This window comes from Bombina bombina, chromosome 3 (assembly GCF_027579735.1).
Source record: "Bombina bombina isolate aBomBom1 chromosome 3, aBomBom1.pri, whole genome shotgun sequence".
Classification (NCBI taxonomy): domain Eukaryota; kingdom Metazoa; phylum Chordata; class Amphibia; order Anura; family Bombinatoridae; genus Bombina; species Bombina bombina.
The window spans coordinates 1,042,564,003-1,042,708,181 of record NC_069501.1 but is presented as its reverse complement, the minus strand read 5'-3'; the positions used below and the strand labels follow the sequence as shown (position 1 = coordinate 1,042,708,181).

General features: G+C 38.6%; 1 protein-coding gene across 1 annotated transcript; it reads left to right on the top strand.

Moving 5' to 3' along the window:
• The first annotated feature begins 48,236 nt into the window (after positions 1 to 48,236).
• LOC128652604 (uridylate-specific endoribonuclease-like) lies at positions 48,237 to 130,512 on the top strand. Its single transcript, XM_053705536.1, has 11 exons — positions 48,237 to 48,696; positions 71,776 to 72,258; positions 75,924 to 76,043; positions 84,099 to 84,134; positions 84,870 to 85,067; positions 108,315 to 108,456; positions 109,729 to 109,928; positions 122,408 to 122,521; positions 122,835 to 122,941; positions 125,656 to 125,798; positions 130,401 to 130,512. Exons 1-11 carry the CDS (start codon positions 48,237 to 48,239, stop codon positions 130,510 to 130,512), a joined length of 2,115 nt encoding a protein of 704 aa, XP_053561511.1.
• Positions 130,513 to 144,179: the final 13,667 nt, after the last annotated feature.

Genomic DNA, 144,179 nt, shown 5'->3' with positions numbered 1-144,179 from the left:
ACACTGACCTCAGCACTAACATACTGTCCCTACCAAACACATATTGTATCAATGCAATGTTTTGTGGACCCAGGACATACTTGAAAGCGAGAAAAATCTCAATGTATCCTTCCTGGTATAAATAAAAAAATACTCACACACACACTGACCCCAGCACTAACATACTATCACTACCAAACACAAACAAATTAACACACACACACATATAGACATACAACCACAAACATACTCTTACACACTCACTCCTGCACTAACATACTGTCCCTACCAAACACACACAAAATCACACACACATATGAACATACAAACACAGATATACTCTCACACACACTGACCCCAGCACTAACATACTGTTACCTACCAAACACACACACACAGATATAGACATACAACCACAAACACACTCACACACACACTGACCCCTGCACTAACATATTGTCCCTAACAAACACACACACAAAATCACGCACACATATAGACATAAAACCACAAACATACTCACACACTGACCCCAGCACTAACATACTGTCCCTAACAAAAACATACAAAATCACAAACACATATAGACATACATCCACAAACATACTCACACACACACACACTGACCCCAGCACTAACATACTGTCCCTAACAAACACACATAAAACCATACACACATATAGACATACAACCACAAACATACTCACACAATGAGCCCAACACTAACATACTGTCCCAAAAAAACACACACAAAATCACACACACATATAGACATACAACCACAAACATACTCACATGCACACTGACCCCTGCACTAACATACTGTCCCTAACAAACACACACAAAATCACACAAACATATAGACATACAGCCACAAACATACTCACACACACACTGACCCCAGCAATAACATACTTTCCCCAACAAACACACACAAAATCCCACACACATATAGACATACAACCACAAACATACTCACACACACTGACGCCAGCACTATCATACTGTCCCTACCAAACACATACAAAATCACACATACACATATAGACATACAACCACAAACATAGTCACACACACTGACCCCAGCACTAACATACTGTCCCTACCAAACATACACAAAATAACACACACACATATAGACATATAACCACAAACATACTCTCACACACACTGACCCCTGCACTAACATACTGTCCCTAACAAACACACACAAAATCACACTAACACATATAGACATACAACCACAAACATACTCACACAATAAGCCCAGCACTAACATACTGTCCCTAAAAAACACACACAAAATCACACACACATATAGACATACAACCACAAACATACTCACACACTGACCCCAGCACTAACATTCTGTCCCTTACATACACACACAAAATCACACACACACATATATAGACATACAAACACAAACATACTCACACACACACTGACCCCTACACTAACATACTGTCCCTAACAAACACACGCAAAATCACACAAACATATAGACATACAGCCACAAACATACTCACACACACACTGACCCCAGCAATAACATACTTTCCCCAACAAACACACACAAAATCCCACACACATATAGACATACAACCACAAACATACTCTCACACACACTGACCCCAGCAATAACATACTTTCCCCAACAAACACACACAAAATCCCACACCATATAGACATACAACCACAAACATACTCTCACACACACTGGCCCCAGCACTATCATACTGTCCCTACCAAACAAAATCACAAACACACATATAGACATACAACCATAAACATACTCACACACACTGACCTCAGCACTAACATAGTGTCTTTAACAAACACATACAAAATCACATATACACACACACACACATATAGACATACAACCACAAACATAGTAACACACACTGACCCCAGCACTAACATACTGTCCCTACCAAACATACACAAAATAACACACACACATATACACATACAACCACAAACATACACACAAACTGGCCCCAGCCCAAACATACTATCCCTAACAACAGACACAAAATCACACACACATATAGACATACAATAACAAACATACTCACACGCACACTAACCCCAGCACTAACATACTGTCCCTACCAAACACACACAAAATCACACAAACACATATAGACATGCAACCACAAACATACACACAAACTGGCCCCAGCCCAAACATACTATCCCTAACAACAGACACAAAATCACACACACATATAGACATACAATAACAAACATACTCACACGCACACTAACCCCAGCACTAACATACTGTCCCTACCAAACACACACAAAATCACACACACACATATAGACATACAACCACAAACATACTCACACACACTCTGACCCCAGCACTAACATACTGTCCCTACCAAACACACACAAAATCACACACACATATAGACATACAACTACAAACATACTCACACCCACACTGACCCCAGCACTAACATACTTTCCCTACCAAACACATACACACACATATAGACATACAACCACAAACATACTCTCACACACACTGACCCCAGTACTAACATACTGTCCCTACCAAACACATACAAATGAACACACACACACATATAGACATACAGCCACAAACATACTCACATGCACATTAACCCCAGAACTAACATACTGTCCCTAATAAACACACAAAATCTCACACACACATATAGACATACAACCACAAACATACTCCCACACACACACTGACCCCAGCACTAATATACTGTCCCTAACAAACACACAGAAAATCACATACATATATAGACATACAACCACAAACATACTTACACACACACTGACCCCACCATTAACATACTGTCCCCTCCAAACACACACAAAATCACACACACATATATAGACATACAACCACAAACATACTCACACACACTGACACCTGCACTAAAATACTGTCCCTACAAAACACACACATATAAACATACAACCACAAACATACTCACACAAACACTGACCCCATCACTAACATAATGTCCCTACTAAACACACACACACACATATAGAGATACAACCCACAAGCATACTCTCACACACAAACACTGACCCCTGCATTAACATACTGTCCCCACCAAACACACACAAAATCACACACACGTATAGACATACAACCACAAACATACTCACACGCACACTGACCCCAGCACTAACATACTGTCCCTACCAAACACATACAAAATCACACACACACAATAGACATTCAACCACAAACATACTCTGACACACACTGACCCCAGCACTAACATACTGTCCCTACCAAACACATACAAATGAACACACACACATATAGACATACAACCACAAACATACTCACACGCACATTAAAGGGCCATAATACCCAAATGTTTAAACACTTGAAAGTGATGCAGCATAGCTGTAAAAAGCAGACTAGAAAATATCACCTGAACATCTCTATGTAAAAAAGAAAGATATTTTACCTCAAAAGTTCCTCAGTAGCCACCTCCCATTGCAAAGGATTTCTAAGCAGCATTTTAGTGTGTCTGTCCTAGGACAGCTTAGGGGATGAGCCTCGTGAACTTTCATATTATTTCACCAATCAGGTAAATGAAGCTTACTATGAAATCTCATGAGAGTTAAGTCAAATCTCATGAGATCACAGTAAGAGTTCATGACCTCAGCACTGCTGATGCTGATTGGCTGCTGTTCATTTCTTCATTTTTTTTTTTTTTTTTACCTGCAGCTGGGAGCAGCTGAGTATAACTTTTTACACAGAACTTACTCTGCTGAGCTGAGGAAATTGTGAGGTAAAATATCTTCCTTTTTTACATAGAGATGCTCAGGTGATATTTTCCTGTCAGCTTTTTACAGTTATACTGCATCAGTTTCAAGTGATTTAGCATATGAGTATTATGTCCCTTTAACCCCAGAACTAACATACTGTCCCTAACAAACACACAAAATCACACACACACATATAGACTTACAACCACAAACATACTCACACACACTGACCCCTGCACTAACATACTGTCCCTACCAAACACACACATATAGACATACAACCGCAAACATACTCACGCAAACACTGACACCAGCACTAACATTCTATCCCCACCAAACACACACATATACACATACAACCACAAACATACTCACATGCACACTGACCCCTGCACTAACATACTGTCCCTACCAAACACACAAATATAGACATACAACCACAAACATACTCACACACACACTGACCCCAGTATTAACATACTGTCCCCTCCAAAAACACACAAAATCACACACACACATATAGACATACAACCACAAATATACTCACACACACTGACTCCAGCACTAACATACATGCCCTACCAAACACACACATATAGACATACAACCACAAACAAACTCACACAAACACTGACCCCAGCACTAGCATATTGTCCCTACCAAACACACACAAAATAACACACACATATAGACATACAACCACAAACATACACACACACACTGACCCCAGCACTAACATACTGTCCCTACCAAACACACACATATAGACATACAACCACAAACATACTCACATGCACACTGACCCCTGCACTAACATACTGTCCCTACCAAACACACACAAAATCACTCACACATATAGACAACACAACACTCACAAATAACACACATATTCATGTACACACATTTAGATTGTATATTATCTAGGGAGCTGTGCTCTCTAATGCTTTTATCTCATTTTGTTTAATATTTTCCTCATTCATTGTATACTGCACTGTTGAATATTATGGGACATCACAAATAAATAAAGAATAATAATAATGTAAGTGGAAGGCCCTCTAGTGGGCCTGTAGCAAAATTAAGGGATAACTGAGTTGAAGTCTGGAAGGTACTAGATGTTACAATGTTGCATGTAGGGGGGCGGTGTTTCTGCTTACCTTTATAGGTCCTGGCTGCAGTGGATCCGGCCCTCTTTTCTTCCTGGTTCCAGACTTCAAGCAAGCTTTCTTCTGCTGTGGTGATGGAGCGTGCTAAGAGGAAGTCTATCCCGCCTAAGCGCTACAGTGAAGTGGTGAAGGTGGTTCCAGGCATGAGAGGAGCTGCAAGAGACAATGGAGGATCAGGCTCAGAGGATGTGGTACCTCCCTCCCCTGTTGTTAGGCCTAGGGTTTCTCCGGTGCTACAAGCAAGGGCCAAGGGGAAGCTGGGATCTAGGGCCCCTGCGGCGGGCCCTGGAGCTCAGGGTTCCTCTTCTGTCCCTGTCCCTCCTGTTATCTCCCCCCATGGTGGTTTGGGGGCTCAGGTTGAGACAGTTGGTTCTAGGGGAGCGGGTCTGGTGGAGGTGGCTGGCCCTTCCCATCTTATATCATCTACCCCTACTAGGCGGGTCCCTTCCCCTCCCCCTCCCGATTCCCCTCCGCTATTTCCAGAGGTGCAGGAGCCCTCTTGTCCCTTAGTTTCTGAGGCCCGGGAGGAGTTGCCGCAGGGGGACCAGGCTGCTGCCGGTCACGTGTCTTGGCAGCAGCTTGGGTCCCTGTCTCCTGCGGTCTTGGCATCAGTGTTTTCATTGGCTCAGGCCCTCTGGGGTGATACTCCCCATGGGGGCCTGGGTATAGTGGGAGCAAGTCCGGAAGGCGCGCGGGCCGCCCACGTGGTCCGGGCTCTTCAGGTGCCCGGGCCCACGTCGGGGCGTAGCTCCGCCCCTTCCGCCGTCACGTCGCGCACTTCCTCCCTTAGTGATGAGTCAGTTGGGGAGGAGCACGGACATGCACGGCTGCGGGCAGCAACAAGGAGCAGATCACCGCACGGAGCTCGGACTAGTAAGTTGGGGAGTCTCCGTGCGGGTGGTCAGGCTCCTGAGGCAGCCGGGGGGCGGCAAAGGTGGGCCGCGAACAGGTCAGACTAGGAAGGCTACGGGCAAATCAGTGGGCGGTAGGTGGGCCACTATTGCAAAACTCAAAAGGAGGGGCACTTTGGGCAATCGCACTATGCAGGGCCCCCCGGTTGGGCTACACATGGGTATGGCTGTGCAGGGTGTGTCTCCGGGTGTGTCGCACGGGGGTATAACTGTGCAGGGGTCTCCTGGTGTTGCTCATGGGGGTATGTCTGTGCAGGGTGTAACACTGGGTGTGTCTCCGGGGGTCCAAACTGGGCAGGGTGTGTGTCTGGGTGCGAGCCACAGGGGTATAACTGTGGTGGGTCAAGGGGATTCTGTGGGTGACACTGAATTCTTAGACGTTGTGGGTACTGCCTCAGGGGTAGCTAGGCAACGGGATACTGGTGCACATGTCACGCAGGGCATTAGGGGTGAGTCTGTGGGCTCTGTGAGTGGGCTGCATGGGCAATCTGCTGGTGTGACAGAGGAGATGATACGTAAGGCTGTGTCTGCTGCGTTAGGTGTGTGTTTGTCCAGGGAGCAGGTAGGGGGCCCCTCAGGGGCCCAGTCATCAGCACGGAGTACTCCCCAATCTGTTTTGTTTCCACAGGCTCTCGTTATGGATCAGACAGTGTCAACTGTGGCTGCTTCTTCCAGTCAGGGTCCTGTGCCGGCGGCAGTTTCATCCACGGCGGCTGTAGAGGACAGGAGTCAGCGTTTGCCATCTGGAGCTGCGCCACCTTTGGCCCCCAGCGGTGAGTTCCTTTTGCACACATCTGCACACACTGGGCTACGATCATCCTCTAGTGGGTCTGGTTCTGAGAGTGAGGGTGACTTAGGACTAGTGGGTAAGGGGCAGAAGGAGATGTTCAAGATGATTAAGAAGCTGGTAGCGGCGCAGGCGAAAGGTAAGGGGGCATCGGTTGAGCATAGCCAAGGGGTCCCTCCCCCTCAGGACGCTAGCTTTGCGTCCATGCCAGTGGGAGACCTTCCTTTGTCCAGGAAGGTAGTGTCGCACGGGGACACTTATCCGTGCTTGGTGCACTCTTTGTACGGGCACCTAAAGTCTAAGGTGGTTAAGAAGATTCAGGATGGACGATATGCCTGTAGGGCTCGGGAGTGCACCGCAGACGGCATGGGACCTAAGAAGGTTCAGAGGCCGGAAACATTTGAGGAGTGGCAGAGGTGCTTCCGGGTGCTAGCTACTTGCTATATTGACAAGTGGCCATCTCAAGGCCATAATCTCTTCAAATACGATAATACGATCGATGATATCCGTGCCAGATTTAAAGAGGGAGCATGGCGGGAATATGATATGGCTTTTCGCAGGAAGATGGTGGGTAACCCTCTTCTGCATTTCGGGACTAAGGATATTGACAGCGCATTTGCTCTGGTCGGGGTTGAGGGAGGGGTTCTATATTCTGGTAGTGGGGGCCGTGCGGGGTTCTGTAATACACAGGAATCTCAAGTCGGCTTACGAATTTCCGGGAGTGGTTCGGGAGAAGCTGGGTAAGGAGGTAGCCTTGGTGAGAGTGGTTGGCCCATTTTGGGCAAAGCCATTGGCGGATTTGGTGTCCATTTGGGGTGGTTCCCAAGAAGGACACGGGCAAGTTTCGGCTCATCCACCATTTGTCTTTCCCGAGAGGGGGGTCGGTGAATGATGCCATCGACCCAGAAGCGAGTTCAGTGCATTAACAGTCCTTTGATGATGCGCTTGAGATCGTCAGAGGCAAAGGGGCGAGGGCCTTAATGGCGAAACTTGACAGAGTCAGCGTTTCGTTTACTGCCCCTGCACCCGTCGGCTTTCAGGCTTATGGGCATGAAGGTGGATGGGGCGTTCTATGTGGATAAATGTCTTCCCATGGGATGCTCGCTTTCGTGCGCACTGTTTGAATGCTTTAGTTCCTTTCTGCATTGGGTAGTTCAGAGGGAGTCTGGGGGTGGGGCCGTGGCTCACTACCTGGACGACTTCTTGCTGGTGGGAAAGACGGATTCGGAAGAATGCGCACGCATGATGGTGGTCATGCAAGAGATGATGGGTAGATTTGGGGTTCCTCTAGCTGACGACAAGACACAGGGCCCCTGTACACGCCTCACTTTCCTCGGTATCGAAATCGATACCGCAGCTGAGGTTTGTAGATTGCCAAAAGACAAGGTCGACCGCCTGTTGCAGGTGGTTTTGTTGGTGCGTAAAGCCAGCTCTATCTCTCTCAAAGAGTTGCAGTCTTTGTTGGGCCTGCTGAACTTTGCTGGAAGGGCTATACCCATAGGGAGGGTATTCAACAGACGGTTGGAGAGTCGGTTGCAGGGTTCTAAGGCAAGGCACTCGAGGATAGAGGTGTCCGCCGAGATGAGGGACAACCTCAGCGTCTGGGAGGAATTTCTAAAGAAATTTAACGGGGTGTGCATATGGAGGGAGGGCCCTATTTCCAATCAAGCGTTGCACCTATTTACGGATGCGGCAGGGGGCTTTGGATATGGGGCTTACCTTGCGGGTGAATGGAGCGCGGCTCCATGGCCTGAGGATTGGGTTTCGGCTGGTTTAACCAAAAACCTTACTTTATTGGAACTTTTTCCAATCATTGTAGCAATAGAACTATGGGGTCAGCAGTTGGCTAATAGGGTGGTGGTTTTTTGGTCGGACAACATGAGTGTTGTTTATGCCATAAACCGGTTATCGGCTTCGTCACCCAGGGTAGTCACGTATTTGCGACACCTGGTGTTGCGCTGCTTGCAGTTGAATGTACGATTCACGGCAAGACACGTTCCGGGGGTTCACAACGTCATAGCTGATGCTCTCTCTAGATTTCGGTGGGATCAGTTTAGGAGGTTCGCACCAATGGCAGCACGCACAGGTCTAATTTGCCCTCATTTTCTTTGGCAGATGGCGGGGGTTGGGAAAGTGTCCTTCCCCTAGTAGGGGCGTCCTTGGCCCCTAAGACTTGGTGTGCTTATGAGAAACACTGGAGATAGTGGGTCTGCTTTGCCGGCCAGCAAGGGTTCTCCGTGCAGAGGGCTACGCAGGTACAGGTGCTGGAATGGCTAGCAGGGCTACATAAGCAGGGTGTAACTAGGCTGTCGGCGCAGAGTAGGTTAACGGCCGTCTCTTTCTTTAATAAGACACTCGGCATAGCGGATTTTTCACGGTCATTCCTGGTGAAACAGGTAATGAAAGGATGGGGACGGATGTCCCCTCGAGTGAGCGATCGTAGAGAGCCTATTACACCCTTACGGTTGAGGGCATTGGTGGGCACTCTGCAGTCAGTGTGTGCTTCAAAGTTTGAGGCTTTGTTATTCAGGACCGCATTCTCATTTGCTCTAGCGGGGGCTTTGAGGATTGGTGAAGTGGTGGCTTCATCTAAAGGCGATACCAAGGGTGGGATACAATGGGAGCACGTTCGGCCGTCGGAGGATGGTCTGTTGCTCCTTGTACCAAGGGCTAAAATGGATCCGCTAGGTAGAGGTGCATGGCTTCCTTTGAGGAAGCATGATTTTCCGGAGTGCTGCCCTGTTCGGAACTATGAGGCTTATTGTGTGGTTCGGCCGAAAAGTTTTCGGCAGCTCCTTGTCCATGAAGATGGCTCCGCCTTATCTTTATTCCAATTTAAGAAGGTTCTAGCCAAGGCAGCGTCCGCTGCTGGGCTGGATCCTTCGCGAATTGCACCCCATTCCTTTCGGATCGGGGCGGCTACTAGCGCAGCTAGCAGTGGGGTGTCTGAGGCGGGCATCAAGAGTTTGGGGCGCTGGAAATCGGGGAGATTTAAGTCATACATACGCCCCTTGGAGGGTGAGTCTCGTTAGGTGTTGGAATTGTTGTTTTTCCTGTTCCTGAAGTTTTGGTTCAGTTGTGTATCATGTGCTTGCAGGTAGGAATGCGCCCACGAAGCGTGTCTGGATATTGGGTCATTCCTTCGTGCACTGGGCGTCCATCAGGGCGTCGCAGCGGCTGGATGGACAGCAATTGGGGATTTCAAGATCCAGAGCTAGTGTGCTAGGGCGCAGAGGGTTATCATGGGAAGAGTTACCTGCTTTGCTCCAGGATGCACATAGGAGGTGGTGTCAGCCCCATATCATTGTTTTGCATCTGGGTGGGAACGACATGGGGTCGGTTCCTGTATTGGACTTGATCAGGAGGATGGCTTCAGATGTACGCTGGGTGTGTGCTTTACTCGCTGATGTCAAGATTGGTTGGTCTAACGTGGTTGCACGACTGCGTTGGCGATACATTGTGAACCAGAGGGCTGCGTACAACGTTAGGAAGAAGCTGAACAGGGAGATGGGGAGAACGGTCACGGCGTTAGGTGGTTTTGCCATTAGGCATGATGCAATAACGGCTGACAATAAGGCTCTTTACCGCCCTGACGGCGTTCTGGACATCTTTTTAGCTGACATTCGCAAAGCACTTTTATTGTTTGTTTAATTGTTTAGTTTATATAAAATAAAAAAAAAAAAAAAAAAAAAAAGAATTCTGGTTAGGTATAGTTAATATGTTGTATAGGAGCTAGTCAGTTGTGGCGGCAAGAGGCGTTGACTCTTGTGGCGGTCGGTCAGGGCCTAGAGAGCGGGCAAATACCTCTTAGGCAAATACCTCTATAGCTTACAGCTCTCTCTCCCTGCCAATTGGGCGTGGCAGCCTGCCACGTTGCAAACACTGTGTAGGGCCCTGGCCGTCTGTCAGTAAGGGTTAATTTAGCTAGTCTTTGCTGCCACCAGCGAAGAACTAATATAGTTCTTTATATATCTATTTAAAGTTGCCTATTTGGCATAGTTGAATAAGCCTAGTTTTAAAGGCTTATTGTTATTAATAAATGTGACCGTGACCGGTCTTTAGCCCATATAACCTGTTGTCAAGTGTCTTTATTTATTCAGTGTATTGGGTACAAGAAAGACGTAATAGGAGGTTTATCCCTTATGTACACTTATGAACAATATAACTTGATGTACTACAGTCTTTGCTAGAAAAAATAACATTGGGATTAATCAAACCTGCCAGCAACTTCCCTGTTAGAGATACATTTTGATCCATTCTTTGCTAAACCAGTTCTGACATGGCTGGAGTCCAAAATCCATTTTGCTTTAACTATTGTTGAACGATAGACATTTTCTCAATTGTTTTATTTAATTAAGCATAATAATATCACTTTGAATAGTATTTTTATTATTACTAAAATTAGTATTTTGCATTTATTCAAGGCAAATCCCATAGTGGCTAATAAATGCTTTTTTTTTTGCTTATCCAAGACTGCATTCCCCTGTTTGTAACACACACAGTGCCCCTCCCATGTGGATCTGGTTCATTCATTTTTTTCTGATGAGTCCAATTTAGATGATTGTGGTTATAGGTAGATTTTTGGCACTTATCTTGGATTACTCATTTAATTTGTATTGAAATATATAGTGTATATAAATTATTTTTAGATTTGTTCATCAATGTTTTTCAGTAGACTTAATTATGTTTACACATTTGTGGACATCCCTAGTGTACAGTAAATAATATGCTCTGTGTACAGGGTCTTAGCTCACAAGCAGATAAAGGAATCGATTGAAAGGTTACACTTGCATTGTTCTATTGGACTGGAGAGAACAATGAACATTATGTGGCTGGGTAGCACAAACGCACCAACAACCAAGACCATCATCTGACTGTATTATGACTCAGATCATATTGTCATATAAAGAAAAAAAATGCCATCCAAAAGTATACTGAAATAATCCAAATATGTATCACCCTATATATATAAAGAAATGCAGTACTCTCATAAGATGCTGATATTGTATGTATCATTTCACACACTGTATGTATATATATATATATATATATATATATACACATATAAATATTTATATAAAAGAAAGTGGTATTGAAAGGCTCAAACTGTTAAGGAGCAATAATAAGTGTGATCTTAATGGTGATTGCTAGAAAATATCACTAAAACATGTCAAACTGGCTACACACAAAAGATTGATCGCACTCATAATTGCTCCTTCACCGTTTGCGCCTTTCAATACCACCTTTCTTTCCTTTCTATTACTTGGTGTTTATTAGGATAGGAGACTATAGGGAAACTCTATATCCTGGCAGCATTCTAGTAATAGTGCTTTTGGATTATACAGCGCCTTTGTCACAGACTTCTTTCTTTTTCTATATATATTTATATATATGTAATTAAAGTATTCACACAAAAACAGATTGCGCCATTTATTGCTGCAATATTTATTATAACTAATGATACTATTTTTATGTTATCTGCTCCAGAAATCTGTGAGATCATGTGGTTCCACTGTCACTTATTAGAATCAATGGTTGTTCTAGACCATAAAAACTGAGAGATTGCTGCAAAACTATTTATCATGCCTGGATGGTGGCAATGGGGTGGATTTAAATTTTTGCATTACTTTTTTTTTTCTCAATAAATTTTTCTTGTATTAGGTGACAACATAAGCATACAAAATAATAACCTGAAATGTTACAGACTGTCCAATAGAGATAACTTTCTTATTAGTGTCACGCAAATTACGAAAAGACAAGCATATATATAACATACCAAAATAAATCAAACAAAGAGTAGACCTGCTGAATAATACTTGAACATCATTTTAAACCTCATCTAATTCAATATCTGAGAATAATAGAAGGTATCATGGTAGAGAGGGACCACTGAGGTCTCTCATTACTTACCTAATGAAAACAAAAAAACAAATTAGCAGATATAATATAGGGGCATGTTTATCAAGTTCCGTATGGAGCTTGAGGCCCCTTGTTACCGGCGAGCCTTCAGGCTCGCCGGGAGAACAGAAGTTATCAAAAAGTTATGAAGCAGCGGTCTAAAGACCGCTGCTCCATAACTTGTCCGCCTGCTTTGAGGCGGTGGACAGAAATCAACCCGATCAAATACGATCGGGTTAATTGACACCCCACTTCTAGCGGCCGATTGGCCACGAATCTGCAGGGGGGCAAGCATTTGCACCAGCAGTTCACAAGAGCTGCTGGTGTAATGATAAATGCCGACAACGTAATGGTGTTGGCATTTGTCGATGGGCCAGTGATGTGCAGCGGACATAATGCGTTACTTCAAATCATGTCCGCTCGCACATTGTAAATATGCCCCATAGAGTTTTGTGGTATACATCAAAAATTCAAAGTATTATTTAAGTCTTAGAATTACATTTTGAAGATATGACAACAGTTTATAAAGGGGATACATATATTTCACTGTAATTTATTTATATCTTCAAATGCTGGTGTATCTAACCAGAAATATTCTTCAAATCAGATATGGAAAAGAAAAGGAAAAGGAATAATAAATAAATACAACAAAAGGGGGGGGGGGTGGAAAAGGAAGAGAGAATTCTAACCATGTCATGGAACTCCACTTCCTCTCCCGATACCCAAAGGGAAGTTAGGGAGTTAAGAAAATGTGGAATTTTGAAGGGGCAGTAGGAACTGTCTTTGAATATTATTTTCATATAACTGGATAAACCCTTCCTATTTCTTAAAGTATTTCCTAACACCTTTTTCTGTGGAGTGAAACTATCAAATTGTCCTTTTATTGCCTGTGATTGGAGGAGATATATAAGATTATTGATAGTTGGTTCATTACCGTTTTTCCAATTTTTAAGTATAAGGTATCTGCCTCCTAGGATGGTTGTATTAAAAAAGCAAATATTATACCTCCTATTTTGCCTATTTTAGGGCAACACCAGAACATATGGATCAGATCGGTTTCGAATGAGTAACACTGAGGGCAATGATTTTGAGTGTTCGGGTACCAGTTGTTTAGTTGGCTGGAGTGATATAGACCCGATTAATAAGTTTAATGTGTGATTTGTGCCAGGCGGCAGAGAGAGTGGCTTTCTCTACTTTCTGAATACTATGTTTCACTAGATCCTCAGGATTTGTTGCCATTTTGTATTACATTTTTGAAGATTAATTTCTCCTAGATTGGATAGTATCAGTTTATACCAATAGTTAATAGAGTGAATACCTGCTTTGTACAAGGAGAGTCCAATTTGAACCCCATTTTGTGTCCAGATAAAGTTGAAATCTTTAGTGTATTCATAGAACGAGTGTCAGACTTGTAGAAAAGCATAGAAGTCTACATTTGGAAGGTCATAACTCATTTTCAAACTATCAAAGGTACATACCCGAGAAGTATCCAATTAATTAATTTGAGATAAATATACCAATCCCTTATTAGTCCATCTGTTAAATGGTTTACTATTAAGACCGGGTATGAAGCAAGGGTTACCTGAGAAGTTAAGCAAATCCGAAATATAAGGATCTAATTTAAGTAGAAGCCATATATGCTGCCATGCTCTGATGATGTGATATATAGTATACATCTTTGTAATTCTAATAGGTATATGTTTATTAGGACAAAGTAAAAGAGCTGACAAATTAACGGGAAGGACTATTTTATTTCTACCTCTAGGTAAGCAATATAGTTGTCCTCAGTAAGCCAGTCCAGTGCCACTTTAGCTAAACATATACTATTATAGATATGAAGTGAGGGAAATGCTAATCCATCAAATTGTCTTAAATTACTATTTTTTTCCAGAGCCAAGCGACTTCTGGCAAGCCCCAAAGAAACATTCTGAAAATTCTATTTTAGATAATTAATATCTTTTTTTTTAGCTAAAGGGATGGGTATATTTTGTATTAGATACAGAAGTTTCGGTAATATAATTCATTTTAATTAGATTAACTTTTGCGGTACAAGATAAAGGTAAGCGTGACCCAATTAGTCAAGTTCTGATTAAAGGGCTAGTCTAGTAAAAAATAAACTTTCATATTTAAGATAGAGCATGCAATTTTTACCTCCTATTTATCAATTCTTCTTCGTTCTCTTGGTATCTTTATTTAAAAAAGCTGGAAAGTAAGCTTAGAAGCCGGCCCATTTTTGGTTCAGGACCCTGGGTAGAACTTGTTGATTGGATGCCTAACATTTAGACTCCAATCAGCAAGCGCTACCCAGGTGCTGAACCAAAAATTTGCAGGCTTCTAAGCTAACTTTCCAGCTTTTTTAAATAACGATAACAAGAGAACAAAGAATAATTGATAATATAAGTAAATTAGAAAGTTGCTTATAATTGCATGCTCAACCTGAATCATGAAAGTTTAATTTGACTATACTATCCCTTTAAGCTTTATGAACAGTGGATAGTAGACATGTGCGATTCGTTCGATTCGGAAATTCGGCAAATTCGGCAATTCGAAATCGAACCGAATTTCCAAATTAAAATTTTGCTGAATTTGCCGAATCAAATCGATTCGTAAATTCGGATGGCCATTGGATTAACTAGTATTATACAGTATGTTAGGTTAACAACCTAATATACAGTATAATACTAGTCTAATCCCACCTTACCGAATTGCCGAATTTACGAAGCGAATCGAACCGAATCGGAATTGAACCGAGATCCAGCCGAATTTCTTTGAATCCGAATGAATCCGAAACGAATCCGAAACGAATCGATCGAAATTTTCCGAATTCGGATTGATCCGAAACGAACTTCGAAAAATTCTGAATCGATCCCAAACGAACCAAACCGAATTTTTTTCGCCATGCACATGTCTAGTGGATAGTAGTTTATTTTATACCATAATGCAGTGATAATAGTTAACGAGTGTTAATAAATAAACAAATAAGCAACTAAACAAATCATTTTTATAATTTAAAATTAAATATATTCACTTCAAAAGTTTTTACTATATTAATTCAATTGTTTATGGTATTTTTATGCAATATGTGGGATAATGTGGCACATTGTGTTCCAGAATATGAGTCTTGAATATACATAGAGACTTGATACAATAATCCCATGAATCTCATTGGTCACTTGGAAACTTCCAACACTGTGGAGAAAATTAATATACCTTTAAGAAATCCAAAGGAAGGAGAACAACCAATTAAGCATATGTGAATAAAAAGGGTGTATGGGGGTAGTGAAAATACAATCTTGAAAAAGGCTGCTATGCTGAAATGTGTAGATTGTGTAAAAGAATAACAACCGTTTGGATGGACTATAACAGAGAACTCTGTTTAGCTGTTAGCAACTAGATTTGGATCCATTGTTATTTCAAGTATTGGACACTTAGTTTAATACAGAATATCTTCTATACAACCGGCAATCCGCCTTTTCTATTGGTGAGCGACATCACGTGACGTAGAGCACGTAACCCAGAACCAAGGACGGCAGTGTCCCAAGCATTTGGATATCGGACGCCATGCCTGAGAGGGGAAAAAACAGCTTACCTTAAAAGAGGAGAAATTAGTGGAATTTTGGATTCTGGAGGAAGAACTAGTCACTGACCTTGACAAAAACGCTAAGGTCTCTATTTATCAAGCTGTCAACCGCAAATACGCTGGAATTCCGTAGCGTATTTGTGGTGAGCCTGATTCGCCGTAGTTATCAAACCCTACAGACTGGCAAAAGTAGAATATAGTGACGTAACATACGATCCGCCGGACTCAGTCCGACACAGATCGATGGTTACGTCACTCCAGATGTTCCGAACGCAAATTCGGCACAATCCTGACTACTTTTGGGAAGTTATCAAAGAACTACCAGGTACGCTCGGCCACTATTCCCGGCCCAGGAGGGCGGCGGATGCCATAGGAATCAATGGAGTCTGACAGCAGCGAAAGCTCATGTTCGCTGTTGCCCGATATCCAATTGATTCCTATGGTAAATGTCTACACCTAACAACCTAACATGTACCCCCGACTCTAAAACACCCCTAATCTGCCCCCCTACACCACCACCACCTACATTATACTTATTAACCCCTAAACCGCCGCTCCCGGACCCCGCTGCAACTCAATAAACTTATTAACCCCTTAACTGCCGCTCCCAGAACCCTCTGCAACTCTAATAAATGTATTAACCCCTAAGCAGCCGCTCCTGGACCCCCGCCGCCACCTACATTATACCTATTAACCCCTAATCTGCTGCCTCTATAACCGCCGCCACCTACATAAAGGTTATTAACCCCTATACTGCCGATCCCGGACCCCGCTGCAACTAAATAAATTGATTAACCCCTAAACTGCTGCTCCCGGAGCCCACCACCACCTACATTATATTTATTAACCCCCAATCTGCTCCCCTACACCACCACCACTATAATAAAACATATTAACCCCTAACCTAAGTCTAACCCTAACCCTAACACCCCCCCTAACTTAAATATAATGTTAAATAACTCTAAATAATATTACTATAATTAACTAAATTATTGCCTATTAAAACTAAATAAGTTACCTTTAAAATAAACCCTAAGGCCTAGATTTGGAGTTTGGCGGTAGCCGTGAAAACCATAGTTAGAGGCTCCTAACGCTGGTTTTAGGCTACCGCCGGTATTTGGAGTCAGTCAGGAAAGGGTCTAACGCTCACTTTTCAGGCCGCGACTTTTGTCCATACCGCAGATCCCCTTACGTCAATTGCGTATCCTATCTTTTCAATTAAATCTTTCTAACTCCGGTATTTAGAGTCGTGTCTGAAGTGAGCGTTTAGAAATCTAACGACAAAACTCCAGCCGCAGAAAAAAAGTCAGTAGTTAAGAGCTTTCTGGGCTAACGCCGGTATGTAAAGATCTTAACTACTTGTGCTCTAAAGTACACTAAACACCCATAAACTACCTATGTACCCCTAAAACCGAAGTCCCCCCACGATCGCCGCCACTCGATAAATATTTTTAACCCCTAATCTGCCGACCGCCACCTACGTTATACTTATGTACCCCTAATCTGCTGCCCCTAACACCCGCCGACCCCTGTATTATATTTATTAAACCCCTAACCTGCCCCCACAAACGTCGCCTCCACCTGCCTACACTTATTAACCAATAATCTGCCGACCGCAAAGCGCCGCTACTTACGTTATCCTTATGTACCCCTAATCTGCTGCCCCTAACCACCGCCGACCCCTATATTATATTTATTAACCCCTAATCTGCCGGAGCGGGACCGCACCGCTATTATAATAGAGTTATTAACCCCTAATCTGCCTCACTAACCCTATAATAAATAGTATTAACCCCTAATCGGCCCTCCCTAACATCGCCGACACCTAACTTCAAACATTAACCCTAATCTGCCGACTGGAGCTCACCGCTATTGTAATAAATTTATTAACCCCTAAAGCTAAGTCTATACCCTTACACTAACACCCCCCTAAGTTAAATATAATTTAAATCTAACGAAATAAATTAACTCCTTATTAAATAAATTATTCCTATTTAAGCTAAATACTTACCTGTAAAATAAATCCTAATATAGCTACAATATAAATTATATTATATTATAGCTATTTAGGATTTATATTTATTTTACAGGTAACTTTGTATTTATTTTAACCAGGTACATAGCTAAAATAGTTAAAATAATTACAAAATTACCTGTAAAATAAATCCTAACCTAAGTTACAATTAAACCTAACACTACACTATCAATAATTAATTAAATAAAATACCTACAATTACCTACAATTAAACCTAACACTACACTATCAATACATTAATTAAATACATATCTACAAATAAATACAATGAAATAAACTAACTAAAGTACAAAAAATAAAAAAGAACTAAGTTACAAAAAATAAAAAAATATTTACCAAACATCAAAAAAATATTACAACAATTTTAAACTAATTACACCTACTCTAAGGTCCCCTAATAAAAATAACAAAGACCCCCAAAATAAAAAATGCCCTACCCTATTCTAAATTACTAAAGTTCAAAGCTCTTTTACCTTACCAGCCCTGAACAGGGCCCTTTGCGGGGCATGCCCCAAAGAATTCAGCTCTTTTGCCTGTAAAAAAAACACATACAATACCCCCCCCCAACATTACAACCCACCAGCCCACATACCCCTAATCTAACCCCAAACCCCCCTTAAATAAACCTAATCCACTAAGCCCCTGAAGATCTTCCTCCTTATCTTTCACCATACCAGGTTCACTGATTGATCCAGAAGAGCTCCTCCGATGTCCTGATCCAAGCCCAAGCAGGGGGCTGAAGAGGTCCATGATCCCGGCTGAAGTCATCATCCAAGCGGGAGCTGAAGAGGTCCATGATCCGGCTGAAGTCATCATCCAAGCGGGAGCTGAAGAGGTCCATGATCCGGCTGAAGTCTTCTGTCAACGGCAATCTTCAATCTTCTTTCTTCCGGATCCTTCTGCAGACCTCCAACGTGGAACATCCTGCTGGCCCGACGGACTAGCGACGAATGAAGGCTCCTTTAAGAGACGTCATCCAAGATGGCGTCCCTCGAATTCCGATTGGCTGATAGGATTCTATCATCCAATCGGAATTAAGTTAGGAAAATTCTGATTGGCTGATGGAATCAGCCAATCAGAATCAAGTTCAATCCGATTGGCCGAGTCCGATCAGCCAATCAGATTGAGCTCGCATTCTATTGCTGATCGGATCAGCCGAATCGGGATTGAACTTGATTCTGATTGGCTGATTCCATCAGCCAATCAGAATTTTCCTACCTTAATTCCGATTGGCTGATAGAATCCTATCAGCCAATCGGAATTCGAGGGACGCCATCTTGGATGACGTCCCTTAAAGGAGCCTTCATTCGTCGGTTAGTCCGTCGGGCCAGCAGGATGTTCCGCGTCGGAGGTCTGCAAGATGGATCCGGAAGAAAGAAGATTGAAGATGCCATTGATAGAAGACTTCAGCCGGATCATGGGACCTCTTCAGCTCCCGCTTGGATGATGACTTCAGCCGGATCATGGACCTCTTCAGGCTCCCGCTTGGATGATGACTTCAGCCGGATCATGGACCTCTTCAGCTACCGCTTGGATGATGACTTCAGCCGGATCATGGACATCTTCAGCCCCCTGCTTGGGCTTGGATCAGGACATCGGAGGAGCTCTTCTGGATAGATTGGTGAACCTGGTATGGTGAAGATAAGGTAGAAGATCTTCAGGTGCTTAGTGTTAGGTTTATTAAGGGGGGGTTTGGGTTAGATTAGGGGTATGTGGGTGGTGGGTTGGTAATGTTGGGGGGGGGGGGTATTGTATGTGTTTTTTTTACAGGCAAAAGAGCTGAATTTCTTTGGGGCATGCCCCGCAAAGGGGCCCTGTTCAGGGCTGGTCAGGTAAAAGAGCTTTGATCTTTAGTAATTTAGAATAGGGTAGGGCATTTTTTATTTTGGGGGTCTTTGTTATTTTATTAGGGGGCTTAGAGTAGGTGTGATTAGTTTAAAATTGTTGTAATATTTTTCTGATGTTTGTAAATATTTTTTTATTTTTGTAACTTAGTTCTTTTTTATTTTTTGTACTTTAGATAGTTTATTTCATTGTATTTTATTTGTAGATATTGTATTTAATTAATGTATTGATAGTGTAGTGTTAGGTTTAATTGTAGTAATTGTAGGTATTTTATTTATTTAATTTATTGATAGTGTAGTGTTAGGTTTAATTGTAACTTAGTTTAGGATTTATTTTACAGGTAATTTTGTAATTATTTTAACTATTTTAGCTATTGTACCTGGTTAAAATAAATACAAAGTTACCTGTAAAATAAATATAAATCCTAAAATAGCTTATAATATAAATATAATTTATATTGTAGCTATATTAGGATTTATTTTACAGGTAAGTATTTAGCTTTAAATAGGAATAATTTATTAAATAAAAGGTTAATTAATTTTGTTAGATTTAAATTATATTTAACTTAGGGGGGGTGTAGTGTTAGGGGTTAGACTTAGCTTTAGGGGTTAATAAATTTATTAGAATAGCGGTGAGCTCCCAGTCGGCAGATTATGGGTTAATGTTTGAAGTTAGGTGTCGGCGATGTTAGGGAGGGCAGATTAGGGGGTATACTAATTATTATAGGGTTAGTGAGGCGGATTAGGGGGTTAATAACTTTATTATAATAGCGGTGCGGTCCGGTCGGCAGATTAGGGGTTAATAAGTGTAGGCAGGTGGAGGCGACGTTGTGGGGGGGTCAGATTAGGGGTTACTAAATATAATATAGGGGTCGGGCGGTGTTAGAGGCAGCAGATTAGGGGTACATAGGGATAATGTAAGTAGCGGCGGTTTACAGAGCGGCAGATTAGGGGTTAAAAATAATATGCAGGGGTTCAGCGATAGCATGGGGCGGCAGAATAGGGGTTAATAAGTGTAAGGTTAGGGGTGTTTAGACTCGGATTACATGTTAGGGTGTTAGGTGCAGACGTAGGAAGTGTTTCCCTATAGACAACAATGGGGCTGGCGTAGGAGCTGAACGCGGCTTTTTTGCAGGTGTTAGGTTTTTTTTTTTCAGCTCAAACAGCCCCATTGTTTCCTATGGGGGAATCGTGCACGAGCACGTTTTTGAAGCTGGCCGCTTCCGTAAGCAACTCTGGTATCGAGAGTTGCAGTGGCGTTAAATATGCTCTACGCTCCTTTTTTGGAGCCTAACGCAGCCATTCTGGTGGGACTCTCAATACCAGAGTTATTTTAAGGTTGCGGCCAGAAAAAAGCCAGGGTTAGCTACGCGGGTCGTTACCGACAAAACTCTAAATCTAGCCGTAAGATAGCTACAATATAACTAATAGTTTACATTGTAGCTAGTTTAGGATTTTTTTTTTATTTTACATGCAACTTTGTATTTATTTTAACTAGGTAGAATAGTTATTAAATAGTTATTAACTATTTAATAACTACCTATCTAAAATAAATACAAATTTACCTGTAAAATAAAACCTAACCTAAGTTACAATTACACCTAACACTACACTATCATTAAAATAATTAAATAAATTAACTACAATTAAATAAAACTAATTACAATTAAATTAAATTAACTGAAGTACAAAACCCCCCCACTAAATTACAGAAAATAAAAAAATAATGACAAGAATTTTAAACTAATTACACCTCTATCCCCCTAATAAAATAAAAAGCCCCCCAAATTAATAAAAATCCCTACCCTATACTAAATTACAAATAGCCCACCCAATCCCCCCTTAATAAAACCTAACACTAACCCCTTGAAGATCACCCTACCTTGAGCCGTCTTCACCCAGCCGGGCAACAAGTGGACGTCCAGAGGGGCAGAAGGTCTTCATCCGATCCGGGGCAGAAGAGGGACCTCCAGATGGGCAGAGGCTTCATTCCAGGCGGCATCTTCTTCTTCATCCAGTCCGAGCGGGTCCATCATCTAGGCCAGCCAACATGGAGCATCCTCTTCTTTCGACGACTCCCCGACGAATGAAGGGTTCCTTTAAATGACGTCATCCAAGATGGCGTCCCTTGAATTCCGATTGGCTGATAGGATTCTATCAGCCAATCAGAATTAAGGTAGGAAAAATCCTAGTGGCTGATGCAATAAGCCAATAGAATTGAGCTTGCATTCTATTGGCTATTCCAATCTTCATTCATCAGGAGTCGTCGGAAGAAGAGGATGCTCCACCGTTGGCTGGCTTGAAGATGGACCCGCTGGATGGATGAAGATAGAAGATGTCGCCTGGGATAAAGTCTTCTGCCCATCTGGATGTCCTCTTCTGCCCGGATGGATGAAGATATTAGATGCCGCCGGGATGAAGTCTTCTGCCCCTCTGGAGGTCCACTTGTCCCCGGCTGGGTGAAGACGGCTCAAGGTAGGGTGATCTTCAAGGGGTTAGTGTTAGGTTTTATTAAGGGGGGATTTGGGTGGGTTTTAGAGTAGGATGGGTGTGTGGGGTGGTGGGTTTTAATGTTGGGGAGGTATTGTATTTTTTTTTTACAGGTAAAAGAGCTGATTACTTTGGGGCAATGGCCCTGCAAAAGGCCCTTTTAAGGGCTATTTGTAATTTAGTATAGGGTAGGGATTTTTATTATTTTGGGGGCTTTTTATTTTATTAGGGGGATTAGATTAGGTGTAAATAGTTTAAAATTCTTGTAATTATTTGTTTTTATTTTCTGTAATTTAGTGTTTTGGTTTTTTTTGTACTTTAGTTAATTTTATTTAATTGTAATTAGTTTTATTTAATTGTAGTTATTTTATTTAAGTATTTTATTGATAGTGTGTAGTGTTAGATGTAATTGTTACTTAGGTTAGGATTTTATTTTACAGGGTACTTATAATTTAATAACTATTGTACCTAGGTTAAAATAAATACAAAGTTGCCTGGTAAAATAAAAATAAACCCTAAGCTAGCTACAATGTAACTATTTAGTTATATTGTAGCTATCTTATGGTTTTATTTACAGGTAAGTATTTAGTTTTAAATTAGTAATAATTTATTTAATGGTAGTAATTTTATTTCGATTATTTTAAATTATATTTAATGTTAAGGGGGGTGTTAGGGTTAAGACTTAGGGGTTTAATATGTTTATTAAAGTGGCTGTGGTGTAGGGGGGCTGATAAGGGGTTAATAAATATAATGTAGGTGGTGGTGGGCTCCGGGAGCGGCGGGGGTTTAGGGGTTAAACAATTTTATTTAGTTGCGGCGGGGTCTGGGATCGGCAGGGATAGGGTGTTAATAACCTTTAATTGTAGGTGGCGGCCGTTTAGGTGTTAATACATTTATTAGAGTTGCGGCAGGGTTCGGCAGCGGCGGTTTAGGGTTGGTTAACTACTTTATTTAGTTGCGGGGTGCTCCGGGAGCAGCGGTTTAAGGGGTAAAACAGTATTGTATAGTGTGGGGTGCTTAGTGACAGTATAGCAAGAAAAGCTGCAAATAAGCCGAAGAGCAGGTGAGATCAATAACTGTTAGTTATCAACAGTCCGCTGCTCATCGCACTGTACTTGGTGCACGGCTTTTTGACAGCTTTCTTGATATATTTGGTGAACGGTATTCAGGTCCGCGGCGGCGATGTTAGGCGATCTTAGGGTGAGTGTATTGGTGCTGTTGAATGCAAGAAAGTCGACGGCTTGGTAACTAGAGGGCCTAAGTATCTTTCTTTGTATATATAGTTGCACTATAACAGCGACTCCACTAATCCATACACATCTTTTAACACTTGGAACTATATCCACAACCACTTTAAAGGGTCTCCATGCCTGTATCTACCTAGTTAGTTTCTACTATTCAAAAAGTTGTAGATTTATCTTGACAATTTTACAAGGATATTGTTTGATCCAGGTTCATGAATTTACAACATTCTAGAATAAATTGGGGACATTGATATCAGTCATTACTATTTTAAAGCACTTTTTTTATTGATTTTTAATGTTTTTATTGCCAACCACTGGTGGTCTAGTTTTATGATATCAACAATAAAGTGTTAAATTATTACTGTAATAAAGTGTTAAACTATCTTTGTTTGAACTTTGATTCTATATATACTGGTACAATTAGGGATATATACAGTAATAAGGTATTTCAATGATCTCTTTATATAGCTGATTGATTAGTGGCTGTCCCTTTTTTCTGTCCATTTGAATTAATTTGGGGAGTAACTGGGGATTTTACTCCTGTAAGGGTAGCTGAGCTGATTTGCATTAGGGGTCTTTTTGTATTTTGGCGCAAAGTATGAGTTTAATGAGTTATCCATGTGGATTGTAATCCCAGACTATGCAATGGTCAGAAGAGGGGGTCATGAGATAGCCAAAAGATAATATCCTCTTGATGATAAAGTTTTCGCTAAAATGATTAGAGCAGGCAATGTTCAGTGGAGCGTACACAATGTATTCAAAGCTTTACATGGCATCTCGTAGAGCAAGCATTGCATATTATATATAATAAATGCCGAGCAGGAAACCAGGAACAGCTGCTTGTGCTGTATGTGAATAGCATCCACCTTATTGGTTAAATGTGAACAGGATTGTTAAAAGGTTCCTAAAAGTAGTGGGGGATACACATAAGTAAGCTGTTGGTTTGTGTGCCCATCACAATATAATACCCACATATAGGAAGGGAATTGAAGAGTGTTTTTTTGCGGGGCATTGCCCCAAAGTAATCAGCTCTTTACCTTTAAAAAAAATACAATACCTCCCCAACATTAAACCCACCACACCCACACACTCAACCCTACTCTAAATACCCACCCAATCCCCCCCTTAATAAAACCTAACACTAACCCCCTTGAAGATCACCCTACCTTGAAGCTGTCCGTTCACCTAGCCGGGCCACAAGTTGGACCTCCAGAGGGGCAGAAGTCTTCATCCATCCGGGCAGAAGAGGACCTCCAGACGGCAGAAGGCTTCATCCAGGTGTGCATCTTCTATCTTCATCCATCCGGAGCGGGTCCATCTTCAAGCCAGCCGACACGGAGCATCGTCTTCTTTCGACGACTCCCGATGAATGAAGGTTCCTTTAAATGACGTCATCCAAGATGGCAATCCCTTGGAATTCCGATTGGCTGATAGGATTCTATCAGGTCAATCGAATTAAGGTAGAAAAATCCTATTGGCTGATGCAATCAGCCAATAGAATTGAGCTTGCATTCTATTGGGCTGTTCCAATAAGCCAATAGAATGCAAGCTCAATCCTATGGGCTGAGTTGGATCAGCCAATAGGGATTTTTCCTACCTTAATTCCGATGGGCTGATAGAATCCTATCAGCCAATCGGAATTCAAGGGGCGCCATCTTGGATGACGTCATTTAAAGGAACCTTCATTCGTCAGGAGTCCATGCGGAAGAAGAGGGATGCTCCGTGTCTGCTGGCTTGAAGGATGTGGACCCCTGCGCTCCGGATGGATGAAGATAGAAGATACCGCCTGGATGAAGTCTTCTCCTTCTGGAGGGCCTCTTCTGCCCGATGGATGAAGATATTAGGATGCCGGCCTGGATAGAGTCTTCTGCCCACTCTGAGGTCCACTTGTCCCTGGCTGGGGTGAAGACGGCTCAAGGTAGGGTGAGTCGTCAAGGTTTAGTGTTAGGTTATATTAAGGGAGGATTGGGGTGGTTTTGAGAGTAGGATGGGGTGTGTGGGTGGTGGGTTTTAATGTTGGGGGGGTATTGTTTTTTTACAGGTAAAAAGCTGATTACTTTGGGGCTATGCCTGCAAAAGGGCCCTTTTAAGGCTAGTTGTAATTTAGGTATAGGATAGAGATTTTTAAGTATTTTGGGGGGCTTTTTTATTTTATTAGGGGATTAGATAGGTGTAATTAGTTTAAAATTCTTGGTAATTATTTTTTTATTTTCTGTAATTTAGTGGTTTGTTTTTTTTTTGTACTTTAGGTTAAGTTTTATTTAATTGTAATTAGTTTTATTTAATTGTAGTTATTTTATTTAATTATTTTAATGATAGTGTAGTGTTAGGTGTAATTGTAACTGAGGTTAGGATTTATTTTACAGGTACTTTATTTTAATAACTATTGTACCTAGTTAAAATAAATACAAAGTTGCCTGTAAAATAAAAATAAACCCTAAGCTAGCTACAATAGTAACTATTAGTTATATTGTAGCTATGGTTATGGTTATTTTTACAGGTAAGGTATTTAGTTTTAAATAGGAATAATTTATTTAATTGTAGTAATTTTATTTCGATTATTTTAAATAATATTTAAGTTAAGGGGGGGGTTAAGGTTAGGGTTATACTTAGGTTTAGGGGTTAATATGTTTATATAGTGGGCGGCGGTGTAGGGGGGGCAGATTAGGGGTTTAATAATATAATGTAGGTGGTGGGTGCTCCGGAGCGGCGGGATAGGGGTTGATAACTTTATGGTAGGTGGCGGACGTTTAATTTCAATAGCTCGCCATGCAGTCCATTTTCTTACCGATTAACACGTTCATTTTGCCAGACGTTAATCAGACTGTGTTCTTTAGGCATAAGCACAGCAGCCTTCCCCTTTCTTTTTCTATCTATTGATGCTACCCTCCTAACTATACTATACTGCAATATCCATTGGGAGAGTACTCACTAAACCATAGCTTTGATAGGCCAAGTAGTGTTGTCGTTCAAAAATCATCTACATTGATTAGTTGAAATCAATGTCCCTCAAAGATCCAATCCTGTAGCACTTTTCGTGTCCGACCATCAGACTGTTTAAATGACCTGCCCCTTTCACACACTGGCAGTAGATAAAGCCTATCTCTAGCAACTATACTCTTCTCACGCCCCCTGTGTTGAGATTGCGTAACTTGACCACGATTATTTGGGAGACACATCAGCCGAGATCTATTCAGCAGCGCCTTCTGATCTACTGGTAGATCCCGATCTACCGATTGAGTACCCCTGTTGTAAAGGTCATAGAAATGTCCCATATTGTGTCTCCATATTGTGTGACTCCTACAATAATACTGCTATATTGTTCATAAGCTGTTTTCAGATTTAATTCCACAAACACTCTTGTCTTGAATAACAAGAACTGTTTATATAACAACACACTATAATTATCTTTTATAGCAAAAACCAAGCTTATAAAGGTAGTTTATTCTTTTGACTCATTCTGAAAAAAGAAAAAAATATTGTCATAAAAACTATCATCTTTGCTGAGTTATACCTGGATATATTTAAAAATAAATAATAGGGAAATATTAATTTGAATGATTTTTATGGATAAAAATCTAATGAATGTTGGGATTAAATATAGACACAAAACAATTAATTCTTCATTAATTACTGGCAAGCGATTAGTGTTTTTTTGTTTTGTTTTTTTAAAGGTTTTTTTTTTTAAATGTATTGTATTTATTCCTCCCCTTTTAAAAACTAGTATAAAAAGACACACCCTTCCACAGAATAGATCTCAGGAGAGGATTCGTCCTGTCTCTTTTGCCACATAAAGGTGTTTTTTGTGCCTTCTTTGTATTTCTATTATATTTCTGCATCGTAGCATTTGAAACCTGCCCAAGTGACAGTAAGTTTTGGAGGGTTTTAACTGTGAAAACTGTGACGGGCATTAAAGTAAAGGTAAAGTTTGGTGGAATGAAAGCCCGTTTTTTTAAAAATACTATTAAAAACACGGGCACTTTCATCATCAAAGGTTATAAAGAAGCGCCGTTTTGTTAAAAAAATATTCCCTTTTCTTTCATGAAATTGGCAAGAAGTCCATAAGCTAGTGATGTAGTGGGATATACAATCCTACCAGAGGGGCAAAGTTTCCCAAATCTCAAAATGCCTATAAATACAACCCCTCACCACACCCACAATTCAGTTTTACAAACTTTGCCTCCTATAGAGGTGGTGAAGTAAGTTTGTGCTAGATTTCTACGTTTGATATGCACTTCTCGAGCATTTTGAAGCCTGATTCCTCTCAGAGTACAGTGAATGTCAGAGGGATGTAAGGGAGTATTACCTATTGAATGCAATGGTTTTCCTCGCTGAGATCTATTAATAGTTCTCTGTTATGGTCATAGAGATTCATCTCCTACCTCCCTTATTCAGATTGACGATATACTCTCATATTCCATTACCTCTACTGATAACTGTTTCAGTGCTGGTTTGGCTATCTGCTATATGTGGATCGGTGTCTTTCGGTAAGTAAGTTTTCATTACTTAAGACTCTCTCAGCTATGGTTTGGCACTGTATGTATGTATTAATATAAAGTTCTAAATATATGTATTCCACTTATATTTGCCATGAGTCAGGTTTATGTATATTTCCTTTTGCAGTTTCATATTTGGGAAAAAAACATATTTAGGAAAGAATTTTCTTACCTAGGGTATAGTCTTTTCTCAATTGACTGCTTTTTCATTCAATTTTGCGGGTAAAATTAGGCTCGCGAGGGTGCAAAATGCCAAAGTTTATTGCGTAATTCTTGGCGCAATAATTTTTTTGGTGCAAAGGTACGTCCGATGACGCAAATTCGTAATTTCCGGCATCTTAGTTGACGCTGAGTTCCTTGCACAAGATTGCGTCTACAATGTCGCGAGTGTGTCATTTCCGGATTGTCAGGTTTTTTTCCCTGTTTTGTTTGCCATCTGCTGCTGGCAGCCATTTTACTCACCTCTCTTGCTGACTATGGTGCATTGTGGGGGATGCTGCTTATTTCCTGACCTTCCTTTTATGGCCAGACTGGTGTGCATCATCCGTGTGAGACAGGATGCAGTCTCAGAATTGTGATGTCATTACTTATTATTTAAAGGGCCTCTGTTCAGTATGCTTTGCCTTTGCGTTGTCTCAGAGCTGTTTGTGAGAGTTTCTGTGTATTACCTGCCTGCCTGACGTCCTTCCTGGTTCCTGATCCCTGGCTTGTTCCTGACTCTGCTGTTTTCCTTGTTCCTGATTCCGGCTCGTCTGACTATTCGCTTTGGCTCCTGACTCGGCTCGTCTGACTACCTGCTCTGGTTTTGACTCCTGGCTTGTTATTTGACTTGTGGACTTTTTATTATTTTTTGCTATTAATAAAGGTGTGATTATTTGTTGCACTTCTTGTCTCAGTCTGATTCCTGTAACCCTGACATTACGCAAAGGCCATGAATCCTGATGGTGCTGAATAATCCACCTTTACCTGCCATCATTTCCAGGATGAATGTACAGGATCACCGCTTGGATCAATTTGCAGCTAGCCCTGAAAACCCTGCTGACTCGTCACTGCACATTTGGACCAAAGTGTCCCGCAAGTTATGGCTGCTCCTGTTTCCGCTGCTGCGACCTATGCCTACCAGGAGCATGTCCGGTTGCTGCGACCTCTACCTCAGCGATATGGGAGGCGATCCTATTCAGCTGCAGAGGGGTTTTTGAACCAGGTGGGCATTTACTTGTGAGATGTCACCTCAGGGCTGTTTCCCCTCTGACAGAGACAAGGTGGGATTTCTCATCTCGTTACTCGCTGGACTACAGCTCTTGCCTGGGCTAAGTCCCCTTGTGGGAGACTAATAAACATGTGATTTCAAATTAACCTGAATTTGTGGCCTCCTTTCGAAGGGTATTTGATGTTCCGGGCTATCTCCTCCTCTGCTGCGAAACGACTCATGTCCATTCAGCAAGGGACAAGATCTGTTGCTCAGTATGCTATTGAGTTCCGTACACTTGCCGCAGAGGTAGTTGGAACAAGTGAAGCCCTTGTTGCCAGGCCCTCTTTCATGGGCTGCTCTGATGCAATTAGAAGATGAAGTTGCTGGCCAGAGATTTACCAGAGGATCTCGAGGCATTGGTGGTCTTTTTTTATCCTAATTGACAGTCAGTACTCAGAGAGAGGCCCTCTTTCAAAGAGGCGCTTGCGGAAGCCTCCTGTTCCATTGTCCTCCTACGTGGTTCGTTCCCACCCCATGCCCTCCCTCATCCTCCCATGCCTCCTGGTCCCGAGTCACCAGGTACTGCCTGAGGTCCATGCAGTTGGATTCACGCGTCTCTCCGCGGCGGAGAGGGCCTTAGGAGAGGGGAGGGGGCTCTGTCCTCTATTGGTGGTTACAGGGCCACCTTTTGAAGTCTTGTCCTACACTGCTGGGAAACACTCAGCACCTAAGGTCCTGTCGGGGGCAGACCTTGGGGTGGTTTATCCTCGTCCCCGATCCGCTTAAGAAGAAACCTTTGGTCATGGTTGTCCCTTTCCTGGGTGGACTCCTCCATAGTCACTTCAGGGAGTTCTTGTTGACTCTGGTGTTGCGGCTATTCATTGACAGTGCTTTTGTATCAAAGCACTCCATTCCTGTTATGGCCTCGTCTGTTCCACTTGCTATTGAGGCCGATTGATGCAGGGCACCTTCAGACGGCCGCTACTCGTTACTCTCGAAACTGCTCTGTTTGTCCTTGGGCTGTTGGGGCTCTCCATTTTGAAACCTTCCAGTTCCAGGTGATAAACCTCCACATTTTTCCGTTGTTCTGGGTTATCCCTGGCGCCAAAAGCACAATCCCAGTCTCGACTGGTGTCAGGTCTGAAATTTAGTCGTGGTCCCCGCAGATGTATTTTCCACTTGTCTTCGGAGAACCAGTTGAAAGTCTTGTGCACTTCTTCAGTATCTCAAGTGCCAGAGGAGTACTGAGAGTTCCTAGACATTTTTGAAAAGGGTGCGTGCCGGTACATTGCCTCCTCACACCGTCTTACGATTGGTGCCATAGACCTGCAACTGGAGCCATTCCATCCTCTGGGCCGGGTGTAGCCCTCTGTCCGTTGGTAGAGAATTGGTGCTATGAGGAGAGTATGTTGCCGATGCTCTGTCACGTGGGATCATCCACAAATCCTGCTCGTGCCTGCAGGGGGAGGAGCTTCTTCTTGTGAAGAAAAAGTGTGACGAGTTAAGACCATGCATCGATAATAGGGGTCTTAGGCCGTCTTACCATTAAGAATGCTTACCCTATTCCGCGCATTACGGAACTCTTTGACCACCTCAAGGGAGGCTAACGGTTTTTACTAAACTGATTTGAGAGGAGCATAAGAATCTCGTTAGATTAAGGAGGGGCCACGAATGGAAAACAGCATTTAACACCAGGAGTGGGCATTATGAGTATCTTGTAATGCCCTTTGGCCTATGTAATGCTCCTGCTGTTTTTCAGGAATTTATTAATGATGTCCTACGAGATATGTTGGGGTTCACCAATTACTATAAAAAGTTTATTAAAAACTTTTCTTCCTTGGTCAAACCTATCACAGACATGAGAATAATCCACTCCATTGGTCACCTACTGCCATTAAGGCCTTTGATTGTCTTAAGACAGGGTTTTTTCCCCTGTTTTCTTTGCCATGTGCTGCTGGCAGCCATTTTACTCAACTCTCTTGCTGACTGTGGTGCATTGTGGGGGATGCTGCTCATTTCCTGAGACTGGTGTGCATCATCCGTGTGAGACAGGATGCAGTCTCAGAATTGTGATGTCATCACTTATTATTTAAAGGGCCTCTGTTCAATATGCTTTGCCTTTGCGTTGTCTCAGGCCTGTTTGTGAGAGTTCCTGTGTATTACCTGGCTGCCTGATGTCCTTCATGGTTCCTGATCCCTGGCTTGTTCCTGACTCTGCTGTTTTCCTTGTTCCTGATTCCGGCTCGCACTGACTATTCGCTTTGGGCTCCTGAGACTCGGCTCGTCTGACTACCAGATCTGTTTTGACTCCTGGCTTTTTATTTGACTTGTGGACTTTTATTATATTTTGCTAGTTATATAGGTGTGATTATTTTTGCACTTCTCGTCTGATTCCTGGCACCCTGACACGGATTTTGTTAGCACCGAAAAAATGTTCAGTTTGCGTGTGATGTCATAACTTGTGCCAAACAATTTCAGAAGACCATTAAACATTAAACATTAGAAGGGTACAAATAAAGTACAACTTTATAGTGAAAGTTCATTTACCTCAAAAAAACTTTTATGCTTATTTGCAAGGTAGAAGTTTTATTACAAAGTTATATCACCATTAAATGAGGCTAGCATGGAACCTACAAGAGTTTAGAAGGCAAGACTTAGAACTTTATAAAGCAGGCATGAGATCACTACATATTGGTATAGTATATTATATGTTAAATTAGGGTCTAAATCATAGTTTAAGGTAATTACAGAGAAGCTCCAAAAATGTATCCCAAGATTTACAGGAAGAAGAAGTTAGGAAAAGTATAAGCTCTAGTATGTCAACAACTTGATAATTGGTTGGAGGGAAAAGTCACTGGGAAAATTATTAATAATGACTACTTAACTCCGATAGGACTTAATAAGTGGGCACGTGAAGACTCTAGGATTTGTTTGCTATAAATGTAGGGCCAGAAGGGGCGGGATCTTTTACATTTGCTTGTGGCAATGCCGCCAAAATCAGACAATTTTGGGGGTAAGGTCAACTATTGGCTAAGATAAATATGTGGGGGCACAGATTGAATTTACTATCAAATATAATTCTTTTCCTTTATCAAGGTCTAAAAGGGTCCGAGAGCGGCAGTTAGTTAATACCGCGCATAATGGCAGCTCAAAGCTTAATAGTTAAAAATGGAAATTAAGAAAAGCCCTAGTATTTGGGGAGTTTATTAATTAATTAATTTACAAATGAAAATTGAGTTATATTATAGGTAAACTGAGAGAAGAGTCGAATTTGAGGAAATACTTTAAATAAATGGCTAAAATTAAGTCATGGACTGGCCATTAGAAGTACAAATGAAATTTATATCCCCTGTAACAATTTAGTATCCTTTCTAACTTTGGTTTCAGAAGAAAGGATACCGTATCAGAGTGGCTGGAGGTTAGGGTAGGAACCGTCTAAGCCAGGACTGATCTAAAGAGTGAGCAAGTTAATGTTTGCCTTTTTTTTTTGGGGGGGGGGTGTGGTTTAGATATTTGAGTCTAAAAAAATTGGTTAAAAAATTCAGTAGTATGTACAGAGATGATATGTTCTTGATTTGTTAAGAATCCTGCAGATTGGGCAGGCTAGTGGATGTAAACTTTAGATTGATTTTGACATTCTATAGCCCTGCGTGCGATGATGTGAATATTATTTTGCGGACTCTTTTTTTTCTTTTTTGGTATTCGTACACTACTGGCTTAAATAAATATTTAAGAAAAAAAAACCATTTAAAACCCCATTCCTATATGCCTATTGCCTTTTTCTATGTCAGAGGGCTATGCTGTTTGCATTTTTTTTTCCCGCATTCCTGAAACTGCCCATAGTAAGGGAAATTGATAATTATGCTGTGATTTATCTCACATTTGCAAGATTCTCAATCTGATCCTGTCTTAGAAACCTACTGTTGGAACCCTGCTGCAGTGATAACAGTTCTACCAAAGCTAAGTGCATTTGTGTGTAAATTTGTGGAGATTATATCTCCAGCTGTAGTATGGTAATAGTTGTCATGATATGCTTGTACATGCAGGAGAATTTGTCCATCAGTAATATTAAAATGCTTGTTGTTCCTTAAACATCTAATGGTACATGGATATATGCTGATGAATATAAAAGATTTTAGTGCTGATCGATTCAGAACGCTTTGGCTGGCCATCCCCGCCTTCTAATAAGACGTAAAAAGGTCTTTAAAACTCTCATAAAGTTGATGAATTTGTAAAATGACCGACAATATACTGAATTATCCGCCTCTGATGAGGATCTATCTGATTCGAAGATCCTTCCTCAGATATTAACACTGACAAATGCTACTTATTTATTTAAAATGAAGTATATTTCATTCCCCTTGTTAAAAGAGATGTTGATTACATTGGCTATTGAGGAAACTAGTCCTCTTGATATTAGAAACTAGTAAACATTTAAATTCTGTTTATAAACCTCCGTGGTTACTCCAGATGTTTTTTCCAGTTCCTGATGCTATTTAGCGTGATAATGATTTTCTAAGGAATGGGAATAGGCCTGGTACTTCTTTTATTACCTTCTTCAAGGTTTAAAAAATCATATCCTTTGCCAGCGAGTTAGATTAAAGTTTTGGGAAAAAATCCCCAAACTTGATGGGGCTATTTCTACTCTTGCTAAACATTCTATCTATTCCTATGAAGATGAGGTACTCCTTTTAAAGACCCTTTAGATAGGAAACATTGAATCTTATCTAAGGAAAGCTTATTTATATTCTGGCTAGTCTTCTGAGGCGCTGCCATTTCTATGGCTGGATGTTGCAGCTAAATCAACTTTTTGTTGTAAAGGCTAGCGCAACAGGAAATGGATCCTGATTTGGTATAGCAATTGTTTCTTGCTTCCACATGCTAATCATTGTTAGCTAGAAGAGCTTTTGTGGCTCAAATATTGGAATGCTGAGCATGGTATCTAAGTCTAGATTACAATCTCTTTCTTTCCAAGGTAATAAGTTTATTGGTCTCAGTTGGATTTGATTATTTCAACTGTCACTAGGGGGGGAAGGGAGTTTTTTTTGCCTCAGGATAAAAGACCTAAAGGGTAAATCTAAAGCTTCTAACCGTTTTCGTTCCTTTCGACAAAATAGGGAACAAAATACCTAATCCTTCCCCCAGAAACTGGTTCCAAGTTGGAATCCTTCTTCAAGTTGGAGAAAATCCAAACCGTTTAAAGAATTCAAAGCCAGCCCCCAAGTCCTGCATGAAGGTGCGGGGCCCTCATTCCAGCTCAGCTGGTAGGGGGGGCAGATTAAAGATTCTTCCAAAACATTTGGGGCAGATTCTGTCCAAAATCAATGGATTTGGAGTATTGTCTCTCAAGGGGTACCGATTAGGATTCAGAGTAAGACCTCCTGTGAGAATATTTTTTTCTCTCGACACATCCCAGCAAATCCAGTAAAGGCTCAGGCTTTTTTTGAAGTGTGGTTTCAGACCTGGAGCTTTCAGGGGTAATCATACCAGTTTCCATTTTAGGAACAGGGTCTGGGGTTTTATTCAAATCTATTCATTGTCCCAAAAAAAGAAAATTCATTCAGGCCAGTTCTGGATCTAAAAATTTGAATCGTTATGTAAGAGTGCCAACTTTCAAAATGGTGACTATAAGGACTATTCTGCCTTTTGTTCAGCAAGGGCATTATATGTCAACAATAGACTTACAGGATGCATATCTTCATATCCGATTCATCCAGACCACTATCAGTTTCTGAAATTCTCTTTCTAGACAAGCATTACCAATTTGTCGCTCTTCCATTTGGCCTAGCGACAGCTCCAAGAATCTTTTCAAAAGTTCTTGTGCCCTACTCTCTGTAATCAGAGAACAGGGTATTGCAGTGTTTCCTTATTTGGAAATATCTTGGGTACTCAGCTCAGTCTTTACATTCTGCAGAATCTCATACAAATGCTACTTAGTGTTGTTTCTTCAAAGACATGGTTGGAGGATCAATTTACCAAAAAGTTCTTTGATTCCTTCAGGACAAGGTCACCTTTTAGGTTTCCAGATAGATTCAGTGTCCATGGACTCTGTCTCAACAGACAAGAGACGAATAAATATGAAGTCATTCCCTTCAGTAGCTATGTGCATGGGAAGTTTTAGGGGTCTCATGAATGCAGCATCGACCAATCCCCTTTGCTCATTTTCAGGATAGAACCTCTCCAGCAATGTATGCGAACCAATGGTGCAGGGATTATACAAGGATATCACAATTAATATCCTTAAATCCCAATGTTCGAACTAGTCTCTGACTTGGGTGGTTAGATTACCATCGTATTGTTCAAGGGGCCTCTTTTGTTCATCCAACCTGGACTGTGTCACAACAGATTGCAAGTCTTTCAGGTTGGGGGAGCTGTCTGGGGGATCTCTGACAGCAGGGAAGGGTTTGGAAATCGCTAGAGGCAGAGGTACCAATCAATATTTTAAGAATTCCCTGCTATTTAAGGGCTCTTCAGTTTGGCCGCGTGTTGAAGAGAGAACCATTCATTTGTTTTTCAGACAGGACAATATCACAACTGTGGCATAGTCAAGTCATCAGGGTGGGACTCACAGTCCCAAATCTATGAAAGAAGTGGCTTGGGATACTTGTTTGGGTGGAATCCAGCTCCTGTCTAATTGTCCAGGTATAGACAATTGGGGAAGCGGATTAGCTCAGCCATCAGACTTTATATCCGGGGGATTGGGTTGCTCCATCCAGATGTGTTTTCTCAGATTGTTTCAGATGTGGGGTTTTCCAGAAATAGAGCTGATGGCTTCCATTTAAAGAAAAAACTACCCAGGTACCTGTCCAGGGTCCAGGGATCCTCAGGCAGAAACAATGGTCCATTTTTTCCATCAGGATCTCAATCATTAAATTGAAGGTAGTGGATATTGAGACGCATAGTGCTTATCATAGAGGTTTCTCTGACTCAGTGGATGTAATAACTATGTACAGGGGCTTGAAATCTGTTTCTAGGAAGATTTATTAGTCGAGTTTGGAAGACTTTATATTTCTTTGTGGTTCGTCTCATAAATTCTCCTGGCATTCTTTTAGAATTCCTAGAAGTTTTAACAGGTTTCTTCAGGATGGTTTTGGATAAAGGGGTTTGTCTGCAAGTTCCTTGAAGGGACAAATCTCTGCTCTTTCTGTGTTATTTCACAGAACGATTGCAAGCTTCCTGGGATATCACTGTTTTGTACAGGCTTTGGTCCGTATTAATCCTGTCATTAAATCTATCTCTCCTCCTTGGAGTCTTAATTTGGGTTGTGAAGGTTTTACAGGCTCCTCCGTTTGAGCCTATGCTTCTTTGGGGACATTAAACTACTTTCTTGGAAAGTGGTTGTTCCTTTTGGCTATCTCTTCTGCTAGTAGAGTTTTCCGAATGATCTGCTCTTTCTTGTAAATCTCCTTTTCTGATTTTTCATCAGGATAAGGCAGTTTTGCGGACTTCATTAAATTTCTACCTAGAGGTTGTGAATTCTAGACAACATTAATAGAGAAATTGGTGTCCTTTCTTTGTGTCCTAATCCTAAGAATTCTTTGGGAGAGATCCTTGCATTCTTTTGGATGGTGGTAAGAGCTTTGAAATATTATGTTGAAGCTAGCTGAGATTTCAGGAAGACTTCTAGTCTATTTGTCATCTTTTTTCTGGTTCTAGGAAAGGTCAGAAGGCTTCTGCCATTTCCTTGGGCATCTTGGTTAGAGCGTTTGATTCATCAGGCTTAGTTTGAAGTCGGGGTCAGGGGCCCGCCTCAGAGAATTACAGCTCATTCATACTAGATCAGTCTCCACTTTGTGGGCTTTTAAGAATGAAGCTTCAGTTTGATCAAATTTGCAAAGCCAGCAACCTGGTCTTTGCATGACATTTACTAAATTTCTACCGGTTTTGATGTATTTTTGCTTTTTCAGAAGCAGTTTTTGGTAGAAAAGTTTTTCAGGCAGCTGTTTGTTTGATTGGCCTCTGATTATGTTTAAGTTTTTTGCTATTCATTATGAGAATAAACTTATATTTGGGTTGTGGATTAATTTTTTCAGCAGAAGAATGGCTGTTATTATTTATCCCTCCCCTCTAGTGACTCTTCTGTGGAGGTTCCACATCTGTGGGTATTACTATCTCATACGTCACGTAGCTCAGGGACTCTTGCCAATTACATGAAAGAAAACATAATTTATGTAAGGGAACTTACCTGATAAATTCATTTATTTCATATTGCAAGAGTCCATGAGACCCACCCTTTTTATGTGGGTGATGATTTTTTGTATAAAGCACAATTATTTCCAAATTCCTTTGTTGATGCTTTTTACTCCTTTCTTTATTACCCCACTACTTGGCTATTCGTTAAACTGAATTGTGGGTGTTGGTAAGGGGTGTATTTATAGAATTTTGAGGTTTGGGAAACTTTGCCCCTCCCTGGTAGGATTGTATATCCCATACGTCACTAGCTCATGGACTCTTGCCAGTAAGAAAAAAATGAATTTATATCAGGTAGAGTTCTTACATAAATAATGTTTTTTTTCTTTTCAACAGCTAGAGCAGCTTCCCCCACCTAGAGATCCTCTATTCACACGTCAGCAATAACTAATCCTGCTTCTCCTCCAATCACAGCATGGTCCTCAGGCAATGACTACCCTGGAGGGAAAGCTGTGATTGGAGGAAGCAGGAGTTAGGTCATTGCTGACATGTGAATAGAGGATCTCTAGGTGGGGGAAGCTGTTCTAGCTCTGAAAAGAAATAAAGGTAATTTATTTATTTTAAAAAACGGCTGCTTTGTAAACTTTGATGAATGAAAGTGCCCCGTTATTAATATTATTTTAAAAAAACGGGCTTTCATTCACAAATGTTTACCTCACTTTAAGGAGCATATGTATCAGATTTAATATTTAAAGACTCAATGAGTGTTTTGTTTACTTTAGATTGTGCTTTTTCAATGTTGTAATTATCTTAAGATTTAGAATATGGGATTTTAAAACAACTATTGGTTTTATTTGCATTATACACTATAAAAAATGGCTCTCACATTGTTGCAGGGGGTAGAAAACAAGATGTTGCTTCGGGCACATATATAAAATATCTTACAGTAATGTCTTGGCCAATACATTGTGTGCTGTATAAAAGTGTTACAAAAAATAATGTAAAAGTTAGTTTACTGGTAAATAGTAATTTAAACTGCACTGAGACAGGATTTGTATTTTCTTTAAACGGAGAGGTTTTTATAGAGCCTTTTTTTAATATATATATATATATATATATATATTATATATTCTGCAGTGTTGGATCCCCCCTTAGCCCCCTAACTTCCTCAACCCCTCCAAACAGCTCTCTAACCCATCCCCCTCTACCTACTTGCAAGTTGGGTACTGGCAGCTATTTGCAAGTACCCACTTTGTAATACATTTTGTTGGTTTTAGTTTATTTTAAAACACCCTTTCCATAGTGTAGGCCCCCTCCCCACGTCGAATACCCCTACCACCCTCTTCCTACCCAGATCCATTTCCCAACCATGATCCCCCCTGTCCAAAGTTCCAGGCTCTTACTAAATTACATGCCGGGCCAGGAGCGGTCCCATTTGCTTTGCCCCCTCACACGCCCCCTTCCTGCCCCTCACACGCCCCCCTTCCGCCCTCACACACACACCCTCCCACCTCTTCTATCGATAGGTCGCCCACCCCCCTCCCTGCTATGGCTACCACCCACTCAATGATCGGCACCACCGCTGGCCGATGCAGAGAGGGCCACAGAGTTTCTCTCTCTGCATCTGATGGTTAGTAAAGGGTATTGTGTAATGCCTCAAACATCGAGGCATCACTGCAATACCCTGAAAGTGGCTGAAAGTGATCACAATGCTTGAAACCCCAGAGGACGTGCCAGGCACGTCCTTGGTCCTTAAACCGTCATTTTTTGTAGATGTGCCTGACACGTCCTTGGTCGCCAAGGGGTTAAAGGGCCATTACAGTAAAAAAAAAATTACTTGCTCAAATTTGTTAGAGACTAGTGACCCTGCTCCTCGATGTGTTTAACCCCTGCATATCCAATCAGCACTAGTTGCACGACTCAGCTGTGTGACTAGTGCTGCTTGATTAGGCCAGCATCAGTTTCAGCATTGGATCAGCAGTGTTCTGCGAACCCCAAGCGGTATATTTACTATGTGTTTAACCCTCACAAAGGTGCAGGGTTGTTTGTCTTAAAATTACATGTTCTGTAGTAGAGCTTGTAATTTTTCAATTAAAATGGCCCTTTAAGTTCCAATCTCTGCTTCTTTTACCGCACTAACAAATGAAAATATAATACTATTTTCAATTATAGGTATCATTTATGAAATCTGATTTATAAACCTGTTTTAGTGCTTTAAGCTTTTTCACACCCGAAAGAAAAACAAAAAATGTCAGGAATTTTCTATACGTTAGTAATTATCTCATTCTGCAACAGGGTTATATTTAGTGATGTCGCAAACTGTTCACCGGAGAACAGTTCCCGGCGAACATAGCTTGTTCGCGTTCGGCCACTCGCGGGCGAACATAAGAGATGTTTGATCCACCCCCTATGTCTCTTCATTTAGGAAACTTTGACCCTGTATCTCACAGCCTTCTGACACATTTGAGCCAATCAGCAGCAGACACTCCCTCACAGACCCTCCCAGCTCCTTGGCAGCAGCCATTTTAGATTCATTACGATCTTGCTTTCTTAGTGAGAGGAGCTTTAGTGTTGCTGCTGCTGACATTATAGGGAAATAGATAGCTAGGCTAGTGTATTTAGTGTCCACTACAGTCCTGAAGGACTCATCTAATCTCTGCTGTAAGGACAGCACCCCAAAAAGCCCTTTTTAGGGCTATAACTTCAGTCGTTTTTTTTATTATTATTTCTAATTTTATTTGCATTTGCCTGGCTTTCAGCCTGTGTGTGAGGCTCACAGCATATACTGTGATTAGTGCCACCACTGATATCTGCTTAACATTAGTGTAAATTTAACCAACAAAACTTTTAAATCATTTTGCTAGTGTAATCTAATTTCATTTTCTATCAGGCCTGTGTGTTTCTGGCTTACACAGCATACTGTGGTTAATTGCTGTCCTAGCAGCCACCACTCATATCTGCTTAAAATTATTTTAAATTTTTTAAAAAAACTTTAAAATCATTTTGCTAGTGTAATCTAATTTCATTTTCTATCAGGCCTGTGTGTTTCTGACTTACACAGCATACTGTGGTTAATTGCTGCCCTAGCAGGCACCACTCATATCTGCTTAACATTATTTTAAATTAAAAAAAAAAACTTTTAAATCATTTTGCTAGTGTAATCTAATTTAATTTTCTATCAGGCCTGTGTGTTTCTGGCTTACACAGCATACTGTGGTTAATTGCTGTCCTAGCAGCCACCATTCATATCTGCTTAACATTATTTTAAATTAAAAAAAAACAACTTTTAAATCAATTTGCTAGTGTAATCTAATTTCATTTTCTATCAGACCTGTGTGTCTGGCTTCCACAGCATACTGTGGTTAATTGCTGCCCTATCAGCCACCACTCATATCTGCTTAAACATTATTTTAAATTAAAAATAAAAAACTTTTAAATCATTTTGCTAGTGTAATCTAATTTCATTTTCTATCAGGCCTGTGTGTTTCTGGCTTGCACAGCATACAGTGGTTAATTGCTGCCCTAGCAGCCACCACTCATATCTGCTTAACATTATTTTAAATTGAAAAAAAAAAAACTTTTAAATCATTTTGCTAATGTAATCTAATTTCATTTTCTATCAGGCCTGTGTGTTTCTGGCTAACACAGCATACTGTGGTTAATTGCTGCCCTAGCAGCCACCACTCACATCTGCTTAACATTATTTTTAAATTGAAAAAAAAAAACTTTTAAATCATTTTGCTAGTGTAATCTAATTTCATTTTCTATCAGGCCTGTGTGTTTCTGGCTTACACAGCATACTGTGGTTAATTGCTGCCCTAGCAGCCACCACTCATATCTGCTTAACATTATTTTAAAATTAAAAAAAAAACAACTTTTAAATAATTTTGCTAGTGTAATCTAATTTCATTTTCTATCAGGCCTGTGTGTTTCTGGCTTACACAGCATACTGTGGTTAATTGCTGCCCTAGCAGCCACCACTCATATCTGCTTAACATTATTTTAAATTAAAAAAAAAAACTTTTAAATCATTTTGCTAGTGTAATCTAATTTCATTTTCTATCAGGCCTGTGTGCTTCTGGCTTACACAGCATACTGTGGTTAATTGTTGTCCTAGCAGCCACCACTCATATCTACTTAACATTATTTTAAATAAAAAAAAACTTTTAAATAATTTTGCTAGTGTAATCTAATTTCATTTTCTATCAGGCATGTGTGTTTCTGGCTTACACAGCATACTGTGGTTAATTGCTGTCCTAGCAGCCACCACTCATATCTGCTTAACATTATTTTAAAATTTTTTAAAAAAACTTTTAAATCATTTTGCTAGTGTAATCTAATTTCATTTTCTATCAGGCCTGTGTGTCAGGCTTACACAGCATACAACTTTAATTGCTGTGCCAGCAGCCACCACTCATATCTGCTTAACATTATTTAAAATTTAAAAAAAAACTTTTAAATCATTTTGCTAGTGTAATCTAATTTCATTTTCCATCAGGCCTGTGTGTAAGGCCCACATCATATAGTGTGATTAATAGCTCTTTTTTCCACCACTTATATCTGGTGTAACATTAGTGTAAATGTAAAAAAAAAAAATTTACATCAGTCCTCTTCTAGTGTTATTTAATATTAGTTGCCAGGCCAGCCTGGCTGCCATTAGTGCCAGCCTGTGTGTCAGACTGCCAGCATATACTGCGCCTACTTCCATCCTCAGTGCCAGTCCACCACTCCTATCTGGTGTAACATTAGTTTAAATTTTGTAAAAAAAAACTTTTTACATCAGTCTTCTAGTGTTATTTAAAGGGACACTGTACCCATAAATTTTCTTTCGTGATTCAGATTGAGCATGGAATTTTAATCAACTTTCTAATTTACTCCTATTATCACATTTTCTTCATTCTCTTGGTATCTTTATTTAAAATGCAAGAATGTAAGTTTAGATGCCGGCCCATTTTTGGTGAACAACCCTGGGTTGTCCTTGCTGATTGGTGGATAAATTCATCCACCAATAAAAAAATGCTGTCCAGAGTACTGAAACCCAAAAAAAGCATAGATACCTTCTTTTTCAAACAAAGAAAAATGTGATAATAAGAGTAAATTAGAAAGTTGCTTAAAATTGCATGTTCTTTCTGAATTACAAAACAAAATTTTGGGTTCAGTGTCCTTTAATTTTAGTTTGCAGGCCAGCCTGCCACTAGTGCCAGCCTGTGTGTCAGGCTGGCCCAGCACATACTGTGCCTAGTTCTATCCTGAGTGCCATCACTCCTATCTGTTGTAACATTAGTGTAACTTTTTAAAAACAAATTGTTACATCAGTCTGCTATTGTTATTTAATTGCAGTTGCCTATTTGCCAGCGTGTGTGCCAGGCCCACTTTCCAACTAGTGCCACAAATCATATTTGTTATAACAGTAGTGTAAATATTTAAAATAAAAACTTTTTTGACTGTGAATCATCAGTCTGCTAGTGCAATTGAATTGCAGTTGCCTGCCTGCCAGCGTGTGTGCCAGGCCCACTTGCCAACTAGTGCCACCAATCATATTTGTTATAACAGTAGTGTAAATATTTAAAAAAATATATTTTTTGACTGTGAAACATCAGTCTGCATGTGTAATCTAATTGCAGTTGCCTGCCTGCCAGCGTGTGTGCCAGGCCCCACTTGCTGCCAACTATTGCCACCAATCATATTTGTTATAACAGTTTTTGAAAATATTTTAAATCAAAACTTTTTTGACTGTGAATCATCAGTCTGCTAGTGCCATTGAATTGCAGTTGCCTGCCTGCCAGCGTGTGTGCCAGGCCCACTTGCCAACTAGTTACACCAATCATATTTGTTCTAACAGTATTGTAAATATTTCAAATAAAAAATTCTTAGACTGTGAATCATGAGTCTGCTAGTACAATTGAATTGCAGTTTCCTGCCTGCCAGCGTGTGTGCCAGGCCCACTAGCCAACTAGTGCCACCAATCACATTTGTTGTAACAGTATTGAAATATTTTAAATCAAAAGTTTTTTGACTGTGAATCATCAGTCTGCTAGTGCCATTGAATTGCAGTTGCCTGCCTGCCAGCGTGTGTGCCAGGTCCACTTGCTGCCAACTACTGCCACCAATCATATTTGTTCTAACAGTATTGTAAATATTTAAAATAAAAAATTCTTAGAGCTGTGAATCATCAGTCTGCTAGTGCAATGAATTGCAGTTTCCGCCTGCCAGCGTGTGTGCCAGGCCCACTAGCCAACTAGTGCCACCAATCATATTTGTTGTAACAGTATTGAAAATATTTTAAATCAAAACTTTTTTGACTGTGAATCATCAGTCTGCTAGTGCCATTGAATTGCAGTTGCCTGTCTGCCAGCGTGTGTGCCAGGCCCACTTGCCAACTAGTTACACCAATCATATTTGTTCTAACAGTATTGTAAATATTTCAAATAAAAAATTCTTAGACTGTGAAACATCAGTCTGCTAGTGCAATTGAATTGCAGTTCCTGCCTGCCAGCGTGTGTGCCAGGCCCACTAGCCAACTAGTGCCACCAATCATATTTGTTGTAACAGTATTGAAAATATTTTAAATCAAAACTTTTTTGACTGTGAATCATCAGTCTGCTAGTGCCATTGAATTGCAGTTGCCTGCCTGCCAGCGTGGTGTGCCAGGCCCACTTGCCAACTAGTTACACCAATCATATTTGTTCTAACAGTATTTTAAATTTTTAAAATAAAAAAAATTCTTGACTGTGAAACATTAGTCATCTAGTGCAATCTAATTGCAGTTGCCTTCCTCCCAGCGTGTGTGCCAGGCCCACTTGCCAAGCCAACTAGTGCCACCAATCATATTTGTTCTAACAGGTTTGAAAATATTTAAAGTATAAGAAAGCAGTCTCCAGCAGTGAGCAAAGTGACTTTTTATTTTAAACACAGGTCAAATAAAGCAACGTTTCGGGCTAACAATAAGCCCTTTCTCAAGCCTGACATAAATTAAACAAAACAACATTTAAATAGCCATATTGGCGCCAAACAATTGTGAAAAAACTTCATAAGTAAAGTGCCAAGTGATCCTATAAAAATAAAAATAAAAAGTAAAAAATTAGAATAATAAAAATAATATGTGACAACTAAATTCAATGTGAATATATTAGTAAAAATAAATATATTAAGTATTCAAATTTATTTGAATTTAAAATTAAAATTGATCACAATACTCATATCAAAATCTCTTAATTACCATATATATATAGGAACACAATCAATCGAATGGACTATATATAGATTAAAAAATTGATATATATGGGAATCCTTCAACAAAGGATACCCATATTACAATAAAGTCAGAAATTTAAAAACTAATGGGTACTCAGTAAATATATAGGTAATGCCAAATGTCTATATCCAATAATGTCACTCAAATTACCTTTTTTGACTTACTAGTTAAGGCATAATCCACTATAATGCTAAATTTAAATATATAGCAAAGGTAAATGCAAACCCGTAAGCTTACTAAAAGAAGTAACCTATTTATCTTACTCAATATTAAATTACAATTTTTAAATTTTAAATTTTAAATGTTGTCCAGTTACACTCCCTATTGAGGCCTTTAGGCCATAAGGTGTTAAGCTCATTGATCCAAAAGGCTTCCCTTTTATTCAATAAGGCCTCTCTATCACCACCTCTCCTTGGCATGTGTATATGTTCCAAAATTTGGAAACGTAATTGGCTGATGCTATGTCCTGCTTGTAGAAAATGCGCAGACACTGGAGCATCCTTGCCACATCTAATATTTGACTTGTGCTCAGATATCCTCTCACGTGCCTCCCTTGTCGATTGTCCAATGTATACCAATGAACATGGACATTTAATGGCATAGATGATAAATTCTGTTCTACAAGTCAAATATTCTTTAATTCAGTATTTTCTACCTGTATAGGGATGAAAAAATTCTCCTCCCTTAATTATAGAATTACAATTTATCCAAGAAAGGCAAGGATAGTAACCTGTGCGCCGCTTACCAGTAATAGTTTTTTGATGATATTTATGACTACCAACATCTGTTCTAACTAGTTGATCTTTAATATTTGGACTCATTTTGCAAGCCGGCATTGGAGGTTCATGGAATGCATTAATGTCAGGATGGCATTTCTGTAGAATGTGCCAATACTTTCGTATAATTTTGTTAACCTGACTACTCCTAGTGCTATATTGTGTGACAAATAATAGGCCTATTGATCTTGTCTTTATTCCTATTCCCAATGGGTTCAGACTTTCCAATTTTTGAAATGATATTTTGCTTCTCTTTATTCACAAGTTCAAACGGGTAACCTCTTTGTAAAAAATTTGTTTGACATCTGTTCCAGTCTTTTTGTTTTTTAATTCAGTATCAGACACAATACGATCTACTCTTAATAATTGACTTTTTGGTATTGCTTTAAAGGTGGAAGGTGGATGAAAGCTGCCATACAGCATAGTGTTGTTTTTATCTGTGGGCTTTGAATAAATGTCCGCTCTCAATCCATGTTCCACCTTGTAAATGCATGTGTCTAAGAGTTGAATAGACTGCTCATCCCATGTCAAACAAAATTTAATACCATTAACAGACTTATTGAGATCATCAATAAATAGAAGTAGGGATCCAATGTCGCCATACCATATGCCAAACACATCGTCAATGAACCTCCACCATGTGGCACCAAATTTCTTAAATAATGTATGTTCATAGACAAAAATCTCTTCAAAATTGTTCATAAAAATTTTGGCATATGTTGGGGCGACATTGGATCCCATAGCAGTACCTTTCTTTTGAAAGAAAAATTCATCCTTAAAAAGAAAATAATTCATATAGAGAATAACCTCTAATAATTCTAAAAAGAATTGTATCTGAGGTAAGCTGAATCTATTGTCAGTTTTCAAAACCTTGGCAACTGATTCTATCCCACTTGTATGTTTAATAGATGTGTATGAGCTAGACATGTCAAGTGTAAACAGAATAACCTTAGTACTTTCCAAATCCAGTTGTTCAATCATATGTATCTTGGATATAAGATGTAGATTTCACCACATATGGTTGTAGAATCTTGTCCAAGAAGATAGAAATATTAGTGAAAATAGATCCAGATCCTGCCACTATTGGTCTGCCAGGTGGTTCTAACTCATTCTTATGGATCTTTGGCAGACAATAGATGACAGGTCTCACTGGATGTTTAACATGTAAAAAAATCATACAAATCTTTAGAAATCAATCCATTGTTTTTAGATTTACCCAGAATACTTATAATCTCTTTCTGATTCTTATGCGTGTGGGGTCATAACCAATCCTGACGTATACAGAGGTATCACTAAGTTGTTGCTCAATTTCAGATATATATGCCACCTGATTCATCACTACTAGGGCACCACCCTTGTCAGCTGCCTTAATAGCCAATTCCTTTCTCTGTTTCAAGCACTTCAAGGATGCCGAATCATTTTTATATTCCATCAATCGTTTTTGGAACATAATATCAGGTGTCTGGAATAATTGCTCGACATCCCTAAGTACTAGTTCAAAGAATGTATTGGCTCCATTATCAGTAATGACCGGATTAAAATTGCTATTTTTCTTAAGACCCACTGTCTGGCAAGTCAGCATCTCATTGCTCTTAAAAGGGGTTACCGCATTATCAGTTTTACCTTTTTTTGTCAAAAAACAATTTTAGTTTAATCCTGCGAAAAAAAAGCATGTAATTCATGTTTCAATTGGAATAAATTCCCTTTGTTAATAGGGCAATATGATAGCCCTTTGTTGAGGAGAGTGACTTCTTCATTAGTTAAATTAACCCCTGAGATATTATGAACAATATTAATTTCTTTAGCGTGAGCATCAGCCCGACTATCATTATTAGTATCACTTACATATTTGCTCTTAGCTGTTAAATTATCAACATTTACATCTTTGTCAATATCAAAGTCCATTGCATTATTAGAAAATACAAAAGTCATTTACCAAGAGTCCCGCTTGTATCAAGGGGAGGAACATCAACTGAATTCTGCGATAGCAATTCGGCACTCACAGCACTCCATGCCATACTCAGTTGTGATTCCTACCTCTGCCCCGGCTGTTCCACCGGGTTTGTTTGGCTTTCTTTGCTCCATGGTTGGACGATTGCACGCTTCCGGTGTTTCCTGCCACCCCTCCGGTGTCTGCATCCGAATCCTCTGTGAAAAAACAAGCTGACGATTCCGTCTAGCTTATACACATCTATTAAACATACAAGTGGGATAGAATCAGTTGCCAAGGTTTTGAAAACTGACAATAGATTCAGCTTACCTCAGATACAATTCTTTTTAGAATTATTAGAGGTTATTCTCTATATGAATTATTTTCTTTTTAAGGATGAATTTTTCTTTCAAAAGAAGGGTACTGCTATGGGATCCAATGTCGCCCCAACATATGCCAAAATTTTTATGAATAATTTTGAAGAGATTTTTGTCTATGAACATACATTATTTAAGAAATTTGGTGCCACATGGTGGAGGTTCATTGACGATGTGTTTGGCATATGGTATGGCGACATTGGATCCCTACTTCTATTTAATGATGATCTCAATAAGTCTGTTAATGGTATTAAATTTTGTTTGACATGGGATGAGTAGTCTATTCAACTCTTAGACACATGCATTTACAAGGTGGAACATGGATTGAGAGCGGACATTTATTCAAAGCCCACAGATAAAAACAACACTATGCTGTATGGCAGCTTTCATCCACCTTCCACCTTTAAAGCAATACCAAAAAGTCAATTATTAAGAGTAGATCGTATTGTGTCTGATACTGAATTAAAAACAAAAAGACTGGAACAGATTTCAAACAAATTTTTACAAAGAGGTTACCCGTTTGAACTTGTGAATAAAGAGAAGCAAAATATCATTTCAAGAATTGGAAAGTCTGAACCCATTGGAAACAAGAGGAATAGGAATAAAGACAAGATCAATAGGCTATTATTTGTCACACAATATAGCACTAGGAGTAGTCAGGTTAACAAAATTATACGAAAGTATTGGCACATTCTACAGAAATGCCATCCTGACATTAATGCATTCCATGAACCTCCAATGCAGGCTTACAAAAGGAGTCCAAATATTAAAGATCAACTAGTTAGAGCAGATGTTGGTAGTCATAAATATCATCAGAAAACTATTACTGGTAAGCGGCGCACAGGTTGCTATCCTTGCCTTTCTTGCATAAATTGTAATTCTATGATTAAGGGAGGAGAATTTTTTCATCCCTATACAGGTAGAAAATACCGAATTAAAGAATATTTGACTTGTAGAACAGAATTTATCATCTATGCCATTAAATGTCCATGTTCATTGGTATACATTGGACAATCGACAAGGGAGGCACGTGAGAGGATATCTGAGCACAAGTCAAATATTAGATGTGGCAAGGATGCTCCAGTGTCTGCGCATTTTCTACAAGCAGGACATAGCATCAGCCAATTACGTTTCCAAATTTTGGAACATATACACATGCCAAGGAGAGGTGGTGATAGAGAGGCCTTATTGAATAAAAGGGAAGCCTTTTGGATCAATGAGCTTAACACCTTATGGCCTAAAGGCCTCAATAGGGAGTGTAACTGGACAACATTTAAAATTTAAAATTTAAAAATTGTAATTTAATATTGAGTAAGATAAATAGGGTTACTTCTTTTAGTAAGCTTACGGGTTTGCATTTACCTTTGCTATATATTTAAATTTAGCATTATAGTGGATTATGCCTTAACTAGTAAGTCAAAAAAGGTCATTTGAGTGACATTATTGGATATAGACATTTGGCATTACCTATATATTTACTGAGTACCCATTAGTTTTTAAATTTCTGACTTATTGTAATATGGGTATCCTTTGTTGAAGGATTCCCATATATATCAATTTTTTAATCTATATATAGTCCATTCGATTGATTGTGTTCCTATATATATATATGGTAATTAAGAGATTTTGATATGAGTATTGTGATCAATTTTAATTTTAAATTCTAATAAATTTGAATACTTAATATATTTATTTTTACTAATATATTCACATTGAATTTAGTTGTCACATATTATTTTTATTATTCTAATTTTTTACTTTTTATTTTTATTTTTATAGGATCACTTGGCACTTTACTTATGAAGTTGGTTATTGAATTTGTGCAATATATACAATGTAAAATATTTTGTAACACATTTGTATCTTTGCAAGTGCAAGAAAATTTATTTTGATATGCAATATTCAAGTCCACCACTGGAGGGCGATATATGTGCAATTTTTTCACAATTGTTTGGCGCCAATATGGCTATTTAAATGGTGTTTTGTTTAACTTATGTCAGGCTTGAGAAAGGGCTTATTGTTAGCCCGAAACGTTGCTGTATTTGACCTGTGTTTAAAATAAAAGTCACTTTGCTCACTGCTGGAGACTGCTTTCTTATACTTGAATTGTTTGGGCTTGGTCAGCCCTCTCCGTGCACTAGTGAGTAGTGGGTGCTGTATACATCTTTATTCATTTGAAAATATTTAAACTAAAAACTTTTTTTACTGTGAATCATCAGTCTGCTAGTGCCATTGAATTGCAGTTGCCTGCCTGCCAGCGTGTGTGCCAGGCCCACTTGCAATTTCCAACTAGTGCCACCAATCATATTTGTTCTAACAGTATTGTAAATTTAAAAAAAAAAAAATTGGACTGTAAAGCATCAGTCAGCTAGTGTAATCTAATTGCAGTTGCCTTCCTCCCAGCGTGTGTGTCAGCCAGGGCCAATTGCCAACTAGTGCCACCAATCATATTTGTTGTCACAGTAATTTTAATATTTAAAAAATAAAGACCAATTATCTTCTTCCATCTCCCTGTTCCAAAAATGCAGGCCATATAGACCTCCCCCGAAAGGAGGAGTAACAGGTAGTAGTAAACTGCTAAGAATAGTACTACTTAACACACCACGGGTCCCAGACCGCATGTCTTATCAAATCTATCTATTTATCTATCAAATCTATCTAACTATCAATCGTATCTATCAAATGTATATTGCATCTATTGATCGATGTAATTCGTATCTATAAAATGTATATTGCATCTTTTGATCAATGTAATTCGTATCTATCAAATGTATATTGCATCTTTTGATCGATAAAATTCGTATCTATCAAATGGATATTGCATCTATTGATCTATGTAATTCATATCTATCAAATGTATATTGCATCTATTGATCTATGTAATTTGTATCGATCTCATGTATATTGCATCTATAGAGCTATGTAATCTATGTATCTATCTATCAAATCTATCTTGTGGTTGTGCAAATGGACTGTTTGCGGTTGTTTGTGGTGCGTTACACTTGGAGTTTGGTCTGTCACTGTGAAGCGGGCGTAACCTTTACACTACCTGATCGATACAACATCATAACTGATGTTTTAAAGCACGTTATTGCAAACAATTTATTAATGTTAGGTGATTTAGGCCTTTTATGGGTTAAAAGCAGACTCTGCATCAACTATGTAATTTTCCATGGGAGTTTTGCCATGGATCCCCCTCCAGCATGCCACAGTCCAGGTGTTAGTACCCTTGAAACAACTTTTCCATCACTATTGTGGCCAGAAAGAGTCCTTGTGAGTTTTAAAGTTTGCCTGCCTGTTGAAGTCAATGGCGGTTCGCGCGGTTCGTCGGTTCGCGAACAGTAACGGAAGTTCGAGTCCGCCGTTCGCGAACCAAAATTTTTAAGTTCGCGACATCACTAGTTATATTTAGGTTTAGTACTGCCTTAGGCAATGATAAATCTGCTTTCCCTCATAAGCCTCCATCCAGGGCCGGTGTTAAAATAAAGGAAGACTAGGTGACCACCTAAAGGCGCCCCTGTAGGGGAAGCGCAAATTTGGTGCATGATATAATTATTAGAGGGACACTAAGCCCAAAATGTTTCTGTCATGATTCAGGTAGAGAATACAATTTTAAACAACATTCCAATTTACTTCTATTATCTAACTTTCTTCATTCTTTAGATATCCTTTGTTGAAGATATAGTAATGCACATGGGTGAGCCAATCACACGAAGCATCTATGTGCAGCAACCAATCATCAGCTGCTGATGCTATCTAGATATGCTTTCAGCAAAGGATATCAAGAGAATGAAGCAAATTAGATAATAGAAGTAAATTAGAAAGTTGTTTAAAATCACATGCTCTTTCTGACTCATGAAAGAAAAAATGTGGGTTTCATGTCCCTTTAATTGTTTTTTTTGCTGCCTAATTTGGGCTCCATAGTAGGGGACCTATGTGGTGGCAAAATGGCTAAAATCGGATGGGACTCCCCTGAAACATAGGAAAGCAAAGAGAGAGGTCAGTCAGAACAGCTGGAAGCATCTGGCTAAAATATCTCTGCAAAACTTTAGCTGTTTTTGTAAAAGTTGTTGGAGCCGGTGACAGCAGTGGGACGTTCCCTACACTCATAGCCTAATGGGTACTACTGGGGATAATGGGCACAAATAGGAGCACTGGCAATACTCCAACTTTTTATATACTGCAAGACAAGTCCTATTTCATTTTTGTATAGATAATTGGCATAATAATTATACAGTACAGTATTGTTCATTTTCAGTGTATAAATGTTTGGCATCATTATGTAGCACAGGTTGCTGAGCTGACCCACATTGTATAGGCACTCATTATCATTATACAGGGCAGCCTGTTCTGTTTTTTAGTATATGACCCCTCAACATCATTATATGGAGCAGCCTATATGTTATTAATGTATAGGTGCTCTGCATTAATGATACAGTGCAGTGTGTGTAAAGATGCCTCACATTATCATATAGTGCAGGATGTTGTATTTATTAGTGTATAAATGTTCATTATCATCACTATATTGTGACAACTGTCAAAATGTGTATTGTTCTTGTTTATCTGACCAAAACCTGATAGTAACCCACTGTAAGTTAATGTGGTCTATTTTAGGGCTTATCAAGATGTATTCCCAGCTTCTGAGAATTTGCAGTTCAGGCTGGCAAGAGTGAGTCTGAAACCACAAATTTAAGAAACTGCTTCTTATCCTAGGTGACAAAGATAAATCACCCAAAACTCGTTTGTTCTGGATGATTGACAGGTCCTGCTCTCATGCAATCGGTTGCCCAAGAGCAGGGTGCAGGAGTGGACAATACAGCTCTTCTGCAGTCTTAAATTTTTCCAAGTGGCAATTGAAGTTGGACAGGTTTTCTGCTTAAGAACTTATCCACCTGCAGCTTGGTACATTTTCCTGTTAGACATACTTATATCAGTCTCGGTATAATGGGGAAAAAGAAAAAAAGGTCATCCTGCCTCCAGATTCCTGTGTGTTATATATTGTCATCACTGTTTCATTCATTATGCAGAACCATCACTGATTTGCTACAGATTAACATATTAACAGTCAATTTGATGTGATAATTAGAATCTATTTAATAGGATAGATAAATAGTTATCTATAGCTGTCTTAGCTCATCACTAGAACATTTAGTTAAGAAACAGTATTGGTAGTGTATTTTAATTTCATGGGTGGGGGGGGTAATGTCTCTTTGCCCGTGTAATCCAAAAATCCAAGCATGGGCCCAACCTGCATCCTCCCATTTTTACTTATATTTGTCTCATATAGGTTCTTCATCACAACTTACTGAGGCAGTTAATAATGTACTCATTTCGGGCCAGACACAAAGCAATATCTATGAAACAATTTATAAAAAGGTTATAAAAGTTATGATGTAAACACAAGTCTTAAGAAATGTCCCTTATTGTAACTCAGTAATACTGCTATATGGTCATAGCTGTTTCAGATTTAATTCCACAAACACTCTTGTCTTTCAATAACAAGGCTGTTTATATAACAACACACTATCATTATCTTTTATGTGGTATTTTCTTGACAAAATGACAGCAAAAACCAAGCTTATAAAGTAGTTTATTCTTTTGACTCATTCTGAAAAAAAGAAAAAACTTTGTCATAAAAACTATTATCTAGTCATAATTTGCTGAGTTATGCCTGGATATTATTAAAAATAATAATAATAATAATAATAATAATAATAATAAATAATAATAAATAATAGGGAAATATTAATTTTGAATGATCTTATGGATACAAATCTAATGAATGTGAGATTAACAATTAATTCTTAATTACTGACAAGCGATGAGTGTTTTTTTGTTTTGTTTTTTTAAGGTTTTTTATATATTTATTTATTCCTCCCCTTTTAAAAACTAGTATAAAAAAGACACACCCTTCCACAGAATAGATCTCAGTGTTACTTGGACTCAGGAGAGGATTCTTCTGTCTCTTTTGCCACCATGATGAAGGTGTTTTTTTGCCTTCTGTATTTTCTATTATATCCTGCATTGTAGCCTTTGAAACCTGCCCAAGTGACAGTAAGTTTCTGGGGGGTTTACTGTGGAAACTGTACAGGCATTAAGGAGGCATTGTATCAGATTTAATATTTAAAGTACTCAATGAAGGTTTTGGTTTACTTTAGATTGTGCATTGTTAATGTTGTATTTATCTTTAGATTTAGAATATCTGATTTTTTACACAAGCTATTATTTTATTCTGCATTATACACTATATAAAATGAATCTTACATTGTTAGCAGGGGGTAGAAACAAGATGTTGCTTTGGCACGTGTAAAGATTTCTTACAGTTATGTCTGGCCAATACATTTTTGTGCTGTATAAAGTGTTAAAAAAGATAATGTAAAAGTTACTTACTGGTAAATATTTTAAATTGCACTAAGACGTGATCTGTATTTTCTTTAAACTGAGAGGCTTTAATAGAGCCAGAGGCTGCCATGTTAAAGGGACATAAAACAAGTTGGGATAGAGACAAAATATAATATGTACTTTAATTACTTTACCTGCAAATGGTATACTGCAGTGCCTCACCATTAACCCTTTCTTTTTAGTTTCTGAATTGTAAAGCTCTAACTCCCCCCACACATTTCCTTCTATGGCTGTATCTTTATCTATTGTTGTTTTGGTAGAAAAATATTTTTACTATGTGTTTATCCCCCGCAAAGATGCAGGGTTGTTAGTCTTAAAAGTACATTGTTCTAAAGTAGAGTAGAGCGTCATTGTTTTTATTATAATGACCCTTTAAATTACAATCTGTGCTTCTTTTAGCTCACTGACAAATGAAAATATAATACTATTTTCAATTCAATTCAAGTCTCGTTTATAAAATCTGATTTTATAAACCTGTTTTATTGCCTTTAAAGCTTCTTCACATGAAAAAAAAACAAAGAAATGTCGGTATTTTGTATACGTAGTAATAATCTCCTCTGCAACAGGGGTATATTTAGGTTTAGTGCTGCCCTAGGCAGTGATGAATATGCTGTCCCTCATAAGCCTGCATCCAGGGCTGGTGTCAGGGCCCGGTGTAGTATCGAAATCTGTGACCCGACGGAATGTGCGACCGTGACGTCACCACATTCCTCAGTGCACACGTGACTGGTTGACCACCAATCACCTGCTAGAGACACCTCCTTCGTCACGGTCGCACATTCTGAGTGCTCGCTTACTAAGAGGCAATAATATATTCCTGACCTAATGGCTATATACCAGTAACAATATTAAGTACTTGGAGTTAAAGGGACATGACACCCACTTTTTTTCTTTTATGATTTAGAAAGAGAATGCAATTTTAAACATCTTTCTAATTTACTTCTTTTATCTAATTTGTTTTATTCTCTTGATATTCTTTGCTGAAAAGCATATCTAGATATGCTCAGTAGCTGCTGATTGGTTACTGCACATAGAAGCCTCGTGTGATTGGCTCACCATGTGCATTGCTTTTTCTTCAACTAAGGATATCTAAAAAATGAAGCAAAATAAATAATAGAAGTAAATTGTAATGTTGTTTAAATTTCTATTCTCTATCTGAATCATGAAAGAAAGATTTTGGGTTTAGTGGCCCTTTAAGACGGTAATATGCGACACGAGAAAGTAGATGTGTGTAGTAGAGATGGAGGACGTGAACCTAAAAAGTGAATATGCAGAGAGATTGAATAGAAATATCTAATATTGAGGGCAAGCAACATCTTAACTCTGCCTCCGGTGTGGTGCTTTAGAGATAAGTTGCTTTAGGAGAATAAAAGAGCCCCAATACAATAGCTCCTTTGCCTGTATCATTTTCCCACCCGGATCAATGTGAACACTCAGATGCGAGCACTCAGAATGTGCGACCTTGACGAAGGAGGTGTCACTAGCAGGTGATTGGTGGTCAACCAGTCACGTGTGCAGTCAGGAATGTGGTGACGTAACGGTCACAAATTCCGTCGGTCGCAGATTTTGACAAGGACACCGGCTCAAGATATTGTGCTGCCTGGGTGAATGCAATAATGCCCCCCGGTAGTAATGTTACTGATTAGCAAATCAACCTAATAGTCTGACTGGCTACCTGCTTATGCACAATTGCACAATAAGTGGGAAGGAAGTTAGGGAAGAGATGCACTTGCCCTACTTTAAAGGTTACCCCCTGAACACTTCTGTGTCTTTGTGCATGATAAGGTTTTGCTGCTGGGAACCTGCGGCTTCCTATCATGGAGACAGAAAACAGGAATGGTCTGGGTCTGACAGTGACTGACTCAGTCACCTAAAGTGCTGGCCCTGGCCTTATTAAGTGCTGCCCTGGGTCCATTGGACCCACTTAGTCCATGGTTGAGCCGGCCCTGGCCGGTGTTACAATAGAGGCAGATTAGGCGTAAGGGTGTCCCTGTAGGGGAGGTGCAAATTTGGTGCATTGATATAATATATATATTTTTTTTATGTGTATATTTATTTTATTGCTGCCTAATTTGGGCTCCATAGTAGGGTACCTATGTGGTGGCAAAATGGCTAGAATTGGAGGGGACTCCCCTGAAACATAGGAAGAAGAGAGAGAGGTCAGTCAGAACAGCATCTGGCTGAAATATCTCTGCAAAACTTTAGCTGCTTTTGTAAAAGTTGGTGGAGCCGGTGACAGCAGTGGGACGTTCCCTACACTCATAGCCTAATGGGTACTACTGGGGATAATGGGCACAAATAGGAGCACTGGCAATACTCCAACTTTTTATATACTGCAAGACAAGTCCTATTTCACTGTATAGATAATTGGCATAATAATTATACAGTACAGTAGTGTATAAATGTTTGGCATCATTATGTAGCACAGGTTGCTGAGCTGACCCACATTGTATAGGCACTCAATATCATTATACAGGGCAGCCTGTTCTGTTTTTTAGTATATGACCCCTCAACATCATTATATGGAGCAGTCTATATGTTATTAATGTATAGGTACTCTGCATTATTTATACAGTGCAGCAGCGTGTGTAGAGATGCCTCACATTATCATATAGTGCAGGATGTTGTATTTATTAGTGTATAAATGTTCATTATCATCACTATATTGTGACAACTGTCAAAATGTGTATTGTTCTTGTTTATCTGACCAAAACCTGTCAGTAATCCAATGTTAGTTATTGTGGTTCTAAGAGCAAAGATGTCTTGTATGTTGTTCTGATTAAGTTATATAACTACTGAAACTATGTCACTTCTAAGTGACTGTATATTCCTAGATGAAAAGGATACAACAACATTAAAGGCAGCCAAGTTTTGTAACTTATAACTGAGACTATGAAATAGGATTAAACATCTGTAAAAAGGGAGTTAGATTATTTTTAAGACAGATCATTTTGGGTAAATATTTACTAGTTTTATATATATAGCTCTTGGCTTTTTGCACAATATTCATGTCAAATGTATTTAAGTTCTCCAGTTGTTAAATTTTACGGAAGCCCAGAGAGGATTTTGTCGACATAACAACATTGTTTTTGAAGATTTTTTTTAAACTCAGATGTTATATCTTGCCTGACTAGATTTCCATTCAGGAAGTGTTACAGTGATGGAAGATACTGATTGAAAGGAAAGCCGCTGCCCTGGGCTGTCACAGCAGCCTGCGTTCCATCCAATTTTCATACTCCGTTCAAGGATTTGATCAGATATACATTTTAATGATCTCAAACTGCGTGTCTAAAGGGGTAGCTCTTTTTAAGGTGCAGTTGGGTGGAATTTTACTGGAATTTTACTGATTACCCAGTGTCTTAAAGGGGTAGTTGAGGTTAAATTTACTGATTTTCCTGTGTCTTTAAGGGGTAGGTGGGGAGATTTTATTGATTACCCATTGTCTTAAAGGGGTAGTTGATGGTGATTTTACTGATTACCCTGTCTTAAAGGGGCAGTTGAGCATGATTTTACTGGTTACCCTATGTCGTAAAGGGGCAGTTGAGGGTGATTTTACTTATTACCCTGTGACTTAAAGGGGTAGTTGGGGTGATTTTACTGATTACCCTGTGTCTTAAAGGGGTGGTTAAGGGTGATTGTATTGATTACCCCTATGTCTTAAAGGGTAATTTAGGGTGATTTTACTGATTACCCTGTGTCTTAAAGGGGCAGTTGAGCGTGATTTTACTGATTACCTAATATCTTAAAGGGGCAGTTGAGGGTGATTTTACTGATTACCCTGTGTCTTAAAGGGGCAGTTGGGTGGCATTTTACTGATTACCCTGTGTCTTAAAGGGGTAGTTGGGGGTGATTTTACTGATTACCCTGTGTCTTAAAGGGGTGGTTAAGGGTGATTTTATTGATTACCCTATGTCTTAAAGGGGTAGTTTAGGGTGATTTAACTGATTACCCTGTGTCTTAAAGGGGCAGTTGAGCGTGATTTTACTGAATACCCAATATCTTAAAGGGGCAGTTGAGGGTGATTTTACTGATTACCCTGTGCCTTAAAGGGGCAGTTGAACATGATTTTACTGATTACACTGTGTCTTAAAGGGGCAGTTGGGGTGATTTTACTGGTTACCCTATGTCTTAGAGGGGCAGTTGGGGTGATTTTACTGATTACCCTGTGTCTTAAAGGGGAAGTTGGGTGGCATTTTACTGATTACCCAGTGTCTTAAGGGGTATTTGGGGGTGATTTTACTGATTACCCTGTGTCTTAAAGGGGTAGTTAAGGGATATTTTATTGATTACACTGTGTCTTAAAGGGATAGTTGAGGTGATTTTACAGATTACCCTGTGTCTTAAAGGGATAGTTGAGGGTGATTTTACTGATTACCCTGTGCCTTAAAGGGGCAGTTGAACATGATTTTACTGATTACCCTGTGTCTTAAAGGGGCAGTTGGGGGTGATTTTACTGATTACCCTATGCCTTAGAGGGGCAGTTGGGGTGATTTTACGGATTACCCTGTGTCTTAAAGGGGCAGTTGGGTGGCATTTACTGATTACCCAGTGTCTTAAAGGGGTATTTGGGGTGATTTTACTGATTACCCTGTGTCTTAAAAGGTAGTTAAGGGATATTTTATTGATTACACTGTGTCTTAAAGGGGTAGTTGAGGTGATTTTACAGATTACCCTGTGTCTTAAAGAGATAGTTGAGGGTGATTTTAATGATTACCCTGTGTCTTAAAGGGGCAGCTGAGCATGATTTTACTGATTACCCTATGTCTTAAAGGGGCAGTTGTGGGTGATTTTACTTATTAACCCTGCGTCTTAAAGGGGCAGTTGGGCTTGATTTTACTGATTGCCCTGTGTCTTAAAGGGGTAGTTGAGGGTGATTTTAATATTAGCTTTGTGTCTTAAAGGGATAGCTGAGTGTGATTTACTGATTACCCTATGTCTTAAAGGGGCAGTTGAGGGTGATTTTACTTATTACCCTGTGTTTTAAAGAGTCAGTTGGGTGGAATTTTTCTGATTACCCTGTGTCTTAAAAGGGGTAGTTGAGGTGATTTTACTGATTACTCTGTTATTAAAGGGGTAGATGGGGGAAATTGTATTGATTACTCTGTGTCTTAAATGGGAAGGTGGGTAGGATTTTACGGATTACCTTGTGTCCTTAAAGGGAAGGTGGGAGGATTTTATTGATTACCCTGAGTCTTAAAGGGGAAGGTGGGAGAATTTTATTGCTCACAATGTTTCAGTGTGTGACACACTGTTTGGGGTCGATGCGCTGGATGTATCAGTATGTGACACACTGTTTGGAGTCTGTGCGCTGGATATTTCAGTATGTGACACACTGTTTGGGGTCTGTGTACTGGATGTTTCAGCATGTGACACACTGTTTGGAGTCTGTGCGCTGGATATTTCAGTATGTGACACACTGTTTGGGGTCTGTGCACTGGATGTTTCAGTATTTGACACCCTTTTTTGTCGTCTGTGCTCTTGGTGTGTCAGTATGTGACACACTATTTGGGGTCTCTGTTCTGGATGTTTTAGTATGTGACGCACTATTTGACATCCGTGCTTTGGGTGTTTCAGTATGTGACACACTATTGGAGCCTCTTTATTTTTTATTAGTAGATTCAGATCCCTGTTTATTTTTTACAGACACACACACACATAAATATCTATGTGCGTGTGTGTGTGTGTCTGTAAAAAAAATAAACAGGGATCTGAATCTACTAATAAAAAATAAAGAGGCACCAAATAGTGTGTCACATACTGAAACACCCAAAGCACAGATGCCAAATAGTGCATACATACTAAAACATCCAGAGCAGAGACCCCAAATAGTGTGTCACATACTGAAACACCCAAAGCACAGATGCCAAATAGTGCATAAACAAACTAAAACATCCAGAGAAGAGACCCCAAACAGTGTGTCACATACTTAAATATCCAGCTCACAGACTCCAAACAGTGTGTCACATATTGAAACATCAAGCGCACAGACTCCAAACAGTGTGTCACATACAGAAACATTCAGCACACAGACCCCAAACAGTGTGTCACATACTGACACATCCAGCGCAGAGAACCCAAACAGTGTGTCACATACTGAAACATCCAGCGCACAGACCCAAAACATGTGTATCAAATACTGAAACATCCAGCACACAGACCCCAAACAGGTGTGTCATATATTGAAACATTGTGAGCAATAAAATTCTCCCACCTGCCCTGCTTATATGTTAATAGATCTCTTAGATGTTAATGGATAGTGCTCTCATTGTTTTTTAATTGTTTTAATTTACTTTGAATATATAACACACTATATGGTACTATATCTTTAAGAGAATAAAAATGTAATCTATGTCAATGCTATTCTACATTGTAACCACTAGGAGGTAGTTACCATACAGGATGTGGGTGTGTCTTGATACCTAGATTCAGGTATAAAGGCAGCCATTATGTATACACCTGTAGACATGACTAAGGACCTGTGAGAGGTCTGAAATGTTGTTGTTTGTTTTCTTGGCACCATGAAGCAATAAAGGTCTTTTGATTTATCCATTGGGCTGGAGTGACTTTTTATTTTACCTTTAAGACACAAGGTTATCAGTAAATTTAATCTTAACTACCCCTTTAAGAAACAGGGTAATCAGTAAAATTCCACCCAACTGTCCCTTTAAGACACAGGGTAATCAGTAAAATCAGCCTCAAGTGCCCATTTAAGACATTGTGTAATCAGTAAAATCACCCTCAACTACCCCTTTAAGACACAGGGTAATCAATAAAATCATACTTAACAACCCCTTTGAGACACAGGGTAATCAGTAAATTCACCCTCATGTGCCCTTTAAGACACAGGGTAATAAGTAAATTCACCCTCAACTGCTCCTTTAAGACACAGGTAATCAGTAAAATCATCCTCAACTACCCATTTAAGACAATGGGTAATCAATAAATTTACCCTTCACTACCCCTTTAAACCCTTAGTGACCAGACCACTTTTCCATTTTTTTGACCATTTGGACCAAGGGTTATTTTTACAATTTCTGCGGTGTTTATGTTTAGCTGTAATTTTCCTCTTATTCATTTAATGTACCCACACATATTATATATAGTTTTTTCTCACCATTAAATGGACTTTCTAAATATACAACTATTTTCATCATATCTTATAACTTACTATAAAAAATAAAATATAAAATATGATGAAAAAATGGAAAAAACACACTTTTTCTAACTTTAACCCCCCCAAAATCTGTTACACATCTACAACCACCAAAAAAAAAACATGCTAAATAGTTTCTAAATTTTGTCCTGCGTTTAGAAATACCTAATGTTTACATGTTCTTTGCTTTTTTTGCAAGTTATAGGGCAATAAATACAAGTACGGTAATCCTTTGTTATTTCCAAACATTTTTTTTTCTTCAAAATTAGCCAAAACTACATTGGTAACACTGATATCTGTCAGGTATCAATGAATAACCCTTCACATGTATATATACTGTGTATATATATATATAATATATATATATATATATATATATATATATATATATATATAGATATATATATATATATATATATATATATAAATAATATATATATATATTTTTTTTTAGTAGAAAACCCGAAGTATTGATCTAGGCCCATTTGGGTATATTTTTAATGCCACCATTTCACCGCCAAATGTGATCAAAATAAAAAAAAGTTCACTTTTTCACAAACTTTTTCACAAACTTTAGGTTTCTCACTGAAATGATTTACAAACAGCTTTGCAATTATGGCACAAATGGTTGTAAATGCTTCTCTGGGATCCCCTTTGTTCAGAAATAGCAGACACAGTGGCCCTCTCTGCATCGGTGGGTAAAAAAGGGGATTGCAGTGATGAGGCGGGTGGGCGGCCAATTACTGTAGGGGCGGGAGGAAGGTGGGAGCGAGTGGGACCGCTAAGCCACGCTACAGGCGTTGGAAAAAAAATAACATGCTTCAGTGAGTGGGCAGGAGGAAGAAGGGGCAATAAGGGAAATCCTATGTGGGATCTGTTGCCAGAAAGGGATCTGGGGGGGAGGGTATTCAGGAGGGGGGGGGCAGCTACACTGCCTAATTTGCAGCAACTGGTACTGGCAGACATCTGCCAGTACCTAAGATGGCGGCAAATAGGTACGGGGGAGGATTAGAGAGCTTTTTGGGGGGGATCAGGAGGTAAGGGGGGATTCTACCCTGCAGAAAATATATATAAAAATATATATATATATTATTATGTAAAAAAAAATGCCTTTTATTTTAGTACTGGCAGACTTTTTGCCAGTACTTAAGATGGGGGGTGATAATTGTGGGGTGGAGGGTGGAAGAGAGCTGTTTGAAAGGGGTCAGGGAGGGATCAGGGGGTGGGATGTGTCAGGGTGGAGACTGATCTCTACACTAAAGCTAAAATTAGCCCTACAAGCTACCTAATTAACCCCTTCACTGTTGGACATAATACAAGTGTGGTGCGCAGCGACATTTAGCGGCATTTTAAATACCAATATGCAATGCCAAAGCCATATATGTCTGCTGTTTCTGAACAAAGGGGATCCCAGAGAAGCATTTACAACCATTTTTTGCCATGATTGCACAAGCTGTTTGTAAATAATTTCAGTGAGAAACCTAAAATTGTGAAAACAATTTTTTTAATTTGATCGCATTTGACGGGGAAATAGTGTCATGAAATATACCAAAATGGGCCTAAATCAATACTTCGGGTTTTCTACTAAAATATATATATATATATAGTTTTGATAGGTAAATATTAAAAAAGGCCCAGTCCTTAAGGGGTTAAAATGTATAAATGGTATGAATATCTGATAAAATCCTCGGAAGGGGTATGAAAATTGGATGGAACGCAGGCTGCTGTGACAGCCAGGGCAGCGGCTTTCCCTTTCAATCAGTATCTTCCATCACTGTAACACTTCCTGAATGAAATCTAGTCAGGCAAATATAACATCTGAGTTTAAAAAAATCTTCAAAAAACAATTTTGTTATGTCGACAAAACAAGTTAAAAAATATTTAAAATGCATGGCCTCTCTGGGCTTCCGTAAAATTTACATTGTACTCATGTATTTTCTGTTTAAAAATTTATTACAGTACTTTTTTAAATAGGTAGATGTTCCTGTGCTGAATAAACTAACTTTTTCTGGTGGAATTGTCCATATTAGTCAGTAAACTTCCTGTTAGTTTCACTTAAACTTTAAACTGCTTTAATATAACCTTGTTGTTTTTTTATATATATATATATTAATATATATATATATATATATATATATATATATATTGAACATGATAACTGCTTATATTTCATATACATGATAGAAAATTTCAAACCAGAAGTAAAGTGCTAGGGCTAAAATAAACATATAAAAATGCATTTATAATATATTAGAGTATTTCTCACACACACACACACACACACACATATATATATACAGTGAGTATTTTCCATTTCTCAGAATTCTTGAACACCCTTTCAATTTATAGGAAAGGGGGACAAAATAAATTATATATATATATATATATATATATATATAATGTCCTGGCTGATTGACTCATCAAGGCCCAGCTCAAACCGTTTAACCTAGGAATGTGAAATTTGGAAGGTACATTGCTTTTATAATGTAGGCACCCACTAAGGAAGGATTTTTGGATATTACGTCCCTAATGGGGTGAAAAAGGGGGGGTGCATTTTTTTACGAGGATACCTACTGTATATCTCAAAAACTAAAGATGTTACAGACGTGAAAATTGGTATTTAGATTCTCTTTGAAAATAAAGAAAACATGTGTTTTACCATTTCCCAAAAATCCACTTACGGGGGTCAAAGGTATGTGGGGGGGGGTAATTTATGAGGATACCTATATCTCAAAAAACAAAGATGTTACAGAAACAAAAATTTGTATTTAGATTACAAGAAACACATACCTAGATTCCGAGTTTTGCGTTAGGAGGGGTGCGGTGCTAACGAGCAGTTTATGCTCACCGCTCACTTGCAGACAGTGCTGGTATTACGGGTTTTTAGAAACCCGGCGTTAGCCGCAAAAAAGTGAGCGAAGAGCAAAATTTAGCTCCACATCTCACCTCAATACCAGCGCTGCTTACGTTAGCGGTGAGCGGGCTAAACGTGCTCATGCACGTTTTCCCCACAGGAATCAATGGGGGAGAGCCCGTCTGAAAAGAAAATCTAACACCTGCAAAAAAGCAGCGTTTAGCTCCTAACGCAGCCCCATTGATTCCTATGGAGAAATAATTTTTATGTCTACACCTAACAACCTAACATGAACCCTGAGTCTAAACACCCCTAATCTTACACTTATTAACTCCTAATCTGCCGCCCCCGACATCGCCGCCACCTGCATTATATTATTAACCCCTAATCTGTTGCCCCCAACATCGCTGAACCCTACATTATATTTATTAACCCCTAATCTGCCACTCCCAATGTCGCCACCACTATAATAAAGTTATTAACCCCTAAACCTAAGTCTAACTCTAACCCTAACCCCCCTAACTTAAATATAATTACAATAAATCTAAATAAAATTACTACAATTACCTAAATAATTCCTATTTAAAACTAAATACTTACCTATAAAATAAACACTAAACTAGATGCAATATAACTAATAGTTACATTGTAGCTAGCTTAGGGTTTGTTTTTATTTTACAGGCAACTTTGTATTTATTTTAACTAGGTACAATAGTTATTAAATAGTTATTAACTATTTAATAACTACCTAGTTAAAATAAAGACAAATTTACCTGTAAAATAAAACCTAACCTAAGTTACACTAACACCTAACACTACACTATAATTAAATAAATTAACTAAATTAAATTATCTAAAGTACGAAAATAAACCCACTAAATTACAGAAAAAAATAAAATAATTACAAGATTTTTAAACTAATTACACCTATTCTAATCCCCCTAACAAAATAAAAAAGCCCCCAAAATAAAAAAGCCCTATCCTACACTAAATTACAAATAGCCCTTAAAATGGCCTTTTGCGGGGCATTGTCCCAAAGTAATCAGCTATTTTACCTGTAAAAAAAAAGTACAAATACCCCCCAACATTAAAACCCACCACCCACACAACCAACCCTACCCTAAAACCCACCCAACCCCCCTTAAAATAACCAAACACTAACCCCTTGAAGATCACCCTACCGTGAGACGTCTTCACTTAACCGGGCAGAAGTGGTCCTCCAGACGGGCAGAAGTCTTCATCCAAGCCGGGCAGAAGAGGTCCTCCAGACGGGCAGAAGTCTTCATCTAGATGCCATCTTCTATCTTCATCCATCTTCAAGACATCCGAAGTGGAGCATCCTCTTCATCCGGAGTCTTCTTACTAAATGACGGTACCTTTAAGTGACGTCATCCAAGATGGCCAATCAGAATTAAGGTAGAAAAAATCCTATTGGCTGAGGCAATCAGCCAATAGGATTGAAGTTCAATCCTATTAGCTGATCCATTCAGCCAATAGGATTGAGCTCGCATTCTATTGGCTGTTCCATTAGCCAATAGAATGCGAGCTCAATCCTATTGGCTGATTGCATCAGCCAATAGGATTTATTCTACCTTAATTCCGATTGGCTGATTCTATCAGCCAATCGAAATTGAAGCGACGCCATCTTGGATGACGTCACTTAAAGGTACTGTCATTTAGTCAGAAGACTCCGGATGAAGAGGATGCTCTGCATCGGATGTCTTGAAGATGGACCAACTCCACGCCGGATGGATGAAGATAGAAGATGCCAACTGGATGAAGACTTCTGCCCGTCTGGAGGACCTCTTCTGCCCGGCTTGGATGAAGACTTCTGCCCGTCTGGAGGACCACTTTTGGGTGAAGATGTCTCATGGTAGGGTGATCTTCAAGGGGTTAGTGTTAGGTTTCTTTAAGGGGGGATTGGGTGGGTTTTAGAGTAGGGTTGGTTGTGTGGGTGGTGGGTTTTAATGTTGGGGGGCATTTGTACTTTTTTTTTACAGGTAAAAGAGCTGATTACTTTGGGGCAAGGCCCAGCAAAAGGCCCTTTTAAGGGCTATTTGTAATTTAGTTTAGGTTAGGGCTTTTTTATTTTGGGGGGCTTTTTTATTTTGTTAGGGGGATTAGAGTAGGTGTAATTAGTTTAAAAATCTTGTAATTATTTTATTATTTTCTGTAATTTTGTGGGGGGGGTTTTGTACTTTAGATAATTTTATTTAATTGTAATTAATTGTATTTAATTTAGTTAATTTATTTAATTATAGTGTAGTGTTAGGTGTAATTGTTACTTAGGTTAGGTTTTATTTTAAAGGTAAATTTGTCTTTATTTTAACTAGGTAGTTAATAACTATTTAATAACTACATAAATACAAAGTTGTCTGTAAAATAAAAATAAACCTTAAGCTAGCTACAATGTAACTATCAGTTATATTGTAGCTAGTTTAGAGTTTATTTTATAGGTATTTAGTTTTAAATAGGAATTATTTAGGTAATTGTAGAAATTTTATTTAGATTTATTGTAATTATATTTAAGTTAGGGGGGTTAGGGTTAGGGTTAGACTTAGGTTTAGGGGTTAATACATTTAATATAATGGTGGCGACGTTGAGGGCGGCATATTAGGGGTTAATAAATTTAGGTAGGTGTCGACGATGTTAGGGACAGCAGATTAGAGGGTTAATAATATTTAACTAGTGTTTGCGATGCGGGAGTGCAGCGGTTTAGGGGTTAATATATTTACTATAGTGGCGGTGATGTCCAGTTCGGCAGATTAGGGGTTAAAATATTTATTTTAGGGTTTGCGATGTGGGACGGCCTCGGTTTAAGGGTTAATAGGTAGTTTATGGGTGTTAGTGTACTTTTTAGCACTTTAGTTAAGAGTTTTATGCTACAGCGTTGTAGTGCAAAACTCTTAACTACTGACTTTAAAATGCGGTACCAGTCTTGACAGGAGAGGGTCTACCGCTCACTTTTGGTCAGGCTCGTAATACCGGCGCTATGCAAGTCCCTTTGAAAATATAGGATACGCAATTGACTTGAGAGGATTTGCGGTATTTCCAAGTCTGGACAAAAAAGTGATCGGTGAGCCTGTCATTTCAAGACTCGTAATACCAGCGAGCGTTAAAAAGCAGCGTTGTAATCTAGGTGACAGATAATAAATGAAAACTCAAGAAGTTCATGTCAGTGAGTGCACAACCCTAACGGGCAAACATCGTTGCGATTGGGCGTGTTTTTCACTATTTTTTACAAATCACAAAATCCATGTGAGCGAAGTCGCGGGCAACAGCTAGTTAAAATATATTGCAAAGTTGTTTTCCTAATTAAGCAATGTATAGTACAGTCTCAAAGTCTGTTATGTCACTTTAACTAAAAAATATAATATTGGTTTTATACAACTGCCATAGAGCTAGACGTGATACAACAGCTATTCATCAGTGTTAATTTCTGCTTTACCTTTCTATATAGTTCTGCTTTATGGAGAACCTGGGTAATAGGTCACAAATTCTGTAGATTCACCTATCCTGACTGTGCAACTTTCTTGCTTTTCAGTGTTACTATGGTAGTTTCTCTAAAATGAGAAGCTCATATTTGGTGGGCTGTTTACTAGCGATGGGTGAATTTGCTGAAAGTGTAATTCATTTGGTAGAATGAATAGTTCTATAGACATTCATTTTTTACAATTAAATGTTGATAAGAATGAAAATCCATTAAAATTTGGTAATCGAATGTTATTTCCGGTTTTCAAATGTTACTTTAATTTTTGAATGTTCATATTTAGAGCGAATATCCACATTGGATTTAACAAATACTATTCAAAAATTCAATAGTTCATGTGGTAGGAATTTAGTAATTGATACATAATAGTTAGAAATATATTAATTTGAATGTTTCACTTTGAATTATGCAATATTCAAATTAGAAAAATTTGAATTGAATATTAAATTTAAAGATAGCATTAGAAATATTATTACATTAAACAAATGTTGTGCAAACATTTGAAATGAACGAACGCATTTGTTAAAATTTGTTTCGTTTTTTTGAATGCTGCAAAACATTCTCCCATCCCTACTGTTACTGTTAATACATCAATTTCATTTCCCTATAAATCTACTTTCATTGCAGATTGTAGCATAGAAAACTTAAAAATACTTTTTTTATTACAATTACAACACAACCAAATACTTTATTATGCAAAATTAAAAGGGACATCGAAGTATTTCTTTCAATCTGTGCTTTAAAAATTATTCACTGCAATCTGAATACAGAATACATGTTTTAAGATAGTTTAAAAGTATATTTTCTTTATATATGCATTAGTTTTCAACCTCTGGACACACCCCTTAACCCTTTCGTGACAGGGTTAAAGTGTCTACATCGGAACACCTGTTCCGATGTAGACAAATTGAAACTACGCGATCGTGCATACGATCGCGAGATTTCAATTATTGGATCGCATCTGGGGGGCGTCCCTACAACCCTAGGAACGCCCTCCAGACCGCGATCAAGTCCTTGAAGCGCAGAAGGCTTCAGGACAGCCGTTTGATATGACGTTCTATTCCGTCATAACGGCTTTAAAGCCCAGTGTAAATATGACGGAATAGAACGGCATAACGGCGTTAAAAGGTTAAAAAGCCTCTTGGATATTGTTTATTTTGTTTGCTATGGCCAATCAGAGACAGGTAAAAAAGTATGTTCACATATCAACCAATGGCAGTGCAGCACGTAGGAAGTGTCAAGGTTCTGCAATCCACAGAATACACTCAAGTCTTTTTGAGGGAGGGGAAACACTAAAATTTTTCTTTAAATTATAGGAAGCACAGAAAAAAAATAATGAAAGTACATTGGAAAGTTTTATAATTATGGATAAAACAACAATTTATGGGGAATGAAATGTTGAGTTAAAAAAAAGATGATAATTTACAAATACAACTAAAAATTAGCAGTCTCCTTTAAAATCACACACAATAAACAAAACAAAAACAGCTATATTAAATGACTGTGTAATTGTGCATTCAACAGCTTGATAACTATGTAATCTTTAAGTCCTAAGCAAAAAGAAGAGTCCCTCAATACTACAGGAGTCCCCTGTTACCTACAATTAGAGAGAGTGCATGAGAGCACAGTATTATTTGCACATGGCTTGCTGCCAAACGCTGAGTAAAAATTCCCTGAGAGGACTTAATCAGCTCTGTCCTACATAGCAATAGCAGCACAGGCCACAGAAGTTCCTGGCCAGCTGTTCTCACAGATGAAGCCCAGAATCTAACAGCTCACACATTTCACTTTTCCCATGAAGTTTCAACACTAATGTACCCTTCATTACACAGATCTGATACACACCACCAAAAATTATTTTTAAACATTGTAGGAAATAGAGGAATTATAATCATTAAACAGTAATACTTTAATAATTTTAGTGAATTTGCCGATAATAACCAGTATAAATAGTGTGTTACACATTTAAAGGACCACTAGATACAGTATAATTGAATAATTGTCAAATACACAGAAAAGACATTGCAATAACACAGCGCTATAAACATAGGTGGTATACAAGGAAACATTTATAGGGATCAAATGGGCAGAGGGCCCTGCCAAGAGTCATTAATTCAATGTTCCATTCACCTGTATCAGGTGACAGCTATCAGCAAAACACAAAATGCATATACTTATGTACTGTGCACTTTTGCACGTGCTCAGTAGGAGCCGGAGTCCCAGAAAAAAGAATGAGCACATTTTGATTATATACAGTATATATATATATTATAGTATAGTATATTTGAAAGTTCTTTGCTTTTTTTTATAAATTGCATGCTTTATCTGAATCATGAAATTTTATTTTTTACTTTAGTGGTCCTTTAAGGCCCTGACCTATCTCAAAATGCACACAACCTATTGTTAGGTTATTTTTATTGTTAGCTTTATTAACCCCTTCATGTCGGTACAATAGAGTTAACATCAGAACGAAGTTCGAATGTAAAGACTATTAGTAAAAAGGAAGTCACGTTATCATTTATGCGATCACATAATTTCAAGGCCAGGATTGGATCATTATGTAGTGCCTATTCTGCTAGGCACGCCTCCAAGCCAATTCTTAACTTCATCAAAGAGGGGAGCTGCAGGATTATGCATAAGGTAGGACATTCCAATGCGTTCTAACGGCGTTAAAGCCCAGCGCTATTAGAACGTCATGGATTGTCCTAACAACGTGAAGGGGTTAATGATAATAATAATAAGGATAAAATAAAACAGAACATATTAATGGACCATATTATTTTTTTGTCCATCAGATAATCTCTAGAAATTACAGTTTTTAACTAGTGAAATTATGTAATTCATAAGTATGTTGTAACTTGCCTGACCCAACAAAACCCTACATACAGAGATTGCGAGGAACCTATAAGATCTGCTCTGTGATTGGAATCAACCATTATTGGAAACAACCAAGAGGACCTGGTAAAAATATTAAAGAAGCTTTCCAAAGGCTATATCCCTAAACTCATCTGGATTTGTTGGACCTACATATTTTACTTAAACACATACACCACATTACAAAATTAATGCAAATATGTATTAATTGGGTTTATATAGACAAACCGTCAGGTGACTGATTTTCTGCTACAGATGTAGCTAGATGTTTGACAGGGAAATGTGTGCTAGCAAGTGACAGGCGAAGAGGTCAATCAGGATATATTTTATAGGGGTATAAAGAGGGAGTTTGTAAGAACAATAGAGGGGAAATGCAGGGAAGAAACGGGAACATATTAACGTGTCCAAGAGAGGAAAATATTGATGAAGTATAAATCAGCAAATAGCTTCTCAGGGTAAATTAGTTTTTTTTTCAGATCTTCAGCTTTGTTCAGTAAACTCTAACATGAACTGCAAAAAAACAAAACACAAAGCAAATCATAGAATACAGAAAATATTTACTAACTAATATACCTGAATCAACGCCCTTAGTGTCCATCAAAATGGCACATTCATAAGCATTATATAGAGATATAAAGTTATCTCACGTTGGATGCTCATATTATCAGCGTTATTCATATATCCATGAAGAGTTTATCAAATAAACCTGCTGGTGATGGGGTGGAGTCAGTAGCTGAAGCAGCAAGACATTTCTTTCTAGAGCTCCTGCTGTAGGATCAAATAAATCATTATATGAAGCAAGAAATGGAATCCTAAACTACAATACCTCTCTAAATTAAGCCCTAGAATGTGGGGCAACCAATATAGGCCACTGTATCAAAGTGTTTGGCGACACAACAGCACAAAGATCTTTCTGGCCTGATGTGATTATGCCATTATATAAGACATCTATGCACTATCGCTATTATTAGAGTTACCTTTCTTTTCTCACACATGAACCTAGCCTTAAGTCAACCTATGGCAAAATAAATTGTATCTGCGCTACGCAGCCTGCTAATCTCTATGGAAGCCCCTCAACAAGCACTCATCGAGGAACTGAGAGCGGCTGTGAACCTAAAATGAGATACACCAATAGCATGTGGGACAGAGAAAGCTACCAGACTCTGCATCTCAAGTATACCACGTTGGAGAGGAGATGTACCTCAAGACTTGAAGGAAGTGAGCTGCATAGATGAACGGAGCCCTGAGCCTAATCCAGTAGACCTAACGGACCACTGTAAGCAACACGGTCCTCTGCGGCCCACTATCTCCGAAGCAGAGTATACACGGCACTGCATAGTGCAAACTCAGGGTCATCCACCATGGGCTAATGCAGCGGAAGAGGAGCCACACCTTGACCCAGTTGCGCGGCAGCCCAGAGACCATAGTACTATGGATGGACATGATTCTGTTGCAAAGAGTAGGGTCCCTCTCGCAGAGCCCTCTGTACTCAAAGCCCGAGATGGTGTGGTTGGCCTGCTAGTAGGCAATGTCAAGATATCTAAGGAGTTCTGGGCTGAAATCCGAACACTGGCTGACCTAAGAGAGAGCGGAGGACCTCAGCATCACATTGGTGGCTGTAAGATTAAATGTGACATAAAGGGGACATACAGTTGCTGGGTCCTGATAATCTGGGTCTTTCTCAGTTCACTGACATCACTGGGTTTACTGCAGTATTTACATCAATTTGCCCAGTCTTTATCACCATTGTTTCTGTGCTACTTAAAGATTGTCATTGGGTAAACACATAAGTCCAGCATTGGCTAAACTTTAGGGCCATAAGCCTCATAATTGTTACATTGCATTGGCCCATAGCCTGACTATATTGTTTTTGACTCTCACTGTAATGTCTCTTCACCATATACATGAAATGTTCCTCATGCAGGAATACTGTTATTTTCATAGAATTGATTATTGGATGTTTTGACAATGATTCCTATAAGCCAAGTGTATTACATAACCACAGACCACTAGATATGATAACTTACTTATGTACAATTAAATCCTTGACACAAAGTCTAAACTAGGGGTAATACTAATGCTAATACATCCCTGTCTCCCAATACATTACCAGGTCATTATTTTATCCTTTGAGTGGCTAGATGTGTACATTGTCTGAACACCTACTGAATTATTGTTCTCTCATATAAAGTTGTTACATTTAGATCATAGCCTTAGCAACATTACCCTGCACAATATGATATTAGAATATTATGTTACCATGATAAATGCTATATTCCATGTCACACTAAGCTCAGACAGGGCTATTTGTTTTGTTAAACTATCTTTGGTATTGACAGAATGATTCTTACACTGTTTCATTGTTCATCAAACTACTGTGAATCTTTTAATACCCCCTACAGGTTAGGATTATAGTTTCAGCTGTATTCCACTGTTACTCCTTCTCTATAAATGCACCTGGGGACATATAATGATAACAGTGTGTTTGACATGTCAGTTCCAGCTATACCTGTAGATTTTTATGACGGATATATGCCCATAGAACTCCTACTCTAGCATAGTACTATAACATTAAAACCAGTTTTTACTACAGTAGGACTCCAGTATAATTCTGTAGAAATATTATTATTGTAACAAGCAGTTTTGCTTCTTTTTGCATAATCTCTTAACCTTAAGGATATATTAATGTTCCAGACAAGTCTCATCCGATTGGATTCCTGTCACATATATCTCTGCAATGACAGTATTATAGCTATTTCAATTTTCAATTTGGCCTGAATATGTTAGTATCCTACTAACTAATATAGTGCCCCATATATTGTTAATTAGATATCTGCTACCTCATATATATCTCTTTATGGTATATATATATGCCTTGCTTCATTCTCTACTGACGTCAGGGTTGGCTCTAACTGCTATGTCTGTCCTGGGGTAAGAGATGAGTGAAGATTTGTTGCATAAGCAAAGATATGTACTAACTGCAGCTACAAAACTGTATATCTTATGATTTAAGTTCCTCACCTTATTGCATAAACTACTCAGATGATATTAAAGCCCATAATGCTTGACACTGATATAATCTCCAGGTTAACTTTAGAGGAGTATGTTAGAGATAAGTATAATTACATAACAGTGTCCGGTTTGCTCAGGGTTATCCAATGTGTCCGAGGTTTGGACTCAGCAGTTAAGCTATATATGTTTCCCTTAAAGGGACATGAAATCCACATTTTTTCTTTCATGATGCAGACAGAGAATACAATTTTAAACAACTTTCTAATTTACTTCTATTATCTAATCTGTTTCATTCTCTTGGTATCATTTGTTGAAGGAGCAGCAATGCACTACTAGTTTCTAACTGAAAACATGGGTGAGCCAATCACATTCAATATATATATACATGCAGCCACCAATCAACAACAGAACCTAGTTTATCTGCTGCTCATGAACTTGCCTAGATAAACCTTTCAGCAAATGATAACAAGAGAAGGAAGCAAATTCAAATTTAAATAATAGAAGTAAATTGGAAAGTTGTCTAAAATTGTATTCTCTATCTGAATCATGAAAAAGATTTTTGGGTTTCATGTCCCTTTAACTACAGAGTTGAATTAAGTTAAATCATAGGGAGCAGAGAGTAGATCTCACTTCGCTTGTATGAATACTCTCATTAGAGGGTGATTTTCTGTCTAATACCATATTGAACAAACCAATGCTCCTGTATTAGGACACTCTAAAATTAATTATTTCCTTCTATTTTTTTATAACAACATGATTTCTTCCCCTCCCTCAGCCGGCGAGGGCGGGGGTGAGTCAGCTCCTACCTGAAGGTATAATAAATAGTTTTCCATGCCTCACCTATTTGATAAACCATGCCACCTGATATGCAGTTATTGTCAATGACAGACACGCAGCAAAATAACCTGTATGGTCACATAAACGCTATATCTTTCCAGCGCCCAGCCCGATAGCAACCAGCCCTGTTAATGCTACTCTCTAGCTGAAATGTACGGTGTCAAATTACCTTTGTCTCAATGTTCGTTTATGATTGTTATCGCTGTAACATGGTGGTAAACTTTCTATGTACCATTTGCTAATCTTCAATAGATAATAATTTAACCAAAATACCCCCTCCCCATATTCTAACATGGGCCCCTGGTGCGCTTCACCCACCTTGGAATTTGATTATTAGGGGTATTATTATTTATCTATTTTAAAGCTGTGATGATTGATGTATGTCCTTTGTTTTATCTTTTTAACCTCAATAAAAGATTATTTAAACAAAATAAAAATAAAAGATAAACCTGCTGGCTCTTCATCATTTCCATGCAGACTTCGGCAAGAATCCAAACACAGGTTGGCAATAATATTTTTGTTTGAAGAGTACTATTGCAATCCTAAAACAACCCTAAGGGGTTGATTTATTAAGCAGTGGATGCTGAATCCAAGTCCCATCATTTCTGGTTCCACCAGAAAAAGAAGTTAAGAAGCAGCTGCTCCTTAACTTCTCCACCACCTTTTAGGTGACGGACTGAAATCATACCGATCTGATACGATCAGGATGATTGACAGCCCCTGCTAGTATCCTATTGGCCACCAGTGAGCAGGGGGCTGCATTGCGCAAGCATTTCACTATGTGTATGCTGTCGGCATTTAGCAAGGTTGAGCGGACATGATTTGCTACAGCGAATCATGTCTGCTCACCTCTTGTTACATTTACTTTTACACACATAGTGGCTCATCAGATTATATTTAAACATTAAGGGCCAGATTATGAGTGATGTGCTAACAGTTACGCGCAAGTGAAAAGGGGTTTATCGCGGTGATTGCATGCATCGGGTGTAGCGCTCATATTACAAGTTGAAAGTAAACACGATCACTTGAGCGTAATTGAAGTTAACGACTGTAAGGATAGTGAGTCCTCAGAGCTCTGGTTAACTGTTTCGCTAAACAAGTAAAGTTCCATTATTAAAAAAAAATATTGTGCGCAAAAGTTATAAGGGCTCAAAAATATGAGGTCTTTTTACTTTCAACTTGTAATACGAGCGCTACCCGAGGTGCAAATAGAGGAGGAGGAGCTAGCGTGCGAGCGGGAGCATTGTTGCGAAACATTCGCCCATCCCTAATAAGCATATAATCAACAGTAATTGCTTATACCAGTACACACACTCTTTTACATATACACAGAATCTGTGACAATTATTTACCTAAATTGTGTATAAAACAATTTTTAAATACATTTCTTTTAAAAAAAAATGGTAATTTTATGTATTTTTCTTCTTTCTACAGGTTGCCAGGACTCATGCAAGAAACGCTGTGGAGACAAACCAAACAAGTCCTATAGTTGTCAGTGCAATGAACATTGTAAGCGATTTGATGACTGCTGCGATGACTACCACATATGTCTATGTAAGGAAAGAGAAAAACGTCTGATCTTTTATACCCAATATGTAGATATATGATGTGCTTGTGTGTGCTACAATGTTAATATATAAAAAATAAATTGAAGAAATATTTTCATCTAAAAAGGTCAAAAACATAATTTATACAAGAACTTACCTGATAAATTAATTTATTTCATGGTGGCGAGAGTTCATGAGCTTGATACTAATGGGATACACATTCCTACCAGGAGGAGGCAAAGTTTCCCAAACCTCAAATGCCTATAAATACACCTCCCACCTCACTCAAACCTCAGTTTAACATATAGCCAAGTTAGTGAGGTGAAATAAGTAAAATGAGTAAAAGCATAAAAAAGAGGAGCAGGATAAAAGATGTGCTTTATACAAAATATATAAAAAACACACAAAAATGGGTGGGCCTCGTGGACTCTCGCCACCATGAAAAAATGAATTGATCAGGTTAAGTTCTTACATAAATTATGTTTTCTTTCATATAGGGGGCGAGATTCCACAAGCTTGTTACTGATGGGATATAATACCCAAGATGTGGAAGTCCACGAGTAACAATAAAGGGAGGGATAAAATAAAATCAGCCATTTCCGCTGAGAAATGAAATCCAAACAATAATTGATTCTTTAAAATTCAAAAAACTTAAATCATAGGCACTAGAATCGAACTGAGACAACTGCCTGAAGAATCTTTCTACCAAAAGCTGCTTCCGATGCAAAAACATCAAAATGGTAAAATTTAGTAAAGGTATGCAAAGAGAAAGAGCAGAGATTTGTCCTTTTAAGGTATTGGCAGACAAACCTTTATTCAAACCATCCTGAAGAAACTGAAGAATCCTAGGAAATACGAAAGGAATGCCAGGAATAATTATGTGAAGAAAACCATAATATTGGTTTTCCAAACCTTGTGGTATATTTTCCTTGAAACAGGCTTATGAGCCTGAATCATAATGTTAATAATGGAGTCAGATAAACCTCTATGACTGAGGACTAAACGTTCAATTTCCATGCCATCAAATTTAGAAATTTGAGATCTGGATGGAATAACGGGCCTCGAGACAGGAGGTCACGTCTTAGAGTAGGAGTCCAAGGCTAGCAACTAGACATTCAGACAAGGTCTGCATACCAAATCCTGTGAGGCCACGCTGGTGCTGTCAGAAACATATAAGTTGTTCTATTATGATCTTTGAGACCACTCTTGTAAGTAGAACCAGAGGGGGAAAAATGTAAGCAGACTGGGAAAACCAAGGAACTGCTAGCGTGTCCATCATTTCTGCATGAGTATCCCTGGACCTGGAAGGTACCTGGGAAGTTTCTTGTTCAGACGAGAGGCCATCAGATCTACCTCTGGAGAGCCCTACATCTGTACAATTCGATAGAATACATCTGGGTGGAGAGACCACTCCCCCCGGATGTAGAGATTTTTGCCTGAGATAATCCGTTTCCCAATTGTCTAAACCTGGAATATGAATTGCCGTGATTAGACAGGAATTGGATTCCACCCAAGAAAGTATGCAAGATACTTTTTTCATAGCTAGGGGACTGTGAGTTCCCCCTTGATGATGACATATGCCACTGTAGTGATATGTGTCTGTTTAAAAATGAATATAAGGTTCCTTCTTCAATAGAGGCCAAGGGCTAGATTTATCCTGCCCCAGGCAGACATGATTTGCTATAGCAAATCAAGTCTGCCCTGCATCGCTAAATGCAGACATTTCTGGTGAAATGCTTGTGCAATGCCGCCCACCCAGGAGGTGTCAATTATTCAGATTGTCAATCATACCAATCTTATGATCGCTGCTTCTTAACTTAAGTTTCCGGCGAGCTGGAAACTTTGGGGTTAGATTGCAGCATCTGCTGCTTGATAAATCTTCCCTTCAAGCCTGAAGAGTTCTGAAGAGAGAACGGAGTTCCAAAATATTAATTAGTAACCTTGCCTCTTGAGGATTCCAAACTATTTGTGCTGTCAGAGGCCCCCAGACAGCTCCCCAGCCAGTAAGACCTGCATCTGTGGTGATTACAGATCAGATAGGATGAACAAAAGAGGCCCCTTGAATAATAAAATGGTGGTTTAACCACCAAGTCAGAGAGAGTTGTGTGTTGGGATTTAAGAATATCAGTTGTGATATCCCTGCAACATTGGTGGAACATGCAAAGCTGTAGAGGTCTCATATGTAAACGAGCATCCAATGCTGCAATCATGAGACCTAAAACTTCCATGCACATAGCCACTGAAGAGAATGATAGAAACTGAAAGTTTAGACCTGAAACCAATTTCAATTGTCTCTTTTCTGTTAGGGATAGAGTCATGGACACTGAATCTATCTGGAAACCTAAAAAGGTGATCTTTGTCTGAGGAATCAAGAAACTCTTTGGTAAATTGATACTCCAACCCTGTCTTTGAAGAAATGACAATAGTTGCTTTGTGTGAGATTCTGTTAAATGAAAAGATTAAGCTAGTACCAAGATATCGTCCAAATAAGGAAACATTGCAATACCCTGCTCTTTGATTACAGATAGAAGAGCACTGAGAACATTTGAGAATATTATCAGAGCTGTTGCTAGGCCAAATGGAAGAGCGACAAATTTGTAATGCTTGTCTAGAAAAGAGAATCTCAGAAATTGATAATGATCTGGGTGGATTGGGATGTGAAGGTAAGCATCCTGTAAGTCTAAGAATAGTCCAGAATAGTCCATCTTAAAAGTTGGGACTCGATTTAGAGTTTCTAGATCCAAAATTGGTCTGAAAGAATTTTCCTTCTTTGGGACAATGAAAAGATTCAAATAAAATCCCAAGCCCTGTTCCTGTAGAGTAACTGGACTAATTACCCACAAGAGTTCTAGGTCTGAAACACATTTCAGAAATGCTTGGGCCTTTACTGGGTGTTTTGGAACATGTGTGAGAAAGAATATACCCATGGGAGGTCTTATTCTGAATCCAATTCATTACCCTGTGATATGATGTTCTGAATCCACTGATTTTGGACAGAGTCTGCCCTAAAATCTTGAAATAGTCTTAGTCTGCCCCCCACATGAAGAACTGCATTGGGGCTGCACCTTCATGCTGGCTTAGAGGCCGGATTTAGTTTCTTTATGGTTTGGATTTATTCCAATTTGGAGATGGTCTCCAATTAGAGCCAGAGGCTTTAGGGAAGGGAGCATTTTTCTGTTCTCTATTCTGATGAAAGGAACGAAAACGATTAGTAACTTTAAATTTTCCCTTAGATTTTTTGTTTTGAAGAAGAAAAACTCCTTTACCCCCAGCAATAGTGGAAATAATAGAATCCAATTGAGAACCAAAAAGGTTTTTACCTTTAAATGAAAGAGATAGTAATCTTGTTTTAGATACCATGTCAGCGTTCCAAGATTTAAGCCATAAAGCTCTTATAGTTAAAATTGCTAAAGACATAGATTTCACGTTGATTTTCATAACATCAAAGATAGCATCGCAAAGAAAATTATTTGCGTGTTGAAGTAAAAGAATAATGTTAGATAATTCAGGATCTGAAGACAACTGCTGAGCTAAGCTGTCCAACCAAAAGGTAGAAGCAGCAGCAACATTAGCCATGGATATAACAGGTCTAAGAATATAGCCAGTATGTAAATATGCCCTTCAAAGATAAGATTCAAGCTTCCTATCGAAAGGGTCTTTAAAAGAAGTGCTGTCTTCCATAGGAATGGTACGTTTAGCAAGAATGGAATTAGCCCCATCAATTTTAGGGACTGTTTACCAAAGTTCCAAATTAGCAACAGGCAAAGGATGCAATTTGAAACCTAGAAGAAGGGTTAAAAGAAGTACCAGGTTTAGACCATTCTTTAGCAATCACATTAGAGATAGCATGGAATTGGGAAAACGTCAGGAGTAATAACAGTAGTCTTAAAAAAATATAATAAAACATCGATGAAGATGTAAAATCAAAGTTGAAATATAGCTCTCTAAAAATTGAGAGAGCACAGAGTTAAGCTGAAAAAAAGGTGTAAAAATGTTGCCACCAGAGATAATGAAAGCCTAAGGTAAGCTAAAAAATAAATATTGTTTAACTTGCCTCCAAATGCTAAAAAGCAGTGTTTCACAAACTCATGCTGCATTTATGATGCTTAAGGAAAATAAACAACCATTCTCGTGGCAAATACATATATTTATACACATTTATAACTTTAAAACAATAAAGTGCCTTCCATAGCTGAGAGTATCTTAAAGAAAAAGAAAAACGTATTATACTTACCATGAAACACCCATACACATATAGCAGACAGCCAAACCAGTACTGAAACTTATCAGCAGAGGTAATGCTAGAGGAGTATAATGTCGATCTATAAAGGGAAGCAGCAGATGAATCCCTGCGACCAAATTTCCCATAGGTGAAAACATGGTATCATCAGGCAATACTCCCTTCACATCCCTCAGACAAACACTGTACTTAGAGAGGAACTGGGCTACAATATGCTCAGAAGAGCCTTTCACTAAAGAATCAAGCACATCTTGCTTCACCACCTCCTAAGGAGGAAACGTTTTTAAAACTGAGGTATATGTGAGGTGGGAGGTGGGAGGTGTATTTATAGGCATTTGAGGTTTGGGAAACTTTGCCTCCTCCTGGTAGGAATGTGTATCCCATTAGTAAAATGCTTGTGGACTCTCGCCACCTATATGAAAGAAATTAAAATTTCAAGTTTTAGACTGAGTATGTAATTTAAATAAAAGCTTGATAGTTAATGTATATTATCAAAATGTGATTCTGCCTCTTGGTATCCTTTGTTAAAGAATAAACTTAGGTGAGCTCATTGGAGCTCAGAAGCGTACAGTTTTTTTTAAAATATACATATATATATATAATATGCAATTTAAACTTACCACGTCTAACCCCTCACAGAAAAATCGCCAACCTGCAATCATGAATCCATGTATACAAATTGGAAACTGACATATAATTTTATGTAATAATTATAAAATTATCCTCTTAATATCAATATTGCCATTGTGAAAAGTAAATGTGAATCAATAAATGCAATATAGAGTAATACAGTATTATACAAAGGAACAGTATAGATCTAAAGATATTACTACCTTAAAGGGATATGAAACTCACATTTCTTCTTCCATGATTTAGATAGAGCATGCAATTTTAAGCAACTTTCTATAGTCACCAATCAGCAAGCGCTACCCAGGTGCTGAACCAAAAATGGGCTGGATCCTAAGCTTACATAGCTGCTTTTTAAATAAAGATACCAAGAGAACGAAGAAAAATTAATAATAGGAGTAATTTAGAAAGTTGCTTAAAATCCCATGCTCTATCTGAATCATGAAAGGAAAAAAATTGGGTTTCATATCCCTTAAAGTGGTTTTGTTTTATACCGTAAACTTGGTCAGATAACATGCTTGAAGTTGATATTAGTATTTGTTAATAATTCCTGGTGTATTTTCTATTCCACACTACCATTACATTACTAGTGAATTATGCTACATTGCATTTATTACCATGTTACTTTTCACAATAGGAATTTTGATATTTATAAAGAGAATGATTTTGTAAGTGATAATATAATTATATAAGTGAGTTTGTGATTTTCTTCTGTGCAGTGTTGGTATACACAGTTTATTTAATGGTATCACACAGACCCAGAAACCTAAATAGATTGTCCACACATAAAGGAAAGGAATCAGCCCCTGGACCTAATGTTCTAGTTCATATTAAAATGATATTCACTGGATTTGCCTAGCTACATGACATGATGCTATACCAGCTGCATATAATTAGTCTAATCACAAATCATTTTAGTCATTTCAAAACTTGTAAAAAATATCTATTCATTATGCTCAATCATCTACAGAAGCCAGCAAGAGAAGCTTGCAACACAGACAGAATGCCTGTAACAGACATATTAAACCTAAGGCCCAGGGGCCACAATGGTGTGATTCATGTCTTAAAGTGGCATTAAACACAACACATTATATAAGCATTGTACTGAGATTATTCCCACTCTAGTCAAGAGTGCTGCCATGTTGAAATATATGTATCACTGCATTGCATTGCTGAAATGTGTTTGTATATGTGCAGCAACGCTACTTCAGACACCTGTGGATAAACCTAAGTTTAAAAATGGTGGCACCCTTAATTAGAGGGAGGTGTATGAAATGTATTTAAAGGGACATTAAACCCAAAACATTTCTTTCATGATTACGAAAGAGAATACAATTTTAAACAAAATTCAAATTTGCTTCTATTGTCTAATTTGCTTCATTCTTTACATATCCTTTGTTGAATAAATAGAAATGCACATTGGTGAGCCAATTACACAAGGCATCTATGTGCAGTGACCAATCAGCAGCTACTGAGCCTATCTAGATATGCTTTTCAGCAAAGAATATCAAGAGAATGAAGCAAATTAGATAATAGAAGTAAATTTGAAAGTTGTTTAAAATTGCATGTTATTTCTAAACCATGAAAGACATTTTTTGGGTTTATGTCCCTTTAATACGTAATGTCAATTTAAGGAACACGTTTAGTGATTATACAAAATTAGTGATAGCTAATAAAGATCAATATAATATGATGGATGTTTTTAAATATAGGCCAAATGTGTAATTTCTCTTGAACATATTATGCTGATTTCCAATTCTGGTGCCTATCAGTAGCGGTAATTCAGGTGTCCCCTATCTTAAAAACAAAACCCACATAAATAGCTCTGTTTGACAGCAAAGTTTATAACACACAAAATGTAATAATTAGTGCAATGTAAAGCAGCATATTTTACTCTGATTACTTGAACTGCCGAGTGCCTGTAGGCAGCTACTTACTTTGCATAATGAAAAATTCAGCCCTGTCTGTGTGAGTGTCAGCATGTTAGAAACTATATAGAAAACATCCAAAAACAGAGCTAAAGTATCAATAGGATATTAAGTGAGATAGCTTTAAGTAAAATCTATTTTGTATTTGTAAAACTGTGTTTCGTAGCTGAACATTTAATAGTGCTTTTTGCTAATTTTATTTTACCTGTTTTGAGAGTTGTGTGCATTATTTAAGTTCATTTTGGTAACCAGCATACATACCTATCTCTGCTTTCTTTTTATAGTCTACAGCAGATTTGTTTCCTATCTGGTATAATGTTCCCGTTAATATTCTTATGTCTCCCCCTAGTGGATATAATACAGTAAAACATTAACTTGTCTACTTGATTTACCAAAATGTATTATTTTTGCTTTTCACAGACTTCAAATTTGTCAAATTTGAATCTACCCAATTAATGAAAAGAAAGCAATATTGTATTATATAGTCATTATTTATTTTGTTTGCTTTTGATGTAAAATTCCTCTTAAAATTGAATTTCAAACACTCCAAGAGAGAGACTGGAGAGTCACAGTCTATTGTCTGATCGTTTTTGGCCACCCCTGTTTCTTTTGGGGGGGTTGGACCTGAAGACACGTTATTGGCTCACTAGAAAAATACTTAATATGTGACCTTCCTGCTCACTGTGATCACAGTTCATTTTCTTTATACTTTCCAAAAGCTTCCTAACACAATTTGGCACTTATCAGAATCAACACCTATAAGTACTATATATACAGTACATACATAAATATATATTTATATATATATATATATATATATATATATATATATATATATATATATATATATATATATATTAATTAGAATATAAATGTGTTCCAATTCCATCTCTCCCTGAGAAAAATTAAGCACACGCATACCTTTTTTTTTTATTGTGCTTTGCAGATATTGCTCTTTTTAAAACTTGAAAGTTTGCGGAAACCCTGTCTCGAGCAAGACTATCAGGGCCATTTTCCAACATATATATAAACACCACTAGTAAAAAGATTATGACTCACTGAAGGCTCAGATGATGGTTAGCATTTTTTAGCAATAAAGTATTTTTTAGTTAAGGTATGTACATTGTTTTTTAGTCATAATGCTATTGCACATTTAATAGACTACAGTTTAAAATTGTGTGACTCCCATTGTTGCTATATTCACTTTATTGCAAACCCGCAATATATTTGAGGTATGCCTGTATCTCTTATGGCTTGTCTTTTTTAGATGCTGATCCTTCCTCGGAAAAAGACGTCCATCAAGGTAAATTAAATAATATTGCATTGTTTGCTATTTAAATATCTCCTTTATACAGCTTGAAGTACAATTGTACACTATTAAATTAGAAGTGGAATCCAATCTCCAAAGTAGTAACCTTGGCATACAAACACTAATAATTTAAAAATCACTTTACTTAGGAGAAAAAATCCATTATTATTATACATTATCCAATAGAGTGAAGATTGTAAAAACTTCTCACTTTAGTGAAACCGGTTCATTGATTCTCTTGCTAGTGTGAGTTCGGTGAATTCTTTAGTTATCCACTTATTGTAGTAGAAATATATGCCAAAATTCACAACTAGCATACAGTCAGTAGAGGTTTCATTAAGCACCAACAGTGCTTAACAGCATTGAATGTTCAAGGAAGTCTTTTTACAACACAAGTAGAAATAAAAATGGAGGAAATTTGAATTTTATTTGGGTTTCTTTTCCTTACCCTTGTGTCATCTATCTCTCATTACCCTCCTTTAACTCCCCCCTTACTCAAAGCTCTTCTTTTCCAACCTTCTTTTTCACCTCCTTCTATTTCTTCCACTTCCCCCTACTGTACTCTATTACTCTTATTTTATAACTGAAACATAGGAGAGTTTGGAATGTGGTCAAAATAAATAGGGAGCTAAGAGATATTTTCATAAATGATAGCAGTTCATTTTCTTCTTGTTAGATTTTGACAACAGTGTAATCTTTCTCTAAAATGTTTTTAATTCCAATCTATAGAGACTCTATGCCAGGGAAGGTGTGGGCAAAAGTATAAAAAGAAAGAGCCCTGCCATTGTAACAAAAAGTGTGTCAAATTCAACAACTGTTGCAGTGACTATGAAACAGCTTGTACCAGCAGCAGCAGCAGCAGCAGCAGCACCAGCAGCAGCAGCAGCAAAAAAAACAGCGCAAGCAGCAGCAGAAGTGACTACAATGGTATGTTTTCAATACTGTCCAGTAATTTAAGGGAATTTATAAATATTCATAAGTTAAAAAATGTTGTATGTTTTTTTTTAATAGATGCAGACCAGGACTTAGGGAATGCTGCATATCCTGGTAAAACAGGTAATATCAAATGTATCTGTATTTAAATAAGCTCTTCTGTAAGTCTCATAAACTACCAGTGAACTGCTGCTGCTTGTAGTTTGTATGATTCAATAAATGTCAAACAAATCATGTGCTTGTGTTCATATTTACACAATACAAAACAGTATATATATATATATATATATATATATATATATATACTGTATATATATATATGTATATAGTGATGTCCCGAACTGTTCGCCCGCGAACGGTTCACAGCGCACATAGGTTGTTCGCGTTCGCGTTTGTGGGCGAACACATGGCGATGTTCGATCCGCCCCTATGTGTCATCATTGTGGAAACTTTGACCCTTTATGTCACAGCCGCCTGACACATTAGAGCCAATCAACATCAGACATTCCCTCACAGACACTCCCAGCTACTCGGAATCCGCCATTTTAGACTCATAACGACCTTGCTTTTTTAATGATAGGACGTGTTATGTTTTTGCTCCTGACATTAATAGGAAAAACATAGCTAGGCTAGTGTATTTGCAGTCCAGAAGGACTCCACTCATCTCTGCTGCAAGCACAGCGCCCCAAAAAGCCCTTTTTAGGGCTATATTTCGTGCCGTTTTTTTTTTTATTTCTTTTTTTTTTTATTAGCATTTGCCTGGCTTTCAGCTGTGTGTTTAAGGCTCACAGCATATGCTGTGACTACTGCCACCACTGATATCTCCCTAACAACATTAGTTTAAATTTAACTAACCCAAAAATATAATTATTTTTCTAGTGTAATTTTTTTTTCATTTTCTATCAGGCCAGTGTCACACAGCATATACTCTGGTTCATTGCTCTGTGCCAGCCAGCAGCCAGCAGTGTTAATATCCGTTTATAACATTATTTTTAATTTAAAAAAAAAACACAAAAAAATATTTTTCTAGTGTAATCTAATTACATTTACTATCATGCCTGTGTCTGTCAGGCTCACTCATTAATATACCTCATTTTTTTTTCAGTCTTTTGGTTAATTGGTCTGTGCCAGGCAGCCACCCAGCACTCATATCTATTTTTCTTTCACCTTAATTTTAATATATATAAAAAAAAAAGTTTAAATTTGTTTGCTAGTGTAATCAAATCTAATTTTATATCCGGCCTGTGTGTTTTGCTGACATAGAGAGCCTACTGTGTTTACTTGCTGCCCTCCCTAGTCTATGAGCCACGACTCATATGTGTTTAACCTTTTTTTAATTTCCCCCCCCAAAAAATAATTTCAATAATTTTTCTAGTGTAATCTAATAGTATTTTCTATCAGGCGTGTGTGTATCCGACATACATAGCCTACTGTTTTTAATAGCTGCCCTTCCAAGGCTATCAGCCACGACTCATATGTATGTGCTTAACCTTTTTCTTAAAATTTCCAAAAAAAAGTCTTTAAATCATTATGCTAGTGTAATCTAATTGTATTTTCTATCAGGACTGTGTCTAACTGTCTATCTGACTTACACAGCATACTGTTGTTATAATTGCTGCCCTACGTAGCAGCCAGCCAGTGCGACCACTCATAGAGTCATATGTGCATTGCACTTCTTAACATAATTTTAATATTAAAATCTAAAATTTTTAAATATTTTGCTAGTGTAATGTAACTTAATTTTCTATCAGTCCTGTGTTTTTGTCACTTACACAGCATACTGTGTTAAATTACTGCCCTACCTACCATCCATGACTCATATCTGCCAGCCTGTCTGCCAGGCCCAAGTAGCCAATTAGTGGCACCAATCACAATTCTTGTAACAGTAATTAAAAAAAAAAAAACATAATTTTTTGGACTGCAAATATTCAGTCTCCTAGGGCCATTGAATTTCATGTACCTCCTGCCTGCCACTGCCAGCCTTTTGTGCCAGGCCGTCTAGCCAACTATTTACACCAATCATAATTGTTGTCACAGTCAGACAGTATAGTTATTAATTTAAATAAAAAAAATTTTTAGTGTTGATCTTAACCCTCAGTTTGCTCGTGCCTTTGAATTGCACTTTTCTACAGACTTCCAAGCCTGTGTGCCAGGCCTACTTAAAAAATATTTACACCAATCATATTTGTTGTGACAGTATTCTAATAATTAAAAATTAAAATTTTTGTTAATAGTTGCTGTGATTTGAATCGTCAGTTTGCTGGTGCCATTGAAACACACTTTCCTCCTGCCTTGCAGCCTGCTGTGAGCCAGGCCCCCACCTAGCCAATTGTTTGTCAGCAATCATATTTCTGTTAACCGTATTGCAAAAATTGTCAATCATCACTGTTTAGACTGTCAGTAATCAGTCTCCTAGTGTCCTTGAATTGCATCTCCCTCCTGCCTGCCATCCTTTTGTGCCAGGCCGTCTTGCCAACTATTTACACCAATCCTAATTTTTTGTCACAGTATAGTTACTAATTAAAATTAAAAAAATCTTTATTGTTGATGATCTTAACCCTCAGTTTGCTCGTGCCTTTGAATTGCAGTTTTCTACAGCCTTCCAAGCCTGTGTGCCAGGCCTACTTAAAAAATATTTACACCAATCATATTTGTTGTGACAGTATTCTAATAATTAAAAATGAAAATTTTTGTTAATAGTTGCTGTTATTTGAATCGTCAGTTTGCTGGTGCCATTGAAACGCACTTTCCTCCTGCCTTGCAGCCTGCTGTGAGCCAGGCCCCCACCTAGCCAATTGTTGTCAGCAATCATATTTCTGTTAACAGTATTGCAAAAATTGTCAATCATCACTGTTTAGACTGTCAGTAATCAGTCTCCTAGTGTCCTTGAATTGCATCTCCCTCCTGCCTGCCATCCTTTTGTGCCAGGCCGTCTTGCCAACTATTTACACCAATCCTAATTTTTTTGTCACAGTATAGTTACTAATTAAAATTAAAAAAATCTTTATTGTTGATGATCTTAACCCTCAGTTTGCTCGTGCCTTTGAATTGCAGTTTTCTACAGCCTTCCAAGCCTGTGTGCCAGGCCTACTTAAAAAATATTTACACCAATCATATTTGTTGTGACAGTATTCTAATCATTAAAAATTAAAATTTTTGGTAATAGTTGCTGTGATTTGAATCGTCAGTTTGCTGGTGCCATTGAAATCACTTTCCTCCTGCCATGCAGCCTGCTGTGAGCCAGGCCCCCACCTAGCCAATTGTTGTCAGCAATCATATTTCTGTTAACAGTATTGCAAATATTGTCAATCATCACTGTTTAGACTGTCAGTAATCAGTCTCCTAGTGTCCTTGAATTGCATCTCCCTCCTGCCTGCCATCCTTTTGTGCCAGGCCGTCTAGCCAACTATTTACACCAATCCTAATTTTTTGTCACAGTATAGTTACTAATTAAAATTAAAAAAATCTTTATTGTTGATGATCTTAACCCTCAGTTTGCTCGTGCCTTTGAATTGCACTTTTCTACAGCCTTCCAAGCCTGTGTGCCAGGCCTACTTAAAAAAATATTTACACCAATGATATTTGTTGTGACAGTATTCTAATAATTAAAAATTAAAATTTTTGGTAATAGTTGCTGTGATTTGAATCGTCAGTTTGCTGCTGCCATTGAATAACACTTTCCTCCTGCCTTGCAGCCTGCTGTGAGCCAGGCCCCCACCTAGCCAATTGTTGTCAGCAATCATATTTCTGTTAACAGTATTGCAAAAATTGTCAATCATCACTGTTTAGACTGTCAGTAATCAGTCTCCTAGTGTCCTTGAATTGCATCTCCCTCCTGCCTGCCATCCTTTTGTGCCAGGCCGTCTTGCCAACTATTTACACCAATCCTAATTTTTTGTCACAGTATAGTTACTAATTAAAATTAAAAAAATCTTTATTGTTGATGATCTTAACCCTCAGTTTGCTCGTGCCTTTGAATTGCAGTTTTCTACAGCCTTCCAAGCCTGTGTGCCAGGCCTACTTAAAAAATATTTACACCAATCATATTTGTTGTGACAGTATTCTAATAATTAAAAATTAAAATTTTTGTTAATAGTTGCTGTTATTTGAATCGTCAGTTTGCTGGTGCCATTGAAACGCACTTTCCTCCTGCCTTGCAGCCTGCTGTGAGCCAGGCCCCCACCTAGCCAATTGTTTGTCAGCAATCATATTTCTGTTAACAGTATTGCAAAAATTGTCAATCATCACTGTTTAGACTGTCAGTAATCAGTCTCCTAGTGTCCTTGAATTGCATCTCCCTCCTGCCTGCCATCCTTTTGTGCCAGGCCGTCTTGCCAACTATTTACACCAATCCTAATTTTTTGTCACAGTATAGTTACTAATTAAAATTAAAAAAATCTTTATTGTTGATGATCTTAACCCTCAGTTTGCTCGTGCCTTTGAATTGCACTTTTCTACAGCCTTCCAAGCCTGTGTGCCAGGCCTACTTAAAAAATATTTACACCAATCATATTTGTTGTGACAGTATTCTAATAATTAAAAATTAAAATTTTTGGTAATAGTTGCTGTGATTTGAATCGTCAGTTTGCTGGTGCCATTGAAACGCACTTTCCTCCTGCCATGCAGCCTGCTGTGAGCCAGGCCCCCACCTAGCCAATTGTTGTCAGCAATCATATTTCTGTTAACAGTATTGCAAAAATTGTCAATCATCACTGTTTAGACTGTCAGTAATCAGTCTCCTAGTGTCCTTGAATTGCATCTCCCTCCTGCCTGCCATCCTTTTGTGCCAGGCCGTCTTGCCAACTATTTACACCAATCCTATTTTTTTGTCACAGTATAGTTACTAATTAAAATTAAAAAAATCTTTATTGTTGATGATCTTAACCCTCAGTTTGCTCGTGCCTTTGAATTGCACTTTTCTACAGCCTTCCAAGCCTGTGTGCCAGGCCTACTTAAAAAATATTTATACCAATCATATTTGTTGTGACAGTATTCTAAGAATTAAAAATTAAAATTTTTGGTAATAGTTGCTGTGATTTGAATCGTCAGTTTGCTGCTGCCATTGAATAACACTTTCCTCCTGCCTTGCAGCCTGCTGTGAGCCAGGCCCCCACCTAGCCAATTGTTGTCAGCAATCATATTTCTGTTAACAGTATTGCAAAAATTGTCAATCATCACTGTTTAGACTGTCAGTAATCAGTCTCCTAGTGTCCTTGAATTGCATCTCCCTCCTGCCTGCCATCCTTTTGTTCCAGGCCGTCTTGCCAACTATTTACACCAATCCTAATTTTTTGTCACAGTATAGTTACTAATTACAATTAAAAAAATCTTTATTGTTGATGATCTTAATCCTCAGTTTGCTCGTGCCCTAGAATAGCACTTTTCTACAGCCTTCCAAGCCTGTGTGCCAGGCCTACTTAAAAAATATTTACACCAATCATATTTGTTGTGACAGTATTCTAATAATTAAAAATTAAAATTTTTGGTAATAGTTGCTGTGATTTGAAACCTCAGTTTGCTGGTGCCATTGAATAGCACTTTCCTCCTGCCTTGCAGCCTGCTGTGAGCCAGGCCCACCTAGCCAATTGTTGTCAGCAATCATATTTCTGTTAACAGTATTGCAAAAATTGTCAATCATCACTGTTTTGACTGTCATTAATCAGTCTCCTAGTGTCCTTGAATTGCATCTCCCTCCTGCCTGCCATCCTTTTGTGCCAGGCCGTCTTGCCAACTATTTACACCAATCCTAATTGTTGTCACAGTATAGTTACTAATTAAAATAAAAAAAATCTTGATTGTTGATCTTAATCCTCATTTTGCTTGTGCCATTGAATTGCACTTTTCTACTGCCTGCCAGCCTGTGTGCCAGGCCCAACTATCCAATTAGTGCTAGCAATCATATTTCTTTTAACACTATTGCAAAATTTGTCAATCAACACTGTTTTGACTGTCAATCTGCAGTCTACTAGTGCCCTTGAATTGCATTTTCCTCCTGCCTGCCTGCCTGCCTGTGTGCCAGTCCCAACTAGCCAATTAGTGCCACCACTCATATTTATTGTAACAGGATTGGAATTTTTGTTAATCATAACTGTTTTGACTGTGATTCTTCAGTCTCCTAGTGCCATTGAATTGCAGTTTCCTTTCTCCCAGCATGTGTGCCAGACAGGCTCATTTGCCAAATAGTGCCAAACAATCATATTTGTTGCCACAGTACTAGTAATATTTCAAAAAATTAACAATTTGTGATTTTTAAAACATCTGTCTTTTTTGTTGTTGTCAGTCTCACAGCGTATACTGTGCCCACTTTCACAGTGCCACCACTCAATTGGTGTAATAGTATTGTTAGTGTCCATTTAAAAAAAAATTACAGGCAGAGGCAGGCCACCCCGCAGGTTCCGTGGTCGTGGTCGTGGTGCTATGATTCCTTTAGACCCTACAAATATGCACATTGTTCAGATGCCGGGTGCCAGGGGGGATGCAAAAACTTCTGAGGAGGACCTAGTTGAATGGCTAACACAGGAAACCCAATCTTCTTCAGCTTCCGCTGCTAGTCCTCCTAACCTTGACGCACCATCTAAGTCCAGCTGTGCTTTGGGCAGGTCTCAACTGACCAGTGACACTCCGCCGCCTGTCGCCACCACCAACACTAGCACCACAGCCGCTTCACTTGATCTGTCACAGGAGTTATTGACACATCATTTTGAAGAAATGAGTGATGCGCAACCATCATTGACAGAGGATGTAGATAATAGTGATCAGTCTCAGTCAGGCAGCATTACCGACATGGAGGTACGGTGTGATGATGATGGTGATGTTGTACCCGCTGCTGCTTCCTTTCTTAATGTTTCAGATACAAGTGAAGCGGTTGATGATGATGTGTCGGTGGATGTCACGTGGGTGCCTGAAGAGAAGAAGAAGAGGGGGAAAGTTCAGATGGGGAGACAGAGAGGAGGAGGAGGAGACGATTTGGAAGCATGGGGAGGTCGTCTCAAGGAGCTAGTGGCACAGTCAGACAGCATGCATCGTCACCAGGGGTCAGCCAGACAGCCCGCCGACGCCCATCAACGCATGCTGTTGCCACCACCAGAATGCCGTCATCGCAGAGCTCAGCAGTGTGGCATTTTTTGTGTGTGTCTGCCTCTGACAACAGCGATGCCATTTGCAACCTGTGCCAAAAGAAACTGAGTCGTGGGAAGTCCAACAGCCACCTAGGTACAACTGCTTTGCGAAGGCACATGGTCTCCCATCACAAAGGCCGATGGGAAGAACGCATGAGTAAAAGCAGCACACAAAGTGAAAGCTGCCCTCCTCCTCCTGCTCCAGCATCTTCAGCCATGTCAACCAGTGCTGTCCTCCTTGCCCCCTCTCAACCATCCTCCACTCAGTCTCTCTTACGTAGCAGTTCCTGGTCATCTGCCCACAGTCAGGTGTCTGTCAAGGACATGTTTGAGCGTAAGAAGCCAATTTCTCAAAGTCACCCCCTTGCCCGGCGTCTGACAGCTGGCTTGTCTGAACTCTTAGCCCGCCAGCTTTTACCATACAAGCTGGTGGAGTCTGATGCTTTCAAAAAATTTGTATCTATTGGGACACCGCAGTGGAAGGTACCTGGCAGAAATTTCTTTTCACAAAAGGCAATCCCAAACCTGTACTCTGTTGTGAGAAAGGAAGTTATGGCATGTCTGGCACACAGCGTTGGGGCAAGGGTCCATATGACCACGGATAGCTGGTCTGCAAAGCATGGTCAGGGCAGGTATATCACCTACACTGCACATTGGGAATGCGTGGCTCTGCAGAAGAGTTGGTGACACCGCCACGACTTGCAGGCAGGCCTGCTGCTACCTCCTCTACTCCTCCTACTCCATCCTCTTCCATAACCTCTTCCTCGGCTGAGTCCTCTTCAACTTCTGTGTCTTGCTCCACATCTATGGCACCCCCCCAGCTCCCCAGGTACTATTCTACATCCCGGGTACGGCAGTGTCACGCCGTCTTGGGGTTGACTTGCCTGAAAGCGGAGAGTCACACCGCACCAGCACTCCTGACCGCCCTGAACGCACAGGTGGATCAGTGGCTGACTCCGCACCAACTGGAGATTGGCAAGGTTGTTTCTGACAATGGAAGTAATTTGGTGGCGGCATTGAAATTGGACAAGTTGACACATGTGCCGTGCATGGCACATGTGTGTAATCTGATTGTACAACGATTTGTCCATAAGTACCCAGGCTTACAGGACATCCTGAAGCAGGCCAGGAAGGTGTGTGGCCATTTCAGGCGTTCCTACACGGCCATGCCGCACTTGTCTGATATCCAGCGTCGAAACAACCTGCCAGTGAGGCGCTTGATTTGCGACAGCCCGACACGGTGGAATTCAACACTCCTAATGTTTGACCGCCTGCTCCAACAAGAAAAAGCTGTTAATGAGTATTTTTATGACCGGCGTGCTAGGACAGCCTCTGGGGAGCTGGGGATATTTTTTCCAAATTACTGGACGCTCATGCGCAATGCCTGTAGGCTCATGCGTCCTTTTGAGGAGGTGACAAACCTTGTCAGTTGCACCGAAGGCACCATCAGCGACATCATACCATTTGTTTTCTTCCTGGAGCGTGCCCTGCGAAGAGTGCTGGATCAGGCAGTAGATGAGCGTGAAGAGGAAGAGGAAGAATTGTGGTGTCCATCACCCCCACAAACAGCCAAATCAGCATTGCTTGCTGGACCTGCGGCAACGCAGGAAGAGGATTGTGAGGAAGAGGAGTCACAGGAGGAATGTGGCTTTAGGGAGGATCAGGAGGAGGAAGACCGAGCACAACAGTCATCCCAGGGTGCTCGTTGTTGTCACTTCTCTGGTACCCGTGGTGTTGTACGTGGCTGGGGGGAAGAAGATACCATCAGTGAGATCAGTGAGGAGGAGGAACGCGACATGATTAGCTCAGCATCCAACCTTGTTCAAATGGCTTCTTTCATGCTGTCGTGCCTGTTGAGGGACCCTCGTATAAAAAAGCTGAAGGAGAACGACCTGTACTGGGTGTCCACGCTCCTCGACCCCCGGTATAAGAATAAAGTGCCTGAAATGTTACCAAATTCCCGCAAGTCGGAAAGGATGGAGCATTTTTATAATAAATTAAAAACTATGCTTTATACAGCGTATAAGGGTGATGTCACAGCACCACAGGAATGTAACAGGGGAAGAGATGAAATTAATCCTCCTCCCACGACCACGGCGGCAAGGACCGGGCGCTTTCCTGACGTCTTGTTGATGGAGGACATGCGTACCTTTTTAACTCCCATGCACCATCAGAGCCTTTCGGGATCCAGCCTTAGAGAAAGACTCAACCGACAGGTAGCAGACTACCTAGCTTTAACTGCGGATCTCGACACTCTCAGGAGGGATGGACCCCTTGACTACTGGGTGTGCAGGCTGGACTTGTGGCCTGAGCTATCCCAATTTGCAATGGAACTTCTGGCCTGCCCCGCTTCAAGTGTCCTGTCCGAAAGGACTTTTAGTGCAGCAGGAGGTTTTGTCACTGAGAAGAGAAGTCGCCTAGGTCAAAAAAGCCTTGACTATCTCACTTTTATAAAAATGAATGAGGGCTGGATCCTGAAGGGACTGACATTGGGCGATACATTTGAATAAAAAACTACTGATGATGATATGAGCTGCCTTGGGCTACAACTGGTACACAGGCTGGCCTTTTTTTTTTGGTTATAAAGACGGAGGACTTGCTTGACTTATCCGCCAACAACTAGTGTTCAAGCCACAAGCTTTTAGGGCACTTTATAAATGTTTTTCAAACATCGATTTTTCTGGCCGCTGCTACAGCAGTTGCTCCAACAATACCCCAATGTTTCAGTCATTTGTACATTCCTAATTTTTCTGGCCTCTGCTGCATCTCTGTGGGTACAAAACTCAAATAAAAAAATAAGGCACATAACACTAGTGATTAAACTGTTACGAATTGTACAACTTTACACACCACTCATATCCGGTGGACCATTCAATTGAACGCAAAATGCAACAAATTTGAAAGAGTAGGACCGACCAAGCATCTTTATCCGTCTCTTGGTTGATCTAAATTATCTCCGTGTTCCATCTATGACATACCTGTACTCTATTGTGCAAAAGGGTGGCATATGTTTTGTTTCATGCTGTTGTGCCTGTTGTGGGTCGTGGCCCATGATATAAAAAGGCTGAAGGAGAACGACCTGTAGTAATGGTTGCCCCATCCAGTTTTTATAAAAATGTTCCTGGTTCCTCTCAATTATCTTTGGGTTTCTAAAATGGATGCCATACCTGTACTCGCTTGTGCAAAAGGATGGCATATGTGGTGGTGTTTCCTGCAGTTGTTTCTGTTTAGGGTGCTGGACCCTCTTATAAAAAAGCTGAAGGTGAACGACCTGGAGTTGGAGTCCAAGCATGGTTTTTGGTGCTATTTCACTTTTACAAACAATTATCTGTGGGTTTCACAAATCAATGCCGTACCAGTACCCTATTGTTCCAAAGTATGCCATATGTTCTCTTTCCTGCTGGTATTTTGTTTGAGGGCCCTGGACACTCTTATAAAAAGGCCTAAGGTGAAAGAGGTGTACTGGGTGTCCACTCATTTTTATTTTCTATTTCTCATTTGACCTAAATTATCTCTGGTTTTGTAAAATCAATGCCGTACCTGTACTCTATTGTTCAAAAGGATGCCATACGTCCTCTTTCCTGCTGGTGTTTTTTTTGAGTGTCCAGGACCATCTTATAAAAAGGCCTAAGGAGAAAGAGGTGTACTGGTTGGCCACTCATTTTTATTTTTCTATTTAACAATTGACCAAAATGATCTCTGGGTTTGTAAAATCAATGCTGTACCTGTACTCTATTGTTCAAAAGGATGCCATACGTCCTCTTTCCTGCTGGTGTTTTTTTTGAGGGTCCAGGACCCTCTTATAAAAAGGCCTAAGGAGAAAGAGGTGTACTGGCTGTCCATCGAATCATTTTTTTTATTCAAATTTACATTTTAAAAAAAAATTCTATGGGTTTCTAAAATCTATGCCTTTCCTGTACTATTGTTCAAAAGTATGCCATATGTCCTCTTTCCTGCTGGTTTTTTGTTTGAGGGTCCTGGACCCTCTTATAAAAAGGCATTATGGATAAAGAATTGTACCTGGTGTCCATCCAATCTTTTTTTTTAATTCATGCTGTTCTTTCTGTTGAGGCTCCGGGACACTCTTTTAAAAAGGCCTAAGGATAAAGAAATGTACTGGGTGTCCAATCAATGTTTTTTTTCCTATTTCCCGGGTCATATAACTGATCTCTGTGTTTCTAAAATCAATGCCTTTCCTGTAATCTAATTTTCAAAAGTATGCCATATGTCCTCTTTCCTGCTGGTGTTTTTTTTGAGGGTCCAGGACCCTCTTATAAAAAGGCCTAAGGAGAAAGTGGTGTACTGGGTGTCCATCGAATAATTTTTTTGATTCAAATTTACATTTGCAAAAAATTATCTATGGGTTTCTAAAATCAATGCCTTTCCTGTACTCTTACTGTATTGTTAAAAAGTATGCCATATGTCCCCTTTCCTGCTGGTGTTTTGTTTGAGGGTCCTGGACCCTCTTATAAAAAGGCCTAGGGAGAAAGAATTGTACTGGGTGTCCATCCAACCATTTTTTTTATTCAAATTCACGGTTGCAACAAATTATCCCCGGGTTTCTAAAATCAATGCCTTTCCTATAATCTTTTTTTCACAAAGGATGCCATATGTCCTCTTTCCTACTGCTGGTTTTGTTGAGTGTCCTGGAGCCTCTGCTCAAAAGGCCGAAGGATAAAGAAGTGTACTGGGTGTCTATTCAATGATTTTTTAGATTTCCCGTTTGTAACAATTTTTTTCTGTCTTTCTAAAATCAATGCCTTTCCTGTAATCTATTTTTCAAAAGGATGCCATATGTCCTCTTTCATGCTGTTCTTTCTGTTGAGGCTCCGGGACACTCTTCTAAAAAGGCCTAAGGATAAATAAGTGTACTGGGTGTATAATCTATGTTTTTTTAGATTTCACTGTTGCAACTAATGATCTCTGTGTTTCTAAAATCAATGCCTTTCCTGTAATCTAATTTTCTAAAGTATGCCATATGTCCTCTTTCATGCTGCTGGTTTTGTGGAGGGTCCTGGAGCCTCTGCTAAAAAGGCCTAAGGATAAATAAGTGTACTTGGTGTGTAATCGAAGTTTTTTGTGATTTCACGGTTGCAACTAATGATCTCTGTGTTTCTAAAATCAATGCCTTTCCTGTACTCTAATTTTCTAAAGGATGCCATATGTCCTCTTTCAAGCTGCTGGTTTTGTGGAGGGTCCTGGTGCCTCTGCTAAAAAGGCCTAAGGATAAAGAAGTGTACTGGGTGTATAATCTATGTTTTTTTAGATTCCACGTTTGCAAAAAATTATCCACGGGTTTCTAAAATCAATGCCTTTCCTGTAATCTTTTATTCAAAAGGATGACATATCTCCTCTTTCATGCTGTTGTTTCGGTTGAGGCTCCGGGACCCTCGTATTAAAAAGACCTGAGCATAAATAAGTGTCACGGCTGTGTAATCAATTTTTTTTTCTAAATTCACGGTTGCAAATAATGATCTGTGGGTTTCTGAAATCAATGCCTTTCCTGTAATCTTTTATTCAAAAGGATGACATATCTCCTCTTTCATGCTGTTGTTTCGGTTGAGGCTCCGGGACCCTCGTATTAAAAAGGCCTGAGCATAAATAAGTGTCACGGCTGTCTAATCAATGTTTTTGTGTAATTTCACGGTTGCAAATAATGATCTGTGGCTTTCTAAAATCAATGCCTTTCCTGTAATCTTTTATTCAAAAGGATGACATATCTCCTCTTTCATGCTGTTGTTTCGGTTGAGGCTCCGGGACCCTCGTATTTAAAAGGCCTGAGCATAAATAAGTGTCACGGCTGTCTAATCAATTTTTTTTTCTAAATTCACGGTTGCAAATAATGATCTGTGGTTTTCTAAAATCAATGCCTTTCCTGTAATCTTTTATTCAAAAGGATGACATATCTCCTCTTTCATGCTGTTGTTTCGGTTGAGGCTCCGGGACCCTCGTATTAAAAAGGCCTGAGCATAAATAAGTGTGACGGGTGTGTAATCAATTTTTTTTTCTAAATTCACGGTTGCAAATAATGATCTGTGGGTTTCTAAAATCAATGCCTTTCCTGTAATCTTTTATTCAAAAGGATGACATATCTCCTCTTTCATGCTGTTGTTTCGGTTGAGCCTCCGGGACCCTCGTATTAAAAAGGCCTGAGCATAAATAAGTGTCACGGCTGTCTAATCAATGTTTTTGTCTAATTTCACGGTTGCAAATAATGATCTGTGGCTTTCTAAAATCAATGCCTTTCCTGTAATCTTTTATTCAAAAGGATGACATATCTCCTCTTTCATGCTGTTGTTTCGGTTGAGGCTCCGGGACCCTCGTATTAAAAAGGCCTGAGCATAAATAAGTGTCACGGCTGTCTAATCAATGTTTTTGTGTAATTTCACGGTTGCAAATAATGATCTGTGGCTTTCTAAAATCAATGCCTTTCCTGTAATCTTTTATTCAAAAGGATGACATATCTCCTCTTTCATGCTGTTGTTTCGGTTGAGGCTCCGGGACCCTCGTATTAAAAAGGCCTGAGCATAAATAAGTGTCACGGCTGTGTAATCAATTTTTTTTTCTAAATTCACGGTTGCAAATAATGATCTGTGGGTTTCTAAAATCAATGCCTTTCCTGTAATCTTTTATTCAAAAGGATGACATATCTCCTCTTTCATGCTGTTGTTTTGGTTGAGGCTCCGGGACCCTCGTATTTAAAAGGCCTGAGCATAAATAAGTGTCACGGCTGTGTAATCAATTTTTTTTTCTAAATTCACGGTTGCAAATAATGATCTGTGGTTTTCTAAAATCAATGCCTTTCCTGTAATCTTTTATTCAAAAGGATGACATATCTCCTCTTTCATGCTGTTGTTTCGGTTGAGCCTCCGGGACCCTCGTATTAAAAAGGCCTGAGCATAAATAAGTGTCACGGCTGTCTAATCAATGTTTTTGTCTAATTTCACGGTTGCAAATAATGATCTGTGGCTTTCTAAAATCAATGCCTTTCCTGTAATCTTTTATTCAAAAGGATGACATATCTCCTCTTTCATGATGTTGTTTCGGTTGAGGCTCCGGGACCCTCGTATTAAAAAGGCCTGAGCATAAATAAGTGTCACGGCTGTCTAATCAATGTTTTTGTGTAATTTCACGGTTGCAAATAATGATCTGTGGCTTTCTAAAATCAATGCCTTTCCTGTAATCTTTTATTCAAAAGGATGACATATCTCCTCTTTCATGCTGTTGTTTCGGTTGAGGCTCCGGGACCCTCGTATTAAAAAGGCCTGAGCATAAATAAGTGTCACGGCTGTGTAATCAATTTTTTTTTCTAAATTCACGGTTGCAAATAATGATCTGTGGGTTTCTAAAATCAATGCCTTTCCTGTAATCTTTTATTCAAAAGGATGACATATCTCCTCTTTCATGCTGTTGTTTTGGTTGAGGCTCCGGGACCCTCGTATTTAAAAGGCCTGAGCATAAATAAGTGTCACGGCTGTCTAATCAATTTTTTTTTCTAAATTCACGGTTGCAAATAATGATCTGTGGTTTTCTAAAATCAATGCCTTTCCTGTAATCTTTTATTCAAAAGGATGACATATCTCCTCTTTCATGCTGTTGTTTCGGTTGAGGCTCCGGGACCCTCGTATTAAAAAGACCTGAGCATAAATAAGTGTCACGGCTGTGTAATCAATTTTTTTTTCTAAATTCACGGTTGCAAATAATGATCTGTGGGTTTCTAAAATCAATGTCTTTCCTGTAATCTTTTATTCAAAAGGATGACATATCTCCTCTTTCATGCTGTTGTTTCGGTTGAGCCTCCGGGACCCTCGTATTAAAAAGGCCTGAGCATAAATAAGTGTCACGGCTGTCTAATCAATGTTTTTGTCTAATTTCACGGTTGCAAATAATGATCTGTGGCTTTCTAAAATCAATGCCTTTCCTGTAATCTTTTATTCAAAAGGATGACATATCTCCTCTTTCATGCTGTTGTTTCGGTTGAGGCTCCGGGACCCTCGTATTAAAAAGGCCTGAGCATAAATAAGTGTCACGGCTGTGTAATCAATTTTTTTTTTCTAAATTCAAGGTTGCAAATAATGATCTGTGGCTTTCTAAAATCAATGCCTTTACTGTAATCTTTTATTCAAAAGGATGACAGTACTACCAAAATACAGCCAATGAAGGGCCTTAGGAAGACTGGGCCAAGGTTGGATTGTAGTATTTGGTTAGGCTAATCATGATGGCCATGTAGACCACCACCACCGAGTGTCCTGGAAGTAACAGGGATGATGAGATGAAAGAGCTAAGAATAGTAGAACTTGAAACAACAGAGTTAGCCATGGGTGTTAGTGCAAAACCGCTTGGCTTTTTTTTTGGCTTTGGGTGCGACTATTCATGCAGGCCATATAGAGCTGACAACATTCGGTGTCGTATCAGCTATTAAACTAATAAGAACAGTACTACCAAAATACAGCCAATGAAGGGCCTTAGGAAGACTGGGCCAAGGTTGGATTGTAGTATTTGGTTAGGCTAATCATGATGGCCATGTAGACCACCACGTAGTAATAAGAACAGTACTAGCAAAATACAGCCAATGAAGGGCCTTAGGAAGACTGAGCCAAGGTTGGATTGTAGTATTTGGTTAGGCTAATCCTGATGGCCATGTAGACCACCACCACGAGAGTCCTGGAAGTAACAGGGATGATGAGATGAAAGTGCTAAGAATAGTAGAACTTGAAACAACAGAGTTAGCCATGGGTGTTAGTGCAAAACCGCTTGGCTTTTTTTTGGCTTTGGGTGCGGCTATTCATGCAGGCCATATAGAGCTGACAACATTTGGTGTCGTATCAGCTATTAAACTAATAAGAACAGTACTAGCAAAATACAGCCAATGAAGGGCCTTAGGAAGACTGAGCCAAGGTTGGATTGTAGTATTTGGTTAGGCTAATCCTGATGGCCATGTAGACCACCACCACCGAGAGTCCTGGAAGTAACAGGGATGATGAGATGAAAGAGCTAAGAATAGTAGAACTTGAAACAACAGAGTTAGCCATGGGTTTTAGTGCAAAACCGCTTGGCTTTCTTTTGGCTTTGGGTGCGGCTATTCATGCAGGCCATATAGAGCTGACAACATTCGGTGTCGTATCAGCTATTAAACTAATAAGAACAGTACTACCAAAATACAGCCAATGAAGGGCCTTAGGAAGACTGAGCCAAGGTTGGATTGTAGTATTTGGTTAGGCTAATCATGATGGCCATGTAGACCACCATAGTAATAAGAACAGTACTAGCAAAATACAGCCAATGAAGGGCCTTAGGAAGACTGAGCCAAGGTTGGATTGTAGTATTTGGTTAGGCTAATCATGATGGCCATGTAGACCACCACCACCGAGAGTCCTGGAAGTAACAGGGATGATGATATGAAAGTGCTAAGAATAGTACTACTTGAAACAACAGAGTTAGCCATGGGTGTTAATCCAAGACCGCTTGGATTTATTTTTGTATTGGGTGCAGCTAATCATGCAGGCCATATAGAGCTGACAACATTCGGTGTTGTATCAGCTATAAAAATAATAAGAACTGTACTATCAAAATACAGACAATGAAGGGCCTATGAAAACTGAGCAAAGGTTGGATTGTAGTATTTTGTTCGGTCTAATCATGATGGCCATGTAGACCGCCCGTAACAGGGATGAAAGTGCTAAGAATAGTACTAATTGAAACAACAGAGTTAGCCATGGGTGTTAGTCTAAGACCACTCGGCTTTTTTTTTGGGTTTGGGTGCAGCTAATCATGAAGGACAGATAGACCTGCCACCATTTGGTGTTGTAACAGGTATGAAAATGCAAAGAACAGTACTACATAACACAACCTACTTACCATGGGTCCCAGAACATATGTTTGGTTGTTATATTTTGTAAGGGTAATCATGCAGGCCATATAGACCTCCACCGATAGGGTGAGTATGAGTAACAGCTATTAAAATGCGAAGGACATTACTAATTAACACAACATAGTTACCATGGGTCGCAGACCAAGAGCAGATGTCTTATTATTATATTTTGTATGGGTAATCATCCAGGCCGTATAGACCTCACCAAATAGGGGGAGTTACAGAGATTAAAGTGCTAAGAATGGTAGTACTTAAAACACAACCTCGTTAAAATAGGTAGCAGACCACATGTCTTATTATTATAATTTTTCAGGGTAATCTGGCAGGCTATATAGAACTCCCACGATAGGGGGGGGGGGGGGAACAGGGATTAAAGTGCTAAGAAAAGTACTAATTGACACAAGCTAGTTGGGTCCAAGAACGCATGTTTGATTATTAGAATTTATTAGGGTAATTATATATCTAACAAATATATCTATTTCTCTTCTATCGATTCTATCTAACTATCAATCTATGTATATCTATCTATCCTATCTATCACTATCAATCTATCTTCTGTCCGGGATGTTTTGAGACAGCCACTTTGGGAATGTTAGTTGATTTAGACCCATTATGGCTTAAAAGCAGACTCTGCATCAACTATGTAATTTTCCATGGGAGTTTTGCCAGGGATCCCCCTCCAGCATGCAACAGTCCAGGTGTTAGGACCCTTCAAACAACTTTTCCATCACTATTGTGGCCAGAAAGAGTCCTTGTAGGTTTTAAAGTTCGCCTGCCTATTGAATTCAATGGTGGTTTGCGCGGTTCGCGCGTTCGCGAACAATACCGGAAGTTCGAGTCCGCGGTTTGCGAACCGAAAATTTTAGGTTCGCGACATCACTATATATATATATATATATATATATATATATATATATATATATATATATATACTGTATATATATAATGTATATATATATATATATATATATATATATATATATATATATATATACACTCACCGGCCACTTTATTGGGTACACCTGTTCAATTGTTTGGTAACACAAATTGCTAATCAGCCAATCACATGGAAGCAACTCAATGCATTTAGGCATCTAGACGTGGTGAAGATAACTTGCTGAAGTGCAAACCAAGCATCAGAATTGGGAAGAAAGGGGATTTTAGTAACTTTGAACGTGGCATCGTTGTTGGTGCCAAACGGGCTGGTCTGAGTATTTCAAAAACTGCTGTTCTACTGGGATTTTCACCCACAACCATATCTAGGGTTTACAGAGAATGGCCCGAAAAAGAGAATATATCCAGTGAGTGGCAGTTGTGTGGACGAAAATGCCTTGTTGATGTCAGAGGTCAATGGAGAATGGGTAGACTAGTTTGAGATGATAGAAAGGCAACAGTAACTCAAATATACATAAATGCTTGGATCCATCCTGCTTTGTATCAACAGTTCAGGCTGGTGGTGTGGTGTAATGGTGTAGGGGATATTTTCATGGCACACTTTGGGCCCCTTAGTACCAATTGAGCATCGTTTAAACGCAACAGCCTACCTGAGTATTGTTGCTGACCATGTCCATCCCTTTATAACTACAGTGTACCCATCTTCTGATGGCTACTTCCAGCAGGATAATGCATAAACTTGGCTAGCATCGGGTAGCGTGCATATTATGAGTTGAAAGTAAAAAGTTTTTGCGTGCAAAACCCATCGCACGCTAAACAAATATTGCAACTGTGTTAAAGTATCATCCCTATAGAAGTCAATGGAGAAGAAAAAAATTAAATCTATTGCTTGCACACTAACCTAACAGGAGTTATTAATATTTTCTATTCCAATGTTCTTCACATACAGAACGATGTACTTTGTATTGTAAATACATATTTCTAAATATATCTATTAATACTTATACCTAATACCAATACCTGTGTATCTATTACTATAGATATATAGGATGGTAAATATATCTATTTTAAATTAACAGTATCAGATATATATAGAAATATATATATTTAATAATAAAAAGTACATTATTTTCTATGTGAAGAACATAGGAATATAAAATATGCGTAACGCTCAACTAAAACGTCTGAAGCAAGTAACTTCCACACTCTTACTTAAATATTAGGTGAAGAACTTTTTAAATAACCAGTATCTTCAAAATAAATCAAACTTCCTCCAAAGTAAAATAATCTAAATTCAGCCTTAACAATATTGTAAATCTAGTCAGCACTGGAAAAATTGTGCTAAAATAAATATCCTGCAGACCTGACTATCTACAATGATGTCTGTTGCTGTGGGATAGCTAAAGAAATAATTATCAAGCACTGAACAGTATGATATAACAGTGCAAAAATAAAAATGCTCTAATAATGTTAGAGGTTTTTTTTTTGTTCCATTGCTTCCATATAACTATGTATTTAACCTCTGCAGAGGGATTGAATACATAGTTAAAGTCTGCTCTTGAGAAGTAATGCACTACTGTGAGCTAGCTGAGCCAATGGCAAGGGGCACAAGTGTGTATTCTTTTGCAACAAAGGATATCAAGAGAACAAAGCTAATTTGAAAATAAAAGTGAAAAGTTTCTTAAAATGTTCTATCACAATCGTGGAAGTGTAATTTTTACTTTCCTATCCATTTAAAGGGACCTGAAACCCAACATTTTTCCTTCACGACTCAGATAGAACATACAATTTTAAATACTTTTCCAATTTACTTCTGTTTTCTAATTTGCTTCATTCCCTTGGTATCCTTTGTTGAAAATTATATCTAAATAGGCTCAGGAGCTTGGAGATAGCTTCTGATTGGTGGCTGAACTTGTATACCCATTTTCATTGGCTTACAAATGTGTTGAGCTAGCTCAAAGGAGTACTCAAAAATAGAAACACAAGCTGAATTAAACCACTCTCAGATGTGTAAGGCAACTTTTAAAGAAAAAGTCACTACAACCTTCCCAGAAAGACTACTAAAAACACACAAAAAAGATGCGCTAAAAGCAACAACACATCAACAACATTTAATTTATATCAATATATAATCAATGCATACAGAGAATTATAATCTCAACCACCAGTGGTATTAATGCTAATATTATCTAAAAGTAATGACTATTATGTTCCTATATTAAAATCAAATGCAACAAATGAATATAGCAGAAATTCACAAGCAATGTATATAATACATCAAGTAAATAATACAATTCTCCTCCAAATATGACTTGAAAAAGGCCAAGACTAAGACAGCGTGTAATTCCTAATAAGATATGGTATCAGTTCATCCAAACAAATGAATAATTATCTGATTTAAGAAACAGTGTGCCACTTCTATCAGTTCTCTGTAAATAAGTGGGGCCCAATTTGTCTTCAAATCTGTACGTCTTATGTACATATTACTTGCCTTTTTATACGTCGTATGAACTTTTAGGGGGTATAGACGTTCAATTCAAATGGAATTAGAATTACTCCTTAAGGCTACTTTCTACCTCCCAGTGCCTTCCACGAACCGCTGTGGCGGCGTCCGCCTCGTGTGTAACGTTTTTCCTTCGATACTCTCACTTCCGGGTTCTGGTATCACCTGGGCTGGGTAAGCCAATCACGGAGTTTCTATCGATGGTATACTTTCTGCGTTTGTCTGTGCAGTATTCCAATATCCAAAAGTATCTCCCTTCTTCTTCACAGAGTGCTCTGTATATAGGAATTAGTGAGTTTGTAGATTTCCAGCAGGTCACATCTACACGTTTCAGCTTCCTTAGAAAGCCTTTATCAAGATGTATGTATCTTACCACTTTGTTAAGGCTGGCCATCAAATTTCAAAGTTCCGTTTTCAAATTATTGAACAAGTATTTAGACCAAAGAGGGGTGGTAATAGGGAAAATCTGTTAAAAAGAAGAGAGGTCTTTTGATCTATAAATTATGCACCCTGTACCCTAAGGGTCTTAATAGAGACCTTCAGTGTTTTTTTAAGAATTTAGGCAAAAAATTATATTTTTGTGATTTTTATGTGCTGCTTACTTATGTGTTTATACACAGATAACGTAATTTTTTTGTATTGTAATTTTGTTTCTCAACATTAGATGGTACTATATGATGATTGGTTAATTGTACCTGATTATACCTGTGTATATAAACCTGTAAATAATGGAGGTGTGTCATTCACATGACTAAGGGGTAACTCCCGAAATGTTGTGATTTCTTTTTGGTGTCATTATAAAGTAGCCATGTGAGGACAGTGTAATACTTTCTATTATAACATTTTCTGCTATCTAAAGCACAAATTAATTGCATCATTTAACAAGCATTAATTGAATGATAATTTGTGCAATAAACATTGAAAACAGCTAATATTAGCTTATTTTAGCTTAATATCGGGTACAATTTTAGCCAGGTGGTCACTAAAACCAGCTGGGTGGTGTACCCATTAAAAAGGTCCTGGGAAGAATAGCCAATTAGCCTATTAACAATGTAAATGCTTACTAATATCTCCATCCTTCTGAAGATGAGAAGGAATTACAGCATTTATTTAAATGAAGCATAGTTACATTTTGCTCAACCTCCAAAAAACCTAAACGTTCCCAAATAAAAAACAACATCTCTGCCAACCCATTTCTGTGAGACTAAACTAACCTAGCAAAGAATAGCAATTTCAGTTGTAGCTATTTAACTGTATTTTTCTACTTCTACTATTATAAAACAAAATCGAAATACAAATTCTAAAGTTCACAAAACTCTCATTAAATCAAGTACTTTTTTTGGACTATGGTTTGTGTTATACTACTTTATTTAATAAATCACATTCAAAGGGACATGAAACCCAACATTTTTCTTTCATAATTCAGAAATAGCCTACAAATTTAAACAACTTTCCAATATTTTTCTATTATCAGATTTGTTTTCAATCTCATGATATTCTTTATTGTAGAGATATCTAGATAGGTAGGGGCCTATTTATCAAATGTCTGTCCAACATGATCCGATCAGCAGATGATGTCCGACAGACATCGCTGAATGCGGACAGCATTACATGATACATAAATATGCCCCGTAGTGTGCACTTCTGGATCACTACATGGAAGGAAAAAGTGCTGCCATTTAGAGCTCTTGCTATTGTATAACATTGTTGCAAAACTGCTGTCATATAGTGGTGCAGACACGTGCACGCTCCTAAGCTTACCTTCATCCTTTTCAACAAAGAATACCAAGAAATTAAGAAAATGTAATAATAGAAGTAAATTGGAAGGTTATTTAAAATTGTATGTTGTATCTGAAAATGAAAGAACAATGGTGGGCTTTATGTCTCTTTACATAGCTTTTATTTAAATTCTTTTTCATAACTATGTTACATACAACATATACAATTTCCAAATTTATTATATCTTGTGGGACTATCATGTCGTGAGCCATATCCAGCTGTCCCTCTTCCTACTTCCCCCTGTTTAAGTCCAAATTTATTTAAGAGGAACTCAGGTCCATACAAACCCCACCTAGAAACATTAAAATTATGCAATAAACACACAGCATCACCCTGAGTAGGGCCAGCTCAAGAGATTGCAATGTCTGGGTCCAAATGTGAAATGATGACCTTCAACTTTCTGTCCACTTCCAATTTAAACCAAACCAAAGGCAACAGTCTTAAAGATTCAGCATATCAAAATCTCACATAAGAGCATGCTGATACCCAACTAATGGACCCCATATGAGACTAATTTATCTGAAAAAAATCCAAACATTATTAGCTGGAATACGCTCTCCCTATTTGCCACCCCAGGCAAATGCAGCTTGGGTCCTGTGTTCCCACTAGGTTCAGTGATAGAGCTGGCTCTAACCCTCAGACATTTTAGGTTCTGCTATGAGTCTCCAGGTCCCAAGACCTGATAAATATATATTTCTATTTTCACCTTCTACCATCCCCTCTGTGTTTTACTCTATTTTCCCTACCCAATACTCCCAAACTTTCATGCCTTATTGTTATTATCCCTAGTTATTTCTCCAGCTTAAGTTTTAAAAACGTTGCTAAAATATACTAACATGTCTTTAAAATGAAGATTCGATCTAATCTTTGACCATTACCAACTATAGTGGCATCTATAAAAACAATATAGATACTGCATATAACCCCCACTTATCGAGTCTAGATTATCCTTCTAATACGTATACTCTATGCAATTTACCCATGTGTGTATTACTTCTCTTTACAAAGCCAAGATATTTAGTATTAAAAGAGTTAAATCCATAACTTTTGGATCTTCTTGTGTTCTTTTCTAGGAGATATCAGCAATGAAGAAATTATGATGATATCAGAGAAAATGTATAAGTTAGATGTTAACAAGGCTACAGAATCAGATATTATTTTAAACAAACAGGAAATGGCACAACACACAGGTTCCAAAGATGACCTTTGCGAGCATTCGTAAGTATTTTCTTACTTATACAAGGTTAATCCTGAGAACCTCTATTCATCAAACTCATTTAGAGAAACAGGGAAACTTTGAGGTAGTTCATAGTCAAACCACCTTATCTGCAGGGCTATTGTACATCTCTGGTTCTCGACATCACTTATTAAAGGACATGTTTTTATTGTTATAAGCAGTGGAGGATAGGCTTATCAACCAGTGAGTAATCAGGCTTTAAGAACCAGTTGTACACTGACATGCACATTCCAATTAGTGTCAAATTCAAAGAAAACAGCTATTTCCTTTTTATCTGCCTGAGAGTATTTATTAGAGTTTACTATCCCTTTAAATCCTGTAAACGTGCACTGTATACTGTGCAATACTATCAGTATACCGGTAATTTATTCAAATAAAGATAATAGTACAGTTTAAGAATAAAGCTTCAAGCTGTGATTGAATTGTCAGCCTTTGAGTTAAACCATATACTTTAAGTTTACTGATGGATTTTCATTATTTTATTTTACTGTGAAGACTTTTTTTTTTCTAAATAAAGGTTAGTTTTTAGTTTTATTTTCCTTCATGTACTTGTAAACATATTGTTTTCACTTCTAGTCCAGTTTTCATTTCTTTGTCTGCAATGGCTTTGTCCTTTATTTTCACATATCTGCTGATTCTGCTCCAAGCTATTCATCCTCTCTTCTATCTTCTTAACCTCATAAACTCTTTTATCTTTCTCTTCTAATCTATAACTGGTAAACTTCCATCTACCCACTCATTTTTTCAACTTTTGCCAAGCTGGCACATTGGCTTAGATAACCTTTTAAATTATATATATAAAGCCTACCACAGCTATAGCACTGCTAAACTCTGTTGTTTTTCATTGCTAGACTAATATCTTATCTCTCAATAAATATCTTATGGGTTCCTCTGTAGTTGGAATGCCTTGAGGAAATGTGTTATAGCTGTGTTAGCCCAACATGTTATAATGCTTGTAAGAAAAGAATGAAGGTGCACATTTACTGGAAAGCATAGCTAATACAAATCAAACATGAAAAGGGACATTGCAACTGTATCAAGATAATGGGGTGATGATGCAAACAGAGACTGGGCTTTCTTTCCACAAATAGCAAATCCAAAAGAACATTCACAGCACCTACATAAAATGGCACATACAAAATACAAATCTAATTGAAATAGTTCATACTGTGTATTACATTATCATAAAAGTTATTGCAGTAATGCCACAGGTTTCCAATAAACCTTGTAAAAATACTCATTCTCTTTCACAGCTTATATGAATATGTGAATGAAAAGCTATTTTCACGTCCAACCTATGCTGCGTTTATTGCTTTGCTGGACAACTATGACAGGAAAACAGGAACCTGTGAGGCTTATACTGAGGATGAACTAAAGGAACAAGAAAACTTCCTAAACGAGATCATGAAAACCAAACTTATGAAAGAGCTCTACCTCTTTTTCCATCATAAGGGTAGGCCTTTCTGATTGCCATATTGTTCATAATTTGCTTTGTATTGTAAACAAACAATTTAAAAGTGCAATGGAAGTCAAAATAATTTATTTTATTTAATAATTAGTCCTAAAGACCGTGTGCACGGGCCATTTTCTGCAGTGCAGCGGTCCCACCCACCCCCACCACGCCTGCTCCCTTTGGCCACGCCCCGATCCCGCCCGCTCCCGTCCACCCTCTCTGCTGTCTGATCTTCACGGCCTTGATTGATCCTTCCTAAAGGCTGTGACACAGCTGCATTTTTACGCTGCACGCCACATTGCTTGCAGTGTGTCACTGCCCTTACGGCCAGGTATGTTTGTCTCGCTTTGCAGTCTCTACTGCACATGACTGCATCGGACAAACATATCTGGCCTTTAATAATATAGGATTTTTTTTTTCAAATGTATCCCCTTTTAATTGGCAGGCTCATGAGTGTGCACTTGTTTTGAGCACTATACAACAATATTTTAAACAATATTATATACATTTAGTGCCCACGTGTGCACATGATCCTACCTTTGTATACTCTCATAAAAAGTAATTACTTTTAATTTTGAATTCCATATTCCATTAAAGTTTTATTTATATTGGTTCACAGTTGAGGGACCTACAATTTAAGATATATTAGTATGAACTGAAGCATTCTTTATCCCATTTCCACACCACTCCTTTTCATACTTTTGCCAGTTGTCAAAATGTCAGCACATGCACAATGTCAGCTCATGCACAATGTCAGCTCATGCGCAGATGGATTAAGTTGTCCTTAAATTAATAAGTCTGTGCAATATCACATGAAATGCTTTTACATTATTTTGCATAAGAGGGCAGCATTCTTTGATATATTAGTAATTTTACCTTGTATGTACGCTGGATCTACATGCAGGTCCTCTCAGTGAAGGCAGCAACTTACACCACTACCTGCGATATCATTGTCAAATTGGTTCAAATGAAAACAGGAGGTGTCTATACAGTATAACAGGAAATAGAGTCTTTTTTAATGTCAAGAAACATTTTTTTTTCTTCTCTCAAGAATTACACATTAGCACAATATTTTTAAATAGATGTGTTCTGATCAATGGCCCAGAGTCAATAAAACCAGTTCTTGAAACTAATATCTCATGGAATAAAACTTGCTGCTACATCGTTACTTGAAAATTGCTCAACTGAAACAGATTTATACCCACCTTTCGTCACATCTGAGTTGCGAGTGAAACTCCATCACTTCTGAGCATATAGAACAAACTCCACTGTGTACCAGCATCACAAAAACACTTTCAAAACAAATAAATTTAAACAGGGAAAAAACACCTAATAAAGCAGGCAACTCTAACATGCAAAACATAAACGAGAAAAAAGTAAAAAAAAAAAAAGAAGAACAAAAACATTCAGCTAGATTACGAGTTTTGCGTTATGAGTCAAATAGCATCGTTATGGCCCATAACTCCTTCATTTTCCCTAACGCTGCTATTACAAGTCTTGTCGGCATAGGTGTACCGCACACCTTTTAGCCAGTCACGCAACGTCAGTACCGCACCTTTTTCAATTGGACTCCCATAGCGCCAGTATTACAAGTTTGCCTGGGAGGCCAAAAAGTAAGTGGTACACTCTATAACCACAAGATCCGTATCGCCATCTAAAGTCAGTAGTTATGAGTTTTTCGTTACAAAGCTGTAACATAAACTCATAACTTAAAGGGACATTAAGCCCAAACATTTTCTTTAATGATTCAGAAAGAGAATACAATTTTAAACAACATTCAAATTTACTTCTATTGTCTAATTTGCTTTATTCTTTAGATATCCTTTGTTGAATAAATAGAAATGCACATTGGTGAGCCAATCACACAAGACATCTATGTGCAGTGACCAATCAGCAGCTACTGAGCCTATCTATATATGCTTTTCAGCTAAGAATATCAAGAAAATTAAGCAAATTAGATAATAGAAGTAAATTAGAAAGTTGTTTAAAATTGCATGTTATTTCTAAACCATGAAAGAAATTTTTTGGGTTTAATGTCCCTTTAAGTGTTAAAAAGTACACTAACACCCATAAACTTCCTGTTAACCCCTAAGCCGAGGCCCTCCTGCATCGCAAACACTATAATAAAGTTATTAACCCCTAATCTGCCACTCAGGACATCGCTGCCACTATAAAAATGTATTAACCCCTATTCCGCCACTCCCTGACATCGTCGCCACTATAATAAACCTATTAACTCCTAAACCGCCGCCCTCCCACATTGCAAACACTATTTAAATATAATTAACCCTAATCTGCCGTCCGCCCACACCGCCGCTATAATAAACCTATTAACCCCTAAATCGCAAGCCCCCCAAAATGAAATATGCTTAAATAAACTATTAACCCCTAAACCCAAAGCTCGCCCACAACAAAATATACAAAAATAAACTATTAACCCCTAAATCTAACACCCCCCCAACTTTATATTAAAATTACAATTTCCCTATCTTAAATTAAATTAAATTAAAACTTACCTGTCAAATTAAATAAATTAATTTTAAACTAACAATTAAACTAAGATAATTGTTAAACTACAATTAAACTAACTACCAATTAAATTAAACTAAACGACACATTAAATAAATCCTAACATTACTCTAAAAATTACAAAAAGTATATAAATACAAAAAAAAGAACTAAATTACAAAAACAAACAAACACTAAATTACAAAAAATAAGAAACAAATAAGGAATGGCCAATAACCAATCTAGTGAAAATATAAATGAAATGATGCTCACTGAGTTTCAAACATATTCTTCCCTTTACTACGAGCCCCTTAACCAAGCTCATAAACATGAATTAATCTAGCCCAGTGTGTGTACTTTAATTTACAAAGGAAATCTCTTCAATATTCAGATAGAGCATCCAATTTTATTAACTTTTCAAGTTACTTATATTATCAATTTCACTTTACTCTCTTGGTATTATTAATTAAAGAAGAAGCAATGCTCTACTGGGTGCTAGCTGAACACATCAGTAAGCCAATTAAAACAGGAATATATGTTTAGCCACCAATCAGCAGCTAGCTCCCAGCTCCTAAGTATGCTTTTCAACAAAGGGTACAAAGAGAACAAATCAAATTAGATAATAGTAGTAAATTGGAAAGTTGTTTAAAATTGTATGCTCTCTGGCTGATCAGGAAGATGGCCGTGTGAAGTGAGAGCTCCCAAGCCCTGATCCCTTAAAACCCTAATTAAACGCATGCAGTACCTGATTAATGAACAATAACATATCCCCCTCAGTGACCGGACCCCCGGAGATCCCTTTGCAAAAGCCGGGAGTAACAGCATCATCGCACCGGACAGACGCAACGACCGCGGCCTTCCTCGACACGGAGCGCACTACCAGGCGCACTTGGAAGCAGCTACGACACAGACACCTGAGCCGGTCTTATAACAGGGAGCACAGACGGTGAGAAATCCCGCCCGGCGGGCTCAATAGCAGCACATAAAGGCAAGACAAGAGGGGCGGGGGTAGATTAGGCACCACAACCACAGGCCGGAGTGCTCTGGAAGTCCCCACTAGTAGATACACTACGTACAGCAAGCAACACAAGCAACCCATAAAAGGGTAAACCCTGAACAGTAGCAACAAGATATAAGGTGACAATAAAAGTGCAGTACTGACTGATAAGCTCCCTAGTTGAGACCTACTGAAAATCCCCTGCTCGGCTGGAAGTGTATGCAGCACAATCAACATAAGCACAAGGGCATTGTTACTAATCCATTGCACATCTCATGCAGGAGTGTGCTAACAATATGCCAGGCCGCAGAACAAGCAGAACAGATAATACTCCACGCTCTAAAACTTTACAACAATATTTGAGGCCTATAGAAACTACATCAGACATCCAACCTGAAATAGGGGAAATGGATCAGCAAAGAGATGTATCAACTGACATAAACAGCATTGGCCTGCCTGAAGCGGGGCTCACAAAAGAGGACTTGTTACCACTTTGCACAAAGCAAGATCTTAAAGAGATGCTAACAGAGGTTAGAAGTTGGTATAGTGAACTGAAAAAGGATGTCACTCGTATAACACAGAGGGTCACAACACTAGAAGAAGGCCATAATATAATGGATACTGACATACAGCACATATCACAGCTGGTATATGCACAAGACGACACCATCCAACATCTACTTGGAAAAGTAGAGGACCTGGATAATCGAGGGAGGAGAAATAACATGAGAATACGTGGAATCCCAGAATCTATACTACCGAACGCCCTAGAAGGCTGTATACAGGCATTGTTCAGAACGATCAAAGGCGACAACAATGCACCAGACATCCAGATAGAAAGAGCACACAGAGCACTCAGAGCAAAGCCACCCCCCAAAGCCCCTCCAAGGGATGTGATCCTAAAAACGCTTCACTATAAGGACAAAGAAGAAATTATGAAACATGCCAGAGCAAAACAAGAGATTACCCACGCGGGTAATCGGATACAAGTTTTTCAAGACCTAAGCCCTGCCACGCTCCAGAAACGGAGGGAACTACAGTACATCACCAAAGTCCTGCAGGAACAGAGAATTCTCTACAGATGGGGCTTCCCAGTCTGTATCATCGCTACAAAAGGTAGTAACACTGCTGTATTCAAGACTGTTGAAGACCTACCACACTTTTGTGAAACACTACAAATAAAAATACAACCCCCAGAGATGGCCCATAATGAAGGAAACAGCCGTCAACCTGTAGAGCAGAGGATACCTCCATTACCGTCCAGGAACTCAGACAAACACGGGAGAAATCCTGTTGTAAACAAACAGTTACAGGAAGAAACTATACAGGGACTGCTCACAGATGAGTAACACCAAAAGGGGGATATTTGACACGAACTTTGGACTTCAGGTCGTATGCTAGATAAGCCTCTTTATTTTTCTTTAACAGGGTTTAGGGACAGGGATACTGCCCTCATTATATTGTTATAATATTGTTTATATTGTCATATTGTCATATTGTTCAGAGACGTGATATTGCACAGTTTGATCGTTAATTTAATTTTTGCATTTTCTTACATAGCTTGCAACTAGGATTGTACTAACATCTGCCATTCACTGTTAAGTATTAGAGCTTAGCGTCAAGACATTGTGATTTACTGTTTTTACTGCATAGGTTTGACCTTCTCCACTCCTAGTCAGACATATACCCACACTCAAGAGATCACAGAGATACACAGACTACCAGTGAATACGATAGGCACTTTACATATACCAGCACCTGAGAGTATAGATAATTAGAGGCAACCTAGTACAAATACCACTAGTCATTATGCCACAACAACCCAGAGATACTGGGGACAACACCCAACTCAGATGCATTACATTAGTGACAATTAATGCAAAAGGACTCAATAGTCCGGAGAAACGCTCCATTGCCTTTAACAATATGTATAGAGAATCAGGTGATATCCTATTTGTTCAGGAAACGCACTTTAAGAAAGGCAGGGAACCAAAATATTTGAGCAGCAAATATAACACTTCATACTTAGCCTCAGGGAAAACTAGGAGAGGCGGGGTAGGAATCTTCATAAGAAATAATATTCATTTCAACCCGACCAAAGTTATAAAAGACGCCAATGGCCAATACTTAATAATAGTGGGGACCCTGTTCAGTACACCCGCCACATTGGTAAATATATATCTCCCCAACCAAGGTCAACATTTAGTATTCAAGCAGGTAGCGAACCTAATACTAGAGCACTCCAAAGGAATAATTTTGCTAGGGGGCGATTTTAACCTCCCGTTAGATCCCACTCTAGACACCTCTCTGGGACACTCTAGCACCCACCAAAGGATAATCAAAACAATTCACACCCAGATGCATCAGCTCAAACTACATGATGTCTGGCGAACAAGAAACCCACAAAAACGTGACTATACATTCTACTCCCACCCGCACCATCTCTATACTAGAATAGACTATTTCCTTATAGATCAAATAGGCCTGGCAAGGGTAGAAAACTCCACAATCTTGCCAATGACATGGTCAGACCATGCACCAGTAGTATGCAGACTGCAATGGCCAGACCTCCCCATAAGGCCCTTTATATGGCGACTAGACGAGAACATACTTAGTGACACGCTCGTTAAATCAGAAATAGACGACGCATTGGGGAACTACTTTAGGGAAAACCTGTCTGAAGACACATCAGCCACTACGGTATGGGAGGCGCACAAATGCGTGCTAAGAGGGGAATTTATTAGACTCAAAGCGAAGGGAATAAAAATCAATAGACAGTTTGTTAACTCCACAACCTCCCAAATCAAATACTGGGAAACCCAACTCAAACAAAATCCCAACTCTCCTGAAATTCTAAAAAAACTAACCACTGCCAGACAGGACTTAAACAAACACCTACTAAAGACATATCAAGAACAGGCCACCAGACTACAACAGAAATACTTTGACATCAACGATAAAATTGGACCTGCACTAGCCAGGACACTCAAGAGAAAGCAACTAGACACACATATATACTCCATGACAGACCACACAGGACAAACACACAGAGATAGCACACAAATAGCAGAAACATTCAGACGCTACTATCAGGGACTGTATAACATCCAGAATGACACCTGTCAGGAGGAAATGAAGGAATTCCTAGCAGATACACAGCTAAAAACACTGAGAAAAGAAGACAGTGAATACCTAGACTCCCCCATTACACATGACGAGATCAAAACCGCTATAAAAAACATGCCTAACGGTAAAAGCCCGGGACCTGACGGCCTTAGCACACGCTACTATAAGACCTATGCCCATCATCTGCTAGCTCCACTAACAGCTTTATTTAACTCAATAATAAAAGAGAAAGGATTCTCTGATGCTATGCTAGCAGCACACATAACAGTAATTCATAAAACAGGCAAAGGAACAGACAAACCGGAAAACTACAGACCCATATCTCTGCTGAATACTGACATCAAGATATTTGCAAAAATACTGGCCACCAGGATCAATAAATTTCTCCCAGACCTGATTCACCCAGACCAAGTGGGGTTTGTACCTGGCCGAGAGGCCAGAGACAACACACTAAGAACAATTCAAATCATAGAGCATGTGAAAACACAAGAAATCCCTATGGTGTTAGTTTCTACAGACGCTGAGAAAGCCTTTGATAGGGTTCACTGGGGCTTTCTCAAACTAGTCTTGCAAAAGATGAAATTCAGTGACACCTTCATAAAATTGGTATTTACTCTCTACACAAATCCCACAGCTCAGGTGAAAGTGAACGGCCTGCTATCAGACAGTTTTTCAATCAGGAACGGTACGAGACAGGGCTGTCCCCTTTCGCCTATACTTTTTGCTATTACAATAGAAGCCCTAGCCCAAAAAATTCGGATTGATACCCAAATAGAGGGAATTCAGATTGCCTCAAATAAGTATAAGATAGCTTTATATGCGGACGATGTCCTGCTCACTCTGACCAATGTTAACACCTCCATGAATAGAACACTTGAGATATTCGGGAAATTTGGCAAAGTCTCCAACTTCCAGTTAAACCTCACCAAGTCTGAGATCCTCAACATCACATACGGTGCAATGACACTTGACCAGTCCCTACAGAACTGCCCACTCAAAAAACAAAAAACTAAGATGAAGTATTTAGGCATATTCTTATCCCCGGACCAACAGGAAATGTATAGGGCCAACTACAAAAAACTAGAGGCAGATATAGTGACGGACTTATCGAACTGGAAAAATAAACCCATATCCTGGCTAGGAAGAGTAAACGTGATAAAAATGAACATCCTGCCAAGACTTCTATATCTTATGCAAACTACACCAATCCCCCTCCCACACAATTACCTGTCCAAATTGCAAAGCATAATTGAACACTACGTTTGGGGGACTATTAGGCCCAGGGTCAAGAAAACTACACTATATTTACCCAGAGACAGAGGTGGCTTAGGACTACCAAATATTATGATATATAAACAAGCCATCTCACTGAGGCAACTACTGGATTGGTGTAGGAATGATCCCAACAAACTATGGGTCCAGATAGACCGCACTATACTGGGCATGAGCAATGCAGGGGGAATTGCCTGGTTATCAGAGAGAGACAGACCAACAGCAACATCTAGATACCCACTATTCGCTGACTTTTTCGCCACCTGGGACAGACTGTTAAACACCTCCACAAACATTTCCACTCACATAAGCCCCTTGACACCCACATACCAGAATCCCGCAACCCCTTGGAACTATAGAGAAACAAACCTCAGTCACACAATACCATACAAGGAACGAACACTCTCAGCACTCTTGGAAGGGAACAAACTGAAACCACTAAACACAATAATAGAAAATAACCCAGAAGTTCGCATGAGCTGGCTGGCACACTCCCAACTCAGTCACTTTATATCGACTCACAAGCAGAAACACAACTACCTTAGACAGCTGACAACCTTCGAGACCCTGTGCATAAAGACCAATGCAACAGACCACGCACTCTCGCTACTATATAAGATCCTCCTTATAGAGGACGCTCAGACACTACCATCATACACTAAGGCATGGGAGAGAGAATTGCACACTGACATTAGCACCTCAGAGTGGTTAGCCGCTTTCCAAACAACAAAACAGGCCTCAATCTCAAGTAGGGTTCAAGAATCTGGATATAAGTTTCTGTCTAGATGGTACCTCACTCCCATCCGATTAAACAAGATATACAAAACGGCCTCAGGGAAGTGCTGGAGAGGGTGTGGGGGAGAAGGCACTATAACACATATTTGGTGGGAATGTCCAGAACTGGATCAATTTTGGACAGGGATCTTAGAACACATTAGGAAAGCAACAGGGAAGACGATACAAAATAGTCCAAAAACACTGCTTTTCCTATCTCTCCCCACGCTAGAAAGCTCTGCAAGCAAGGCACTGAGGATGGTTATGTTAAACAGCGCGAAATTGTTGGTTCCTAAATACTGGAAATCTAAAACAATACCCACAATAGAGGAGTGGAAGGGAAAGGTTAGCTCACTATTGCATCTGGAAAGATACCACCACCTAAAGAACGATACAATAGAAACACATGAAACTATGCTAATGCAGTGGAGGGGATGCACTACATGAGAAGCAGTGTAGAATAGGGACACCCACAAACTTCAAACATAAGGCCCACTATATATACCACCCAGATATAGAGAGACTAGGGGAACACAGGAACCTGGTAGATATGCGTAGCAACATACCACATGAATAGCACAAATGTTACATATATAGAAATATATAGGAATATAGAAAATAAGACGCAAAAAAGTAAGCTCACTTTATAGTAATGTATAAGCAGTTACTGAACTAATGTTAATGTTGATTATTGTATTCAAGCACTGAAACTGGTTGTGCACTTGTCATTTTTATTTACACTGGATTATATTTAATAAAGCTTTTGAAAAAAAAAAAAAAAAAAAAAAAAAAAAAAAAAAAAAAAAAAAAAAAAAATTGTATGCTCTATCAACATCATGAATGTGTTCACAGATATTTTGATAATAACGTAGTAGCATGTCAAACAGGAAGTCACAATAGCCACTAGGGGGAGCCTAAGAGATAGGAGACAATTTTCCTTTAAAAATATAAAAAATAGTTGCCTTTTATCTTGACATTCAAGTGACCCCTGCTTTAGCTAAAGGCTATTGTCAGGGAGGACAAGAGATTTGTGGCTCCTATCCACCCCATTTAATTTCACTGGATGTTCTTCATGAGGAAAAATATCCTTCACTTTTAGCAGTTGCTTAGAATAAAATGACTACCTAAAAATAAAAAGGACTATAAATACCAGTGTGTGATATCTAAATTAGTCTAGGGCTACATATTTGAGTTATTCTTATAATTTGGATGCTCCTTAGCTGCATGATCAGCATAAGACGTTAACACACAAACCCAATAGCTAATTCATCCCAATGATCAAAACATTTGAGCATTATATTTTAATGTAGGAGACTCTCTATTTAATCCAGAACACTGCATAGTAAGATAAACAACTATCAAGCTAAATTTTGTGTTTCCAAAATTATTTGAGAACCTCTCTATACTGATGAGATAATCTCACAAGACCAGAGAGCTTTAGGAAATCAGGCCAGAAAAAAATCCCTGGAATATGTAATCTTACTTTTACCAGGAAGTTCCCTACTAATTGAAAAGTGATAGTACTACAAAGTTAAAAGTAATGTGGATATTAACATTTTGTTTTTTAATGTCTATTTTTTACTTTTTAAACTTTACGTGGAAATGGTGATTTATTTTTTTATCGAGGTTTGTAGGAACAACCAATAAGCAGTTCTGTGCTTAAATCAGTCTCAATCTTGTATAGAACTTCTCTAAACTCTTGCATCAATTACATTTTTAAAACATGTACGGCTAGATTACAAGTGGTGCGCTATTTAGCGCTCTCGCCCAAGCGTAAACACCTCTAGAAGTAATCTTTTTGCATTCGCAGGTTAGTGAACAAATAACAAGTTGAAAGTAAAACATTTTCGCGCTTGCTGACTTCAGGACCTCAGATATTGCGGCTGCACTTTTTCTTCCCATAGGCTTCAGTGGAGAATGCAGAAGACAAAAACCTAACACTTATCAACGCTAACGCTAACCCAACAAGAGTTATTAATGTTTCATATTCCAATGTTCTTCACATACAGGAAAATGCTATTTTTATTTTCTATATATATATATATGTATACCTATATCTTTATATCTATTCATATAGAACATTATTATAGATGTACTAAAAATGTATATATATTTTACAGTATCTATAATCATTTTTAATAATTATTATTAATATTTTAAATATTTAACATTTTAATAACGTGCCTTAAGATAACTAATACTTCATGTACGCTAACCCGACACGACATTAGACCTAAAGAGCAAAACCCGAAGTGCATTACACATATATTATATATTTCTATGTCCATCATGTAGAAAAACATAAAAAAATGTATTATTTAATATATATTTATATATATATATATATATATATATATATATAGAAATACAAGTAGAATGAGACTACTCAGAGTACTGAGTAGAATCAAGCGATACTCTGCGAGTAGCGCTCGTCTGAGAGGAGTAGGATGTATAAGGCAGCTATACAAGACAGATACCGTATGAGATATGTAACCTCAGACAGTAGGAGTAAATATGGACAAAAAGGTTTTTACAGCGCCTGTACATCCACTATAGCTGAAAGTATAAATAAACTGAACAGTTCATGTAAGTCCTTAGGATATAATCAGTCAATGATGAATCGCCATATATCAGCTGGTATAAGATAAAAGATGGTATAAAATACCCTTACCAGATATTACCCCAATCTAAAGAGGTAAGTATGCCGCACTGGGGGTATGTGTAGGTAGTAGAATCTCTTTCTAAAAGCCGGATCGAGTGGCTATTCCGATTTCGTCAGCCTCCTGGAGTATGTGAGGATGTACTTCTTGTAATGAAGATATCCCACAAGCTTCCTGTGCAGGTGTGTAATTAGCCTCTTGGAGTGCTTCTCTGTCCCGGTATAAACCAGACTCTGCAGCATACGGATCAGCTTGAGCCTTCACTTCCGGGTTGTTGCTATGGTAACGCAGCTTTTCAGTTTATTTATACTTTCAGCTATAGTGGATGTACAGGTGCTGTAAAAACCTTTTTGTCCATTTATATATATATATATATATATATATATATATATATATATATACACACGATTATGGTAATATAAAATATATATTGATACCCATATATCTATATGAATAGAAACAATATAGTTATAGGTATATATATATATATATATATATATATATATATAATATATATATATATATAAATATGTATTTCAAATAAAACATTGAAATGTGAAATATTTATAGTAAATACACATCATTATGTGTTATTGTATAATTATTATTTAGACATATATAGTTATGTCCTTTGCAGTCAAATACATAGTCATACTGTATACCATATACCTTTGAACCCTTATAAAAAAAATAATAATATTTTTATTATATATGAGTGTAACAGTATATTTTAATGTATTTATGTTGTGTTTTGTGTGACTTTTATTTTAGCCCTTAGACTTTATGAGAGATCTACATGTTAAATTTGATTGTGCTTGAGCGAAGGAGTTTACTTTCAACTTGTAATACAAGCGCAAATGAACACACCCACAATATTCTTATATTGCACATTTGCTAACATTAGCCCATCGTTTTTTGAAGCATCTGGATCTTTGTTTTTAAGGAAAAAGTATTCAAATCTAATTCATAAAACATCAGATATTACAGGCCTTGGTAGTTCATCTTCCTTCAAGCAATTAAAGAGATTTTACTATAGTTCTATTATATAACATTAAGCAGGGTGCATATTATTAGTACTTAATACAAGATTTCCCTGAGCCTTCAGCCTTTTCAATTAATATTATGCATGTTTATATATTTAGGTCTTTACCAAACTGAGACAGAATTTATCAAAGATCTGCAGAAAATGTGGTTTGGACTTTACTCTCGATCTAAAGGGGAGACAGACTCCAGTGGATTTGAGCATGTGTTTGTTGGTATGTGACAATGCGTATGATAAAGAATCTCTGTGTAAAGAAAAATCACACAACTACCTCAAAAATTAAATATATATGTGCATTGCATGAATAAATACATTAATGGTGATCAGAATTTGGGATTTGCAAAAGGGAAAGTATAAAACAGTACCCAAGGCAATACATCCAAAAGATAGCAACAACTGATGTTCGTTAAATAGTTTACATGTTATGCAAAATTATACATAATAACAATATATACAGAAAGGCAGAGAACATATAAATCAATACAAATGCATAAGAAGATTGACATCAGATCATATTGTATTCACAGGTGAAGTTAAGAAAGGCAAAGTCTCTGGATTTCACAGCTGGATCCGTTTCTACCTGTTGGAAAAGAATGGCATGATGGATTATTACAGTTACAACTTTGATGGGCCAGTAAGTTATTACAATTAGTATCCTCGAGTCCAATTTAAATATGAGAATAGCAACACTGAAATCCTGTACGTTTTTTTGTATCTGTGTCTAGGGAATTGTTCATTGGGGAGTAGGGTGGTGCTTAAAGGGACACGAAATCCCAAAAATTGCTTTCATGATTTAGGTAGAACATACAATTTTAAACAACTTTCCAGTTTACTTCTATTATCAAATTTGCTTCAATCTCTTGGCATCATTTGTTGAAGGAGCAGCAATGCACTAATGGTTTCTAACTGAACACATGGATGAAACAATGACAATCGGTATATATATATATATGCATTCACCAATCAGCAGCTAGAACCTAGGTTATTTGCTGCTCCTAAGCTTACCAAGATAAACCTTTCAGCAAAGGAAAGGAAGGAGAAGGAAGCAAATTAAATAATAGAAGTAAACTGGAAAGTTGTTTAAAATTGCATGCTCTTTCTGAATCATGACAGAAAAACATTGGGTTTCATGTCCCTTTAAGACACACCAATAATTTGTGGGCCATTACATCTCTTAAAGGTTTTAATGGCCCAATATTTGCAAACCAGTCCCTTTCTTACATGTCCCACCAAACCTGTTTGCAAACACCATTTCTAAATCTGGAACTATTTTCTTGTGTGCTGGGAACTGATTATATCCTCATCTGCCAGGGTAGTCTACAGCTCGTTGCTTTACAATGTATTGCTTTGTGCCTGACAGCCAAGAAGTAAATCCTTTCTCTAGGATTCTATGTAAGATGGAAACTCTATTCCTATACCAAACACTGTACTTATCCCTCACCTCTAAACCTGATCTTTTATCTTAGCCTTAATCCTAACCACTGAACGTAACATTATAGGCCCACAGATTGCAATGCAAACTTAACAGATGAAGCCAGTGCTTGTCAAATCAATTTCACAAAAATGTCTCATCAAACATGGCCATACTCTAATGTCACGCACTGTTTAATCAGTTCCATTAAGGCACATTACTGGTAATTAGGCCTTTTTATGGGTCATACAAATACCTATTAAGGGACATTTATGCTAAAATAACGTTTTGTAATGCATAAGAACAGTTTATCATTGCATTAATATGTCCATTCAACATGTTTGTAATTATTTATTTATTGTCATGTTCTTAATTTTGCATTAACTGAACAAGGACATTGTCTACATTAACTATTTGTAATTATTTTTAGTTTAGTAGTTGAATGATAAATGTACAATATAACACTCATCTGTTCTGCCAATTGTTATACATGCAAAATTCCATGTATATGTCCCCAGTGCTTATCTCACACTCCACAAAATGCAGACACCCTCCCATTTCTCATCGGTTGTGTCCCTGTGATCTCTCCTGTTTACAGGTCACTGAAAGTTAACCATGACATTTTTCACTACTCCCAGTGTCAGTGACTGTCACATTCCCTGTGTCCCAAGCAGTCCTTGTTTCCTGGTGGACAGCAGCAGAGTAAATAGGACAATTAGATTTATCCTGAATGGCTGAGAAGCAATTTAATTATAAACCACCAGCATGATACGTTGTTGACACTTCAGATGTGGTGGTTTAGAAGCACAAATTAAGTTACCTCCACAATTTTCATTGTAATGATAAAAACCATGGACCAGCTGCAGAGGACTGAGCAGAGGCTGACATGATGCCTACCCTCTAAACTACCCTGTTGTAAACCCCTTTACTGTTTAATTATGTGCATCTGCAAGTTGAAAAACCTTTAACTCTTTTGATTCCACAGTCCATTGTTCATGACTGATTTTGTTGCTTACTATATATATATATATATATATATATATATAAATATATAAATATATATATATATATATATATATATATATATATATAGAGAGAGAGAGAGAGAGAGAGAGAGAGAGAGAGAGAGAGAGAGAGAGAGAGAGAGAGAGAGAGAGAGAGAAATTGAGAGAGAGATATTGAGAGAGAGAGATTGAGAGAGGAAGAGAGAGAGAAAGAAAGAGAAAGACAGAGAGAAATAGAGAGAAAAAGAGAGAGAGGGAGAGAGAGAGTGTGTATGTGTGTGAGAGAAAGGCAGAAAGAGAGAGAGACAGAGAGAAAGAGAGAGAAAGAGATTGAGAGAGAAATTAAGAGAGATTGAGATTAAGAGAGATTGAGAGAGAAAGAAAGAGAGAGAGAGAGAGAGAGACAGAGTGAAATAGAGAGAGAAAGAGAGAGAATGAGAGAGAGAGAGAGTATGTGTGTGAGAGAGAGACAGAAAGAGAGAGAGAAATAGAGAGAGAGAAAGAGAGAGAAAGAGAGAGAGTAAGAGAGAGAGAGAAAGAGAGAGAGAGAGAGGGTGAGAGAGTGAGCGAGAGAGAGAGAGAGAGAGTTAAATTTGCAGTTTTAATAAATGGTTACGGTATGATATAAATAAATACAATTTATTTTTTGTGTAAGATACAAAATAAATTGTGAATTGTGGAATATCTGCCATCCTTTTGTACAATAAAGTTTTGTGCTTTCAAATAATTGCTTAATAAACAAGGTAGGTATTGAAACTTGACTAACCAGAGTGGCCATTAATAGTATACAACTGGAACTACTTTTCTGTTGTATTTAACAATCTATATATATATATATATATATATATATATATATATATATATATATACATACTGTATATATATTTTTGTATTTATTTTTTAAATCTGATCCCTCTGTGCTTTCCTTTACAGTGGACCAGTTACCCTGATGTACTTGGAAAGCAGTTTCATTGGGATGGATTCTTCAAGGAAGTAGGCACTCAGTTCATTGGCTCAAGTCCAGAGTTTGATTTCAGCCTTTACACTCTATGTTTTATCAGTCGACCAGGCAAGAAGTAAGTCCTATATCACAATTGCACATCTCTTTATTGTTTCCCTGGTTTTACTACATGAGAAACAGACAGCCAGATTACGAGTTTTGCGTTATGGCTGGCTCGCTAATAACGTGCAAGTTATTTTCAATGCTCACCTTTAATAGCGCTGCTATTACAGGTTTGCAAAAAACAGCTTGTGCGGGCGATATGGTTGCGTACCGCACCCAAATACAAGCAGTGTTTTGACGTGCTCGCGCACGATTTCCCCATAGACATCAATGGGGAGAGACGGCTAAAAAAAAGCCTAACACCTGCAATCGCGGAGCGTAAAGCTCTGTAACGCAGCCCCATTGATGTCTATGGGGAAAAAAAATGTATGTTTAAATCTAACACCCTAACATAAAACCCGAGTCTAAACACCCCTAATCTGCCGTCCCTAACATCACCGCCACCTACATTACACTTATTAACCCCTAATCAGCCACCCCCAATGTCGCTGCCATCTACATAAATTTATTAACCCCTAATCTGCCACCTCCAATATCGTTTCCGCCACTATACTAAAGTTATTAACCCCTAAACCTCTGGCCTCCGACATCACTAACACTAAATAAATATATTAACCCCTAATGTAACCCTAAGTCTAACCCTAACCCTAACGTAACCCTAACACCCCCTAACTTAAATATAATTAAAATAATTCTAAATAAAACTTACTATTAATAACTAAATAATTAATATTTAAAACAAAATACATTTATCTAAATTACAAAAAAAACAATACTTAATTACACAAAATAAAAAAAGAAATTATCAAAAATAAAAACGAATTACTCCTAATCTAATAGCCCTATCATTGCCCCAAAGAAATCAGCTCTTTTACCTGTAAAATAAAATACAAACAACCACCCAACAGTAAAACCCACCACTCACACAACCAAACCCCCCAAATAAAATCCTATCTAAATAAACCTAAGCTAACCATTGCCCTGAAAAGGGCATTTGGATGGGCATTGCCCTTAAAAGGGCATTAAGCTCTTTTACATTGCCCAAAACCCTAAGCTAAAAATAAAACCCACCCAATAAACCCTTAAAAAAACATAACACTAACCCCCGACGATCCACTTACAGTTTTTGAAGACCGGACATCCATCGTCATCCAAGCGGCAGAAGTCTTCATCCAAGCAGGCAGAAGTCTTCATGCAGACGGCATCTTCTATCTTCATCCATCTGGGACGGAGCGGGTCCATCTTCAAGACATCCGGCACGGAGCATCCTCTTCTTCCGATGGCTGTTGAAGAATGAAGTTTCCCTTTAAATGACGTCATCTTGGGACGCCATCTTGGATGACGTCATTTAAAGGGAAACTTCATTCTTCAACAGCCATCGGAAGAAGAGAATGCTCCGCGCCGGATGTCTTGAAGTTGGGCCCACTCCACGCCGGATGGATGAAGATTGAAGATGCCGTCTGGATGAAGACTTCTGCCCGCTTGGATGAAGACTTCTGCCGGCTTCGATGAGGACTTCTGCCCGCTTGGATGAAGACTTCTGCGGCCTGGATGAGGATGGATGTCCGGTCTTCAAAAACTGTAAATGGATCGTCGGGGGTTAGTGTTAGGTTTTTTTAAGGGTTTATTGGGTGGGTTTTATTTTTAGCTTAAGGTTTTGGGCAATGTAAAAGAGCTAAATACCCTTTTAAGGGCAATGCCCATCCAAATGCCCTTTTCAGGGCAATGGTTAGCATAGCTTTATTTAGATAGGATTTTATTTGGGGGGGGTTTGGTTGTGTGGGTGGTGGGTTTTACTGTTGGGGGGTTGTTTGTATATTTTTTTTACAGGTAAAAGAGCTGATTTCTTTGGGGCAATGCCCCACAAAAGGCTCTTTTAAGGGCCATTGGCAGTTTAGTGTAGGCTAGAGTTTTTTTATTTTGGGGGGGGCTTTTTTATTTTGATAGGGCTATTAGATTAGGAGTAATTAGTTTTTCTTTTTGATAATTTCTTTTTTTATTTTGAGTAATTTAGTGTTGTTTTTTATTGCAATTTAGATAAATGTATTTTGTTAATTTAATTTATTTAATTTTATTGTAATGTTCGGTGTTAGTGTAAGGCAGGTTAGCTTTTATTTTACAGGTAAATTTGTATTCATTTTAATTAGGTTGCTAGTAAATAGTTAATAACTATTTACTAACTAGTCTACCTAGTTAAAATAAATACAAACTTAGCTGTGAAATAAAAATAAAACCTAAGATAGCTACAATGTAACTATTAGTTATATTGTAGCTAGCTTAGGGTTTATTTTACAGGTAAGTATTTAGTTTTAAATAGGAATTAGTTATTAATAGTAGGTTGTATTTAGATTTATTTTAAATATATTTAAGTTAGGGGGTGTTAGGGGTAGGGTTATGTTAGGGTTAGGTTTAGGGGTTAATAGGTTTATTATAGCGGCGGAGTGGGTGGACAGCAGATTAGGGTTAATTATATTTAAATAGTGTTTTTGATGCGGGAGGGCGGCGGTTTAGGGGTTAATAATTGTATTATAGTGACAACGATGTCAGGGAGCAGCAGAATAGGGTTTAATACATTTGTTAAATGGCGGCGATGTCCAGAGCGGCAGATTAGGGGTTAATCATTTTATTTTAGTGTTTGCAATGCGGGAGGGCCACGGTTTAGGGGTTAATAGGTAGTTTATGGGTGTTAGTGTACTAACATTTTAGTTAGGAGTTTTATTCTACAGCTTTGTAGCGTAAAACTCATAACTACTGACTTTAGATGGCGGTACGGTGTCGGTATAGGCTGTACGGCTCACTTTTTGGCCTCCCAGGCAAAACTCATAATACCGGCGCTATGGAAGTCCCATTGAAAAAGGACTTTTCTTAAAGTGCGGTACTGATGTTGCGCGACGGCCAAAAAAGTGTGCGGTACAGCTATACCTGCAAGATTTGTAATAGCAAGAGGTAGGGAAAATAGCAGCGTTATGAAGCATATTTATTTATTTATTATTGGTTATTTGTAGAGCGCCAACAGATTCCGCAGCGCTATGACGCTGCTTTTTCACTCATAACGCCAAACTCGTAATCTAGCTGACAGCTTTTTGTACTTTTTTATATGATAGACAATTAATATTTCCCAGCTGCTATTATATTTAAATACAGTTTTATGAATGAAGTAATCGTAACGCAAATAACACAAATAAAATATAGTAAGAATATATCAATTTCTATTGCAATACTCAGCTTGTGTCCTTGCTAATAATGCTCCCATGTTGCTACTGTTATAATATTACAACAATAAAATCATACCCTGCTATTTCTATTATGTACTGCGAGAGCCGGATCAGTCAGGAAGTAGTAGTCCAGGTGGGACATGGGCTATGCATGAAGGCAGAGTGAGTTTCTACTATCAGAAGACGACAGCTGTCCCGAATATTGTTCAAAAATTTTAGCAGAGAGTCAATTTTAGGCCTGGAGCACCCGTAATGGTGAAAGTCTCAGAAAGGTCAAGAAAGTAGAAAAAAGGAATGGTTGGTAGTGGCAACAATTTTGCAGAAAAGGGAAAGGATTCTCCATAACTGTTTAAATGATGTTGGCAATGGTAGGTGGGCCTCTTCTCATTCTAGCTGAATATCCTATTCTCTCCCTCCTTCCTTTGCTAATGGCTGAGATGGTGACATGGGGTTTTGACAGCTTTCTTACAGTTGCTTAGTGTTACTGCAGGGATTTGATTAATTAGGTTTATCCTGGTAAGACTGTAAGTTAAGGGTTGACACTTTACTAACCCCTAACCTATAAACAATATATTTACTTATAAACCCTTACAAAAACTTGCCTGGAAGGAGAGAGAACTCACACAAAATTTTTGGGGGCTATTTTTAATCATCACTGAGCCCATAGTCATTGTTGCTATGTATTACAGCTTAGTTCAGCCCTTCAGATCATGTGACCAGATACAGTAGAAGTCTGGAACCTTACAGTATGAGGTGGGGTTTACAGTAGTGGATCTTCTTAACAGAGGGGCCTTGTGCAATTTTTTTTTTCTGCCCCCAAAGGTAACTTAAAAGCAAGCAATAGTAATAATATACATGCTGCTCTGTATAATGATTTTGAGGATAGATAGATAGATAGATAGCTGCTATGGTCCCCCTCCAGCACTTGGGCCCTGGCACCACTGCAGTTGCGGCACCAATGATAGTTCCGTCCTTGAGGGTTTAAAAAAGGTTTTAGAAGAATATACAGGTGCCTTATGGCAGCTAAAAACCCCAAAATAGATTGGATAAAAAGTAAACCTAAAAATTGGAGATAATTTAGGTAAAAAAGTAGGAATAATCTCCCGAACCACTATTAGGGCTAGATTACAAGTGGCGCGCAAATGTTTGTGCGAGGGTTTTTGCAATCGTTTGCAATTTACGCTAGAATCATTACTGCGATCTTAGAGCAGTGGTTAACTGTTTCACGAAAATAAAAAGTGTCACAAAACACATCAAAAATACATTACAAAGTACAATTACACTCATAATAATACTTATTAATAAAAATTATTACAAAAAATTATTTAACATAAAGATACAGACATATTCATCTTTAAAGATGTATTGTGCTCACTCTAATGGTGTTACTTTATTTTCAGGTGTAAACTCAGCCTGGGAGGACATGGCCTCAGTATACAAACTTACACATGGACCCAGAGCACATATGGCAAAGGCAAACATTACATAGCCACTGCCTACCCTGTAGTGTAAACCAGCCCAGAGCAATGCTGTGAAGAATCGATGTTAACCATTTGACTACTAGAGTTGTACTGCAGTGCTCTGCAGATCCCTCTTGAAACTAACAAAAACAAACATACCACTCTGAGTCTTCTCATTCATATGGGTTTCTGGGTGCAGCAGAGAAACTATATACAAAAAAATTATATACATGAATTTACAAATACACACCACACACGGGCGCAGGCGCACACATGCATATACACACATACACACACATATACACACACATATACATAAACACACACACATTCACACATATATACATAAACACACACACATATACATAAACACACACACACATATACATAAACACACACAAATACACACACATATACATAAACACACACACATACACACACACATATACATAAACACATATACATAAACACACACACACACATATACATAAACACACACACACACATATACATAAACACACACACACATATACATAAACACACACACACATACACACACATATACATAAACACACACACATACACACATATACATAAACACACACACACATATACATAAACACACACACATACACACACATATACATAAACACACACACACATACACACACATATACATACATACATACATATACACACACACACTTTCTAATTTACTCCTATTATTACATTTTCTTTTTTCTCTTGGTATCTTTATTTGGAAATCAGGAATGTATAACCTTATGAGCCAGCCCATTTTTGGTTCAGAACTTGGCACTTGGGTAGTGCTTGCTGATTGGTGGCTAAACATAGCCACCAATCAGCAAGCACTACCCAGGGGGCTGAACCAAAATTGGTCCGGCTCCTAAACTTACATCCCTGCTTTTTCCAAAAGAGACCAAAAGAACAAAGAATAAATTATAATAGAAGTAAATGAGAAAGTTGCTTAAAATTGCATCTGAATCACGAAAGAAACAATTTGGGTTTCATATCCCTTTAACAGTAATGTGAAAATATTTATTTATTTTGTTAAAATGAGTCCCTTTTTCTGTAAATTATTGCTATGAACTGGCATAAATAGAGTATAAATCAAACTGATTGTCCTTCCTAAAGCTGACGCTTTCATTCTGACCCATTGCACACTACTGTATTGGAACTTGCTAATTCCCTTTCTCGTTGTAATGCTTAAAGGGACATGAAACCCAATTTATCTGTAATTATTCAGATAGAGTGTGACATTAAAAAAAACATTCCATTTTATCTCTATAGTCAAATTTACTTTGTTCTCTTTATATCCTTTATTGGAAAGCATGTAGGGAGGTTCAAGAGCAAAAATGCTTTTAACAGTGTTATACATATGGAAAGGCACTAGATGGCAGCAATGTTTTCACAGTCTACTACCATATAGTGCTCCAGACAAATTCATGCTACCTACCTAGGTTTGCTCTTCAACAAATAATACCACAAGAATAATGCAAATTCGAAAATAGATGTAAACTGAAACTTTATAAAATTGTATACCCTATCTAAATAAAAAAATAAAAACATGAGTTTGATGTCTTGTATTAGTGTGAACCCAGATTTCTTGTTTTCAGTACTGTGTATACGATTCAGAGCTTAAAGTATCTAAAGCAGGGGTCAGCAACCTTGGCCCCCTAGATGTTTTGAAACTACATTTTCCATGATGCTCAGGCAGTCTAAAGAGTGTCTCAGCATCATGGGAAATGTAGTTCCAAAACATCTGGGGGCCCAGGGTTGCTTACCCCTGATCTAAAGGGTCATATTGATAACAAATGAAAATAATTCCATTTGCACCATATGTATGTGTAATCTTTATATTATATGCACAGTTTCAGCACCCACATTGTTTACTTAATCTAAGCTGTTTGGTGTATACAGGTTTGAAGCAGGGTCTTCCTCCTCTATATTTTGTACTGCCAAGTGAAATATATTTGAATTCACTGTATTCTGCAGAACATAGGATATGATCATGGTGAAATATTATTATTATTAATAATAATAATAATAATAATAAATGTATTAATGATAAATGTGAAAATTGTGATGGCCACTGGATGCACATTTTGTGTATTAAAATAAACTGAATGATGGATGGTAAACATAATCTCAGCCAGTTAATATTTATATAAAGTCCCACAATGTAGTGGAGTTAAGTGCTCAGCTGTAATATTCTTTTGTAAAAGCTTTATGAGGTTGAAATGTAATCTCTCCCTTTGAGGTAAAGAAAACAAACAGAGCTTTCATTAGATACTGTGTGGCCAAGCTGTATAACCTCCAGCTATGTATCAGTGTGACATAATAATTGTTTTACAGCAGCATTTTTTGTATCCACACAAACCAGTCACTTAAGCAACAGGCTCTCTAATATCTCAGCGTGAATGACATCAACAGAGAAATGCTCATCAGTATTTTATAATCTGCTGTTTCTTCCATATTTTTTATGTTTTCTCTCCGAGAGATAAAATGTGATATTATAATCTTAGCAGATTCCATTGTTTAGGATTTGATCAAATGTATTTTTTTACATTTGACTACACCAGATATTTAAATGGAAGAGTCCATTTTGACGCCATGCACTGTCTTTAGTTTGTAAATGTTTCACTTTCAACATTAAACTAAATTAAAGGGACATTCTGGTCAAAATTTAAATGCACATAGATAAATTACATCTTTGAGTAGAAGCAGATTTGCAATATACATGTAATGGCAAAAATGCTTCTAAAGTTATCACTGTTTTAATGTCAACGTTTTTCTCTGCACGTGCATGTGAAGCATAGCTGGATATTCTCATTTTGCTAATACTTGTATATTACAAAAATGCTTGTATCTAAAAATGAAATGCATCCAGGTACATACCAATATGGGCTGGAGTGTCCCTTTAATTTATGTTTAAAAAAAATACCGCCAGCTGTGACCAGTATAGCCACCAGGATTCACAAAGATTTATGAGACCACATCATTTCCTATCTTGTCACACTCATAATATTCTTTATGACTACTTGCTGGGTTAGATTCAAATAGCCATTTCTGCTACCTCTCAAGCCTTATTAATTATTGGGATAGATTTATAAACATTTGTGATATTGTATTAAGATTATGTCCGAATTTCACTGTGCCTTGTTTCACAAATCATTGAGAGTCTATCATTGATGACCCATTAACATCTACAGTTGCGTCATTGTCCAATTTGCCCATGAAACAAGAACGTATTGCTAAGTGGTTAAATCATTTACAACTACAACAATTTTAAAAACACACTTGAAACACAGTATGCATAAATGTTTGTAAGGGCTGAATATTGGCATTTCTTTTTTGTTATATCTGGTTGGATAAAAAAGAGACATCTCAGAATTCTCACAGACAGGTGATGATTGGGGGCTGAGGGTGGGTGTTGTTGTTCATTGGGGTTTTTCACCAAAATCGCAACCAAGCATGCAGAATGCTTTAAACCAAGCATGCGGAATGCTTTAAACCAAGCATGTGGAATTCTCTAAACCACGCACGCGGTATTCTCTAAACCAAGCATGCAGTATTCTCTAAACCAAGCATGCGGAATAATCTAAACCACGCATGCGGAATTCTTTAAACCAAGTATGTGGGATTCGCTAAACCAAGTATGTGGAATTCGATAAACCAAGCATGCAGAATTCTCTAAGCCAAGTATGTGGAATTCTCTAAACCAAGCATGCAGAATTCTCTAAGCCAAGTATGTGGAATTCTCTAAACCAAGTATGTGGAATTCTCTAAACCAAGTATGTGGAATTCTCTAAACCAAGTATGTGGAATTCTCTAAACCAAGTATGTGGAATTCTCTAAACCAAGTATGTGGAATTCGCTAAACTAAGTATGCAGAATTCTCTTAACCAAACATGCATATTTCTCTAAACCAAGCATCGAAATTCCCTAAGCCAAGCATGCAGAAATCTCTAAGCCAGCCATGCAGAATTCTCTTGGCCAAGCACATGGAATTCTCTAAGCCAAGCATGCATAATTCTTGGCCAAGCACACATAATTCTCTAAGCCAACCATGCAGAATTCTCTAAGCCAACCATGCAGATTTCTCTTGGCCAAACATGCATAATTCTCTCTGCCCTGCAAATGGAATTCCTTTTGCCAAGTATGCAGAATTCTCACAGCCAAGCATGCAGCATTCTCTAAGGCAAGCATGCGCCATTCTTTAAGCCAAGCATGCAGAATTCTCTCAGCCAAGCACATAGAATTCTCTAAGCCAAGCATGCAGAATTCTCACAGCCAAACATGAGGAATTCTCTAAGCCAAGCATGCAGAATTCTCACAGCCAAGCATGCGGCAGTCTCTAAGCCAAGCATGCGGAATTCTCTCAGCCATGCACATAGAATTCTCTAAGCCAAGCATGCAGAATTCTCACAGCCAAGCATGCGGCAGTCTCTAAGCCAAGCATGCGGAATTCTCTCAGCCATGCACATAGAATTCTCTAAGCCAAGCATGCGGGATTCTCTCAGCCAAGCACATAGAATTCTCTAGGCAAGTATGCAGAATTTTTAAATACTCTGTGAAGTTTTTTTTGTTTATGTTTGAGTGGACTTTAAAGAGGGTGAATTATTTTCTGTTTAATTTGTTTGTTTTGAACAGTATTAGAGGGGGTTTTGTGATTCTGGTATTCTTGACATTGGAACTCATTGTGTCAAGAATTGAAGAGCTGTGAGATAATTATGTCTCCTTTGATTATAATAGAGCTGAATATGCAACATGTGACTGTGATGAGGAATAGTTACAAATCTCTTTGAACTGCACAATGTTCAAATTGTGGTGTTGCAGCAAACTTTTTTTGAGCGCGATATTAGTTTTTATAAAGTGAGGGGACTCCATAGAATAACTTATATACTGTTAAAGTAAAAAGGCTGCTAGTGGATCTAGCCAACTGTAAGTATGATGTAAGTTTAAGATAGACTTAAATTTGGTTCTTCCAAATCTTTCGCAACGAATATTTATGAAAATTAGTTTTCCTGAATATTTGTCTGGTGCACTTAAACTAAACGAACACTGAATATTTGTGGAATATTTACATTCGTTTCGTTAAACAATGTAAATATTCCTTTGCTACAAACAATAAGTCCACCTGTAGCATTATACTTACCTCTCTCAACTCTTCATCACAGAGCTCCGGGCTGCTCTTAGCAAGATGAATCCCTGGGCATGTGCAAAACAACCTTCTCCTATGCCTTCTATTTGCGTGACCTGTCTCTGGATTTAACCCCTAAAAGTAATTGTGAAGGAAACTAAATGAATACTGACACATTTTGTCAGTATTTCTTCGTTTTCTTTCAATTCACTTGGTGCATTCATGACGTGGACAAATGCAGAAGACTAGTATAAGATAATGGTAACTGACTTTTAAAGAGACATTAAATACTTCTTGTTTTGTGTAAAAATTGTGCTTTGTTTCATGCTTTCTTCGTGAGGCCAAAAAGCGAAATCTGTAACAGATATTCATAATTCTGCAAACTGCACAAACCAGCTATTTGATATGCAGTATTTGACAGCTACAGAATTTGTTTTTGCCGTTCTGTAGAGAGTGTTAGACATGTACAATTTTACACAAAAGCAAGAGGTGATTAATGTCTTTTTAAGAATAAACGTGCCTGAAACCTCAGCCCCTTTTCACACTATGATTTAGGTGGCAGCAGGAGCCCTTAATAATTGTGCTTTAGCATTTATTTTGTATACACTGCTTAACAAACGCCTAGATTTAGAGTTTGGCGGCCAAAGGGGTGCGTTAGCTACGCTTGCTTTTTTTCTCCCGCACCTTTTAAATACTGCTGGTATTTAGAGTTCACAGAAGGGCTGGGTTTTCAGTGCATTAGGCTCCAAAAAGGGAGCGTAGAGCACAATTTAACGCCACTGCAACTCTAGATACCAGCGGTGCTTACGGACGCGGCCAGCTTAAAAAACGTGCTTGTGCACGATATCCCCATAGAAAACAATGGGGCAGTTTGAGCTGAAAAAAAAGCTGCAAAAAAGCAGTGTTCAGCTCTTAATGCAGCCCCATTGTTTTCTATGGGGAAACACTTCCTATGTCTGCACCTAACACCCTAACATGTACCCCAAATCTAAACACCCCTAACCTTACACTTATTAATCCCTAATCTGCCGCCCCCACTATCGCTGACACCTGCATATTTTTTTTAACCCCTAATCTGCCGCTCCGTATACCGCCGCTACCTACATTATACCTATGTACCCCTAATCTGCTGCCCCTAACACCGCCGACCCCTATATTATATTTATTAACCCCTAATCTGCCCCCCACAACGTCACCGCCAGCTACCTACAATAATTAACCCCTAATCTGCCGATCGGAGCTCACCGCTACTATAATAAATGTATTAACCCCTAAAGCTAAGTCTAACCCTAACACTAACACCCCCCTAAGTTAAATATAATTTAAATCTAACTAAATAAATTAACTCTTATTAAATAAATTATTCCTATTTAAATCTAAATACTTACCTGTAAAATAAACCCTAATATAGCTACAATATAAATTATAATTATATTGTAGCTATTTTAGGATTAAAGGGACACTGTACCCAAAAATTTTCTTTCGTTATTCAGATTGAGCATTAAATTTTAAGCAACTTTCTAATTTACTCCTATTATCAAATTTTCTTCATTCTCTTGGTATCTTTATTTGAAATGCAAGAATGTAAGTTTAGATGCCGGCCCATTTTTGGTGAACAACCTGGGTTGTCCTTGCTGATTGGTGGATAAATTCATCCACCAATAAAAAAGTGCTGTCCAGAGTACTGAAACCAAATAAAAGCTTAGATGCCTTCTTTTTCAAATAATGATAACAAGAGAACGAAAAAAAATTGATAATAGGAGTAAATTAGAAAGTTGCTTAAAATTGCATGCTCTTTCTGAATTACAAAAGAAAAAAAATTGGGTTCAGTGTCCCTTTAATATTTATTTTACAGGAAACTTTGTATTTATTTTAACCAGGTACAATAGCTATTAAATAGTTAAGAACTATTTAATAGCTACCTAGTTAAAATAATTACAAAATTACCTGTAAAATAAATCCTAACCTAAGTTACAATTAAACCTAACACTACACTATCAATAAATTAATTAAATAAAATACCTACAATTATCTACAATTAAACCTAACACTACACTATCAATAAATAAATTAAATAAAATTCCTACAAATAAATACAATTAAATAAACTAACTAAAGTACAAAAAATAAAAAAGAACTAAGTTACAAAAAATAAAAAAATATTTACAAACAGAAGAAAAATATTACAACAATTTTAAACTAATTACACCTACTCTAAGCCCCCTAATAAAATAACAAAGAACCCCAAAATAAAAAAATCCCTACCCTATTCTAAATTACAAAAGTTCAAAGCTCTTTTACCTTACCAGCCCTTAAAAGGGCCCTTTGCGGGGCATGCCCCAAAGAACTCAGCTCTTTTGCCTGTAAAAAAAAAAATACAATACCCCCCCCAACATTACAACCCACCACCCACATACCCCTAATCTAACCCAAACCCCCCTTAAATAAACCTAACACTAAGCCCCTGAAGATCTTCCTACCTTGTCTTCACCATGCCAGGTATCACCGATCGTTCCAGGCTCCAAAATCTTCATCCAAGCCCAAGCGGGGGCTGGCGATCCATAATCCGGCGGCTGAAGAGGTCCAGAAGAGGCTCCGAAGTCTTCATCCTATCCGGGAAGAAGAGGCGATCCAGACCGGCAACCATCTTGATCCAAGTGGCATCTTCTATCTTCATCCGATGACGACCGGCTCCATCTTGAAGACCTCCACCACGGACCCATCTTCTTTTTCCGATGACTTCCCAACGAATGACGGTTCCTTTAAGGGACGTCATCCAAGATGGAGTCCCTCGAATTCCGATTGGCTGATAGGATTCTATCAGCCAATCGGAATTAAGGTAGGAAAATTCTGATTGGCTGATGGAATCAGCCAATCAGAATCAAGTTCAATCCGATTGGCTGATTCAATCAGCCAATCAGATTGAACTCGCATTCGTTTGGCTGTTCCGATCAGCCAATAGAATGCGAGCTCAATCTGATTGGCTGATCGGATCAGCCAATCGGATTGAACTTGATTCTGATTGGCTGATTCCATCAGCCAATCAGAATTTTCCTACCTTAATTCCGATTGGCTGATAGAATCCTATCAGCCAATCGGAATTCGAGGGATGCCATCTTGGATGACATCCCTTAAAGGAATCGTCATTCGTCGGGAAGTCGTCGGAAGAAGAAGATGGGTCCGCGGTGGAAGTCTTCAAGATGGAACTGGTCGTCATTGGATGAAGATAGAAGATGCCGCTTGGATCAAGATGGTTGCCGGTCTGGATTGCCTCTTCTTCCCGGATAGGATGAAGACTTCGGAGCCTCTTCTGGACCTCTTCAGCCGCCGGATTATGGATCGCCAGCCCCCGCTTGGGCTTGGATGAAGATTTTGGAGCCTGGAACGATCGGTGATATCTGGCATGGTGAAGACAAGGTAGGAAGATCTTCAGGGGCTTAGTGTTAGGTTTATTTAAGGGGGGTTTGGGTTAGATTAGGGGTATGTGGGTGGTGGGTTGTAATGTTGGGGGGGTATTGTATTTTTTTTTTTTACAGGCAAAAGAGCTGAATTCTTTGGGGCATGCCCCGCAAAGGGCCCTTTTAAGGGCTGGTAAGGTAAAAGAGCTTTGAACTTTTGTAATTTAGAATAGGGTAGGGCATTTTTTTATTTTGGGGGTCTTTGTTATTTTATTAGAGGGCTTAGAGTAGGTGTAATTAGTTTAAAATTGTTGTAATATTTTTCTTATGTTTGTAAATATTTTTTTATTTTTTGTAACTTAGTTCTCTTTTATTTTTTGTACTTTAGTTAGTTTATTTAATTGTATTTATTTGTAGGAATTGTATTTAATTAATTTATTGATAGTGTAGTGTTAGGTTTAATTGTAGATAATTGTAGGTATTTTATTTAATTAATTTATTGATAGTGTAGTGTTAGGTTTAATTGTAACTTAGGTTAGGATTTATTTTACAGGTAATTTTGTAATTATTTTAACTAGGTAGCTATTAAATAGTTCTTAACTATTTAATAGCTATTGTACCTGGTTAAAATAAATACAAAGTTGCCTGTAAAATAAATATTAATCCTAAAATAGCTACAACATAATTATAATTTATATTGTAGCTATATTAGGGTTTATTTTACAGGTAAGTATTTAGCTTTAAATAGGAATAATTTATTTAATAATAGTTAATTTATTTCGTTAGATTTAAATTATATTTAACTTAGGGGGGTGTTAGGGTTAGGGTTAGACTTAGCTTTAGGGGTTAAAAAATTTATTAGAATAGCGGTGAGCTCCAATCAGCAGATTAGGGGTTAATACTTGAAGTTAGGTGTCGGCGATGTTAGGGAGGGCAGATTAGGGGTTAATACTATTTATTATAGGGTTATTGATGCGGGAGTGAGGCGGATTAGGGGTTAATAACTTTATTATAGTAGCGGTGCGGTCCGCTCGGCAGATTATGGGTTAATAAGTGTAGGCAGGTGGAGGCGACGGTGAGGGGGGCAGATTAGGGGTTAATAAATATAATATAGGGGTCGGCGGTGTTAGGGGCAGCAGATTAGGGGTTCATAGGGATAATGTAGGTGGCAGCGGCGTGCGGTCGGCAGATTAGGGGTTAAAAAATTTTAATAGAGTGGCGGCGATGTGAGGGGACCTCGGTTTAGGGGTACATAGGTAGTTTATGGGTGTTAGTGTACTTTAGAGCACAGTAGTTAAGAGCTTTATAAACTGGCGTTTTTCTGCGGCTGGAGTTTTGTCGTTAGAATTCTAACGCTCACTTCAGACACGACTCTAAATACCGGCGTTAGAAAGATCCCATTGAAAAGATAGGATACGCAATTGACGTAAGGGGATCTGCGGTATGGAAAAGTCGCGGCTGCAAAGTGAGCGTTAGACCCTTTAATGACTGACTCTAAATACCAGCGGTAGCCCAAAACCAGCGTTAGGAGCCTCTAACGCTGGTTTTGACGGCTACCGCCAAACTCTAAATCTAGGCCTTAGTCAATATAATCGTTTTATAAAATGGCTGAAGATGTCTATAATCTACGACAATTGGCACCTAACCAAGTTCTTTTTAATTAAAAAATACCTCCTATGAATAGGTCAGTAAAAGTGAATTTAAAAACTAGAATGTATTTAATCAATATTAAAGTGACATAAAATACAAATTGCATACATACACAGTATAATTTTCAGCATTTCAACATTGCATTGAATAAGATCTGCATGTAAAATAATTTAAAAAACAGCTAAGAAGAATTATGAAGAATTTACTTTTGCGCATAATGTCCCTTAAACATGGGAATCTTATTTTAAATATATGTATGTCACACATTTAACAAGGTAAAGCGAATCTATCCTAAGGTCTTACTTTATTTATCCTCAGTTAGTATACCAAGGTTGCAACGCCAACGTCTTGTAGAGCTGGATTCAGCATTATTCTAAGGGAAAGGGCTACACCTTGATTTCCCTGCAAACTGTTATGTAATGAGACTTTATGAATGCAACATCTCACAGAGGGCTACAAACATGGAAGCACCTGTCAGTGCTGAGAAACCCCATTTAAAGTGAATATAAATTAATCTGTATTAATTTGTTGCTCTTTGTCAATGAGAAATAAAGGAAATACCTTTAAGGATTGAACAGATTCCTTTAATTAATTGCACAAGGCATATAGCCCATATAGCCCTGAAGCATAGTGCAGATGTATTAAATCAAGCCCTGGGTTTTAATTAAAATAATAATAATAATTTACAGGCACCACTAGAGGTCACCAAAAACACAGCTTTTAATATTGGAATAAAAATATTATAATGGTCTAGTTAAGTAACTGATTTGTAAATTAACTCAGATCTAAATGTTGCTTCTTTATAAATTAGTTACTGATATACTGCTTAGTATTAGATAATGTTTACTAGACATGTGCATAAGTCAAAATTTAGGTTAAGATTAAGGGGCCTATTTATCAAGCCGTCAACTTACTTGCATTCGCCGGCACCAATACGCTTGCCTGACATCGCATAACATCGCTACCGCGGACCTGAATACGCTCTCCTTATTTAACAAAAAGCTGTCAAAAAGCCGCACACCAAGTACGGGGCTATGAGCAGTGGACTGTTGTTAACTAACAGTCATCGATCTCGCTGCTATTCGGCTTTTTCCCAGCCTTATTTGTATACTGTCACTAAACACCGCCATTATACTAAACTGTTTAACCCCTATCCCGCCGCTCCCAGACCCCGCCGCAACTAAATAAACTTATTAACCCCTAAACTGCCGCTCCCGGAGCCCACCGCCACTCTAATAAACTTATTAACCCCTATTCCTCTGTAGCAGAGAGGCAGTAGGATCTGTAATATCTTTTGGGTAGGCAGAGACAAGCAAGTAACTACTCTTGGTAATTGTAGCAGAGAGGCAGTAGGATCTGTAATATCTTTTTGGTAGACAGAGACAAGCAAGTAACTACTCTTGGTAATTGTAGCAGAGAGGCAGTAGGATCTGTAATATCTTTTTGGTAAGCAGAGACAAGCAAATAACTACTCTTGGTAATTGTAATAATAACCCCTTTCCACCAAGAACTAGATGACACATAGCTTGGGAGTCAACAACAACTTATTCAACAACTGGAAAAACAAACACTTTTTAAAAACATTCTCCCCTACAAGTGGTTTCCCAACTGAAACAGCAGGGAGTTTAAACAGTAACATACAGTTTAACATACATTTTAACCATTAGCCTAAATAACAATTCCTGCATAGTTCATAAGTGGCGAGGTTTGCCACAATGAGGTTTGCCACAATTCTCCCCCAGAACCAAACCGGCATACCCAGTCTGATCCCAACGGATTGGCTTGGGGAGGTCCGGAGGAGTGTTCACAGATCAAGGTTCAAGTTCAGTTTGTCTGGACAACCCATCGGCGTTGCCGTTTTGCTTCCCAGGTCGGTAATGGATTGTTAAGTCAAACGGCTGCAGCGCCAAACTCCAGCGCAACAGCCGGGCATTGTCTCCGGATACCCTGTTCAGCCACACCAACGGGTTGTGATCTGTGAGCAGGGAAAATTGTTGTCCATATAGATATGGCTGAAGTTTCTTGAGGGCCCACACCACAGCCAGGCATTCCTTTTCGATGGCGGCGTAGCTAACTTCTCGGGGTAACAGTTTCCTGCTTAGGTAGGCCACAGGATGCTCGCCGCCATCAGCCCCGACTTGGCTCAATACGGCTCCCAATCCAAACATAGAACTGTCTGTATGGACGAGAAAGCGTTTAGTTGGATCCGGGGCAGCAAGGATAGGGGCATTTACGAGAGCGTTTTTCAGTTCTTGGAATGCTTGTTCACACTCTGGGCTCCAGGTAACAATCTTAGGAAGGTTTTTACGGGTGAGGTCGGTGAGGTGTTTGGCTAGGGTACTATAATTAGGTACGAACTTCCTATAATAGCCTGCGGTACCTAGAAAGGCTAGCACTTGGGACTTGGTATGGGGAGTGGGCCACTTGGCTATGGCCTCTACCTTGGCCGGTTCGGGCTTCTGCTGCCTGCTACCTACTCGGTGCCCTGGGTACTGGACCTCCACCATCCCTATATGACATTTGTTAGGCTTAAGGATTAATCCTGCCTCCCTAATGCGATCTAGGATCGCCCCTATATGGTTCAAATGCTCGTCCCAGGAGCTGCTAAATATAGCTATGTCGTCTAAATAGGCTCATGCGTACTCTTGGGACCCATCCAGTAGCCGATCTACCATTCACTGGAAAGTAGCCGGAGCGTTCTTCATCCCGAATGGCATGACCTTGAATTGGTACAGGCCAAACGGGGTGACGAATGCTGATTTGGGAATGGCATCCTCGGCTAGTGGGATCTGCCAGTACCCCTTACACAGATCTATGGTGGTGAGGTACTGGCCTCGAGCCATTTTATCCAGGAGCTCATCTATCCGGGGCATAGGGTAGGCGTCAGAGACGGTTTTATCATTAAGTTTCCGGTAGTCTTCGCAGAAGTGGGTCGTGCCGTCCCGCTTCGGCACTAGAACTACCGGCGAGGCCCAGGGGCTGTCCGAGTGCTCAATCACTCCTTCCGCATATGTTCTCTCACCAATTCTGGTATGCGGTAAGGAGGTTGACGCATGGGGAGGTGACCTGGGGTTTCTACCCTATGGGTGGCCAGTCTGGTATATCCAGGCACGTTGTAGAACGTGTCTCTCTTTTCCTGCAGTAGCTCTGATATTTGAGCTCATTCCCGAGGACTTAACCGATCACCCAATTGTACCTCTCCCAGACCTTCATTCTGGTTCTTCATTCCTAGGAGGTCGGAAAGAGGTAAACTGTCTGTGTCGTCCGCTGCAGGGGAGCAAATAGCATTCACCTCCTCTGCGCGTTCATGGTACGGCTTCAACATATTTACATGGAGCATGCGTCTACCGCCTGCTCCAGTACATGGGCCGATCACATAGGTGGTGTCGCAGATTTGTTCCACCACCTTGTATGGGCCCTGCCAGGAGGCCTGCAGTTTATAATTTTTGACCGGTTTTAAGATTAGCACCTTCTGCCCAGTCTGAAAACTGCGGTCCCTGGCGCCCCTAT

Coding starts and splice junctions, on each gene's coding strand:
- LOC128652604 (XM_053705536.1), top strand. CDS start 48,237: ATGCTGTATGGCAGCTTTCATCCACCTTCCACCTTTAAAGCAATACCA. Junction 48,697..71,775: donor TCATCAGAAAACTATTACTG/GTAAGCGGCGCA, acceptor ATACACCAATAG/CATGTGGGACAGAGAAAGCT. Junction 108,457..109,728: donor GATGACCTTTGCGAGCATTC/GTAAGTATTTTC, acceptor TCTCTTTCACAG/CTTATATGAATATGTGAATG.